The sequence below is a fragment of the Gossypium hirsutum genome, chromosome A11, assembly GCF_007990345.1.
Source record: "Gossypium hirsutum isolate 1008001.06 chromosome A11, Gossypium_hirsutum_v2.1, whole genome shotgun sequence".
Lineage (NCBI taxonomy): Eukaryota > Viridiplantae > Streptophyta > Magnoliopsida > Malvales > Malvaceae > Gossypium > Gossypium hirsutum.
The window spans coordinates 8,963,983-9,108,161 of record NC_053434.1 but is presented as its reverse complement, the minus strand read 5'-3'; the positions used below and the strand labels follow the sequence as shown (position 1 = coordinate 9,108,161).

The following is a 144,179-nucleotide window of genomic DNA, read 5'->3' as shown; positions in this document are numbered from 1 at the left end:
CCTAATTGATCTTCAACTACTTATCAGCTGTAAACAGAAACAGTTACAACAACTAACAGGTTTAACTAATTTTTAACTACAATAACTAACTACATTGCAGAAGCATTAACAACTAGTAGACTTGCCTAGGTACATTCCTCAATATTCTCCCTGCCTGTCATACTTGCTAGTGACTCTGAGTTTAACTCTGAACTTTGTGAAAAAACCCAACAGATAGAGGCTTGGTGAGAACATCAGCCACCTGATCCTAAGTTGTAACATGACCAACAAGTAGTGTCCCCTGTTGCTACCTTTTCTCTGGTAAAAAATAGATCTAACTCCACATGTTTGAATTTGGAACGTAAGATTGGATTTGTTGCAACAACAACAACTCCTGAACTGTCATACCACATCATTTCTCTATTGTTGATTTTTACATGTAATTCAGTCAACAAGGACTGCAACCATATCTCCTTTACAGTAGCATGGGCCGGACTTCTATATTTTGTTTCAGCATTGGACTGAGAAACAAATTGTTGTTTTCTAGAGCTCCACAAAACAATATTACCTCCTAGATACACATAGAGCCATGTGGTTGATCTTCGATCATCTATATCAATTCCCCAGTTAGCATCTGAATAACCTTCTAGGGACAGTTGAGAGGCTGCAGTAAACATGAGATCATGCTCTAAGGTATTTTGCAAGCATCTTAGATTTCGTTTCACAGCTTTAAAGTGTTGATCAAAGGGCTTATGCATGAACCAACAGACTTTATTGACTACAAAAGCCTACAGGGTCACACCATTTGGTTAAAGCGAACATAATCCAAATACAATTAATATTGTGTTTAGTTGTTACATGAATTAAATTAATTATTGAATTAATTTAATTTGACAGTTAAATATTGAACACATTATATGTACAAATTTTGTGTACACAAAAAGAGAATATAGTTAAAATTAATATATGAATTTGATGCATATAAAATATTAATTGAATATTGTTTACCGAAATTATTAAAATAAATAGTTATAATAATTTCGGTCAAAGATAAAATATTTATGGAAGTTAATATTCTTTTGAAAAGAATATGACATTTTAATACCTTCCATAATTTTCTCTAAAAGTAAAAAGAGAATTATTCCATTTTTATTATGGGTGATTAATAAAAGGAATAGAATCCCTAATAGGGTGAAAGTTACCATAAAAATAAAACAAGGTCTAGCAGCCGTTTTGAAATTTTCTATGAAAAAGTTCAAGAGAGTTCTATTGTTCGTTCTTGACTGGGTGGATTACATAGAGGTCAAGACATTATTGTTGTGGTTTGAGTTCGACATAACGTAGAGGGATCAGAAAAATGAAAAGGTCTATTTTTGACCCTTGGTTCAACCTGATTCGTTCCTCATTCATAGATCCATGGTTGATTATCGTTAGAATAATTTTTTTTGTTGCGCTATAGGGCTTACCGGCGATCCAATAGTTATATCCCTGAATTCAAGTCCTGTTATAGCCATTCAAAGCAGACTGCTTAGACTGAGAGTCACCATTGCCTTTTTTCTGACTCACTGAATTGGCTTGCATTAGGACATTAGATACAAAATCCAATTGTCTTGCTTCAAAATCAAGAAGCGTTTCAGTGAGCAAATCAAAGGGTTCTCAAGTTATTGATGCCAGAACTTGTACTGGCTCATATTTAATTTAAAGACTTGCCAAGATAATGTTCACCTGTTTTTGGTCAGATATCATATTGCCAGCTACAATTAAGATATCACACATATTCCTAATCTTGAAGATATATTCTTTGACAGTGAACTGACCCTTCTTTTGAGAATACAAAACATGTCTTAGACTAGAAATCTTGACACTAGACTTAACAATAAATCTTCTTTCAATGGTTGCCCAAACATCAAAGCTAGTATGTGCATTAGTTAGATACACCAGCACTTCATCCCATACTATAACAGTCTAATTTTTTAGTGGTGTCGGAAACAATGGTTCAGGACCACCAAATTTGGCGAGTAAGTTCGTAAATATTATTATTTAATATTTACGAGTCAAATATGGTTTTAAAAAGGTTTTTGAATTACTAATTTGTATTTTATAATGATTTATTAGGTCAAATGGTTTTAGAAAATAAAGTATCGGAACCTCATTTCTATAAACCGAGCCATAAATATTTTTATAAATATTTATAGAGTGACATTAAGGTAGTATTAATGTTTCATTGAAAAATTTTAATGTTTCGGTAGTTAAATAATTAAAAAGAACTAAATTGAAAAAGGTGTAAAACTTGCTAATAATAGAGTTTAAGTGATTAAATGGCTTGATAAATAAATGAGGGAGGACTTAAGAAGCAATTAAGCCTAAATTAAAAAGGATGAGGCGGCATAAGAAAAAAAAAGCCTTTAATGGCAAAATTGTAATTTTTATGAACTTAAATAAAACAAATTGAAATTGAAAAGCTTTCTATGCATTTCTTCTACAATATTCTGCCAAAAATCAACATAGGAGAAGGGCTTAAGCTGGTTCTTTTATATTTTTTCTTCAAGTGAGTTCAGTTATTTCATGTTTCTTGTAATTTTTATGTTTTTTAGATTGTTACAATTAGGTCTAACTAAATCTTACCTTAGTTTTTTATTTTATTAAAAATTTTGGAAGTTACCATTGATGAATATTAGATGTTTTTTATGAATAACATGGATTTAGAGCGCTGATTGTGTTGTATGATGATTATATAAAGTATGTAACACCCCTTACCCGTATTTCAATGCCAAACCAGGGTACAAGGCATTACCGGACTTGCATCACAAGCAAACATACATATCGAGTCATAAATTTTGTATCCAAATTAAAACCATTTGTATTCAATCATAATGTCCCTAATATGAGCCTATGAGGCACAAAATATACTTTAGAAGTGGTTCGGGACTAAACCGAGAACTCAAGAAATTTTTATAAAACTTAGAAAATTTTTGCTAGAAACAGGGATCACATGCCCGTGTGGTTAAATAAGCTTGTTCTTTCCCCGGTCTAAACTCGAACTTCATTTTTCTTGATCTATAATATCAAATTTAACTTATTTAATCATCACATTATTCAATTCAACCCAAAAACACACTATGGAAAAATTTATATTTTTGCCCTTAAACTTTTGACATTTTATATTTTAGTCACTAGGTTCGTAAAATGATTTTCATCCAATTTCTTCATTACCCAAGCCTATCAGAACCTTGTTCATGCTCATGAAAGCTCACATTTTCCATTTATTCACATTTTACCACACATTTTTAACCTTTTACAATTAGGTCCCTTTTTGACATTTTCATCAAAAATCACTTTGTCAATGGTTTTTAACTAACAACAAACATGAATTTTCTACAATTAAACATCAAAATATAAGCTTATTCAACATGGGTAAAATTTTTGACTTTGATTTTCTTTCAAATTAGTCCTTAGAATAGCTAGATCAAGTTACAACATTAAAAAAAACGTAAAAATCATTAAAAATGGGACAAAGACAGACTTACAATAGCTAGATCAAGCTACAACATTAAGAAAAACGTAAAATCATTAAAAATGGGACAAATACGGACTTACAATTGTGCTTGGAAGCTTGGCCAAAACCTAGCTATGGTTTCCTCTTCAAATTCGTCTAAGGGGGGACTAAATTGAGAAGATGGTCACTTTTATTTCGTTATTTTTGTCTTGTTTACTAGATTACCAAAATGCCCTTCACTTAAACTTTGAAAATTTTCCCTAATCATGTCCATTTTTGTCCATGTTAAATTATAATGGTCTAATTACCATTTAAGAACCTCTAATTTAGAATTTCATAACAATTTACTGCCTTTAGCTTATAGAACTCAAATTTTGCACCTATTGCAATTTAGTCCTTCTAGTCAAATTGAGTACTCAATCGATAAAATTTCTTAACGAAATTTTCACAAAATTATTCTATCATGCTGTAGACCTTAAAGAAATAGTAAAATAAATATTTACACTTTAGATTTGTGGTCTCAAAACCACTGTTTTGATTTGACCCAAAAACGGGCTGTTACAAAGTAATTTTGTTAAATATTAATTTTAGGATTAAATTGTGAAAATTTTAAAATATTAGGGTTTTATAGTGAATTTTTTATTTATTAGGGGCTGTATAATGGCTTAGAATATTTGAATAAATTATTGATTGAGGAAAATGAGTTAATTTGATAGAGTAACTAATTAAAGGATTAAATTGCAAAAATTATAAAAGTTTGGGGTAATTGTGTAAATTTAAAAAATAAAAAGGTATTAATTGTGAAATGAATTGGAAGTGAAATATATGCTAATGAATGAATAATTTTATATTTTAGATCAAGATCTCGTAGAAACTCGTGAAAAAGAAAAAATAGTAGAATAGTCCCTAAACTTCTGTAATTGTTACAATTCAGCCCAGGTAAGTTCATACGGTTAAAAATTTAATATTTTGTATAAAGTGATGAATGGTATTATTTATTTATTCTATTGTTGGAATTATAATATTAAATTAGATTTCGGTTTGAATGGAAAGCGAGATTTGAGTACATTTGTATTTTGGTGTATGATAGTATTGTGAGGAGACAACAATATTTTTTCCAAGTAAACCGGGGTTCAACATTTGTTACGAACTCTTGTGTTTTACTTTATGTTCAACTCTTATGAGTTTCTATTAAGCTCTTTCGAGCTTCTGTTGGCACACTCGGGAAGACCAGCTCTTATAAGCTTCTGTTGACGATGTACTTTTATCCGTAAGTCATTCTTCGAATGAAAAAATTTCGGTAATGAGATTTATTAAATGAATTTGAAATACATTTTATTTACTTTTATATTGATTTGAATAGAAATGTAATTATTAGTAGATGTTGTAAATGACAAGAAGTTGATGATGAATGACAGGGAATTAACATGAATGATTTTATTTATTTGATTTATTATAGTAGATTCGGTAAGATTTTGCTTAACCCGTCGAACTTACTAAGCTTCATTAAGCTTACATGTATTGTTTAATGTCTTTGTAGATTTTTGGAAGGTTGGACGATTGGATCAGCACTCAAGTCACACTATCCAACTTATTTCTGTAATGACCCGAATTTCACAGTTATTGGAAAAGTGTATTTTCGAGTCTCCGTTTCTGAAAAGTGGATTCGTAAATATTTATTAAGAATATTTACGAAGTTAATTGAATGGTTAATTAAAGATTAATCAAGTGAATTAGCTTAAATTAAGGATTAATTAGGTATAAGGATTAAATTGAATATAGTGTAAAAACTTAATTGTAGAATAAAGAAAAGCCAAAGGACTAAATTAGCAAATAAGCCTTATGTGACAAGTGTGTGGTAAGTATAAATACATGTGTATTATTTTAATTAGTACAAATGTATGTATGTATTGGCTTATTATTTAAGAAATAATAATTATAATTAAAATATAATATAATAATATAAAGTATAATAAATAAAAGAAATAATAAAATAAAGACAAGTGTAATAATATATATACATACAAGTGTTAAATAAGTATTTTTTATTAAATAGATTTTTATTATAGATATTTTTATTGTTATTAAATTTTATATATATATATATAAAGTAATTAAAAGAAAATGAGATAATGAAAAGAAACAGAAAGCCAAACGAAAATGGAAGAAAGAAAGGAGAAAAGAAAGAAGAAAGGGAAAATTGAAAGTTTGAAGTTTGAGGTTTAAATACGTAAGTCAATTTAGCCATTTTTACTTAATTTTGATGTTTTGGAAGCCATGAAACTAGATTTTGATGAAATTAAATTGATATATTGAAAGTTATTAGATTTTTAAATATTGTTTATGTTGAATAAAATGATGAATTAGGGATTAAATTGATAGAAATTCAAGTTAGAAGTGAGATAAGGATTGAATTGTAAAGTAATTCATAAGCTTTGAATAGTAGGGACTAAATTGAAAGAATTTCAAAATTATAGTTTTATGCTGAAATTAGAGAGCTGAAATTAGTTTAAAGTGAAAATTGAATGAAAATATTGAGTTAAATGTGAAGAATAAAAGTTAGTCTCGGTTTGGGACTAAATTGGAATTTAGACAAAAGTTGAATAAAAATTGAAACATTCAATGTGAAAATTTTACTGTATTAATGATTATAAATTTTATTAATTTCGTAGCTAACGGGGTGCCGAAAAATCCTCGGTTAAGAAAGGAAAAGACGAGGTCAACGAGGGTTAGCTCGGAAACCACAATTTGTGTTTCTATAATCCGAATTTAATATTTAATTGTTGAATTTATTATTTAATGTGTAGGGTGATGCATTTAAAAGTGAAATTTAATTGTTAATTATTATATTTTGATTGAATGTTATGATAAGTAATTAAGGTAAGCATTATTGTGTTTTATGATTATTGAAATGAATCAAAATGTATATTGTATTGCAATTAAATTGCATGTGGATTGATATGGAAAAATGTATTAAATTGAATTGAAATTAAATTACAAATGAAATTGAAAATTTGAAAGCTCACTGAATACCCTATTAACTGTATCAGGCTAGTCGGATATAGTTGGCATGCCATAGGATTGAAAGTATTCAGGGATATTCCGACTGTGTGTCGATGAGACACTATATGTGTTGACTACTGTGACTATTCCGGATTCGTTCTGAAGAGGTACTTTGTACCTGACTGTTACTGTTATTGCTACTGTTATTGTTACTGTTACGCTGTATTCCGGCTTCGGCCGATGAAACACTGTATACTATCCCCGGTGTGTGGGTTGGATTCGTGTATCTGTCCAGATCCGAGTCATGTTAATAGGGGTAAATAAAGGTACTGAAAAATTAATTGCTACCGAATATTTGACTGTTACGGAATAAATGATTGACTGATACTGAATAATAATGATTAAATGATTGTTTATTGAAAAATACTGACTGTCATCGAATAATTGATTGCTACGAGTAAAAGATTGCTACTGAACGAATAATCGTTACTGGATGACTAATTGTTATCGAATGACTAAATGTTATTGGAAGAAACTGATAAATTATTCGATACTGAAATAAGTTTACTGATATTGAATAGTGAATAGAAACATAAGTAAGACATATGAATGGAGAATATTATTTTTGAGAATTAAACGGAAAATCTAATCAAGTTATTAGATGATGAAGGTTGAATGAGTTGTAAAGAAATTATCTATGAAATGAATAAATGAATATTTATGATTATTATAGGACAATAAGTGTATGTTATGTTTAAATGTTCGGATTATAGAAATACCACTAAGTTCATACTCAGCGTACTGTTTGTTTCCGTACGCAGATTAAGTTAAAGCTAGAATGTTGAATAAGCATCCCAGGCTGATCCCGAACTCAATAAGGTAACACATGTTAATTGTTGATAATGGCATGTATCTAGGATGTCTTAAGTGTGTTATTTTGCATTGTGATTGTAATAGTGTAATAAGTAAATTGGTATTTGATAATGATACATGATAAGTGTTTTAAGTCAAGTATTGGATTGTTTTAGTATTGGTATTTTGTATTGATTGTGGTTTGAAATTTGCAAGGTTGGCTAGTAAAGTGTGAAAGGTTCATTATTGAGTCCACACGGCCTGGCGCACGGGTGTGTGACCAGACCGTGTGAGACACACGGCTTGCACGTGGGCATGTTGTTAGGCCGTGTGTCCCCTGTACTTAAATTGTTACAACCAAGTTAGTACACGGGCGTGTGCCTCGGTTGCCACAGTCGTGTCTTAAAGTCAGTTTAGTACACGGGCAGGCCACACGGACGTGTGTCATGGCCGTATTTAAAAGTCAGTGTTGCACACGGGTTGGTGACACGGGCGTGTCCCAAGCAGCATAGGCATGTTAAACTAGCCACACGGGCGTGTGGTACTGTTCAAAAGAAGAAAATTTAAAATTTCACGAAAAATTTCCTAAACTTCCGATCGAATCCCGATTTTTTTTAATTATACTTGTAAAGTACTGTGGACCCATTAAAGTTATATTTAGATGAATAATATTGCATTTATACTTGTTTATGTGCAAATGTACTGTAATGACTGGTAATAGTCTGTAATCCTGTTCCGATAACGGGACGGGGTTAAGGGTGTTACAATTTCGGTAGTTTTTGAAACATTCAGTACGATTTATATGACATGTATAGGCTTTTGTACGGACTTCGTTAAAATTAGCTTGTGTAAATATTATGAAACATACATATTGGCAAGAAATTAAGGTATGAATATAATTTAGTTAAAGTGAACTGCGGTAACCTGGTTAGATAGGTCAATTAGGTAACGTTGGTTACTTGATGGACATATTTTCAAGTTGTCATTAAAGGTGCCTATGGGTATATTGGTTGTATGTGGTAATAATACATGTTTGGGATTCGATTTTAATTTGTGTAGAATGTATTGTTTTGGCTTATTGACGTATAAATTGTTGAAGCTAGGTTGGTATCAATTTGGGTGAGAAATGTGGCTTAGAACATAGCCTATTTTCGTCCACACGGGTAAAGACACAGGTGTGTGTCTTAGCCGTGTCTGACATGCGGCTAGAAGACACGTTTGTGTGTCCCTTTTATCTTTTAAAAATGCAAGTCAGTATATTCACACGGCCTAGCATACAGACGTGTGGCTTGGCCGTGTGACCTAAGTCAGAGAGTTACACTAGTATGGACACGGGCTGGACATGGCCGTGTATCCTTATTTCGAATGCCTACACGGCCTGGCCAAACAGCCGTGTGACCCCTGCAGTGTTGAAAATTTTGAATAATTCTAAAAAAAATTCTCTGAGTCTCCGATTTAGTCCCGATTTGTTTCTAATATGTATTCCGGGTCTTGAGGGTTCGTTTAAGGGACAATAAATATGATTTTGATTGGTTTTATTATGCGTATTGGTATGTAATGTAATGTAATGTTTGGAATTTCTATCTGATTAATCTGTAAACCTTAGTAATGCTCTGTACCCCTATTCTGGGGACGGATATGGTTAGGGGTGTTACACTTCCAGTGGATAACAGCCAAGAAGCTAGAAGCTTGTCCTGCTGTCTATGCATTAAAAAGTCCAAATTTTCAACCAAATGACCATCTTTATCTACCAAGATTTGAGGAGAGCCCAAAACATACCCTTGCTGATCATATCCTTCAAGAATTAAGAGAATTTGGCATTTTCAAAAAAAGAAAATTATTCTCTCCAAGTTTGACAGTATTATATTTTGGAAAATGCTGAATTTTTCTAATGATGGTAAAAGAAACTGATCCTTATTCAGTTTGATATGGATTCACCTACTCACTAGCACTTGAGGAATGCTGTTGACTCTCCTCATTTCTTAGAACTACCTCTAGAGCCATGACAAAACTAGTAAACCTTCAGCAGCTCTAAAAAAATCACATATTGTAACGAGAAACCATAGCTCTGATACCATGTTAGAATAGAGAAACAACAACCAAAGATTAAAAGGTCTATTCATTTCATTGGTAAAGACTCTAATAATCCAAATAAGGACCAAGTTTGCTCTTTATACAACATTAAACTAACAACATGTTGAGATCAATGCTAACAACTCTCCTAACTGATTTTCAACTGCTTATCTGCTGGAAACAAAAACCGTTACAACAGATAACAGACTCAATAACTAATTGTCATTAACTAACTTTTAACTACAATAAGCATTAACAACTAGTAAACTTGCCTAGGTACATTCCTTAATTATTAATCCCAAAAATTGTTTATTTTTAAGCACCTAAAATTAAAAATATACTAATTTTTTCTTTTAAATTCAAGGATAATACAAAAATAATGTGATTTAAGTTAAAAGACTCAATTAGTTTGAAGCCATGTGGATGGCGTTTCTGGGAAATTTCATGAGTTGAACATTTGAAGCACGCATTTCTGAAAATTTGCTCTTTTTATCTATTTGCTTTTGTACCCGTGGAGTATTAAGCATCAACCCAAAATAATAAATTTCTAATAGAGGGTAATTAAGCAGAAATATTAAACTCCACTTTTTTTTAAATACAAAAGCAATCATAATTAAGAATATGGAAAATATTAACATCAAACGTTGGGATTTCAAATTTTAAACCTGTTTGATATTATCCTCTAAGTGTGACTTTGAATCTATTATCACATGAGGAGGCAGAAAGTGAAGAAAAGTGATGGTTTCAAATAATTTAAATGAATTTTTAAAATAAAATAAAAGTTCATATAAATATTTATGTAATAAAAAGAAAAAAGTTTTGAGAGAAAAACTTGGTTTGCACGTGCATGATATCACATCTTGAGACGTAAGCTATTTCGAACTTTGGACCTTGAACCAACTCCTCGCCGTAGTTGGCTTAATTTTGTTGTGTCCAAATCAAAGGCTTTGAATAATAGACTTTATTTTTTCTTTCTTATATTCCAAAGAATAATGATAATAGACTTTTCGATTCTTGGTTTGTACATTCCTCGGCATTAGTCGTATTCCTCTCTCCTATATATAATACTAGAAACCTATCAAATGTTACCACAAAACTTCCTACATCACAATAACAATAATATTCCTTTACATCACACTGTTAGGTTGCCCCCACTAATACCCAAATGGAGTTTACGAGAAAGAATCGACAGCTTCTATCTAGGATAGCCACTAACGACAGACATGGAGAGAATTCACCTTATTTTGATGGGTGGAAAGCCTACGACAGCAGCCCTTTTCACCCTATTCACAATCCTGATGGTGTCATCCAAATGGGGCTTGCCGAGAATCCGGTTGGTTTGCTTTTGCTTTTTCCTTACCCTTTTCCATCCTTTCATCACTTTCCTTTATTTGCCTTCCACACCCTGATTCTCACCCCAGTTATCTTCCTCTTTTTTATGTTTCGTTTTTTCAGCTTTCCTTTGATTTGATTGAAAAGTGGATCCGGGAAAACCCTGATGCTTCCATCTGCACCGCTGAAGGACTCGATAAGTTCAAACATATTGCCATTTATCAGGATTATCACGGCCTCAGGGAGTTCAGAGAGGTATATATATATGAACAAAATATTCTCGCAACGTTTATTACTTTCTAAGGCAACGATGAAAAACAAAGTGATTAATGGCGGCATCTCTGATAAATTATTACTTCTTCTTCTTCTTCTTCTTCTTCAGGCTGTAGCCAAGTTTATGGGAAGAGTAGGCGGAAACAGGGTCACATTTGATCCGAACCGTATAGTTATGAGCGGCGGAGCCACCGGAGCAAACGAGACCGTCATTTTTTGCTTGGCCGACCCTGGCGACGCTTTTCTTGTGCCTTCACCTTATTATGCAGGGTAGGTGGAATATTCATAATTTACCCTTCAAAATTCAATATGGGTTCACCCAGCGTTTTTGATATCAAATTGAGTTGCAAAACATTTGAACTGTTTACTTTGATTATTAAAAGCTTAACTGCTTTATTGACTCTTACCGTAAATAAAATGCTGTGAGATAGGAGGCAATTTCTTAGAATTTGGTTTCTAGTCAACACCAACATTTCAAAATGGTTTGATAATAATTTTATTAAATATAAGTTAGGTCAAGCTCACGTGAATAAGAAAATACCATCTTAATTAACTCATTTGCTACATATAAACTATGATTATTGGATTAAACTTAAAACATCTGGACTTTTGTCTTTGACCTTTGGCTTCCAGAAAATTCTAATAAGTAGACCATTATGTTGACTCCAATTCCTCAAATTCAACTAAAACTTTATGATATAGCTTACAGGTAGCCAACTGTTTGGACAATTTCCATTATTCTTTACACATTTTCTGCTTTATTTAAGAGTGTTTAAAACGTACTTCTCCTCTTATTACTTGGTTTCACCTTCACATATTCCTTCATACTTCTTCTGTTTATGACATTTTCTCATATCCTAAACATTAAATTCAGTCGTTAATTTTTTTTTTAAATATTTAAACCATGCAGATTTGCCCGGGATCTAAGGTGGCGTACTGGGGTGGAAATAGTTCCTGTTCACTGCAAAAGCTCAAACAATTTTCGCATAACAAGAGCTGCCCTGGAAGAAGCCTATGAAAAAGCTCAGAGATCGAATATCAATATCAAAGGCGTCATCATAACCAACCCTTCGAATCCTTTAGGCACGGTCCTCGACAAAGAGACCCTGAGAAGCATAGTGAGCTTCGTCACCGACAAGAATATCCACCTTGTTTCCGATGAAATCTATGCAGCCACAGTCTTCAGCTCTCCCAGATTCATTAGCGTCGCCGAGGTCATGCAGGACATGGACTGCAACCGTGATTTGATTCACATTGTTTACAGCTTATCCAAGGACATGGGTTCCCTGGTTTCCGAGTCGGCATTGTTTACTCCTTCAACGATGATGTTACGAATTGTGCCCGAAAGATGTCGAGTTTCGGATTGGTTTCCTCTCAGACACAATTTTTACTGGCTTCGATGCTGTCTGATGATGAATTTGTGGGGAACTTCTTAAGGGAGAGTTCAAAGAGGTTAGCCAAAAGACACCATGTTTTCACAAAGGGACTGGAAGAAGTCGGGATTTCCACTATAAAAAGCAATGCCGGTTTGTTTTTCTGGATGGACATGCGACAACTCCTTAAAGAACAAACTACCAAGGCCGAAATAGAACTGTGGCGTGTGATTATCAATAAAGTGAAACTCAATGTCTCCCCAGGCTCTTCTTTCCAATGCTCGGAACCTGGCTGGTTCAGGGTCTGCTTTGCAAACATGGACGACAAAACTGTTGAAGTAGCACTCGACAGAATCCGAGAATTCGTTCTTCAAGGCAAGGAGGAAACCAAGCTTGAAGCAGACAAGTCTCAAGCTCAGGCTCAGCGTTGGCGAAAGCAAAATCTTCGCCTCAGCTTCTCTTCGTCTAGGTTATACGATGAGAGTCTCATGTCTCCGCACATGATTTCCCCTCACTCCCCAATTCCTCACTCGCCCCTCGTTCGAGCGAGGACTTAAAAAAAAAAAAAACCCAATATTCATGACCTACGTAGCATGGCATGGCATGGCATGCATGCCTAGTAATGGTTTTTTTTTTTTCTTACTTCACCTTTTAACTTGTGATCTTAATTCAATTTTAGGAGATTGGTAGGGCTCAGATTGGTTTACTTTCTATCTTTTAGTCTGAAGCGTATTCATTTGAAACATAGTGAATACTATTGTTTCTTTCTCTTCATTTTTTTCCACATTAAAGCCTATGCTATTAAGCATTGTTTTTGTGGGAGATCACTATGTACTGTAGTATCAGGTAATGCTAGTCTTAATTTGTACCTGTTTGATTATTTCAATAATAATGATAAAATAAGTGCCTTGTACTTCTAATTTATTTTATAAATTCAGTTTTATTGTGTGCATCAGTTGGATTATCTTTTATTATTTATTTTTATATTATAAACTAGATGGAATCTCAATTTTGTAGATGACGTTCTCCATGTCTTAAATTTGCTTTGGTGGTGAAAATATATAAATAAAACACTTCTGACAAGAACTCATGGTACGGAACACGTTGTGATCATGATATGTGCACTTCGAATGAGAATAAATGCATATATATATATTATATGCTGGATTTGTCCCAAGCAATCTATTAAATTGACCAGGTTTCTAGGGATATCTAGAAAGCCAAATATTCCATGGTTAACTGAAACACGTATACTGTTAACCTACGAAATAATACATTTCCGAAAATATCTTCATTAATGCGGTTTGAGTGAAATATTGGAGAATTAAGCTTTCTTGTCTTGTTTTAGGTTTGCTGATGTAGACTAATTAGAAATATATAAGATTAGCAGAAATCGGTGAAATCAATGATTAACTTGTGTATTTTGTATGTGATAATTATCTATGAGATTTATGATAAATGTTAATTTAATTATACGTATTTTTATTTTGGTCATTTAATTTTAAAATTTTTAATTTTGGTAATAATATTTTATTGTGCAAATAGGGTAAAAATGAATATTATTATACTAAAAAATCATACTAGATTTAATTCTCAGGAAAGATGTGCGAATAGGGTAAAAATGAATATTATTGTACTAAAAAATCATATTAGATTTAATTCTCAGGAAAGATTGGAGCGATCACAAACAATCTCACTTAAAGCCCAACCTCCTAGACATAATCTCCGTACAATGTAATTTAATAACACAATATATCACTACAATTACACCTCACAAAATATTGAAAGATAAAATAAAAACAATAAAGAACACTAGAAATTTAACGAGGTTCGGCAAATTATGCCTACATCCTCAGACACTACCAAATATATTTCATTGCAAAAAATATAAGTGAAAAATTACAAATAAGAAGAGGGAAAATTTGCCCTATGTAGAAAATGACAAATTTTGGGATGATTCAAAGTTGGAAAAACAACCAATTTATAGTAGTACAAACTCTCCATAACATTGTATTTTTTAGATGTAGGATGGTGCTTTGCCAACAAATCTACACCTTAGCAAATTTCCACATCTTCAATCTCCTTACAGAACAACATTTGATAGTGTCTTCAAATTTCAATCTTCAAGTTATAACATTGATCAAGTCCAAACATAGTTGGAACTTGACCGTAGTCACAACCCTAGTCATCATACTCGACAGAATTATCGGTGGTTGAAAGTTTTTGGATCTTTACTCCACCTTCTTCCAAAATCTCTCGTACAAAATTATATTGTACATCAATGTGCTTCATCCTTGCATAATAAACTTGATTTTTTGCTAACTAAATAAGCACTATGACTATCACAATGTACTTTGACATACTTTTGCTTAATTTTTAGTTCACCAAGCAATCCTTGAAGCCAAATTGGCTTTTTTATAGCCTTTGTGGTTACCATATACTCAGCTTTTGTAGTAGATAAGGAATCGTTGACTGTAAAGTAGACTTCCAACTAATTAGTGCCTTTGCAAGAGTAAAAACATAACCAGTAGTTTATTGTCGTTTGTCCAAATCATCAGCATAGCCTGAATCACAATATCCAACCACATCCTGATTATCTTCTTGCTCAAAAATCAATCCAATATATCCATTGTATTATGGATATATTGCAAAATCCATTTTACAACTTATTAATGCTCATTTCCTAGATCGTGCATATACCTACTCACGACCCCAATTATTTGTGAAGTGTTAGGTTTAATACATACCATAGCATACATTAAGCTACCAATAACATTTTCATATGGTATCTTTGATATATATTCTTGTTCTGCATCATTCTTTTGAGACATAGAGGCATTAAGCTTGAAATGAGGAGCAATGGGAGTGCTAACACATTTTGACTTTTTATTCATGCCAAAATATTTTAGTAATTTTCTCAAATATTATTTTTGAGTCAAACAAAGTCTGTTCAAGCTTTTATCTCGAGTTATCTCCATGCTAAGGATCTTCTTTGCTTCTCCTAAAACCTTAATCTCAAATTCCTTTTTCATCTATGTCTTTAGCTTCTAAATCTCTATTTTACTTTTGGAAGATATCAACATATCATCAACATAAAGCAAAACATATATGACAAAACCGTCTTAAAGCTTGCGAAAACACACACAATGATCATATTTACTTCTTGTGTACTTTTGTTCTGTCATAAATTTGTCAAATTGCTTGTACCACTACACCAGGGATTGCTTTAAACTGTACAATGATTTTTCAAGTTTTCAAACTAAATTTTCTTTTCCAGCTATCTTGAATCCTTCTGACTGAGTCATATAGGTTTCCTCTTTCAAGTCTCCATGTAAAAAAAAAATGAGTTTTTGCATCCAACTGAACTAGTTCTAGCCTCAATTATGCCATCAAAATCAATAAAATTCAAATAGAGGAATACTTCACAATTGGAGAAAATACCTCATTGGAATCAATTTTCTCCTTTTGAGCATAGCCTTCCACCACCAATCTTACTTTGTAAGTCTAATTCTAATGAAGGGTTTGTATTTCTTTGTAAACACTCACTTACATCCAATTGTCTTCTTTCCCTTCGACAGACTAACTAGTTTTCAAATCTGATTCTTATGAAGGGAATGCATTTATTAATTAATGGCAATCCTCCACTTTTCTTCTTTTGAACTCTGAATTTGTAACACCCCCTACCCGTATCCGCCATCGGAACAGGGTACGAGGGATTACCAGAGCTTATTGAATCATTATTAATTAGAGGAAAAAGTAAAACAAAGTAAGCATGTAATATTTAATAAATTCGTATAACATGGTAATTAACTTACCGCTTCTCTATATTCAACATAATTGTGCAAAACATAATTATTTGAATTGATCATGAGCCCTAATACCTATTCTTATCACATTGTTTGTCATATAATTTATATAAATATCAAGAAACATGTATGGGCTCAACTTTCATTAAATTTCTCATATGCATATACTTTTACACATCATTTATTCACATAACTTATAACAATCATATCTATGTATTTTAAATATGCTTTCATAACAATTTGTCTTGATTTCAGACTATCTTACATTGGAGCTTTACTCATCAAATCATTTGAAATACTATCTTTATACAAATAGTGCACTTGAGTTGCACAATTCTATAATTATGAACGAACACATTTATAAAATATATTCTATGTTCATATATCATAGTCTCATGTCTCTATATATCAAATATATATACCATCATTTTTTTTGTGTTTCAGATAAATACATATAACCATACATAAGCATGCCATTCACTATTTCTTCATATCTATCACAATTTCAAATGACAGATTCATGTGAATGAACTCAATAATAACCATGAAAATACTTACCACATTCATTCACACATATTCCACTTACAACATATTTTTTTTATATTTGGCTTGACATTTACTAAGCAATATTGGATATTCATTTATTAGGCAATATCAAATATTCAAATTATTCTTTAACATATATAACATTTAATTCAAACATGAATTTATAACATTTTTCATTTTAACAAAGTTTAACATTTACCAAATATAATCGAGCATGTGATCAATTTATGCATAAGTCACTCACATATTTTCCTCCTCCTCCTCTCCATTCCACTTCCTTAATGTATATAACACACTTGTAAGTAACATTATCTATAATTTTTACTATTTACTTATATGAATATTCAAGTTGTCCATTTGTGTCATAGTAACTAAATTATTTTTATCTTGAGCTAGAGAACTCTGAATGAAGATCCACAAATTTTCCCTAAAACTAGACTCACGTATCTTCTTACCATAAAATTTTTAGAATTTTTGGTTTAGCCAATAAGTACAGTTTATTCTTTAAAATCACCTCTGTTCTGCTGTCTGACAGTTCTGACCCTTCTTCACTAAAAATTAATTATCTCCTCGTACGAGATTCGAATAATGTTCCCGTTTATTTCTCTTGAAAATAGACTCACTTAGGATTCTAAACATATAAATTTAAGCCCCTAATTATTTTTCTTAGTTTTTTTTATGATTTTCCAAATTCAGAACAGGCGAACCCGAAATCATTCTGACTTTGTCTCATAAAATTTATTATATCTCATGATTTACAATTCTTACATCGTTTCTTCTATAAGAAACTAGACTCAATAAGCTTTAATTTCATATTTTATTCATCCTCTAATTCGATTTCTACAATTTTTGGAGATTTTTCAAAGTTAGACTACTGCTGCTATCCAAAACAGTTTTAATGCAAAATGTTGATTTCTATTTTACCCCAAATGTCATAGTTCATACAATTCAGTCCTTGCTCAATTAACCCTTCAATTGAGCTAATTTTTTTCAATTAATACTTTAGTCTATCATTTTAAACTACTTCATAGCCCCTGAAAATTAGAACTTTAGCACTAGACCTTAATTCCAAACTCTTTCATAATTAGGTCCTAAAATCAATTTCCATCAATTTTACTTGATAAAATCATCATACACCAAAATTAAAGCTTCAACTCTATATTTATTCATCATATGCTTTCAGCACTCATCCATAGCAACTTAAAAATTAGCCATGGAATCAAAAACTAATGACATAGCAAGTTGGACCCAATTGTAAAAGTCCAAAATCTTAGAAATTTCAAGGAGAAAGTAAGAATTAAACTTACATGAAGCTAGAGTATGAAAAACAGCTTGAACCCTCTTCCATGGTTATTTTTCAACTGATGAAAATGAAAAGAAATGAAGAGAATTCTAGATATTCCATTCTAGTCCCCTTTTATTTAGTAAATTTTGTTATTTTCCCATTTTGCCCTTATTTCCTCAATTTTCCTAATTTTTCTCTGCTTGTGCCGCCTAAAGTATCTCCTTTAGGCTTATTTGCGCTTTAGGTCCTTCCTAATTTGACAATTGAGCTATTTAATCCTTCTAGCAACTTTTACACCTTTTTTAATTTAGTTCTTTTTATTTAATTAATCACCCAAACGTCGAAATTTTCTAACAAAATTTTAATACTACCTTATTGACACTCCGTAAATATTTATAAAAATATTTATGGCTTGGTTTATAACACCGTGATCTCGATACTTTTTTTCTTAATTTCTTGACCAAATAAATCTTTGTAAAACACAATTTACTATTTCAAAAATCTTTTAAAAGCTACATTTGGCTCACAAATATTAAATAATATAATCTACGAGTTCATTTTAAGGATTTGGTAGTCTCGAACCACTATTTTCGACAACATTGAAATTTCGTTTATTACAGAATTGCTTCTTTAAAAGTGGTAGGGATGTCATTAGCTACTACTGGGAATGTATAAACCATCATATCAGTAAAGCAAATAGGTTTTCTAATTATTCTCCTTGGCTTATCAGTTGCAATTGATTTAAGTTGTTGTAGAAGTTTTTGTAGAAGTTTTTGGGTTTGAACCTCATCTTCACTGGAGCATCTTTCTTCCACTAGATCTTTCCTACTAGAGTCTTATTCTACCATAGAAGAATCATTAACTTTTTTATTTGTTGGAATCACCACTCTTTCAAACTCCACATGCTTATGAGTATCACTTATCTACTCATTTTACACCTTTGACAACATGGTAGATTCATCAAAGGTGACATCCCTACTGAAGATAATTTTCTTTGTTTCTGGACACCATAGGTGAATCCTTTATGCCAAAAATGATCCCTAAGAACACTACTTTTTTTTGCTCTTGGATCCAACTTTAATTCATTAACATGCTAGTATGTAGCAGGCTTCGCACTCCATTTCTCTAATGGTGGTTTTCCCTCAATTGTAGTAGATGACAAACGATTGATGAGATGACACGCAAATGTTATAGCCTTAACCCAAAACTCTCTACCCAATCCAGCATTAGAATTACTTAATGATGTATTCGATTCATGTGCTTTACCACCTCATTTTGTTGTGGTGTAGATTTGATAGTGAAGTGCTTGATGATACCCTCATATTCACAAAACTTTGCAAATGGATCACTTCTATACTCTCCACCATTGTCTGTGTGAAAGTGTTTGATCCTTGATTCTGAAATAGGTAAGATAAAAGATGAACTAAATTCCAATGAACCTTTATTGAGACAGAAGAGCTACGAGGGTATTGAGGTAAACAATGAATTAAAATTAAAACCCTTTGTTGAAGAACCGCCTAAATTGGAATTAAAGCAATTAGCAGATCAAGTAGAATACGCGTTTCTTGGAGATAATTCCACATTACCAGTAATTATTGCTTCAGGTTTACAGCCAACCAAAAAAGATAAGTTACTCAAAGTTTTAAAGGAGCATAAAAGAGCCATAGCCTGGAAGATTTCTGGCGTAAGAGGGATTAACCCTTCTTTTTGCACATATAAAATTTTAATGGAAAATGAATTCAAACCCTATGTGCAAGCGCAAAGATGGTTGAATCCTAACATGAAAGACGTTGTAAAAGCTGAGGTAATTAAACTTCTAGATGCTAGAATTAATTATCCTATCTCTGACAGTTCCTGGGTGAGTCCTGTGCAGATTGTTCCTAAGAAAGGAGGCATGACTGTCGTGGCCAATGAGAAGAACGAATTAATTCCAACACGAACAGTCACAGGATGGAGAGTTTGCATTGACTATAGGAAATTGAACGATGCCATAAGAAAAGATCACTTTCCCCTACCATTCATTGATCAGATGTTGGAAAGATTATCTAAACATATGTATTATTGCTTCCTAGATGGACTCTCCGGTTATTTCCAAATCCTAATAGCTCATGAGGACCAAGAGAAAACGATATTTACATGTCTATACGGTACGTTTGCTTATCGACGAATGCCTTTTGGATTATGTAATGCTCCTGCTACTTTTTAGCGATGTATGCTGGTTATTTTTTATGAATTCGTGGAAGACATTATGGAGGTTTTCATGGATGACTTCTCGATATTCGGTAACTCTTTCCATCTCTGCGTTAAAAATTTTAAAACTAGTTTTGATTAGATGTGAGGAAACAAATCTTGTACTGAATTGGGAAAAATGTCACTTCATGGTTTGTGAAGAGATTGTGTTAGGCCACAAAATTTCTAGCAAGGGAATCGAGGTTGATAAAACAAAGGTTGAAACTATTGAGAAACTACCTCCCCCTAATTCAGTTTTAGGTCATGCTTGATTTTATAGACGATTTATTAAAGACTTTTCTAAAATAGCCAAGCCTTTAACGAATTTGCTAGAGAAAGATGTACCTTTCAATTTCAGTCAGGATTGTTTAGAAGCATTCAATACTCTTAAGGATAAATTAATTAACGCTCCAATTGTATTTGCACTTGATTGGAATTTACCTTTTGAACTAATGTGTGATGCGAGTGATTTTGCAGTAGGAAAGGTTCTTGGACAGCAAAAAGACAAGCACTTTCAACCGATTTATTATGCTAGCAAAACATTGACAGCTATACAAGAAAATTATACGACGACCGAGAAAGAATTATTGGCTATGGTTTTTGCATTTGATAAATTTAGATCATATTTAATATTATCTAAAGTTGTCATTTGAACTGACCACTTAGCTCTTCGATGCCTCCTTACTAAAACAGATGTAAAACCTCGACTAATAAGATGAATTTTATTGTTGCAGGAATTCGATTTAGAAATTCAAGATAAGAAAAAAGCAAAAAATCTTGCAGCAGATCATCTATCCAGATTAGAAAACCCACATCTCAATGAACTGAACGAACATGAGATAAATGACTCATTCCCTGAAGAACAACTTTTTGCTATCTCTGACTCTGAGGAACTTTGGTTTGCAGACATTGCGAATTATTTAGCCGCTAACATTATACCAAAATAGTTTTTCACATCAGTAAAGAAGAAAAACTTGATGGTCGCTAAACTAACTAAAAATTCGACTTAAGACAAGCGCACCTATCAAACAGTAGTATAGTTATGGTGAGACCGGAAATATCGTATCCACGAGGACTAAAAGTACTAGTAATTACTATCTTTTTATTATCTAGCTTAAAAATTAAGAGAATGTTTACCTAAAACTAATTATCTAATTAGCTCAGATTACGACAGAGATTAATGTTGGAAAATACTTTTGAAAAATCGATTGAGAAGACAATACCCAAGAAAGAATCCACCTAGACTCATACAATTTAATGCTTCATTTCCATTTCATTCAATTCGCAATTTCTCATGCTCATAATTTAAATCATATCACTAGCAATTTCCATTTAATTCACTTACAATTCAATGACATCAAATTCAAAACTAATACGTATTTACCATTTAACTCAATGTTTATTGATTATACCATTCAATAACACATTTATGAAATTCTCAATTTAGCAATGAAAATATCACTTTAGTTTGAATAACAACATCGTCCTGATATAAATACACTACCACTTATCCATTTACTTTAATTCTTTTGGGCCCATTTGTCACTTACCATCCTTAATCAAATTAGGGAACGGTCACGGAAAATTGAGTACTTCACTTTCACTTTGCCATAGTATAACTATGGTCTTACGTATGATCAATTATCACTTGTCCCTGATCAGATAAGTGTAGCCACCTATCACTTTGTTTCTTGATCAGATAAGTGTAGCCACTTATCACTTTGTTTCTTGATCAGATAAGTGTAGCCACTTATCACTTTGTCTCTTGATCAGATAAGTGTAGCTAAAGCTATCACTTATCACTTTGTCTCTTGATCAGATAAGTATAGCCGAAGCTATCACTTATCACTTTTCACTTGTCACTTGATCAGATAAGTGTAGCCGAAGCTATCACTTATCACTTTGTTTCTTGATCAGATAAGTGTAGCCACTTATCACTTTGTCTCTTGATCAGATAAGTGTAGCTAAAGTTATCACTTATCACTTTGTCTCTTGATCAGATAAGTATAGCCGAAGCTATCACTTATCACTTTTCACTTGTCACTTGATCAGAAGTACTCAAATCCGGCGTTCTGCTCAATTTGATCATTTATTCATATATCAGGCTTAGCAACATGTGTTAATTCATAAACCATTCATGGTATTATTTCATGCCAAATCATATACTGAATATACCATACACACATACTATGAAACTTTATTTTCACACATGAGCTTAAACCATGATCAATAATGCACAAAAATAAGCATCATTCATATTTCATCGTTTATGAGTTATAATCAAACATATGACCATTTATACACGAATCATTCATATATTTCCCAATTTTCCTCCTCCTCCTCTCCATTCCACATCCTTAATGTGTATAACACACTTAAACAACATTAACCATAATTTCAATATTCACTAACATGTATATTCAAAGCTGTTTATCCGAGTCAGAGTCACTAAATTATTTTTATCCGGAGCTACAGAGCTCCAAATTAAGATCCGTTAATTTTCCCTGAAACTAGACTCACATATCTTCATACCATAAAATTTTCATAATTTTTGGTTCAGCCAAATAGTACAGTTTATTCTTTAAAGTTTCCCCTGTTTCGCTGTCTGACAGTTCCGACCACTCTTCACTAAAAATTAATTATCTCATTGTACAGAATTCGGATGATGTTTTAGCTTGTTTATTCTAAAAATAGACTCATTAAGGATTCTAACCATATAAACTATAACTCATAATCATTTTTTTACAATTTTTAATGATTTTCCAAAATCAGAACAGGGGAACCCGAATTCATTCTGACCTTGTCTCACAAAATCTATTATATCTCATGATTTACAATTCCATTGCTCACATCATTTCTTTTATAAGAAACTAGACTCAATAAGCTTTAGTTTCATATTTTATTCATCCTCTAATTCAATCTATACAATTTTTGGTGATTTTTCAAAGTTACACTACTGCTGCTGTCCAAAACTGCTTTAGTGCAAAATGTTGATTTCCATTTTGCCCCAAATTTCACAGTTTATACAATTCGGTCCTTTCTCAATTAACCCCTCAATTAATCTAATTTTCTCAATTAGTACTTTACTAGACATTATAAGTTGTTACACAACTATTGAAATTCAGAATTTCCACATATAACTCTATCTTCAAACTCTTTTACTATTAGGTCCCAAACATTCACTTTCTATTCAATTCTTTCAATAAAATCAGCATATGAACAATTTAAAGCTCTAATTTCATGCTAAATCATCATATACTTCCAGCACATATTCATATCAACTTTTAACTTCTTTCATAAAATCAAAAACTAATGGATTTAACAAGTGGGCCTAGTTGTAAAAGTCATAAAAATACAAAAATTTCAAGAGATAGTCAAGAATTGAACTTACTTGTAATAAAAATATGAAGAACCAGCTTGAAGAAGCCCTTCCATGGTGTTTTAGCTGATGAGAATTCAGAAAAATGAAGAGAAATCTAGATAATTCCACTTGGGTCCTAACTTTATTAAGCAAATTTTGCAATTTTGCAATTTTGCCCTTAATTCTCCTTACTTTCTTGCTGATTTCATGCCTCTGCCGTCCAGCCCAAATAGACCTTGGGTCTATTTGCCTTTTAAGCCCTCTTCCTTTTATCATTTAAGCTATTTAATCATTTCCCAAAATTTTGCATTTGTTACAATTTAGTCCTTTTAGTTCAATTAATTATCGGAACTTTAAAATTTCTTAACGAAACTTTAATACTAACTTTTTAACACTCCATAAATATTTATAAAAATATTTATGGCTCAGTTTAAAATCCCCGAGGTCTTGATACCTCATTTCGATTCTAATTATTTTAATATTTATTTCTAGTGCACTATTCACTATTTCAAAAATTTTCCTAACTTCATATTTAACTTATACTTACTAAATTAATAATATTTTCTACCCATTTGTCGAATTTAGTGATCTCGAATCACCGTTCCGACACCTCTGAAAATTCAAGCCATTACATTTTTTTTTCGTCGGATTTGTGGTCCCGAAACCACTGTTCCGACTAAGCCTAAATCGGGCTATTACAACTCTCCCCCCTTTAGGGATTTTCGTCCCCGAAAATCTTACCAGATGGTAGGTTAATGATTTACTTCCACAGTATATTTCAAATTCACACATGATTTTGGATTTTCATATCTTTTACAGATAATCACATAGATTCATAAGAAAATCAGGATAGCGATATTTCAGCATCTGAAGCTACACAAAGTATCGAAAAATTACAATCCATATAGAATGATATCCATTTTGATAACCTGAGTAGTTTTCAGAACTATCAAATATTTCTCTCTTTTATATTGTCCTCGTTTCTAATTCATTCACTTTTCCGACCACATTATTATTCTCCCGTACACAAACTTCTGTAACACTACACTCGTAAGCTTATTCAACCAAAATCTCACAAATTTCATTGTAACATTTTACTAATATGGGGGTGAGTGTAGTAAAGCCTCAAATTTATCTTACACATAAATGCGCATAACACATACCATCACAAATAGCCAATTCATTACTAAGTTCACATTCTCAAAGCATTTAATAAACATTTGCTTTTAATCACTTTTGTTCTCAACACAAAATTCTAACTCAAATCACTAATTCACAATCAAAATTTCTATATAGCATCATAATCCAAATATCATAACTCATATGCTTGTATAATTATAACATTCATCAATAAAAAAATGTTTTATTCTTTGATCCATACCTTTATGAGTTTCAACTCATAATCAATACATTTTCACTCAAACATTTTAGTATTTATTTCTATACTATTAGAATTAACTCAGTTGAAAAATATATCTGTCTCATCAAGATAATTTTCGTCATAGAACAATACTGATAAGGGGGTGATGGTGAAGTCATAAATCTTTCAACTTGCTCTCATAGATACATATATATATATGATTTTGTATTCATCATCAATGTAATACCATCATAACCACGTAATTCATTCCAAGCAAATTAACACATCTATTTATTACAAATGTTTTCTGTCACTCACAATTTCACACAACGAATTTACTTACTCAAGCTCAACGTTAATATCTATTTAAATTCCAATACTTGGCTTCTATTTTACTTACCGACATTTGCCAAATTAGAGAACGTCTTACGGAATTGTGTACTTCGTTTTCTCGATGCCATAGTCCAACTATGGTCTTACACGTAATCACAAATCACATACCGATGCCATAGCCCAACTATGGTCTTACACGAAATCACATATCACTTACCGATGCCATAGCCCAGCTATGGTCTTACACGGAATCACATATCACACATATCACTTACCGATGCCATAGCCCAGCTATGGTCTTACACGGAATCACATAATCACATGTTCACATGTTGCCATGGTCAAACCATGGTCTTTTCCGTCAATTCATCACATATCACTGAACGAAAGTACTCATTCCTGCGTTCTACTCAATTTGACTTCCAATTCAATTTTTCATACTATTATAATATTCATGGTTTAGACATAAAACAAAATATCTTATTATCTTTAATTTAACAATTAAACATAAGATTCTATCATATGAACATACTAATTTCACTTATTCAAGCAGATGTACATACACACGTTCCATCTATTTAAGTAAATTTGCTTATCATATTCACTTAATCAAATATGTTAAGCACATAGCATTATATAATCACCAACATACTTGGATGAGCTTGTCACAACATAAACTTTTTTTTAACTTATAGTCATCTCTTTTCATACATGAACACATCCATATCACAAATTTTTATACTTACCTTTCCAAATTCCAACATAACGTGAGCATATTTCATTTATCTCAATATCATTTTTAGCATTATCAAAAATAGCTCGATTGAAAATCATCTCTGTCTTAACAAAGCAATTTCGTTAGAGCCCGGAGATATCACATCATCAAGAGTAATAACGTGGCATGTATAGCTAGGCTCACATATGCTACGTTTGGTCCGAGAACCGACTAAACCGTAGCTCTGATACCACTAAATGTAACACCCCTTACCCGTATCCAACACCGGAATAGGGTACGAGGCATTACCAAAACACATACACTTGTAAACGTATTTAACCGAGTTATAAAATTTCATCAAAATTAAAACTTTCAAAATAATTAACATGTTTCTATAACTTTTCACAATATATCATCAAAATATTATAATCATAATAATTAGGGCCTGCGAGACCCGATACATACTCATACAATTTAATGCTTCATTTCCATTTCATTCAATTCGCAATTTCTCATGCTCATAATTTAAATCATATCACTAGCAATTTCCATTTAATTCACTTACAATTCAATGACATCAAATTCAAAACTAATACGTATTTACCATTTAACTCAATGTTTATTGATTATACCATTCAATAACACATTTATGAAATTCTCAATTTAGCAATGAAAATATCACTTTAGTTTGAATAACAACATCGTCCTGATATAAATACACTACCACTTATCCATTTACTTTAATTCTTTTGGGCCCATTTGTCACTTACCATCCTTAATCAAATTAGGGAACGGTCACGGAAAATTGAGTACTTCACTTTCACTTTGCCATAGTATAACTATGGTCTTACGTATGATCAATTATCACTTGTCCCTGATCAGATAAGTGTAGCCACCTATCACTTTGTTTCTTGATCAGATAAGTGTAGCCACTTATCACTTTGTTTCTTGATCAGATAAGTGTAGCCACTTATCACTTTGTCTCTTGATCAGATAAGTGTAGCTAAAGCTATCACTTATCACTTTGTCTCTTGATCAGATAAGTATAGCCGAAGCTATCACTTATCACTTTTCACTTGTCACTTGATCAGATAAGTGTAGCCGAAGCTATCACTTATCACTTTGTTTCTTGATCAGATAAGTGTAGCCACTTATCACTTTGTCTCTTGATCAGATAAGTGTAGCTAAAGTTATCACTTATCACTTTGTCTCTTGATCAGATAAGTATAGCCGAAGCTATCACTTATCACTTTTCACTTGTCACTTGATCAGAAGTACTCAAATCCGGCGTTCTGCTCAATTTGATCATTTATTCATATATCAGGCTTAGCAACATGTGTTAATTCATAAACCATTCATGGTATTATTTCATGCCAAATCATATACTGAATATACCATACACACATACTATGAAACTTTATTTTCACACATGAGCTTAAACCATGATCAATAATGCACAAAAATAAGCATCATTCATATTTCATCGTTTATGAGTTATAATCAAACATATGACCATTTATACACGAATCATTCATATATTTCCCAATTTTCCTCCTCCTCCTCTCCATTCCACATCCTTAATGTGTATAACACACTTAAACAACATTAACCATAATTTCAATATTCACTAACATGTATATTCAAAGCTGTTTATCCGAGTCAGAGTCACTAAATTATTTTTATCCGGAGCTACAGAGCTCCAAATTAAGATCCGTTAATTTTCCCTAAAACTAGACTCACATATCTTCATACCATAAAATTTTCATAATTTTTGGTTCAGCCAAATAGTACAGTTTATTCTTTAAAGTTTCCCCTGTTTCGCTGTCTGACAGTTCCGACCACTCTTCACTAAAAATTAATTATCTCATTGTACAGAATTCGGATGATGTTTTAGCTTGTTTCTTCTAAAAATAGACTCATTAAGGATTCTAACCATATAAACTATAACTCATAATCATTTTTGTACAATTTTTAATGATTTTCCAAAATCAGAACAGGGGAACCCGAATTCATTCTGACCTTGTCTCACAAAATCTATTATATCTCATGATTTACAATTCCATTGCTCACATCATTTCTTTTATAAGAAACTAGACTCAATAAGCTTTAGTTTCATATTTTATTCATCCTCTAATTCAATCTATACAATTTTTGGTGATTTTTCAAAGTTACACTACTGCTGCTGTCCAAAACTGCTTTAGTGCAAAATGTTGATTTCCATTTTGCCCCAAATTTCACAGTTTATACAATTCGGTCCTTTCTCAATTAACCCCTCAATTAATCTAATTTTCTCAATTAGTACTTTACTAGACATTATAAGTTGTTACACAACTATTGAAATTCAGAATTTCCACATATAACTCTATCTTCAAACTCTTTTACTATTAGGTCCCAAACATTCACTTTCTATTCAATTCTTTCAATAAAATCAGCATATGAACAATTTAAAGCTCTAATTTCATGCTAAATCATCATATACTTCCAGCACATATTCATATCAACTTTTAACTTCTTTCATAAAATCAAAAACTAATGGATTTAACAAGTGGGCCTAGTTGTAAAAGTCATAAAAATACAAAAATTTCAAGAGATAGTCAAGAATTGAACTTACTTGTAATAAAAATATGAAGAACCAGCTTGAAGAAGCCCTTCCATGGTGTTTTAGCTGATGAGAATTCAGAAAAATGAAGAGAAATCTAGATAATTCCACTTGGGTCCTAACTTTATTAAGCAAATTTTGCAATTTTCCAATTTTGCCCTTAATTCTCCTTACTTTCTTGCTGATTTCATGCCTCTGCCGTCCAGCCCAAATAGACCTTGGGTCTATTTGCCTTTTAAGCCCTCTTCCTTTTATCATTTAAGCTATTTAATCATTTCCCAAAATTTTGCATTTGTTACAATTTAGTCCTTTTAGTTCAATTAATTATCGGAACTTTAAAATTTCTTAACGAAACTTTAATACTAACTTTTTAACACTCCATAAATATTTATAAAAATATTTATGGCTCAGTTTAAAATCCTCGAGGTCTTGATACCTCATTTCGATTCTAATTATTTTAATATTTATTTCTAGTGCACTATTCACTATTTCAAAAATTTTCCTAACTTCATATTTAACTTATACTTACTAAATTAATAATATTTTCTACCCATTTGTCGAATTTAGTGATCTCGAATCACCGTTCCGACACCTCTGAAAATTCAAGCCATTACATTTTTTTTTCGTCGGATTTGTGGTCCCGAAACCACTGTTCCGACTAAGCCTAAATCGGGCTATTACACATATGGCCGTGTCTCAGCTTGTGTCCGTACCCGTTAACTCATTGACTTGGGTCACACGACCAAACCACACACACGTGTGCCAGGCCGTATAGCCTTCGAAATAACCTCACACGCTCGTGTGCCAGGCCGTGTGAAAATTGGAGGGTATACTGAATTGTACCACACGGCCAAGCTACACGCCCGTGTGTTAGGCTGTGTAAAGTTACAGACTTGTTTCCTTTAGAAATTACAGGGGACACATAGCTGAGACACACGCCCGTGTCTCTGCCCGAAAATAAGCTATTTTACAAGCCATTTTTCTCACCCTTTTCAACATGTACCTATAATCCCTTTTTGTACATATACTTAAGCCCTCAAAAGGCATCAAAATCATACATAATCAAGCCGAACACATATGGCATAATAACATCCAACCAATATGCCCAAAGGCACCTTAAATGACAGCATTCAAACATGTATAACATGTACTCAATTTGGCCAAAATAAGTGATTAACTTCTAACTAAGTTTGCAACATTACATAACATGTAAATGACTTACCAAAACATACCATTTTGTACCAACTATACCACATAATCATTAGTATCAAAAAACATATATGCTTATTATGGCAAAACACCAATTCACAACAAGTTATATGTTATATCTAATATGTACATTCAACTACTTTTCTATCTACCATCATTCAACCATAACAAGTCATATATCAACCATTACAAGGCTACTTATATACACCTTATAATATAAATAATTTTACCAACACAAGGCCAAATTGCAAACTAACCGAATAGTCATTTCCATAACCAAAACACATAAGCTAACATTAGTCAAAATACCTATAACTGCTATTATAACCTTAACCACGATTTCAAAATATACCGATATAATCGTTGGTGTAACACCCCAAACTCAGCCCAGACGTTATGGTCGGATCCGACATGCCACATCGAAGCATTCAAAACATTTTATATTGTTGATCCGGAAAAAGTTACTTAGTGTTTTAAAAGATGATTATAGGTTAAAGTGGATGGAAGCTGTGCACTAGGTAGGAAACCGGAAAAGAGGAGGTGAGTCCATCAGACTGCTTAAGTACCAAGCTCCCTTCAGATCCAATCCTAGACATGCACACCGCCATTACCACACCTTAACGTCATGTATATTTCTAGGAAACCAATTTGATTAAATCTTTTTTAGTAAAAGTGATTAATTTTGGAAAATACTTTCATTGCGGAAGCTTTTCTTGTCATCGTGGTATTTTGAAATCAATTGTTGTGAAAACGCGCCCTAAAGCTTTCCAACTTCAACAGTTAAAATAAGTAATACTTATCTTAGTAACACATATTAACACCATCAAAAATAATTAAGCGGCCTTATTACATTTAAAAACCCAAAACTTCAAACGTAAAAAAAAAGATGTCCAGTTCACCAGAAGAAAATCAAACTTTCAGAACGGGTGGCCACTCCGAATTCCCTCACAGCTCCAAGCCCACTATGGTTGGGGATTTCCTGCGTGGATGAAAATAAAAGGGGTGAGTTTGGGGAAACTCAGTGTGTAAGGAAAACCCATTCAAAGCCCAAGTCAACTCAAGCCTATTGGGCCTAAGTCCATTCAGGTAACAGTGGTACTGGACCAGAGCCCTCTTCAGATTACAATAAACAGGGCCTTAGCCCCTTATTCAGATAACAGTATGGCCCATAGCCCATTTCAAAATACATGCAACATCAATAAACATATGCAAGCCCATTTGGGGAGACTACTCAACCCACCAACCACTACACTCCACCCGTACCAACCATACACTCCATGTGGGGAATAGCTCAACCCACCCAGCCCAACACTCCACAGTTGCAGCTTTGCTGCTCAGTTAACAGTAAATTGAGGCAAAGCCTCCAGTACGTAGACAAGCCACTTTCAGTACTTCCTCCGTCAATATTCCAATCCCATGCATCAGATAATAACAACATGACATGCAGTAAATAACAACAGTCAAACATGCATTTAGGTCAATTTAACCCTAGGGGTATTTCGGTAATTTTGCACCTAGGGGTATTATAGTAATTTAGCTGTTTTTAGGGTTTTTCATGCATATTCCTACTTTTCACGTACTAACAGAATCACGTACCGAGGGTTCTTACCGAATTGGGCCTGTTGGCCCATCATTCCAATTTTGGCCCATTAAGCCCAAAAATATCGAGGGCACAGAAATCATGCACTTTACAGTCCAAATTTTGCAGCTTACCAAAAACATTAATCGATTTACCTCACGAGCATTCGCACACTCGCAAATCTACAAAATACCGGTTTTCGGCATTTCGACTTTTCAACTTTTGCCGATCCAGACTAAGAAAGAGGGTGTTAGTTACACACCTGTTTGCGACGATATGCTGACGAGATCCACACACGAACCGCCTACAATTGGATTACTAACACGTTAATCTAACTATTCAAATACAAACTACGTATTAACCCCTTACAATATTCAGCCAACCACACCTACAGATTATAGTAAGCTTATAAGAAATCAATAAGCAACTCATTAACAAATTTTTGTCAATGTTTACCACATAATCATAATTTCACTGCAAGCTGTCTTCCTGAGCAACAGTCACTAAATCATTTATAACTGGAGCTACGAAACTCCAAATCAAGTGCCGTTAATTTTCCCTGAAAATAGACTCATATATCTTATATCCATAAAATTTTAAGAATTTTTGGTTTGGCCAATCAATACCAGATTTTTCTCAAAGTTTCGCATGTTTCACTGTTTGACTAATCTGACCACTCTTCATTACATATCAAATTTCTCATTGTACAGAATTCAAAATATGTTCTCGTTTATTCCATTTGAAACTAGACTCATTAAGCTTTAATTACATAATTTATGCAGCTTCTAACTCATCTCCCACAATTTATGGTGATTTTCCAAAGTCACGTTACTACTGCTCTCCCAAGCAGATTTATTACCAAATCACTCTTTCACACATAACTTGCATGCATGGTTTTTTTTAAACATGTATATCACCAATCAATCATCACATATCTATGATTTTACTTAAGTATAATCTCCATTTCATCATTTTAAAGCACAACATATTAGCCGATTTTTCCCCTTAGCATCTAAGCACATGCATGCTCATTTGTTTGGCTCAACTTCACATATCTTCCATTTTTCATCAAAAGAACATGAAACAACAACCATTTCCTTCATTTTAATTCATGACCAAATGCTCACAACACAACCAAAAACCAAAATATGCTTCAAGAGTTAAGGTAGAATCAAGAAGAACTCATGAACATCAAGATAGAAGCAAACTACCATGAACTTACCTTCAATTTTCTTCCCCAAGTGACCGAACATTCAAGAGCTTTCTCCTCTCCTTTCTCTTCTCTAACTTTAGGCTATGATGAACAAAGATGGACAAAACTTTGTTCTTTTCACCCCTTTTTCTTTTAATAAAATTTCATATTTCATCCATTTAATTCTTTAATACAAAAGACATGAAATTCCAATCATGGAACATTTACCTAACCCATTATCATGAAACATTTACCTAACCCATTATCATGGAACATTTATCTAACCCATTATCATGGAACATTTACCTAACCCATTATCAATTTGTATCAATTTGTACCATAAATTATGGATATCAAGTGCACATTTTGTCTACAACAACATGATGGCTGGCCACTTCATGTAAAATGGGAGGTTTGTCATGCAAATCCTCCTATTTTGCACTCCTATTTATTTGGCCACTTCAATTTAGCCTATAGCATTTTCAAACATTTTCACATAGGTCCTATTTCATAATTTCACTCACAAATGACAAAATTAAAGCATGAAATTTTGCCAACATTCACAGAATTCCCGAAAATTGAGGCGTTACAGTTGGATAGTATGATAAACCTCTGACGAGCTTCCAACCCAATCGACCTTCCAATAGTCTGAAAAGTAAAGAAAAATAACTACGTTAGCAATGAATGTTTAGTAAGCTCTATAAACTTTAATCAGATCAACCCATTTCCAATATGAGATTTATACATAACAAGAATAATCATATACCGATACCACACAATTCATGAAACTAAATTCAACAACTCACAAATTGAATAATTCCACAGCATCACTTATACCTATCATCTCTAACAAAGTAGGATTTTATAAAGACTTTAAATCTCTTTCAATTTTCTTTCTTTCGTTTGCATGTCATTATTTCCCATTACATTTACTTTTTTTAGCTTAAATAACATCATTAATATAACTCATCATTCTATTTTTCATCACTCATTTCATATGCATAATACACAAGACACAAGCATATCATCAACCATAGCCAAAGGCTAGTGCAATTAAACGTAGCCCTTTTTGAATTAATCACATGATAAGACATTTTATAAGAAATTACATAATTTAAATCTTACCACTTTTTCATGAGTACAAGCATATATTCATTTGAGCATTTATCATTTCAATACAACTTATAAGTAAACATAATACCATTCAACCAACAGCTTGGCACTTGCCTAAGCATCAAACAGCAGCACATGTTAGCATACTTGAACATTTTTCCTATAGATTCAACTTTGATAGCCTTATTTTTTCAACATGTCACACTTGAGTTTATTACTCGCCTCAACTTACATAATTGCCATGTATCAACATATCAAATATATTCATATGTGTACATATCATGATACATATCATTATTTTACCGTTTCATCATATGCATATATCATTCCTTTCAATATATTGATATATAAACCATTTCTATGTAATTCACGTAAATAGTTGTTCTAATTCGTATCAAACCCATATATCCTCGTAACAGAATTGTGCCCGTTAAACCACTTAGAATATCGTTAGATACGCGGATAGTACACACGAGGTGTACTGAACTGTAATCCGTCAATTCCTATACATGTATGCTCATACGAGCTATAAACGGTAAGCTCCTTTGAGCTGAATAACGGTAAGCTCATACGAGTTGAGTATCGGTAAGCTCATAAGAGCTGGAACCGGTAACCCTAATGACATTCATTTGTATCCTACGAATTTCTAAGGTTCAAACAGGACTCGACTGTCGTCGTGCGTCGTTGAATTTTCCTCGTTTCATTAAAAGCTAAATTATATAATAACATATTTATATATCGATTAATTTTCGATAAAATTTCATATAATAACATTCAATTTAATAAAAAATATACATAGTATAGTTCATACGAACTTACTAGCTAAATTGCAGAAATACCAAAGTTTAGGGGCATTTTGGTAATTTTTTATTTTCCTCGATTTTCCACTCGATCTTGATCTAAATTAATAATTTTATTCAATATATTAATTTAGACAATAAAATAATTCATTTCATACAATTTGGTCATTTTTAAATTTTTTACAAAATTGCTCCTAAAGTTTTACTTTTATTCAATTTAGTCCCTGAGCCCAAAACACGAAAATTAACCATTTTTACCCAGAATTGAGCTTAGCTGAATTTTCATGGTATCCAAAGTAGCCCATTTATGCAAAAATTTCACATTAAATCCTTGTACTTTTATTAATTTAACAATTTAGTCCCTAATAGAAAAAAATCATCAAAATCACTTAACAAAATACTTTTAAATACAAATAAACATTCCAAATTCATCATCTAACATAAAAAATCACAAGATTCATCAATAGAAACATTCAAAATTTTTAACAGTTTCAAAATCGAAGGTAGGGGCTAGTTGAACCTCATTGCAACGATCTCAAAAACATAAAAATTACTAAAAATGGGACGAAAAATACTCACATGCAAGAACAAATAGGGATGGTCGAATTAAGCTTCATCCATGGCTTCTTTTTTTCTTTGCTATTCGGTTGAAGAAACAAAAATAAAGATGTATGTGTTATTTTGTTTCTTTAATTATTAGCCTTTATTAATTATTTACTTATTTAACCTTGAAAACTAACCAAAATTTCAATAATTTCAAGCCATTACCATCCATTACCAACTCTAATGGTCTAATTTTCATATAAGTACTTCCACTTTAAAGTTCTATAGCTATTTAATACCTTTAGCTATTAGAACTCAAATTTTGCACTTTACGCGATTTAGTCCTTTTTATCAAATTAAGCATGTAAACGTTAAATTTTCCTAATGAAACTTTAATACCACCTTAATGACATGCCGTAAATATTTATAAAAATATTTACAGCTCGGTTTATAAAAATGAGGTCCCAATACCTTATTTTCTAAAACCACTTGAACTTAATAAATTATTTATACAAGAGAAATCAATATATCAAAAACCTTTTTAAAAACACAACTAACTCGTAAATATTAATTATAATATTTACAAACTTTTCAAATTTGGTGGCCCCGAAACCACTTTTCTGACATTATTGAAAAACGGGCTGGTACAATAATGTTTCCTCTGAAAGAGCTTGTTTTAGAGGGACCCTAGACATCTGAGTGAACATAATAGAAAATGACTTTAGTATCATAGATTATAGTCTCAAACTTTACCATTGTCTATACTTCTCTTTGATGTAACGATCATTGAAATCTAGTTTAAAGGTTCTTACTTCTTTTAATAACCCTTGATTTATGAGTAACTTTAAGGATTTTTCACCTATATGCCTCAAGCACATATGTCATAGCTTAAGTGCTTTTAACTTCCAGTTTTCAGTTGATGTCGTAGCAACTATCCCATTAACTATACTACCCAGATAATGATACATGTTATTATTTTGGTTGAACCCCTTTATTACCACATGCACACATAATCTTCATCACATCATCTTTATCTCTCACTTCAAAACCTTTTGATTACAAGGTTTCCACTTAAATGAGATTCTTTTTTGACAAATAACGAACATAATGTAAAATTATGATTGATTCATCATGATTTCTCAATTGAACGAAATCAATCACATATATGGTAAGAAGAGTATTATTTGTTGTATAGACATCTTTACCCTTTAGTTCTTTAAAATCAAGGAACCATTCCAAATGAGGACATATATGATAGCTACAAACTGAATCCAACATCTATACATTGGAATGGCTAGTTACTTATGTAACAAGTGAAAGATTTGAATCTTTATCATCACCCTCAGCTATTTGATTTTGTTGCAGCTTTCCCTTTTATCAGGTTTACCCTTATTTTTCGACTCTGGGAAATCTTTCTTCCAGTGTCATTTCTCTCGATAGAAAGCACACTCATATTTACTTAGTTCCCCCATTGACTTGGATCTCCCTTTCTATACTTCAAATATGTGAATGACCTTGGACTATCAAAGTTTTTTCATCTCCAGTTGAGTTTTCATGCTTTTCCTTCTTTCTCAGTTCATTGTTGTATAAAGTTGCATACACTTCACTAAGAGATACATCAGTTTTCCCATGAAGTAGAATAGTTTCGAGGAATCAAACTCTTCAAGAAGTGACCCCAACAACATCAAATTCAAATATTCATATTTGAAAGTCTTATCCATATTCACCAAATTAGTGACTAATTGATTAAAGCGAGTGATGTGATCATTCATAGTAGTACCCAAAACATAAGTGAAGCGAAATAACCTTTTCTTCATGTAAAGTTTATTATGATTGTTTACATAGATTAATTTTTATTAATCTATTTTGAAAATATTTTTTTACATAGTTTAAATTTAAATTTTAAATTTTAAATTTTAAATTCAAGTATGCTACCTAAAAAATTAAATTATTTTTAATTTACTAATAGTTGGATGGCTACCAATGTAGTTTAAAAAAACACTCAGAAACCCACATCTATAGATTACAAAATGATTAAATATATTTTAATTGATACACACATCTAGCCAGTGCATTGCACAAGTATATTTTGTTGCACAAGATATAAACAGGTGTTTTTGTTTTCTTGGAATGTCCATTGTATTGCTTACAAATCATATACTTGTTGGGTTAAGTGATAAAAAATTTAATATCTAAAATTTTAAGTTTGAGTATTGTTAATTAGAAAAAGAAAAATTTTTCTTGGGTTACTTTGATATACCGATTCAGAGCGCTTACCATTTGTTATATTGGAGAATTTTTTTTTGGGAGGAGAGGGGTTGACAAATTTATAGATGTGAAACTCTGTTTTAAAAACTGATTGATAGGATCTAATTGATAGGATATGTAAGTATTGATGACTAAATGAGTTATTATACCAATTAGAAAAGGGCTTTTTGTTATCAATTTAACGGTGAGTGACCAAAATCAGAACGAATTCAAACGTTAGGTGACAAAAAAAAATACAGACATAATGAGTAATCATTTATATAGTTTAGCCAAGATTTATATATTTACATAAAGTTTCATACGTTAATTATTCATAATATATAGATTTTAATTATTGATATATATATTATTTATTTAAAATTCACAACATGCAATATGAATTATTTTTCCTTTTTCAATAAAAGATAGTTGTTCAAAAATTCAACCTAATACAATTAACTATGTAATATTATTTGTTTCATCTTTGTTATTTACTTACCTACCACTATCCAAAAAAAATCTAAAATTAGGTCCAGATGTTACATAAAGGAGAGGATCATGAGTTAGAGGGAAAAAACCTAATTATTGTTAGCGAAATATTAAAAAAAAAGTAATGTAAGACAAAAGTAAAATAAGTCACCTTTTGGATTATTATTGAAATAAATAAATTTTAATTACAAAATTTAAAATTCAGATAATACACGAAATACCAACTTTAGATATTACTATCAACTTCAATTGAATGCTTAGTTCAACGATAAGAACTCTAGTATGGTAGATGTATCTTTGTATGCAAAAAAAAGGACACGTATAGATACGAGAATATATAACATGAAAGCCTGATGATTACGATTTATATATATAGCAGTAGTGCAAAATCTGAGAAAAAAAGACAGGTCAGTAAATTGCAAGTTTGGGACAGTGTGGTGGCAGATGGTAATTGGATCCACGTTAGTGAACCAACATGGAAACGTAAAATTGAAGTCATTTCTCAAAGGGGATGAAACATCCTGCCCCCACCACCAACAATATGTTTGTACTCTATTCTGCAGCTGATTGCCCCATCAGCAGAGTCCAGAACCGACCACCCAGCTTTAAATGCTTTTATATCTGTACAAATTAATCAACGGGCGACATTTTGGCTATGTTAGCTCAATCCATTACTGATTTGTTCACCGTCCAAGGCTTCTCTACACCTATTTCTTTCTTCCTCACCTTAAATATGATCTTCTAGAATCGTGAGGATATGTATATGTTAATTATTTTTATCAAGGATAGAGAAATGATAGTTTAGAAATCGAATTTAAGATATTATAAAACGGTAAGCGAAGCTCACTTAGTTATAACTTTTTTTTAATAATTTTATTGTAAGTTGTGAATATATTTGTTCTTTTTTACACAATATTTAAAATTATATATAGCTTATTTTCAACTCATAAATAGAAAAATAATACATTTCAGTACACTCAAACTCAAGTCCTCTTGTATTAATAATAATGTTCATACCAATCAAACTAACACTTAATCGATCGGTATTATTACATATTTTAGTTTTGTAAACTAAAATTAAGTATTCAACAAGGGCAACTTGCACTTGGCAGAATATCTCTTGCCAAGTATCTATATATGTTATCCTAGTCAATGTAATAATAAATTGTTTCTTCCCCGCACCAGCCAACTCATAAGTTTGCTTATGATAAATTTATTTTTTTGGTATGATGGTTAATAGTCTGTAATGTTAATAATTTTATGTTGTAATGAGATACATAATATAATGAATTTAAATAACTTTTTTTATGCTTTGTGTAATTGAATTGGGTGCTTAGTTCATTAAGTATGTGAGTTTAGTTATTAAGTTTACGGTTAAATTTAATATTTCTAATTATTTTTTTTAATTTTTTGAAATAATTATAATAATTATTTTTATTAAAAACATAATTTATGCGATAAAGTATATATCAAGTGACATATATATTAATGTACAAATATTTAGTATGTATAGAATGACTCAACTCAAATCATTTTCATGATTCTTTTTTGTACTACAAGTTATCTAACAAAGATCACACTCAAGATAATATCAATGAAATTTGATAATATATAATTTGTGTTAACACGTATTTTAAATGTGAATGCTTTATCTAACTTTTTTTTTTCTCTTAGTCCAATTTCATATGGCATGTTGTGTTGAAATGTTCAAATAATCGAACACTATCCTAAAGTCAACTAAAGTTTTTCATCAATTGAAATGAGGATGCAGGAGAATTTTATACGTATAGACAAGTATAGAGGTCAAAAGAAGCAGGCATGCGATTGGAGTTGATTATGTGCGTTAGATGAGCTGAACTCAACTCGTCATTTCGACGAAGAAAAAGAGCACGTCGTGGACTGCTTTAAATTTTTTTATTTTTCCATTCACTCTTCGGCAAGTGCACGTCTCTAAGTCTCCAACAATGCTGGGCTATTTCCTTTGCCATTAAACGAGATGCGGCCTCGTGCCTTTTCTTGAATATTCTTAATTTCAATTATGGACAAAATTACTATTATTATTAATTCGTTTACACAATGTGTATAGCAATATTGATATAAATTAGTCGAATATTTTGTTGATATAGTTTTTTTACATACAAAAATTTATTATCAAAATAGCATATTTATTAGGATTATTTATCAAAATAATAAGAAATCAACTGTAATCGTCTTAGTCTATAATGATTTACGTTATTATTTTCATTTCATATGCACTAAAGTGTTTTAGAAAAATTGTTTATGAGAAGTGTTGTGTTACATAACGGATGATGATATTAAATAAGATTATGACCATAGTTGTGGACTTGGGATTTCTGTCAGCTTCATTATTGATCATATTCAACTATTGGTGAAGGTGAACTGGGAAGAAGCATAGTAAGACAGTGAAGGTCTTATTTTCTGTTTCGATAGCTTTTGTATTTTTGGTGTACATTCAAGATGTCTCCAATGAATCCAAGTTTATTTAAAATTATATTTGAGTGAGATTTCCATCATTTCAACTAATGCTTATAATGGATAAAGATTAATAAATTATTTTAGCCTGTAAATCATTCTCATCCACATGTTAAAAAATAGAATTTGAAGGAACCAAAATTCCATCACACGTTTGTCGCATACAGCTTAAATAAATGTACTAAACATAACATTATTAGACATCAACAGGTTAAAGGTATGTGATTTCTATTTTTGGCCAATACATACTTTGTTACAAGCTTGACAAATTGGATAAAGTTGAAGAGTTGAGTGAGAAGTTAGGGTAAAGCATTTTTTTTTCTTTCAATCTCACACATTTGATGCACTTTGTATTCATCTATTTTTTAAATGAATTATGATTCACGTGTTGTTTAAGATGAAAAAGTGCACGCTGAATACTTATCAGATACAAATAATGCAACGGGTCACGTTGGTTATCAACTTTAATAAACTTGAATACAAGAATTCCATCCAGGGCCTGATCTTCATCTGGAATGTTGCATTACAGCAGCTATATCCGTTTCTTTTTGCTTTTGCAAAATTAATTTATTCAAAGAGTTGATTAGTTGAATTTGAATATATATATGCATGACTTAAATGAAGCTACACCTGCTAGTAGTAGTTCATTAAACTCTAAATAATGAGAAAGAATGACAGAAACCTGGAAAGCTTGACTAGTAAAGTCGGACCCTTAAATTCATGAAAGGCAGGCAGACGAAGCGATCTTCAAATGAGAATTTGTTGATGAGCTAACTTCATTGTTTAATTTTCAGCTGGGATTCCCTCTGACATTGATATTCAAATTCAAAGGTGGAACTTTATTTTGCTTGTCGTAGGGAGAAAGAAGAAGATTCAAAAAGAGAACAGTTTGCAGTACAGTAAAGGATAAGATTCAAGGACTCGCGGCAGCAAAGGGTCACCAAGTTTTCTATTAATTTGAAAAAATTCCACAAGTAATCTTTTTTTTAGCATTCTCAAACTTATCTTAGAACTACCCATAGTCCATCATAAATCCATAAATTGGAGGATAATGCGCTTTAACGCACTTGAACCTACATTTTCCTTTATTTATAATAATATCTATGTCACTTAATTGGCACAAATAAAATATAATAAGACGAATGACAAATCTACAACTCTACTTATAAAATTAAAAAAATATATTATTAATATACCAAATCCTTAATTACGTAAAACATTTTCTGAATACACAACATAATACAATTGTTGAAATGAATTACATAAAAAAATTATCCAATTACACAAATTATTAAAACTTTTTAAGGACACACTTTCTAGAAATTTTATTGGCAGAGGAATCAGTTGCTATTAGATTTGCAAACCCAAAGATACTTTAAGAAGAAAGACAAAGTAATTCCGTTTTCAAGCTCAGCTGAAAAGGAAATAAATACACAAATAATAAATTGGGCTAACATTTTAAAACTACTGTTAAAGATCCAACTGGAATTGAGTTGGATCTACTGTATTCTGTATATAGTCAACAGGTCTTGACCCAACAATCTTTATCCACGTTAACTCACCCAATTTAACTAAGCTGGTCCAAAGTAAAATTATTATAACAAGACATAATGACATAATGATAAATTTAGTATTTAAATTTTAATTTAATTGGTATAGATATTGTTGTTAATGCAGAAAAATATGGGTTCGAGTGCGCTGAAGCACATTATTCTCTTATTTATGAGTTAAGGGAGAGAGTATAGGTAATTCTAGGTATTGTATAAAAAAAGAACAGATATAATCAGAACTTAGAATGAGATAGTTCAAAAAAAAATAGTACTTAATGCTTATTTATTTTGTCACTTTAACTCTATTTCTTTTTTAGATCATTTTGACTTACAATCTTTAAATTTTATTTAAATTACTTTATTCGAAGAGACTTACAAATTGATTGAAATTTTGAAATTTTAATGGCACTAAAGTAGTAGTCTATAGGCAATTTACATGTAATTTATTGTCAACATGGATAATTTTTTAAAATTTTTATGAGTTTTTTTTTATTTTTTTTAATTTTAATGTTTTTTAAATTTTTATAAAACATATGTAGATTGTCATATGAATTATCACATCACTATTGTTAAAATTTTAACAGGTCAATCAACTTTTCTATCTAAAAATATCAATTTAACTAAAATTTAAAAGTTATAGATAAAAAAATCCCCAAAAAAATTAAGATTAAAGTGATAAAATAAATAAATTTTAGAAACTAAATACATTATTATCCCTTACAATAAAAGATGACTAATGGTTTTTAAGAGTTTTAAGTTTTAATATGCAACTACCTCTTAAAATAACCACCCGTTTAAAAAAAAAAGTCTTTATTCTTTTTCCAAAATATAATTATCTTTTAAATTGCAAATAAAAAACATTTGTAAAATAATTAAAAAATAAATTAAGCCTTTAATAAAAAATTGTACTAAATTAAGTTCTTAATTGAAAGAGTTAACTACATAGATAGTCATTTAACTATCAAAAATTTTCATTTTAGGCACTTAAAAAAAATACAATTTAAGCACTCATGTTACATAATTCGATCATTTTAGTCACTTCCGTTAAAATAACAAACGACAAATTGACATGGCAGTTAAAAAATATGTATAATAACAACATTAAGATCATTATAGGTTCTAATCATATTTCATCTTTTTGATACAATGCCTAGAACTATTCATAAATAAGAGGATAATATGCTTTAATACATTCGAACTCACATCCTCATGCATTGACAACAATACTTATGTCAATTGAATTTATTACGGATCAGATATCTCCCTGTACAGAGTTTTAATGATTATGCCGTTTGTTTCTTATAAAACTAGACTCAATAAGGATTTCATACATGTAAGGTAAAACTCCTAATTATTTTTGTACAATTTTTGATGAATTTTTAAATTCAGAACAGGGGATTCAGAGACCACTATGACCCTGTTCCACCAAAACTTAAATATCTCATAAAATATAACTCATTTACCTGTTTTGTTCCATCCATATGAAAATAGACTCATCAGGCTTCAATTTCATAACTTATTCATCATTTAATTTGTAACACCCTCTAATTCTAAACCGTCGCCGGAATAGGATTACAAGGCGTTACCGAACATATTGGTTAATTTACAAACAATTCATGAATAAACAATAAATATATTAAAATTAAATCATTAAGTCTCTTTTATGAACCCTCGAGGCCTAAATCACGTATTATAAATGAATAGGGACTTATTCAAGTACTCCGAAAATTTTTCGTAATATAATAATTATTTTTTTAAAAAAAAATTCAATATAATCTCTTTAGAAACATCTAACCTTTCCTGCAATTTCAAATTTGCAACTAACTCAACACATCAACAACTCAACAAATACAATCTTCATCCAAATCACATTCGTTTCATAACAATATCACTAATCCTTATTTTATCTAACATTATATCCATTCATACTTTCAAGTAGTATTTAAACATCTTAATTAATTTCCATTCATATCATATATCAACTTATATTAACTTAACTAATATATTCATGAGTCGATACAAAACATAGTCACATGAGCTCCTATACATGCCATATAAACCATATAAAGTATTTATAACAAAATCTACTGGAAAGTCGAGATAGTGTGACTTGAGCGTGATGATCCAATCCTCTGACCCTCACGTTAATCTACAAAGAGCAATAAACATTACAAGTAAGTTAACTATAGCTTAGTAAGTTTGTCGGCTTAAACCATAAACCTTACTAATATTAGTTTCCAAAATTCAAATCATATGGACATTTCAAGTAAATTACTTTCATCCTGTAAGTTATAATCTCATTTTAAAAATAATTTACTTAATTGAGCTAAAAAATAATGATAACATTATCTACATTTCTTTTTCCACACGTTACAATTACGACTTACCAACTTGTCAATTTAAGGAATAACTTACGGATTTGAGTACATCGTGATCTGAAGCCTGAAATCTAACTGAAGCACATAAGTGTTAAACAGAAGCCCGAAGGCTAGCTGAAGCTCACCAGAGCTGAACTGAAACCCCAAAAGGGTTAACTGAAACTCATATAAGTTAACGGAAGCTCGTAAGAGCTAAACAGAAAGCAAACATGAGAGTTCGCAACAAATACTGAATCTCGGTTTACTTGGGTAATTTACCGTCAATTCATCTTTTTCACCGAACGATTGTACTCATTTCTTGCGTTCCGTTCCTCCGAAATACTCAGTTCAATTTCGTAACTTTTGTACATGATTTAATTATTTTCAACAATTAACATACATAAATATTAATCACCATTCATAAAATAACATTGAAATTTAATAATTTAACCGTACGAACTTACCCGGAATAATTTGCAGCAGTTGTAGAGATTTCTGGAACTATTCCGAAATTTTCTCTTTTCCTCGTTTATCCTTAATTTCTTGATCTGTAATATAAAATTTGTCACTTATCAATATTGACTTCACATTCATTCTATTTCACATCCTTAATGTTTATAACCCGCTTATAAGTAACATTATCTTCAATTTCACTATTTATCTATGTATATTCAATGTTGTCCATCCGTATCAAAGTCACTAAATTATTTTTATCTTGAGCTACAGAACTCCAAATTAGAATCCGCTAATTTTTCCTAAAACTAGATTCAGATTCTTCTTATCATAAAATTTTCAGAATTTTTGGTTTAGCCAATAAGTACAGTTTATTCTTTAAAGTCACCCCTGTTCTGCTGTCTGACAATTCCGACCCTTCTTCACTAAAAATTAATTATCTCCTCGTACGGAATTCGGATGATGTTCTCATTTATTTCTCTTGAAAATAGACTCATTCTAGATTCTAAACATATAAATTTAAGCCCCTAATTATTTTTATTCAATTTTTTATGATTTTTCAAAGTCAGAACAGGGGAACCCGAATTCATTCTGACCTTATCTAACAAAATTCATTATATCTCATGATTTACAAATCCTTTGCTTATACCGTTTCTTCTGTAGAAACTATACTCAATAAGCTTTAATTTCATATTTTTTTTTCATCTTCTAATTCAATTTCTACAATTTATGGTGATTTTTCAAAGTTAGTCTACTGCTGCTGTCCAAAATTGTTTTAGTGCAAGCTGTTTATTACCATTTTTCCTCTAAGCTTTTAATAAATAACAATTTCGTCCCTACTCAATTAGCCTCTCAATTGAGCTGATTTTTCTCAATTAACACTTTCCCTAGACATTATAAGCTATTTCACAACTATTAAAATTCAGAATTTCCACATAAAACCTTAACTTCAACTCTTTCACCATTAGGTCCCAAACATTCACTTTCCATTCAATTCTTTCAATAAAATCAGTATATAAACAATTTAAAACTCTAGTTCCATGCTAAATCATCATATACTTCCAGCACATATTCATAGAAACTTCCAATTTCTTTCATAGAATTAAAAACTAATGAATTCAACAAGTGGACCTAGTTGTAAAAGTCATAAAAACACAAAAATTTAAAGAAATAATCAAGAATTGAACTTACTTGCAGTAAAAATATGAAAAAAAAGCTTAAGAAAACCCTTCTATGGTGTTTTTGCTGATGAGAATGCAAAAAAATAAAGAAAAATCTAGATAATTCCACTTTAGTCCTAGCTTTATTAAGTAAATTTTTGCAATATTCCAAATTTTCTCTTAATTCATCAATTTTCCTGCTGATTTCAAGCCCCTTGCCGTCCAGCCCAAATAGACCTTGGGTCTATTTGCCTTTTAAACCCTCTTTCTGTAATAACCTAAATTTTCAGTGGTGTCGGAACAGTTATTCGAGATCACTAAATCGGACAAATGAGTAGAAAATATTAATAATTTAGTGAATATAAGTTAAGTGTGAAGTTAGGAAAATTTTTAAAATAGCGAATAGTGTACTAGAAATAAAAATTTTAAAAATTAGAATCGGAAATGAGATATCGAGAGTTTAAAATTTTTAAAACGAGCCATAAATATTTTTATAAATATTTATGGAGTGTTAATCAGTTAGTATCAAAGTTTCGTTAAGAAATTTTAAAGTTTCGATAGTTAATTGAATAAAAAGGATTAAATTGTAACAAATGTAAAATTTTGGGAAATGATTAAATAGCTTAAATGATAAAAGAAAGAGGGTTTAAAAGGCAAATAGACCCAAGGTCTATTTGGGCTGGACGGCAAGGTGCACGAAATCAGCAGGAAAATTGATGAATTAAGGGCAAAATTGGAATATTGCAAAATTTACTTAATAAACTAGGACTAAAGTGGAATTATCTAGAATTCTCATTATTTTTCTGCATTCTCATCAGCAAAAACACCACAGAAGGGTTTTCTTAAGCTGGTTTTTCATATTTTTACTGCAAGTAAGTTCAATTCTTGATTATTTCTTGAAATTTTTGTGTTTTTATGACTTTTACAACTATGTCCACTTGTTGAATTCATTAGTTTTTGATTCTATGAAAGAAGTTGAAAGTTTTTATGAATATGTGTTGGAAGTATATGATGATTTAGCATGGAATTAGAGTTTTAAATTGTTTATATGCTGATTTTATTGAAAGAATTGAATAGAAAGTGAATGTTTGGGACCTAATGGTGAAAGAGTTTGAAGTTAGGGTTTTATGTGGAAATTATGAATTTAAATAATTGTGAAATAACTTATAATGTCTAGGTAAAGCATTAATTGGGAAAAATTATCTTCATTGAGGGATTAATTGAGTAAGGACTGATTGTATGAACTGTGAAATTTGGGACAAAAATCGAAATCAACATTTGCACTAAAACAGTTTTGGACAGCAGCAGTAGTCTAACTTTAAAAAATCACCATAAATTTTAGAAATATAATTAGAAGATTAAAAAAATATGAAATTAAAGCTTATTGAGTCTAGTTTCTCATAGAAGAAACGGTGTACGCAACGGAATTGTATATCATGAGATATAATAGATTTTGTGAGACAATGTCAGAATGATTTCGGGTTCCCCTGTTGTGACTTTGGAAAATCATAAAAAAATTGAGAAAAATAATTAGGGGCTTAAATTTATATTTTTAAAATCCTTAATGAGTCTATTTTCAATAGAAACAAACATGGACATCATCCGAATTCTGTACTTATTGGCTAAACCAAAAATTATAAAAATTTTATGATAAAAAGATATATGAGTCTAGTTTCAGGGAAAATTAGCGGATCCTAATTTGGAGTTCTGTAGCTAAAGATAAAAATAATTTAGTGACTATAATACCGATGGACAGCATTGGAATATACATAAGTAAATAATGAAATTATAGATAATATTACTTATAAGCGGGTTGAAGATGAAGTCAATACTGATAAGTGAATGATTTTACAATGATAGATCGAGAACCCGAAGCAAGTCGAGGAAAATAAAAAGTAGCTGATTAGTCCCTGAACTTTCACAAATTTTGCAAATCGACCCAGGTAAGTTCATATGGTTGAAGTTTAATGATTATATGTTAATTTTATGAATTATATAATGTAATATGTATGATGAAATATATTTATTGATAAATAGAGAATAAAATAACAATCCGAAAATCAAATAAATGATTAAATTGAGCGGAATGTCGGATTTGAGTACTTCTGATCAGTGACAAGTGATAAGTGGTAGCCTCAACTACACTTATCTGATCAGTGACAAGTGATAAGTGATAAGTGGTAAGTGGTAGCTTTAGCTACACTTATTTGATCAGTGACAAGTGATAAATGTGATCAGTGTAAGACCGTGGCAGGACTATGACTTCAAAAGGTGATAAGTGATCAAACACAAGACCATAGTTATACCATGGCAAAGTGAAAGTGAAGTACTCAATTTTCCGTAACTATTCCCTAATTTGGTTAAAGAATGATATGTGACAAATGGGCCCCAAAAGAATTAAAGGAAATGGATAAGTGGTAGTAAGTTTATACAAGGGAACTCATCAATGGCTGTGGTTGACATGTGAACTTAATAATTGTGTATATTGTATAAGTGTATAAATATTTGGTAAGATTTATGTTTTATGCCTATGAACTTACTAAGCTTCTATAAGCTTACATGAGTGTAATCAATGTCTCTTGTAGATTGACGTGGAAGTATACGGAGGATCAGATCAACACAGAGGATCACACTATCCAGATTATCTCCGGTAGCTTTTGTAAATTTCTTTTTAATTTATATGGCATGTATAAGGTTTGATGATTATATAAATGCTAAGACTTGTTTAATGAATATACATTAAAGTAAAGAATGATGAATATGTTAAATAGTATGATTATAATAGAAATATAATTTGGTATCAAATTGATTGAAATGAATTGGTTGGTTGGATTGGTCTCGGTTTTAAAATTTGCAGGGGAAGGTTAGATATTTATAAAGGGGTTATATTGAACAAAAAAAATACTTTGGGATTTGCAAAAAATTCCCTATGGTTTCGATTTAATTCTGGTTTGGTCTCGAAGTATGTTTTGGGCTTTGGAGACCCATCTAAAGGATGCCATGACATGTTTTAGTAAATGAATAGTATTTAACTCGTATTAATGGAAAATTAATTCGGTAAACTCCGGTAATGCCTCCTACCCTATTCCGGCGACGAATACGGGTAAGGGGTGTTACACTTTCTTTTATCATTTAATCTATTTAATCATTCCTCATAATTTTACCTTTGTTACAATTTAGTCCTTTGTATTCAATTAACTATCAGAACTTTAAAATTTCTTGACGAAACTTTAATACTAACTTATTAACACTCCATAAATATTTATAAAAATATTTATCTCGTTTTAAAATTTTCAAACTCTCGATACCTCATTTTCGATTCTAATTTTTTTTAAATATTTATTTCTAGTACACTATTCGTTATTTCAAAAATTTTCCTAACTTCACATTTAATTTATATTCACTAAATTATTAATATTTTTCTACTCATTTGTCGGATTTAGTGATCTCGAATCACTGTTCCGACACCACTGAAAATTTAGGCTATTACATAATTTCATTTCTACTATTTTTAATGATTTTTCAAATTCACATCACTGCTGCTGTATGACTCTGTTTTATGGCCAATTTTACCATTCCAAAGATTTTCATGATTTAGTTAAGACATAAAGCATACATGTTATCATATATAAACTTGATTAGCTATTCCAATAGCTAATCATTTACAAACCCTTTTCTTACCAAACCATAACCATATCATATGATCATTTATACAAAGTGAGTATATTGCTATACATGCCACACTCAAAATATACAAGCCATTTTACCAATTTAGGTCTTCGGATAGTGTGAACGAGCCTTTGACCTATCCCGATACTCAAGCCGGCTTGTCAAAACTACAATGAATGAAAAGGAGGGAGTAAGCATAAATGCTTAGTAAGTTCACATGTAAATAACAAGTAACATGATTATGCAATCCAACATAAACATCATTAAAACACTCATAACATAAAAATACTTACTATCTTACCACAATTTTGTCTCACCAAGTTCTCAACCAAAAATTAAACTCATACCTGTCCATTTTCACTTCTTCAACACATCCATCATCGAATCACTTTCGTTTTAAGCATCCTCAATATTCTCTTAGGATTCTCCCGTTGAAAACGTAGGAATATAATTTCGGATACGCGGATAGTGTGCACGTAAGTGCTATACTCATAACTGAACAAGCTCAATAGCTTTTGAATCTATGTAGCCAAGCTACCATGTAACCCGCCCATAAACGAACTCAGACTCAACTCAACGAGCTCGGGCGTTCGCATCCATAAGTGAACTCGGACTTAACTCAACAAGCTCGGATGCCTAGTTACATCTCACGAACTCAGACTCAACTCAACGAGTTCGGAACTCAACCATCCTAGTGACATATCACTTGTACCCTAATCTATTCCCAAGGTTCAAACTGGATTCTTTTCAATTACACATTTCGATCGCCTTCTTCAGAATATAGAAATCGATACTTGCTAACATCTCATACTTATCAAGTTGTTCACATAATTTGCATATCACCAAATAATAATTTACAAAACATCATATTTCATGATAATAAGTATCATATCATATAAATAACATTAAATCACTTAAAATAAAAATTATGTTACCTTATTTACACATGAACTTACCTCGATACAAAATATTAGCAATCGAGCCTATTCCTCGTAAACTTTGTTTTTCCCTCGATCGCGACTTGAATCTTGTTTCTCTTGATCTATAATGCTAAATTAATTTTATTTAATACATACATTCATCAAAACAGCCCTTAGTACGAACTTTGGCAAAATTACCATTTTGCCCCTAAACTTTCACATATTTGCACTTTTTCCTAAAAGCTCGTAAATTAAACCTCATCCTATTTTCTTATATTTTATGACATGTTGATCATTTTTCCCTTCTATGGCAACATCAAATTCACACTCTAACATGTACTTATGACTATTAGGTATTTTTACCGATTAAGTCATTTTTCTCGTTTTCACTTAAAACCGAGTAGCACAAGTTATCTAACATAATTTAAAACCTCATATTCTATCATAAAGCACCAAAATACACAAATTTCACCTATGGGTATTTTTCCAAATATGAATCCTAGGTTGACTTATTGTTAGCATAAGCTAAATCGAGCTACCGGGATTCAAAAAACGTAAAGAACATTAAAAACGGGGCTTGGAATCACTTACTATGGAGCTTGGAAGCTTGAAACAAACCCTAGCTATGGAGAACCCTTTAAATTTCGGCCTAATGAAGAAGATGGACAAAAATTGGCTTTTAATTTTGTTTTTAATTCATTTTAATAACTAAATGACCAAAATGCCCTTAATTAAAAACTATGGTGTTTTATCTTCCTTTAGGTATATTTGTCCAAAATAGTATAATGGTCTAATTACTATCCAAGTACCTCCACTTTAAAAACCCATTACTCACAAGTACTTGATACCTTTGTGAACTAGATTACACATTTTACAACTTTTGCAATTTAGTCCTAAATATCAAATTGGACCTTCTATCGATAAAATTTCTAAACGAAATTTTTACACAATCATGAAATCATGCCATAGACCTTAAAATGATAATAAAATAAATTTATCTACCTAAAATTTGTGGTCACGAAACCACTATTCCGATTAGGCCCTAATTCGGGATATTACAACTCTCCCCCCTTTAAGGATTTTCGTCCTCAAAAATCTTACCAGTAAACAGGTTGTGGGTATTGATTTCTCATAGTTTCCTCAAGTTTCCATGTAGTCTCTTCTACCCCGTGCTTTTGCCACAATACTTTCACGAAAACGACATTTTTATTTCTTAGTTGTTTGACCGCTCGAGCTAAAATCTTAATCGGTTCTTCTTCGTAAGTCATATCCGGTCGTAGCTCAATTTCTGTCGGTGAAATTATATGTGAAGGATATGAACGATACCGACGTAGCATAGATACGTGGAACACAGTATGCATCTTCTGTAATTCAGATGGCAATGCTAACCGGTAAGCTACTGGTCCAACTTTTTCAATTATTTCATACGGCCCAATAAAACGCGGACTTAACTTGCCCTTCCGTCCAAATCTAATAACTTTCTTCCATGGAGACACTTTTAAAAATACCTTATCACCAACTTGAAATTCGATTTCCTTTCGTTTCAAATTCGCATAAGATTTCTGTCTATCCGATGCAGCTTTCAAACAATCTCGAATCACTTTCACTTTTTCTTCGGTTTCTTTTATTAGATCAACTCCATAAATCTGATTTTCCTTGAGTTCAGTCCAATACAATGGCGTCCGACATTTACGACCATACAATGCTTCATAAGGTGACAATCAAGAACAAGTATCCGTTACCGAGAATTGATGATTTGTTTGATCAGCTAAAATGAGCGACATGGTTTTCAAAGATTGACTTGAGATCTGGGTACTACCAGCTGCGAGTAAAAGAGTCGGATGTGCCTAAAACTGCTTTTAGAACAAGGTATGGTCATTATGAATTTTTAGTTATGCCATTCGGGTTAACAAATGCTCCTGCTGTGTTTATGGATTTGATGAATCACATATTTCGGCCATACTTGGACAAATTTGTTGTGGTATTTATAGATGACATCTTAATTTATTCGAAAGATGAGACAGTGCATGCCGAGCACTTGAAAATAGTTTTGCAAACTTTGAGAAATAATCAGTTATATGCCAAGTTTAGAAAAAGTGAATTTTGGCGTTGGATTTTTGGGTCATATTGTTTCAAGTGATGGTATACGGGTTGATCCTAGTAAAATTTTGGCCATTGTTGATTGGAAACCACCGAAAAATGTAACCGAGGTTAGAAGTTTCTTGGGGCTAGCTGGGTATTATCGGTGGTTTGTAAATGAATTTTCTATATTTGCGTAGTCGAATCCTGAAATAGGGGAGATTTTAACTAATAAAGTGTACTAATTGGCTCGACCAAAAATTCTAGAAAAAAATTTAGTAGATAGATATATAAGTCTAGTTTCAAGGAAAATTTACGGATCTTAATTTTGAGTTTCGGAACTCGAGATATGAATTTTTAAGTGACTATGACACAGTTAGCCAGCTTGTCTGAAAATTTTAAAAATAAATTATTTGAGCTGCTTAATTAATGAATTAAGTTCGTTAACACCTCATACTCAACTCTAGTGACGTTCTTGGATAGAGGGGCGTTATAGAATTAATACTCAATCAGCAATTATAACATATTTTTATTTAAGTGCAAAACTAAAATTAAATATTCGCCATACAACACTTAGCACTTGGCTAAATATCTCTTGCCAAGTATCTATGTTATAATAAATTGTTTCTTTCCCCACCAGCCAACTCATAAGCCGCTTATGATAAACTTATTTTTTGGTATGATTGTTAGTAGTCTGTAATATTAGTAATTTATTGTTGTAACCACATGCATAATATAATGAATTTAAATAACAATTTTTTTATAATTTGGGTAATTGAATTAGGTACTTAGTTTTATGTGAGTTTAGTTATTAAGTTTATGCCCAAACTTAATCATTTTAATTATTATTTTTAAAAATTTTGAAATAATTATAATAATTATTTTTATAAAAAACACAAGTTGTGCGATAAAATATGTACCAAATGACATACATATCAATATACAACTATTCAATACCTATATAAAGAGTCAACTCACATCATTTTTATTATTTCTTTTGGTACTATAAATTATCTAACAAAGATCACACTCATCACAACATCAATGAAATTTGTTAAATATAGCTTAACATGGTAGATAAATACACCCCAACCCTTGAATCATAGAATTGTTGAGATTTTAATTAAGTTTCATTGTTGAATGATTAGAGTTTAGTGAGATAATTATGAGAACTCCTGAAAATAATTGTAGTTTTTTAGTAGTTTGAAGTCCTGTAATGTATTTATAAAATCAGATAGAATCAAATGGGAGAACAGATAGTTACAGGGAAACTAAATATTAAAGCCCTAGTGGGTTAAATTGAGAAAATGCATATTCATGTTTGAGTTTTGATTGTTTCTATGTTTGATTGTGTAATCGATATTGTTTCCGTAATTGTATTGTCGTATGTAGTTAAAGACGGCGCCAAGATGTCAAAAAACAAAAAAAAGCAAAAGTCGTAGATGAGTAGCATTTTCGGTTTGTATTTTCATAATTTGTTTTCAATACATGGCCTATTACGTAGTTGAACTTATAAAGTTAGTGTTGAGAAGAAATGATATGAGAGGTATGTCTATATTTGTTCTATTTGAGATGAATTTGTATAAGCTTAATGTTTATATATGTGTATGTTTGAGATAATTATATTATGATACTAGTTATGTTGGTAAACGCGTTTGATAATTATTGGTAATGAAAACTTCCCTATTAGTGGTATTAGATAGAGTTACAGGTATAATTGGCATACCGTAAGGTTTGTTATGTCAGAGGGGGTTTTGGCATTGAGCACGGATTATTATTTGATAACTCTCTAATACCCTGAGGGCTAAGAACATATCACTAGTTCAAAAACCTTGGGGTACGAGTATATACTAGTTTAGTTGTAAGTATTGGTGCATTTATGCCCGACCAACACTTATGTGTGTACTCTAATATGTTAGTGGATTGATACATGTATCCATTCTTAAGTCCAAATCAGTTAATAGGGGCCGAAATGTGTATAAATTGTGTATTAGATTTGATAATGAAATGTGAATAATGTGATAGTATTGAATACTGATTACAATATAATAAAACGATATGCAAATACTTTAAGGTGCATCGATATTCTATTACGTAGTAAGGGAAATGATACATTGATATTGAAAATGATCCTGTTAGTAAAAATTGATAACTGAAACATGAATATCCTAAAGGTTTATTGATAAAATGACATGAGATAATGTGATTATTGATGTTGAATTTAAACTTGGATATAATGTTTTATAATGCCATCTTATTATGTTTTATTATTTAATACTATTACGTGTTTATTTCAAATATGTTAGCACTATTGAATTTTCATACTCAACGTGTGAATTTGTTATTTTTGTACGTAGGTATCGAAAAGTTGTGATTTGATCATGAGAATTGAGAGCATTCAAAAATTCATACTCCAGCTCGGCAAATGTTGGATATTCTCGTTTTGAACCTAGTTATAAATGGCACCTACCTAAGTTACTAGGTTGAATTATGTGTCAAATATGTTATTTTGGCCATTTGGCTATATTTTAGGCATAGTTTGGTTCATTTTTTGAATTTGATCACTAGATATTTATCTATGCATATATGTTTTAGTGTTTCTTGTTGGTCATTTAATTAGGTTATGATATGATGCATTGGGTGCCATGGTTTCAAATGTTTTGGTTGTGTGTTCACATGTTAAATTGGTTTATTATGATTTGGTGATAAGTTAGTTTATGTTAGATATGAAATGGTAGTCATTTGTATGCTTTAAAGGGCTAATTTTAGGCTATTTTGCATTAGTGTCTCAAGATATCAAGAGTATGTCTCGAGATTTCAAAACAAAAATGATCATTTGGTGCATTTTTGGGTTTAGGTCTTGAGACTTGCAAACATCGAAGTTAAGGGTCTGAAACAAGAGAGTTGTGTCTCGAGACATAAGAGGCCAAATCTTGAGACATGAACCCCAATGTCTCAAGAAACAAAAATAAAAAATCAAGGGAAACAAATCTTAAGACTTGTTTATATTGTCACAAACATCAGTTCAGAATTTGTTGATTGAGTTAGGATTCGTACCTTAATTTTATATTTGATGTGACATAACTCGAGCCTCTTTGTATAGGTCCATTTGATTATGGAGTAATACATTTTTCATTTGCATAATACGAATTTTATTAGTAATCCTCGTATGCATGTATAGTTATAAATGAAATGGGTTGAGATAGTTTGAATTGCTCTCACAATGTAATGTGACATTACGCATTCGGATATACGATCGGGTCGAGTGTGGAATTTTACATCTTTCACATCTAATTTTTGTTATTAATGATTTGTCATGACAAATTATAGTTTCTTAAGTTTTTTTATCAAAATGTTTAAGGTTTTAATAAAATATACGTGTAACATTTACCCTCCAACCCCTAGAAATCGGAAAACCTTTTAAATATACTTAAATTCTTGTCTTATTTGTTGTTACAACAATAATGGTGTCATCCAAATTAAAGTTGGATCGAAAACCAAAACTAAAACTAAAATCTCAATCATATATCATATATATTATATTATATTATATATTACAAGGTATAAGATCTAAAGATATAGACAACTTACTTAATTCAGACGTGCGTCATTATTATTTAAAATCTTAAGTGAAATTTTGACAACACTGAGTAAATTTTTATGTAAAAAGAATATAAAATTAACACAAAGATAAATAGTATTAATTATGAAAATATTATTTAATTATCATTAAGATAAATAAATATTTAAATTTTTTATCATTAGATTTTTTAAAAATTATCATTATCATTATCATTAAATTTAAAATTTTATTTTATTTATTTCATTAAATTTTAAAAAAATCATAAATATGTATTATTTAATTTAATATAACTATATATATAAATTTTAAAATTTTTTAGAAAAAAATTATATAACTATTGTATAAAATTATTTTAAAAATAATATTTTAATATCTTCATTTTAAACATATTTTATACTCGTACTTTCAATTTTTAAAGCATTGTTAATTCTTTTTAAAAAATTTAATATAATTAATACAAATAATTAAATTTTACATGGCACGGGAAAGAAACTAATTATGGATATATATTAAAACATTTTTTACATAAATTTATTTTTCAGTCGCATCATAACTTATGCTACATTAAAATAATCGAAGTGAGCATGGTGAGAGTGAGTGGACGAGGGGCAGAGCAGAGGTGTGTCAGGGCCTATGATATGATTCTACACTCACACCAAGATCCTGGGCCCAAGCCAGCAAAATATGAAAGCGACGCGTGTCTTTAACCATTAATATCTCACCTCGCCATCTAAGCTCCCTGAGGCAGAGCCGCATAGGTTCTTGTCTTTGACTCGGCCCTTGTTTTGCTCTTGGCCACTGCCATTGCCGAATTATTAACTTCAAATTCACAACAAACTTTCCAAAAACAAACAAACAATCAACAACAAAAACCATCCTTGAGGGTGTTCATTCCCAGCCCCTCAATCTTCCTAAACCCTAAAATCCCCCCCCATAAAAAAAACTAAATCCCATTTCTTTTTTCCTTCCCATTTCGGTCATTCATGGTTATCCCCAAAATTTCCTACTTTTGATATCCCAATCATTCCCTCCCTCTCTAATTTGTATGTCATGGACCATCAAATGCATGATCGTTCGTCAATTCTAGCCCAGAAAACCTCGAATTCCTACGATCTCATAAACCATTCCTCGGTATGGCTCGAAATCCGTCTCTTTTATGTTCGAATTGCGCCCTGCGTGGTCGACAACGTTCCCGACCACCTAACGCTCTGCCACCTCCGCCGCGAAATCGGTGTCTCTCTCGAAATCAACGGCTCTCGTGTCCCGGCTTCTGATTCGGCCGTCCTTACCCTTCGCTGCGACCGTCTCAATCGGGAATCATCCGAGGTTACTTATTTAAGCACCGATAGCGTCCGTGTCACGGGAGGGTTTGAATTCGAGGCTTACGAGGATGAAAAGAAGGTATTGTTGTGTGGCTCGTTGGAAAGGATGGAAGGAGAGTGGAGCATGGATTGTTATCTGGCGGCAGCGGCTAAGGAACCTGGAAATTCAGCTTTTTTTAAGCCCAAGATGGGTGTTTCAGCGCCGAGTATTGAAGTTTATATTGCCGGGTGTTGTGCTGGCAGGCCCGTGATATTGACCAAGACAATACTTGGGAGCCCTAGGAGGAAAGGAGCATCGAGGCTTAAATGGATGTTGGATGCAATTCCTGAGGACGAGGAATTCGGGAAAGGGAATGATAAGGGTGGCAATGGGTTTATCAGACACCGGAAATTGCAGGTAAAATGTAACTGGTTTTATTGTCAGTTTTTTCAATATCTGATCAATATTCATTATGTTGATGTAGATGCAATCATTCAAGCATGGTAGAAGCAGATTGGCATTGAGTGAAAAATGTTGATTGTTTAAAACTCTTATGACTGGGTTTCAAAGGTTATTTATGTTATTGGTGCACAAAGATTGTTCTTGCTTTTATAATTCTGCGAGTCGAAATGCCATCTGGGCTTTGGGTTGACTATATATGATGGGAAAGTTATTTTTTTGTCAGATGGTAGGCACCAAGGATTTATGTATGACGATACTTCTAGGGATATAATTGCGTTCTACCTGTTTCTTGATAAAGGGTTGCCGTTTTCTTTGTTGTAATTATGATGATTAGGTCGTTCATTTGCACCTCCAAGCAGTTTTTTTTTTTGGGGGGGGGCATCTAATCCGAATTATTTAGGGTATTGTCAGCTGCTCTGAGTAATCGGTTTTTATATTTTCCCACCCAAATTTGTCTCCTGGATTCACTTTTAGGGTGCAAATATAATATGTCTGAGTTCTGGAGGAATAAGAGCAACAGCTGCCTGTTATGATGGCATAGCTACATCATAAACCAACATAGGATGACTGCTGCTTTGAGTTTCTTATTTTCTTTTTATACAGATGTATATATAAGTTTGTTTCTTTACCCCTTGTGTGTAACAACGAGCTTCAAAATAACAATGGGAATATCCAAAATGTGCTTGTTTTGTGCATTGCAGTAGATTCTCAGCTTCTATTTTTTCTTTCTTGCAATTCAATTTGTCCATTAATGGTTTTCTTGTCATCACATTTTACTACAATGGAATGATTGTTGTGGTGGTGTACAGGTTACAGATGCCGAAGTCGAAGATTACGACTCGGATGGTAAAATTGGACTTAGTCACTATGCTGAAGAAATGTATGCTGGCGAAGATGGCCAACTTTCATGGTTTAATGCCGGTGTTAGAGTTGGTGTTGGAATTGGCCTCGGAGTGTGCCTTGGGGTTGGAGTCGGAGTTGGACTGCTTATGCGATCATATCAAGCAACTACCCGGAATATCAGGAGGAGGTTTTTCTAAGATAGATCTCTTCACCTATCAGCTTCGTTTTTTGTTCTAATCATAAAGGAGAAGGATATCTTTCTGGATTTTGATGGCAATCTGGAAGATATCAGGGTTTCAGGCCAGAAATAAATGAAAAGCACAGGACAGCAACTCAAACTTATAAATGCAAGGTCCTTTTGGGTTCTGGTAGGTGGGTGGAACTTGTTTGCTTAGCATGGTTAAGATATGAAATTGCTCTCGAGAATCTGCTAACTGCTATAGTAAGTGACTCTACGATCCCCTCAATAGCTTAGTAGACTATAGATTGTAAATATATCGTTTTTTTAAATTACACCTTGAGCCTGTTGATATTACGGACTTGTTCAGCAGTTGGTTTGGTGTGAGGCTTGAGAGTAGTCTTCCACAAAAACATATCTAGTTTTCTATATCCTGTAGAAATTTTGATTTGTATGGTCTGTGAGAAGATCATATGTTTGTTGTTTTGGTAGGAAATGTAAAAGTTTTATGTTCTGTATCGAACTTTGGGCAATTCTTCCATTCAAATTGAGTTGCAAGCTTGTGAGCTGTCTGCTGCTTTGTGAAAACTAAATAAAAAGTCCCCGCTTTTAATTTTTAGCTTATTATACAGGTATCCTGTTTAAAAACATTGTTCATGATACAAGGTTCTGAGTTAGGTAATTGGAGGTTGGCACCTTTAGTGAGTTCTTGGAGACTCAGTGCTTCAATCAGTAGGGGCTATTTGCTACTAATTCCTACTTCTCATTCCTTAATTCTCCTGCTAATAAATGCACAAAAGAATATTTGAAAGTACTAAGGCGCTATATTCTACTCTATGATTATTGCTTTGTGTGGATCAAATTAGACGGAACTGGTTATAATATTAGGCAGTACATTACATGTACTATAATTAGAAGAGTTCACTTAGATAATAGATTGTGATATTATTATTTGATTATTGTTTGAAAAATTAATGGTAAAAACTTATCGATAACTCTTTTTTACCAATTACCGATCATTAACAAAAAGCTTTTAATAATTAGAAGTGTAATTCAAAATTAAATTTTGTACTGTAAAATTGAATTTTCTGTACACGCTTTGTTTTAATGCCCATTTGCCTAAGCTGTTTGGAAGGCATCCTTGCTGCATGGATTTGTTGGTGCATTCGAAAAGCGTGTAATGAATTTGTGTTCGTGGGGATCAAAACATGCTTGGGAATTGTTTTGGTCCAATCATAATGAAATCATGAATCCATATTTCTTACTCCACTCAGTGTAGAAAAGAGATCAGTCTTATGAATAGCATCCTCCATCATTTGATGGTGTCAAAACTTAACATCGATGCAACCTTTGGTCTGCTGACAAGAGTGGTAGGCATTTCATTGCCAGGGAACCATTATTACGTGTGACATTTATTGTCCATCAGCATTTATGCTTAAAACCAAAAGCTTTGAGGTTTGACTCTGATATGATATCATTAAGAACCAAGAATTGTGGAATGTAACAACTTTGGACTGATCAATGGTGCTAAATAATGTGATCATCCATGACTGACTACATGCGCCAACGTCAAGTTACAACAAAGTTGCAGATTGGATGACACATGTTCCCTTATGATTCCTAATGAACTAATAATTGTCGCGTTCTTTAACGAAAGAAAGAAGGGGATGTTTCGTATACTATATATTTGGACGGAGTTTTTGTAACATATATGCATGTAATGTCACAATTCATAGCCTAGCCTACTATATAAAATGTGGCAGACAGAGCTTCAAAAAACAAAAATCTTATGCCAATAGTCTGAACGCAGCGCAGGGCGTTTATTTGCCAAAAACTGGGACATAATTGGAATTTTGAAATTAATGGTCAGTTGCCCAAAAACAAGGGTACACATTTCATTCCTTTAAAATTTCTCCCGAAGCCGAGGTGCTACATCAAGCAACAAGGATAAGACAAGACGCGTAACCACAGTTTTACTTATGCAAGCAACTACCCCTGGCGAAACTTTAGCCCCGCAAAATGCCCAAAGTTACACTCATCAACCATATCCAGTACCAGTAACCTCTAATTCCCAGCCGAAGTCTCTTTTAACCTCGTCACAATAGTGAGTGCACGATCCGAGGATGAACCTCGCCTCCAACTCCACGGCGTCGCCTATGCTCAGATCCTCTTCCGGAATGCGTCACCGTGACAACCCTACGCCTCTCCCTTTGGTTATTTCCCTCAACTGCATTGAAGATTGCGCCCTCGAGCAAGAATCCTTAGCCGGCGTCGCAGTGGTCCACCACGTCCCTCTCAGCAGCTTAGGCGACGGGAAGATCGAGGGGGCCGCCGCCGTTCTTCTCCACTCCCTTTCCTACCTCCCTCGAGCTGCCCAGCGTCGCCTCCGTCCTTACCAGCTCATCCTCTGCCTCGGCTCTTCTGACCGCGCCGTCGACTCCGCCTTAGCTGCTGACCTCGGACTACGTCTTGTCCATGTCGACGCCTCGCGAGCTGAGGAGATCGCAGACACTGTCATGGCGCTGTTTCTGGGCTTGCTCCGTCGCACGCACTTGCTCTCTCGCCACGCGCTTTCGGCTTCCGGTTGGCTTGGATCAGTTCAGCCGCTTTGTCGGGGAATGAGGCGGTGCCGAGGACTAGTGTTGGGAATTGTTGGTAGATCTGCGTCGGCTCGATCTCTGGCCTCTAGAAGCTTAGCTTTCAAAATGAGTGTGCTGTATTATGATATTGTGGAGGTAAAAGATCGGCTAGTCTCGAGAATTAATGGTCAATTAGGTTGACTTCCTACTGCACTAGACACTCTTAACTTTCTTTAACTCCGTTAGACTGCTACTTAAAATTGACCTCTTATTTCCTTCCCCAATTTAACTTCGAACTTAGCATTCCTGTACTTGCTTGTTTATGAAATTTAGCAAGTCCTAATAAGGTATTCTCTTATTTACTTTGGGCGGATGCTTTGTGAAAAGTGTCACAGATTTTGTCAAAATCAACACTATCTGAAATTGCTATAGGCATTTTGACCTGGTGTAAAGATCTTAAAGATATACTCTCTTCTAACATGTTATTCAGTTATACCTTCTTAGGTAAACTGAAAAGGAATTACAGATCTACTGCAAAGTGCATTTAAATTAAAAATGAGCTTGGTTTTTAGTGGTATATATATGCATGTTTTATATTGTTTACATGGTCCGTTAATTCAGAGTCTCACTGTTTGGATTTTAGTAATTAACAATTATTTCTCATGCTGTTGGATCAATTTTCCATTGGAATAAAATTTCCTCTGAATCATGTTTTTACAGGACAATGGAAAAGTAAGTAGGTCGTCTATAACATTCCCATCAGCTGCCCGTAGAATGGATACACTTAATGATTTACTAGCTGCAAGTGACCTTATATCACTTCATTGCGCTTTAACAGATGAAACCATTCAGATTATAAATGCTGAATGTTTGCGGCATATAAAACCTGGTACTTTTGCTTTCATTTGTTGTTCCAAGAAATTTATGATTTCTTCTCCTTCTTTTGTATGAGTCTGTTTATTTTTCGGGGTATTTCCCTTTAGGGGCTTTTCTTGTAAATACGGGTAGCAGCCAGCTCTTGGATGATTGTGCATTGAAGCAGCTTCTCATTGATGGCACTTTAGCTGGTTGTGCGCTGGATGGAGCTGAAGGACCACAGTGGATGGAAGCGTGGGTATGATGAATTTTCTTATGCTATGAGTTCAGATTTTACTGTGTTATGCTGTTTATATAGGAAGATAGTGATTATCTTTAAAATTGTGTGTCTAGACAGAATTGGTTCTTTTTGTGTTTTGAAACAGCAAAAAGGTCTCTGGGTCTGTGGTCAGGTTACAAGATCAGCCATCTAAATGAGTTCATCTTTGCAATATGTTACATTCTTGTTTCTGTTCCATGACATACCGGATTCCTTCCATTTTCCATAATCTGTGATTTTAGTTGAATTCTGTTCCAGTACATGCAAATTCCAAGCATGCTGAGGTCAAAATTTTATAATTCTGCATATCTTTATCTCCTTCATCATCTTCATCTAAGATAAAATAGTACTTTTCAGCTTGTGATAGAAAGAGTCAGTTTCACCTGTGTTGAGGTAGTATATTGCCGTTTTGTTTTCCATAACTAAGATTACTGAAGATTTAACTGATCAAATTATCCTCACATACTTTGTTTCAGGTGAAGGAGATGCCCAATGTATTGATACTTCCTCGAAGTGCTGATTATAGTGAAGAAGTGTGGATGGAGATTAGGGAGAAGGCTATCTCTATGTTGCAAACATTCTTTTGTGATGGGGTTATTCCAAAGGATGCTACTTCTGATGAGGATGAGGAAGAAAGTGAAATAGTTGATGAAAAAGGACAGTCTAGCATACAAGAGAAAGAAAGTGCTTTGCGGGGATCCAGCGGTGAACAATTTACTGATGATATTCAACATAGTCCTGAAAGTTCCCTTAAAAAGGATACCAACCAAGCTAAGGATTATCCTAATCAGAACCAGCATTCTGGTATGTCTTCTGGTACTCCAACTAAATCAGATGCTAAACGCAGCAGATCAGATAAAAAAGCCAAAAAGAGGCATGCCCGCCGAAATAACCTACAAAAATCAGATGAGCCCTTAATATTGGAGAAAGAAATTACTTCACAAAGAGAAGATGACACTGCTATGAGTGGCACAGATCAAGCATTAAGTTCTGGTTCTCGTTCTCCTGTAGACTCAAGAAGTAGGAAAACACCTAAAGAATTAACACAAGGGTCAACTTCTGACCAACTTCTTAAGATGAGCAGGAACCTAAGTGGACAGTCTGGGGATTTGCTGAAGGAGGGATATGTTATAGCTATGCATGCAAGAGATCGACCTGCACTCCATCTGTCCAGACAAAGAGTTAAAGGTGGTGGTTGGTTCCTAGATAGCATGTCAAATGTAACTAAAAGAGATCCTGCAGCCCAGTTCCTTGTTGTCTGCAGAAGCAAGGTTTGTTGACAGGAATTTGTGACTTTTGCAGTTGGTCCTTACTTTCTGCACTGCCTTTACTTGAAATTATTTTTGGTCGGCTTTGTTTGAACTATAGTTCTGGGGCTTTTGGCAATTGTAGTTGAAAATTTTATGCATTTTTCCAGGACACAATTGGTCTGCGTTCTTTTGCTGCTGGTGGGAAGTTGCTGCAGGTAACTTTACATTTTACAAATTATTAGGGAATCTCTTGCTAAGCATGACTTCACTTAAAAACTTGTTCCATCTTTTGATTGATTCTTAGCTCAAAATTTCACTGTGAATCAGTACCAGAACTTTGTCGTGAAATAGTCTTTTAAAATTTTAAAGAGCCTGTGCAATTAAAAGTTTTTGGGTGAAATTCTAATTTATGCTATTGTTATTGGCTAATGTTTTCTTTGAATTAGAGCAAAGTAATCTTCTCTCTGGGTAATACCTCTAATTTTGTCACCTATATACGAGAGTAGTTATGTTGTACCTTCTCATTAGAATATTGCAATTTTTATGACATTATCAGCCTAGACTCAATGATGGCTTTTTGGTCCCAAAAGAGCACACTTGTTTTGCTGTTGCACTTCTCTTTAAATATGTTGAAATCCAGCTTACACTGGGTAAATAGACATTTCAAAGGGAGAGAGATTTTCAGTGGCAATGTATCTCAAACAATGTTGCATATTTAAGATACTAAATAAGAATGCTAGTATAGACAATTGGGGTATTGAGAAATCTTTTGTTGTCTTATGTTTTAATCCATTCTTAGTTTCTGCTTTGTGATGACTGATGAAGTCAGATTTTAATGGTCTATATTCTCGTGGCAGATTAATAGAAGAATGGAATTTGTATTTGCGAGTCACAGTTTTGATATTTGGGAAAGTTGGACATTGCAAGGTCCGTTGGAGGAATGTAGGCTGGTCAATTGCAGAAATCCTTCAGTAAGTTCCCATCATTTATGTAATCCTCTTTGTACTGACTATATAGTGTATGAACGCCTTAATTCTAGGTTATATTACCCGGATATGAAAGCGAGTATGGACATAGACTCGACAAAATGTATCAACTATTTAAGAATAAAAAAGAAGCAATTCCAAATATTTGAAAGATTTTACCTCCATATTTTATATTGGATTATGTTTTACGGTACAAGTATCCCGACATGGATATTTTAAAGAAAATAAATAGTGCATAGCTCAGATAAGTGTCTCTCCGTAGATTGTTCTCCCTTTTCTCCTTTGCGGTGTTACCTTCTCTCATTGTCCTTTGCTTCAATTACTTGAAATGGCAGGCAATTTTGGATGTACGCATAGAGATTCTGGCAGCTGTAGGGGAGGATGATGGGGTAACTCGGTGGCTTGATTAGGTTGTCAACGGATTTAGCGGCTAACTTTTCGATAGCCTACTTTTATTTTTTATTTTAAAATTCTTCCGAGTTTGTATTTCCAAACGAAATCGCCAGAACGGTTTGTAAATCTTTCTTTACTAATTTTTGTTCATTATTTTGGTTTATTTTTGGGTGGGGGAAGCATTATGAGCATTGAAAATCCAGTACAGATGAGCTAAAAGGTCGGGGGAGGATCCAAAAGTAATGTGCAATTGTGACTCGTTGCATATTGTTAGCGGTACATGGTTCACGTGACATGTTGAATCGGACCCCACCCTCCGTCCTCTAGCCAAGCAACTGACGCAAGCATGCTTAACTAATAATTTCGTTTTTGATTACGACATATATTACCGGTTAAACTATTAAAATAATTATTTTTATTTGTATCATGTTATATTTTAATTATTTACATTTAAAATATTATGTTTTAATTATCTATGTTATTGTTTTTTTACGAAATAGTTACTCTGTCGTTAAGATTTGTTTCTTTTCAAACGGTAGTTTGTTGTGACAGTTAAAATAAGTTTTTAAATGTCAATGTGGATGCCAACGTGGATGTCAAGTTAGATGAGAAAAGTCAAAAAAAATTTTATGACAATAAAATACAAAATTTTGTATTAAAATTTAATTTTTTTTATTTAAAAAGAAGTAATAGTTAAGTTTTTTTTTGTTATCATCATATAAGAACAAAACAATAGCAATAAGGGGAAGAAATGGACGCACTGACTTGTATACCTGCTTGCTACTGGTTGTCCAAATAAACAAAGGTGAAGCATGCCTTTTTTTTTTTCATATGTAAAAAAATCATAATATTTGAACTTAAAACTCAGGTAAAGAATAAAAAAACCGTTACTTATTGTAGTTCATGTCAAGATCTTCCATTGAATCAACCTTTTATTCTTCCATTTTGAATAAAAAATCCAACTGATTGATGGAATACTCAATTTGATTTTTATTGTTTTGATAACTATGAAAATGGATGGTTTTTTAAGTCAAAATAGAAACGAAAACTAAAAGAAAAAGGAGACCAATGGTTCTTTTTTCTAGTTTAAAGATTAACCCGATGCATTAGTTTTGATTATTTCAGAAAACCAAATTAATATTTTCTTTTAATTTATTTAATTAAAAAGATTAATTAATTTACTTCACTGGACATCTACATTAACATCTAAAACTCATTTTAACTGCTACGTCAAATTATTGTTTGGGAGGTAACAATCTTAATGATAAAATGATTATTTCGTAACAAAACGATACTATTAAGACTAAAACATAATATTTTAAACATAAGTAATTTGAAGTAAATAAAAATGACTATACTAATAATTTACAGGTAGTAGACCGTTGTTTAGCCAACTATCCACCCACAAACTGCTTTTTTCCGGCAATGGTATGAAGTACAAGCACTCGTTTCCAACATCTACCTTAGCTGCTTATTTTGACGGTATAACCTTGTAAATAAAATAATTCTGAGCGAAATATTACACGAACCACTTGTTATTGTCTAAATTGCTGATGTTTTTATGATTAAGTTAACTGGTTTTTTATAAAATCCTGGAAAGCTTTGATAAACACATTTGCTTCCTATGAGTCTAGAATTTTAGTTTTTAAGCCTCCCAAGATTTGGACGGTGCTAACATGATCATACTTGATGTTACACCCGTGGCATCCACTTTACCTTTTAAATAGAATAAAGGTTAATATATATATTCTTTTTATTTGAAATTTAAATTGTTTATAAAAAAAGATTATTTTTTTTTTCAGTAAGTAGTAGTAGGTGGGGAAAAAAATCTTCATGAGTTAGAGAGAGAAAAAAATAGTTTATTTTTTATCGGAATATTAGATTGTGATGTATTTAAGATGCGGGTAAAAAAGAAATATAAAAAAAAGTAAAATTTGGAAATCTTCCATGAATTAGCTTTGTTTTTTTTTTTTTGAATATGATATATTTAATATGCGAGTGAAGGAAATTTATTAAAAAATTATATAAAAATTAAAATTCACTTTAAAAACAATTATCATAGCACATTTAACCAATATCTTAGTTGAAGAGTGGAAACAATGAAAGAGGGCACACCGCAACTGATTGATTCGAATGTTACTTATAAATAAATTAATTTCAGTTGAATCTTTTATAAATATTACTTAAAATAATTAATTTTGATTTTAAAAATTTTAAAAATGGCAGACATAATTCCAAATTACTGGTATAAAAGAATAATGATTGGATGAGATTGTAAGTCACTGTCGTTCTTTCCAAAAAAAAAAAAAACATAGCTACTGTCGTCCACATCAATCTAATGATCTAAAGTTATCCACGTGTACGGTAAAAGCTCGCATTATGTAAAATCCGGAGTTTTTGGTTGTGCCGTCTCCCGCACCATGGAAACCAACCATACCCCTTTCTATATAAAATCTCATTGTCAGTTCCCTTACCACACTTCATTGCTCCTCGCCTTTTGTCTGCATTTTCTGGAAGTTAAATTATACATAACAAGAGAAAGGAAAGCAAAACCAAAGCCTTAAGCTTATGGTGTCCGTGAGCCCCAACCCGGCTCCTGGGTTTTACTTTTTCGATCCCATGAATATGGGTCTTCCTGGTCTTAGTTCTCTGCGGCCTGCCAACGCGGTGGCGCCTCCTCCCCCTACTACCGGTTCGCCGTATTTGGAGGATCCGAGTAAGAAGATCCGGAAGCCTTACACTATTACCAAGTCGAGAGAAAGCTGGACTGAGCAGGAGCACGATAAGTTTCTCGAAGCTCTTCAATTGTCAGTAAATTCATTAAGATATTTTTTTTTCTGATTTTAGCTACTGTTTTGTTTGTTGGAAAATTGAATTGAGTGAAGTAAGAGGCAAAGTCAATTCCTTGTTCTTTTCCTAGTTTGGTTTTTACTCCACATAAATGGCGTTGTTTGTTTGGTGAGTTACTGGATTAACATACTGATATTAACTCCAAGTGTATAACTTAAGTTCATTCAATGCATAGAATTTGCATTAGCCTCCAAGATAGCAATTCTGTTGTTTACGCTTTAGATGCACATTTTCTGGCTCATGGTGCTGATGTAGTTCCTTCATCAATTTATCATTGTAGATTTGATCGTGATTGGAAGAAGATTGAAGCATTTGTTGGGTCCAAGACAGTAATCCAAGTAATTAAAAAATATATATATGTTATGATTTCTTCACTAACTACTAGGCTATATGTTATTTTCGATATGTTTTACTGAACGCCTCAATGGATGCTCTTGGCAGATCCGTAGCCATGCACAAAAGTATTTCCTTAAGGCTCAAAAAAATGGGGCAACTGAACATGTACCTCCCCCTCGGCCAAAAAGGAAATCAGCTCATCCGTACCCACAAAAAGCTCCCAAAAATGGTCAGTGAGGCCGCGACATTCGTATTCTTTTTAGGCAATTCTTGATCTTAAATTGACCCTCATCTACTTGTTGCAGCTGCTGTTGTACCCCAAGTGGTTGGACCGTTTCAATCTTCATCTGCCTTGCTTGAATCTGGTTATACCTACAGACTAGATTCATCATCAGTGCTTGAAAAGCCAATTGCTAAGGGAGCTTGGTCTTCCAGGGGTTACGACTCTGTCCCACCTGTCACTGTTTCTCAACGGACTAAAGGTTTTTAATTATTCCTGCACCTTTTTATGACCTTTTTCTCTTCCTCTTGAGTCTCAATACTATAGTAACATACTGATATTGTATGTTGTAGATGATGCAACATTTGCTGGACCAAATATTGCGCCCAATTGCTGTTACAGTAGTAGTAAGGAAAGCACTCCCAGTATTTGGTCATTTGGTGAAACAATTGCCCAAGGGGATCATAGGAAGCAATCTAGAGGTTAGTATTTTTATTTCTACTTTGAGCTTGATACTGGCATCAATGGACGATGTTAATGTATTTTTGTGGACTTCAAATTTTTGCTTAGTTCACTCCAGAGAAAAAGCTTCATTCAAAATTTGGGTAACTATTTACTTGGTTTTGTTGCTGTCATTCAAACACTTGACTTTTAGGAAAACCATATAAAGAAAAATCTTTTTGATGCTTTCCTGTCATGAATTTTCCTTTGCCCTTTTGACGATAACTCAGAAACTCTGCTTTTATTTGATGCAGTTGTGCCAGATTTTTCTCAGGTGTACACTTTCCTTGGCAGTGTCTTTGACCCCGGTGCAAGTGGGCACTTGCAGATATTGAAGCAGATGGACCGAATAAATGTGGAAACAGTATGTCACCCTGAATGATGTTCATATTCTGAATGTTTCAGTTGGCTGTGTGTGTCGAGGTAGAGATTTCATTGTATCTTAGAATCTTATGGTCTTTGCAGGTGGTGTTGTTGATGAGAAATCTTGCTACCAATTTGAAAAGCCCCGAGTTTGAGGATCAAGTAAGTTCTTGCTCCTCTTATTGGCATGCATTTAGATTCACTGTTGGCACTCGCACTGTATATGTCTAATTTTATGATTCAGTTTTTAGGCCCGAAACATTATCTGCTCTTATAAAACTGAAACCACATTCAAGTTGAATATGAATTGATCACTCTTTACCTCCTTACCATCATTTGTCTTGTATAAATGTCATCCTGTGATTCTGTTTTATAATTTCTTCTTTGCAAAAGAAAATGAAAACTGGTTAATGCCAAAAGATTAAACACAATTGTTTCATTTTTCATCTATTAGGAATAGAGATTTCATTTTTTACTGACTAATAATAAAATGAATGCAGAGAAGGTTGCTTTCAACGTATGATGCAGAGTCCAGAGGAGGTTAAATTTGGTAGATTCTACAATGTTATTCACCATCATAAACCAGCTACTGCTGTTACAACAGCATAATAAGTTACTTGAAAGTTTTTGAACCATCCTTTCTTTGTCAGCTCATTGCTCTTTTGATGGCTTGAGCAACAGGCTGCAAGAAAAACGGATGCAGCCGGTTAACTTGCAAACAAGACGTAGAGGTCAGATGTGCATGTATATATGTACACATGTATGTAATGTATGTATGTATGTACGTATGTACATATGTGAGGTGTAGATATGATCTTTCGTGGACCTGGTAGCTTGTCATATAGACTGGTGTCCTTTTTTATGCACTGTGTATATCATACAAAAGTCGTTGGTTAAGAGGCTAATATCATGTATAAAAAGAGCCGTTGAGTTTTCCACTGTAAATATTCTCAGGACTAATAAAATTAGGGTTTGCATTACCGTCATTGACTCATTTCCCAATGCTGTGCCGTGCTTATTAGAATCAATTTTTATCTGGTACAATTTCTATACCCAGTGTAATTCTTTTACTCCTTAAAATTACCTAATTGGATTACATTTACATAGCTGAAATCCACCATTTGTAAAAACATATATCAATTGTCAGCTGTGCTAATGTTACTAAATCATGACCTTATAATGTTCTTTGCAGACAATTAACTTTAGCATGGATGGTGTTGGTGAATTTGAAGCCATGGAACGTGGTCTAATACTCTTATTATGATTTCATGTTAGCATCAACTAGAAAATGCACGCATGCAAAGCTTCCTTTAAAAAACATGAAACCAAACCCAGTATAACTGAATGTTTCAGTTGGAAAAAATTTCCCGTGCATATATACCAATTTTTTTAAAGAAAATAAAAATAAGCTCATCATAGTTCAGACTATCGGCACATACTTTTTCAGGTTGGGTCACAAAGGCCATGTATAGAAACTTCCGACATTTTTCAACTGTTTGAAAGAATTTCCACGTAAACTCGGGAAAATCATCCCCAACAATGGTGTTAGCATCAACATTTTTCATTTTTAAGTGAAAATTCTTTCAGGCATGTTTGAAAAAAATGATGTTACAAAACAAACAATCGAATGCAGTAGGTTGAGTGAAGGTGGTTCATTTTATTTGAAAGCAAAATCAATGTTGGGTAAAACTCCTGAGCTGTTATTATTAACACCCAAAACTATTGGCGACACTAATACCTCTGGAGCTCCAAGATTGTAGACAAAATTATCTAAGCTGGGAGATGGACAAGGTACGCATGAATGATGCACCTGGAGTACATTGGACTCAATATGATGCTGAGATGCGAGTTAGGTTTTGTAAGAATGAATCACACATCCTATGTTTGAGTTTGTTAGCTTGAAGCACACTAATATTGTGGATGATTACTACAAAGAATTTGAAGCTCTATTAAACTTGTTCCAATTGTGTGATGATTATGCTTTAAATATCTTTACTAGCAACCTTAGATCTAAAATTTCTCATATCTGCAACGGCAGCCAATGAATGCTCCGGAGGGACTCAATTGACAGGCCAAATTGCCGGTCAGGTTTCTCAAACGGGAAACCATCAGACAACTGGTGCAAAACAAATTTCCTTTTTATTTTTTATCAGTTGAGTTCACAGAATCCATCAGTTTTCTCTCCAGCTGTTGATGCCAATGCAAGGAGTCCTCCACAAAAGCCTTCTGTTGGCCACAAGAAACCACTTGAACCTCTTGCTTCATCACAAATCCTGAGAATGATTGTCAGTGGTCTACTATAACCGAAACTAAAGGATATTCGGTCCATCTTTAAGATTAACCATTTTGTACACATTTTAACGGGATTCCCCGCAGTAGAAGGAGAATGGTATTCGAGGCCTTCTCTGACCACGGCATTTATCAACTCAATGATATTTGACGGTCACCTCTGTTGCATGCAGATTTCATTTATTTATTTCAAATAAGGGTCAGATTTCCAAATAGGGAACTTCACTAAAATTTGACATTCTATGTTAACGTTGAGCACTTTATTGATGATATCTAGTTTCTCTATGTGTACATTTATTTCTGCCTTTTTTATATAAGCAATGTTGATCCTTTTATTGGTATCTACTTTCTCTATGTTGTTGGTAGTGGCCAAATGGGGGAGATGATATATCAAAACGGCAGCAGATTAAGGGGAGACAAAGGCAAGGTAAAATCAGTAAAGATAATCATGCCATGGAATTTGCTAAGCACCATCCCTTTACCAAGTATTTACATTAAGTTACTAATTCTTGGATACAGTCCGGATGAAAGAGGACGTCTTTGCTGTACGTGCTGCTGTTAGGGGAGATGATATATCAAAACGGCAGCTAACGACCGAACAAGCCTGGCATAGATGTGCGAGTGGGGAAATGGGAAAGGATGAAAAAGCCAGTTCTCAAGCAGGTAAAGATTTGAACCATAAGTCTTCCTCAACATATGGAATTAAGCACAAAGGACAATCAAGAGCCTGAATGGAACCTCGCTTATATTTTTCCAAAAGGAATCCACTCATTGTAATTGCCCAAACTTATTTTATGTTGTAATATAACGACATTTTTCCTGGTCTGATGTCTGTTCCCTTCCCTTTAATTATATCAAGTCCTACCCTATGCAACATGTTGCTCTCTATATATTGCTTTTTTAGTTTCTACTCTACTATTGTTTCAACAGGACCAAAAACCAAGGGGCAATTGCTTTTTTAGTTTTTACTCCCCAACTAGAAAATTCGGTCAGGACCAAGGGGTCGTCCCTCAAACCAGAGTAGCTCGAACTATTTGCTGTTCTGGAAAAGGAGCCCCTACTGCATAGATCAACACTGATTTATCGCCTGTACGAGAGAATTCAATCCCTAGCTGCAGTTTAAGTTTAGGGATTTAGGCTATACTAGTGTTTAATCAGGGTTCTTGATCACAGGAGAATTTCTGTTGTCTTAGCTTAATTCACCTGCAGAATTTGATATTACAGCTGGATAATTACGTTAGAAGGTTCTATATGCAAAAAAAACAATGATATTGTGAGGTTATGTTCAATCATTTTCACTTTAGTAAAAACTTAAAGCTCAGAATAACACCAAAAACGACCAAAAGAACAAAGAGGCAATTGCAACCAAATGCCAATTTCAAATATGATAATGACCATTTTAATTACAGTAAGCCAGAGAAATCCCTCCTGAATTAAGAACATCAAACCTATCCTCAATTCTAGGAGAAACAATCCATTGGGGATAGGGCAAAACTCAACCAATGCCATTATCTATACTGAAAACCCATGTCTGGCTCATGACCATACATACCTTGGCCTTGACTATGGCCAGGTGCACCAAAAGGGCCCATCTGCTTCGACTTTGACCTGAGTTCCATCTCAATAAGCCTCTGCAATGCCTCAGGATGATGGCTCCCACTGCCGACATCATTACCTGAAATATCAAACAAATAATAATGTGGATAATATTCGCAAATAGAACGCGAAATGTAATCATTATGGTAACAGTAGTTCAAATACAAGACAACCCACAACAGACTGCAGGAAAATGTCTTTTCATTTTTTCCAGCAGAATTGGGGGATCCCAGATGAAGTAATCATTTTGCAATTATGTGCAAAAAGTTTTGGCATGGTCATTATCATCCTTCTTAAATCACCTTAAGATAAAAACAGTCCATAACATTAATTGTAGGCATTTCCAAGAATGAAATGGGCGGGTAGGTTTTCCAAATTTGATATTGGCAAAGATGAGAAAGAGACAAGACATGTATTATATACTTTACCTGGAGGCATTCCAAGACCAGCAAAGTTGGGTTGGGGCTGCCGGTGACCATGCCCCAATGGAAAACCATGCATTGGATTCAATTCAGGTAGCAAACCAGCCATCTGATTAGTTGAATGAGGTGCCAGCGGTGGAACACAGGGAATTCCACGTTGCATGATTGGAGGAAAGTTTCCGGGTATATGCATTTGTTGTAACATAGGATGATGAATCGGAGGATCAAATCCAGTTAGTCCACTGCTAGGATGATGGAGAGGATGAAGCATATTTGCAGGTAAATGATGATTTGGTGGGGCATCATGATGGATCATGCCTTCTGGAGCCACGAACTTCACCTGAGAACCGATGTTAGAGCGATGAGAATCTAATGGATGAAGCATAGGACCTCCATGATTCAATTGAGGACGAAGCAGTGGAGAAGATCGTTGGACATTTAGTGATGGAATATCTGGATCCCTCATGTCATAGGGACCAGGAAGAAAAACGGGACCTTCTTTCCCTCCTACCACAGGTCTTTCATCCTGGAAGATGGCCTTTAAAGCTACTAGCTTCTCAGCAACATCAATCGGTGTCTCTTGGGAGGGCAGTAACTCTGATTTTGCACTACCAGCCATGAAATTCTGGAGTTTCACAGGACTACTGACACCAAGCAAACTATCCTCTTCAGGAAGTCCAATTTCAGCAGATCCATCAAAACCACCAAGTTTAGATCCTAATCCAGCTCGGATACGTGATGAATCTGCTGCAGATGGAGCATCATTATAGCCTAACAAATGCTCTTCAATGCCATCAGATTTCATTCGCTCTCTCTGGGTAAATGGTAAAATATTTTTTTCAAAATTAGTCCTGTTTGACACAATGTGACCTGCAGAAGGAAGAAGACTGTCATCTGTAACATGTGGGGGAAGCCAGTTAGATTCGGATATATCAACTCTTGCAGAATCCGTTGAGGCCCTCTGAATAGAAGCTGGTGCTCCAACTGATTGTAGTTCTTTCATGAAAGCACTTCCAAAAAGTGTTTCAAGAGTTAGACTCTTCCCTGAACTGGAAGCATTTTCTGCATTTGTGTCTATTGAATCACAAGGTGCCATATCAACACTTGCTGTTTCAACAGTGTGTACCCTTTCTGGAGACCCAACGTCAAGATTGGAAGGTGATACTATGTTTTTCACACTTGTTTTATTTTGTAACAATGAAAGAAGGTGCTGGGATGCATGATTGTCAATAATAACTTCTTGCTTCTCACATTTGACATCAGCTATTTTCCGTCCTTCAATAGCAGGAGGCAACCTCGGATCATTTTCAGTGCCTTCGGACAGAATTGACTTTTCAAGATCCTCGCATGTCAGGACAGTTGGAACTGCTGCTAATTTATTGACATCCTTAATATTCCATGATTGCTCAGAGTTTTCAATTCTAGGAGACATCAAATTTGATATAACATGCCCGTCCGCAGGTTCAGAGTTTTCAAATGGAAAGTTTGCCTCTACATGCCTAGTAGCTATCCTATCATGGGAACCACCTTTTTCACCACCCTGAATAAAAGAGAGCAAGTCTTTTGGCCTGCCAAGGGAGAAATCATCTGTAGGCTTCTTTTCTGCGATGACAAGATGAAAAGAATATTAGATCATACTTTTTACTTGAAAACTAAGCAGATTCACTTAAAGCCAGATTACTTGATGAACAAGAGCCAACAAACCTTCATCAAGAAACAAATGAGCAAACTTAGAAGAATGCGAATTGTCAGAGGCCCATGTCTCATCTGTGTTGCTGTCATTAGGCTGAAGAACAAGAGATATTAAAGGCTGTTAATCATTTCTTCAAGGAAAACAGGGAGTAAAAGGATAAAAATAAAATACTTAAATAAACTATACATGGATAAGATGTATGGTTTATTGATCAACCAGGTTTTAATTACTTTAAGCAGGGAATTAAAAATGAACATCTAAGTCATACGGAGCAGATGTATTTGACATATGTTTTTGAATTTGAAAGCAATGTCTCGAAACTAAAATAATACCGCAGTGATATTAGTGGAGCCACCTCCATTTGCTGTTACAGCAGTTCCAAAAAGCTTGTCTAGAATTGAAATTGAACCATCCTGGTTGGTTTCAGTCACAATTTTATCAGCAACGAGCTTCTTGGAATCAAGTTCAGTTACTTCACCATTCCCAGGGGCTATAAAGGCTTCTGAAAGACTAGAACTCTTGTATATTTGGGAATCCTTGCTTATTGTGTCATTAAATTTATCTAAAGCTGATGGGGTATTTGGAGCCTTCACACTCTTAATATTGTCTAAAAGGTGAATGTTTTTACTTTCAAGCCTCTGCTCACTCAAAGTTTCCTCTTCACACTGCTTAGAATGTTTGCCCAAAAGATCATCAGAAATCCCATTTATAAGAAGGCTGCCTTTGGACTCTGAAAGGTTGCCATCAATTTCAGAACTCCCAACCTATAGAAGCATACCAGAAGATCAATTCCTAATAAAGTGTAATGGCAAATAATGTATGTGAAATATGAGAAGCAACATCTGTCAATATAATTGAAACATGCTTTCTCTGAATGGCATCAGCTCTAAGTTACAATATAAGAAAAGTACAACCACTGAATGAAAACAACATGCAAGCACAACCACCAGGTAACAATACCCCATATTTCAGCTCTCCAAACAGAAAAATAACAGATTGGCAAAAACAAGGAACAGGAAAAAATACACGTCACAGCACAATGTAACCTGTGTCAAATCTATACTTCCATTAAATAACTTAAAATATATATATCATCTTCAATAGAGTCTCAGTTATGCATGTGTACCATTGGTGCCCTTTTTCCAGTCAAATCCAAAAGGAGGAGAAGGGAAGTCTTCACCCAAAACATCCCACAGAATTTCAGCTATATACAGATGGCCATTTTCACACACTAATTTTAAATGATAAACTTGCTCCTCCCTATTCCAAAAAAGATAATGGGAAATTCAAAATTACCTTTATAAATTGGGAAGCAACACAATTTAAATGGAAACGTTGCTAGAGAACAAAAAACTTAGAAGTAACAGGTACATGAAGAGCAAATAGTTGGTTGCAATTAAAGATCACAATGGCAAAAAGGATGAGAAGTTACAAACTTACGATGGCAAAATTAGATACCAGAAGGTACAACAGAGAACATGATGAGTGTTTTAAATCCTGAAAACTATTTTAGTACCTACCTGTGAAGAATGGGAGTGCATTGAACTTTTGGTTCCAACATTCCTTTCCAAAACTGTGCTCGTAAAACCAGGTGGTACAAGTGGTCTAGATGCAGGAGTTTGTGAGTGAAGAGAAGTTTTGTCAGAAACAATATTTGATGCTGGAATAGATTCATCCGATTCCTTGTTTCTATTTGCAACTCCTTTATCACCTTTGGAGTCCTTTAGCAATTCAGAAATATCGAAGTCATCTTTACGCCGTTCAGGATTAATCTTCTTCTCCTGGAAAGCTTTCTGTTGTTCCTTCCTCCATGACTCAAAGGAAGCTAAGAGGGAAAGTGATCATGCTTCAGTTTTTATTATTCGAAAAGAAAGCCAGAGTAGAAAAGAAGATAGAACAAATACAAAATAAACTACAATCAGCAGAGTTATCTACAAAAGAGAACCTACCTCTTCTCTTTCTTTCCTCTTCTGCTCTATCTTCACTAGTGAACTCAGCGGAACCAAATGTTTCATCATTATATGAGTCCTTAGTTTCCCTCCTTGAATGAGGTACAGCCTGAAAAGAATAACATCTATTAGAGCAGCATTTCAATTGCTACTGGATCATCTTACAATTCCAGACAGATATAATTTAAGCAGAATACTTAATACTTTTATGCTAAAATGGATAAAACAGCTATCATGATGCTAGTCCCAATATTGTCTGCAAATGACAACTAAAAGCAAATAAGTACCTTATAGGGGCGAGGTGGATGGTATGGCTCATTACTTCTATTAAGATGGTATTGGTCATTAGCTCGAACCTTTGGACCAGAAGCTCCTGCCATATATCCAGACGGTCTAGGAAAAGAACCACTCCCCAAAAGCCCATCATGATCAGGACCTTGCCAAGACCGCCGGGATTGATTACCATGGCGTCTTCCATGATCTATGTAGCATTAGAATCATTCAATTTCCAACATAATACAATTTTTAGATGCTGTATGCAGCACATAAATGAAGTGGATAAAAGCCCCAACTACAAGAATGGCTTTAGCAAACATCATGGAGGTTGAGGCAATGAAGTGAATTACCACACGTGTTAACAAAAAGCACAATACATACTAGTCCGTATAAACAGTAAACATAAATCATACCATGAATAGAACAATAGAACTATAAACATTACCAGAGTCCCAATCAGATTGAGTATCACTGTCTCTATCACTCTTTCCACTAGAACGGCTGTCCCATCGTCCATGAATGCCCCGGGAATAGTCTCCTCTTGTAGGTGGTGAAGAACTATATTCATTACGTCTATAACCTGACAAGGTGCCAGGAATTCTTTGACGATCTTGTGATGTATCCTCAAAGTCACTGCAACCAACCACATACCAATGAATACCAAAAAGATCTAAGTTTGCCTTCTTCACAATTTTATTAAGTACACACTCCAAGAACATGAAAAAGAATCTCACCTCAAAATTGAATGATCAAAACCCAGGGGTAAATTTTTGCAAACATCCAGTTCACTCAATGACAATAAAAAGTCTCTGGTGTATGAAATTCTTGGTTTCCTGAGTCATTAAAAACAAATTGGCATCAGCGTTACTCAACAAAAAACATATGCAAAACATTGAAAAATTAATTATTCATCCGAACGAAGTGATTACTTTTGAGGTTCCTTACTGGTATCCGCAGGCTGATCTAAGGAATGCTGTCCTTCATTTTCTAAGCTCATTTCTACAAAAATTCAAAGATGAGAATATACTAAATATTCTTTAACAGTTTTAGCTCTATTTAGCTCCCCGCAAAATTCACTACTCAAGAACTCAAATTTTTGAATCTGCTAAGCCAATTCCCATATATCTTATCCCAATCCAAGTTCCCAAATTCTCCCAGATTAAGGCGTCGCCATCATCAATTAACCCCAAATCCAAAGACCCCTAAATGAAGATACAGCTGATATGAGGCTACTCCATTCTTTTATCAAGATAAAATCTACAATAAAACCCAAATGACTAACAAAATATTACACTACTACGGCCACCAGAACTTCTCTCCGGGAATCCCCTAAACCAAACACGATCATTTTTCCCGATCTGAACCAAAAGGATATTTACGAAAAAAATCAGCATCTCCTAAACATATATATCATCCCGAGTATTTAATCAAATAAAAGCACTAATTAAATCGAAATGAGAATTTCTAGGGTTTTGTGCTAAACTTCGGAAATTCAGAGAGAAAACTAGGGTTTTGTTTTAACATAGAGAAATCAAATTGTAAACGAGCTACCTCGATCGAAGGAAATGTGTGAGAGAGATCGAAAGTTAAGGTTTCGATCTGTAAGCTTCTTTTTTTTTCAAAGAAATTGAATCGATGGGATAGAGAGAGAAAACAAGTAGCGTGTTTTTGGGGTTGGAGAGAGAAAGTTTTGACCTTTGAGAGAGACAGCGACTGGCAATGCCTCTCTCTCTCCCTGCGCCAATTTACTCTTTCAGAACGACGTTCTCTACCTTTCCCTACGCTAAACAAACAAAGAAACAATAATTAACGTGGAAGTTGCGTCTCGTTTTCTACACGCTCCAATTTCATTGGCTCCTATAGTCCTCTTGCGCGCGCGTGGGAGCATAAACCTAAAACATGAAATTTACAAGCGTAGAAAAATTAACAAATGCCTCCTCTAATTTCAGATTAAAATATGCAATAAATCCCATAAGGCCATAATCTTCAAAAATTTAGAATTTTATTTTTATTTTAAAATTTTTTTAAAATTTAGATTTAATTATTAATATTGTTATTTTTTAATTTATTAAAATGATATTTTAAAATTTTAAAAAAAAATCAATTTTATAACCATATAATATAACTAAGAAAATAATATTGTAATAAATTTAAATTTAACAAAGTAATCTTAATTTTATTAACAGTTGGACCTAAATTTTAAATCTTAAAAAGTAAAAGGACTAAATTTTTAAAAATAAAAAGTATAGGATCTAAATTCTAAATTTACAAAGAGTCAGGGAGTGTTTACATATTTTAACCTTTACAATATTATCATTTTTTAGTGGCTTAAATGATACTATATGTTATTATCACTACTTCTGGCAAGGTTAAACAATTCCTCTCGTTGTTTTATGAGATCCTGACTCCTGATAATGATCATCAATGTCTATTAAAACAGGGTTTAGAGGCTATTTGATCCAACTTTGGGATTAACCATTTTGCACATAATTTTTCAAACGTTTTAATGGGGGTCCCCTCCCCTACAGTAAAAGGAAAAGGGTATCAGGTGCCTTCTCTAACATCACCGCCGTTGGTTGAGCCGAGTTCCAAATAAAAACATCTAGAAAGGTTATGCATGAAGGAGAAAGAGGGATTCAATTGAAAATTCCTTTGCAGAAAAAGTTGGCTGAGATTAGATAATACTTTGATACCCTGCTTGTTGATTCATACAACGAAGATCCTCCAATTACATGTGAGTACATTAATTTCTGCTTTTTTTCTGTGTTTTGGTAGTAGCCAAATGTGTTTTGAAGAATATAAGCAATCATGTCGAGCTGAAGCTACTTGGTCTTTTTATTTGTAATGAATTTATACTTCCTCTTATGCGAATTTAATTGTTAGTGTTGTGGAACGAATCTGTATATGCGATTTAATCAGACTTTCAGAACAGGTAAGCCTCGATACAACTCGGTTAACTCTAATGTTCTTTCGTAAGATCTTTCTCATTTCAAATTTACCCCATAGCGGGCTGATGCTGAGAAAACTATGCACCCAAAGCTTATCACCTCAGATACCGGGCAACAAATCAGTGAACTGAACTGCAAGGCCGAGGAAGAAAAGGACAAAAAGCGGGCTGAAGTCAGGAAGCACCAAAAGTTTTAAGGTGGGTCAGGTGCTGTTTGTATTTGATGATAAGAGATCCATGGTGCAGAGAAGAATCCAGAATGCATGCACAAATAGACATATATGAGAAAACCTGATTCCATGGCCGTGTTTCATCTGTTTCATCAGAGATCTGATTACAGGAGAATTTTGGATGTCTTAGCTTAATTCATGTGCAAGAGATCAGCTGGATAATTACATTAGAAGGTTCTATATGCGAATAATAAAGATTTAAATTGTAAGGTTTGAATAAATCTTTTTCAGTTCGTTAAGAATTTTTCAACTTTTCGCTAAGTTAAATCACTATTTTAGACCTAAACTCGATACTTTTTCTCACATTGATATCAGAACTTTTAAATTTGTTTTTAACCAAGTTGAAGTTTAATTTGTACTTAATAATTGTTCTCATTTTGAAGTTTAAACTTGACAATTGTTCCCAAATTGAGGCTTAAACTTTAAAGCTTTCAAAGACAAACTTGGATAATAAAATATTGAAATCCTAATGTTAGAACATTTGCCAAGTTCAAGGTCTAACTTGAATTAAAAGAAAAAAATTCAGACTCAAATGTAAGAACAATTACCAAATTTTGGAACTAACTTGAACAAAAAAGATATTCAGGCCCCAATATGAAAATAGTTGCCAAGTTCAAACCCAAAATGTGATTTAACCCTTAAAGGAAAGAAAAACACACTACACAAAGCACAAAAGGGCAGATTGCAACCAACAGCCAATAGCAAGTATGATAATGATCATTTTAGTTACAGTGAGCCACAAAAATCCCTCTTGAATTAAGAACATCAAACCTAGCCTCAATTCTCGGAGAGAAACAATCTAGTAGGGACAGGGCAAAACTACAACCAAATGTCATTATCTATACTGAAAACCCATGTCTAGCTCGTGGCCATACATCCCTTGGCCTTGACCATGGCTGGGTGCGCCAAAAGGGCTCATCTGCTTTGACTTTGACCTGAGCTCCATCTCAATAAGCCTCTGCAATGCCTCTGGATGATGGCTCCCACTGCCATCGTCATGACCTGAAATATAAAACAAATAATAATGTACATGGTATTCGCAAATAGAACGTGAAATGTAATCATTATGGTAACAGCAGTTCACATACAAGACAACCCACAACGGATTGCCGGAAATTTTCTTTTCATTTTTCCAGCGGAATTGGGGGGTCCTCGATGAAGTAAACAGTTTGCAGTTACATGCAATAAGGTTTTGGCATGGTAATTATCATTCTTCTTGAATCACTTTAAGCCTTAAAACAGTGTAACAGTAACTGTAGGCATTTCCAAGAATGAAATGGGCGGGCAGGTTTTCCAAAGTTGAAATTGGCAAGGATGAGAAAGAAACAAGACATGTATTAAATACTTTACCTGGAGGCATTCCAAGACCAACAAAGTTGGGTTGAGGCTGCCGTTGACCATGCCCCAATTGAAAACCATGCATTGGATTCATTTCCTGTAGCCCAGTCATCTGATTATTTGATTGAGGTGCTGACGGTGCAACACCAGGAATCCCTCGTTGCAAGTGGGGTGGAGGAAAGTTTCCAGGCATATGCATTTGTTGTAACATAGGATGATGAATTGAAGGATCAAATCCAGTTAGTCCACTGCTAGGATGATGGAGGGGACGAAGCATATTTGCAGATAATTGATGATTTGGTGGGGCATCATGATAGACCAAGCCTTCTGGACCCATGAACTTCACCTGAGAACCGATACTAGAATGATGAGAATCTAACGAATGAAACAAAGGACCTCCATGATTCAATTGAGGATGAAGCTGAGGAGAAGATGCTTGGACGTTTTGGTTATGTAATGAAATATCTGGCTCCCTCAATTCATAGGGACCGGGAAAAAAAACTGGAACTTCTTTCCCTCCTACAACAGGTCTTTCATCCTGGAAAACGGCCTTCAAAGCTGCTAGCTTCTCAGCAACATCAATTGGTGTCTCTTGGGAGGGCGATAGCTCTGCTTTTACACCACCAGCCATGAAATTCTGGAGTTTCAAAGGATTACTGCCACCAAGCAAACTATCCTCTTCAGGAAGCCCAATTTTAGCAGATCCATCAAAACCACCAAGTTTAGATCCTAACCCAGCTAGGATATGTGATGAATCCGCTGCGGATGAAGCATCATTATAGCCTAACAAATGCTCTTCAATGCCATCGGATTTCATTTGCTCTCTCTGGGTAAATGGTGAAATATTTTTTTCAAAATTAGTCCGGTTTGACCCAACGTGACCTGAGGAAAGAAGAAGACTATCATCTGTAACATGAAGGGGAAGCCTGCTAGATTTGAATACATCAACTCTTGCAGACTCTATTGAGCCCCTCTGAACAGAAGCTGGTGCTCCAACCGATTGTAGTTCCTTCATGAAAGCACTTCCAAAAAGTGCTTCAAGAGTTAGACTCTTCCCTGAACTGGAAGAATTTTCTGCATTTGTGTCTATTGAATCACAACTAGCCGCATCAGCACTTGTTGTTTCAATAGTGTGTACCCTTTCTGAAGACCTGATGTCAAGATTGGCCGATGATACTATATTTTTCATACTTGTTTTATTTTGTAACAATGAAAGAAGGTGCTGGGATGCATGATTGTCGACAATAACTTCTTTCTTCTCACAGTTGGCATCAGGAATTTTACATCCTTCAATAGCAGGAGGCAACCTTGGATCATTTTCAGTGCTTTCTGATAGAATTGACTTTTCAAGATCCTCACATGTGAGGACAGTTGGAACTGCAGCTGATTTATTAACATCCTTAATATTCCATGATTGCTCAGAGTTTTCAATTCTAGAAGACAGCAAATTTGATCTAACATGCTTGTCCGCAAGTTCAGAGTTTTGAAATGGAAAGTTCAACTCCCCATGCTTAGTAGCTAGTCTATCATGGGAACCACCTTTCTCGCCACCCTGAATAAATGAGAGCAAGCCTTTTGGCCTGCCAAGGGAGAAATCATCTATAGTTTTCTTCTCTGCGATGACAAGATGAAAAGAAGATTATTAGATCATACTTCTTACTTAAAAACTAAGCAGATTCACTTAAAACCAGATTACTTGTAACAAGCACCAACAAACCTTCATCAAGAAACAAATGAGCAAACTTAGAAGAATGGAAAGTGTCAGAGGCCCATGTCTCATCTGCATTGCTGTCATTAGGCTGAAGAACAAGAGATATTAAACGTTGTTAATCATTTCAAGGAAAACAGGGAGTAAAAGGATTAAATAAAATACCTAAATAAACTACATGTAGATAAGATGTATAGTTCAATGATCAACCAGGTTTTAATTACATTAAGCAGGGCAACTAAAAAGGAGCATTTAACTAAGTCAATCAGTGCAGATGTATTCAATATATGAGCTTGAATTTGAAAGCAATGTCTCATAACCATAATAATACCTCAGTGTAATTAGTGGAGCCACCTTCATTTGCTGTTAAAGCATTTTCAAAAAGCTTGTCTAGAATTGAAATTGAACCATCCTGGTTGGTTTCAGTCACAATTTTATCAGCAACCAGCTTTTTGGAATCAAGTTCAGTAACTTCATTGTTCCCTGGGGCTATAAAGGCTTCCGGAAGACTGGAGCTCTTGTATATTTGAGAATCCTTGATTATTGTGTCATTAAGTTTATCTAAAGCTGATGAGAATGTTGGAGCCTTCACACTCTTATTATTGTCTAAAGGGTGAATGTTTTTAATTTCAAGCCTCCGCTCACTGAAAGTTTCCTCTTCATTCGGTTTAGAAGGCTTGCCCGCAAGATCATCAGAAATCCCATTAGAAAGAAGGCTGCCTTTGGACTCTGAGAGGTTGCTGTCAATTTCAGAATTACCAACCTATAGAAGCATAACAGAAGATAAATTACTAATTGGGTGTAACAGCAAACAATTTACGAGAAAAATAGGAGACACAACATCATTCTATATAATTGGAACACGCTTTTTCCTAATGGGATCATCTCCTAAGTTACAACATAAGAAGAATAGCATATCGGCCAAAACAAGGAATAGAGCAATAACATGCTAGAGCAGAGCGCCATGTAACCTTTGTCAAAACTGTACTTCCATTAAGTCACTTGCAAAAATATATCATCTTCGTTGAGTCTCAGTTCTGCACGTGTACTATTGGCATCATATACAGACATCTACCATAAAACAACAGGGATTTTTTTACAGTCAAATCCAAATTAAGAAGGAAAAAGGAAGTCCTCGGTTAAAAACTTCCCACTGAATTTCAGTTATATATGGATAACCAATTCCACGCACTGGTTTTAAGTGATAAACTTGCTCCTCTCCCCATTCCGACCAAAATAATGGAAAATTCAAAATTGCCTCATCTTTGACTAATTCATACTTCATTCCTGTTATATTATATATTAAGAAGCAGCATAATTTTAACAGCAAAGTTGGTAGAGAACAAAATTTGAAAGCAACCAGTACATGAACAGTTCGTTGCGATAAAAGATCATGTGATAGCAAAAAGGAAGAATACTAGAACTGGTCACTGACACTTACAATTAAAATTAGATGCCAAAAGGTACAACAGAGATCATAATGGGTGTTCTAAATTCTGAAGACCTATGTGATACTTACCAGTGAAGAATGGGAGTGCATTGAAGTTTTGGATCCAACATTCCTTTCCAAAACTGTGCTCGCAAAACCAGGTGGTACAAGTGGTCTAGACGCAGGAGTTTGTGAGGGAAGAGAAGTTCTGTCAGAAACAATATTTGATGCTGGAATAGGTTCATCTGATTCCTTGTTTCTATTTGCAAGTCCTTTGTCAACTTTAGAGTCCTCTAGCAATTCAGAAATATCGAAGTCATCTTTACGCCTTTCAGGATTAATCTTCTTCTCCTGGAATGCTTTCTGTTGTTCCTTCCTCCATGACTCAAAGGAAGCTAATAGAAAGACATCATGCTTGAGTTTTTATTATTGGAAAACTATGACACAGTAGAGAAAGAAGATAAAACATGTACAAAATAAACTACAATCAGCAGAGAGTTATCCACAAAAGAGAACCAACCTCTTCTCTTTCTTTCCTCTTCCGCTCTATCTTCACTAGTGCACTCAGTGGAACCGAACGTTTCATCATTGTATGAGTCATTAGTTTCCCTCCTTGAATGAGGTACAGCCTGGAAAAAAATAACATCTATTAAAAGAGTACTAGATTTGCTAGTGGAAAATCTTACAATTCCAGGCAGATACAATTTAAGTAGAGTACTTATATTTTTTAAGCTAAATTAAACAGACAGGTATCGTGATACTGGTCCCAAAATTATCTGCAAATGACAACTAAAAGCAAACAAGTACCTTATAAGGACGGGGTGGATGGTATGGCTCATTGCTTCTATTTAGATGGTACTGGTCATTAGCTCGAAGCTTTGAAGCAGAAGCTCCTGCTGTATATCCAGATGGTCGAGGAAAAGAACCACTCCCCAAAAGACCATCATGCTCAGGACCTTGCCAAGACCGCCGAGATTGATTACCATGGCGTCTTCCATGATCTATGTATCATTAGAATCATTCAATTTAACACTAATTAGTCCATAAAAATTTTAAACATAGATCATATTATTTGATAGAACCAAAGAACTATAAACATTACCTGAGTCCCAATCAGATTGGGAATCACTGTCTCTATCACTCTTTCCACTAGAACGACTGTCCCACCGTCCATGAATGCCCCGCGAATAGTCCCCTCTAGTAGGTGGTGATGAACTATATTCATTGCGCCTATAACCTGACAAGGTGCCAGGAATTCTTTGACGATCTTGTGATGTATCCTCAAATTCACTGCTCCAACCACATACCAATGATTAACAAAAAGATCTAAGTTTGCCTTCTTCATAATTTTACTAAGTAAATACTCCATGACCATAAAAAATAATCTCACCCCAAAATTGATTGACCGAAACCCTTGGGTAACTTTTTGCAAATATCCTGTTCACTCAATGACAGCAAAAATTCTCTGGTGTATGAAATTCTCGATTTCCTGAATCATTTAAAAACAATCGGTTATTAGCGTTGCTCAGCCAAAACATATACAAAACCATTAAAAAAATTAATTATTCAGCCGAAAGAAATGCTTACTTTTGAGATTCCTTACTGATATCTGCAGGCTGATCTAAGGAATGCTGTTCTTCATTTTCTAAGCTCATTTCTACACAAATTTAAATTTGAGAATATTCGAAATACTCTTCAACAGTATTAACTCTAGTTGGCTCCCCGCGAAATTCAATACTCAAGGACTCAAAATTTTGAATCTGCTAAGCCAATTCACTTGTGTCTTATCCCAATCCAAGTTCCCAAATGCTCCCTAATCAAGGCGTCGCCATCATCGATTAACCCCAAACTAAAGCTAATTCACAAATCCTTAAATGAAGATAGAGCCGATATTAGGCTACTCCATTCTTTAATCGAGATAAAATCTACAATAAAACCCAAAAGACTAACCAAATATTACGGCCACCAGAACTTCTCTCCGGGAATCTCATAAACCAAACACGAACATTTTTTTTTTCGATCTGGACCAAAAGGATATTTACACAAAAATCAGCATATGTAAATATATATCATGCCGAATATTGAACCAAATAAAAGATCCTAATTAAAATCGAAATGAGAATTTCTAGGGTTTTGTGCTAAGCTGGGGAAGTTCAGGGAGAAAACTAGGGTTTTGTTCTGGACATGGAGAAATCAAATTAAAAACGAGCTACCTCGATCGAAGGAAGTGTATGTGTGAGAGAGAAGGTTTCGATCTGGAACTATTATTTTAGCTTCTTTTCTTTCTTTTTTCTTTTTTTCAATGGATCGATGGGATAGAAAGAGAATTAGAGAACGCAATTTGCGTGTTTTTTGTTTTTTTTTACCATAATATCAAAATAATAATAATTACGAAACTAATTTAACACTCAATTTATTTGGCGAAACAGTAATAACACAAAATCTCGTCTCCTTAACAATTTCTGGGGAAAGTTGGGATAAAAATGTTTGGTTTTTTTTTCTCCAAAAAGGATAAAAATGTTGAACGGGATAAACTTGAAAAAAAACAGTGAATTTATAATAAAATTCAATATAAATATTAAATAATATGTTTAGAGTTTTAATAAAAATATTAAATATTTTAAAAAATAACAATGAGTTGCTATTAAGTAAGCATGGTAATAATGATGAGAATGAAAAGGATATTGAAATCACCATATTTGTCAAGAAATTCAATAGCCTCATCAAATTTTAAAGGGTTAAGTTAAAAAAATTGCATGTCGCATTGGGAAAAAACCAAATCATATCAAATATGAAGTAGACAAGTCAAGAAAGAAATTACTATAATCGCCTGGTTTGGAGTAATACTTCCGATTGATGGAGCCTTTCACATCATTTGCTTCCTAGCTTTTGAAGACTTTAAGGTATCATCTACCTTTAGTGAAAAATATGCATTTGATGTGTTGGTTTTAAAATTTTGAGATGATGAATTCTAAATGTAGTAAAATGAGATAATTTTTTTCTTTTCTAAAATAAAAGTTGATTTGAAATTTGTTAGGGGACGAAATTAAATTATAATTTTTATAATAATAAAAATATAATTTTATAATTTTAATAATATATATTTTTATAATTTTTAAAATATTAAATTAAATTTTTATTATTTTTAGAGAATCAAAGCATAATTTTATTTTTAATATACCCTGCATATTATTATTATCATCGTCACACATCATATACTTGTCCGAATAAAAGAACTTGGTATAAAATTAAAAATGTATGGGTTTCTAAAGAAACAAGAGACGCTGCAACTAGTCTTCAAATACTCAAATTAGGTACAAAAATTCAAGTATCAAGTAATTGTCGTGTATTAAAATACTGAGAAGTAAAATGCATTGCTTTGGATGCTTTAGACAAATAAAAAATGATGGGTAACTTTTAAACCATGTTATCTTATTGAATATTAGTTGTCGATGTCCATTAGTGCTTTGTTTTATTTTGAGTTGTTTTATTTTGAGCTTTAATGGTCTTGTATTCATGTTTTAAAATGTTTTATCGATATATGAGGAAGACATACAATTGAATATATGTTAATGCATTTAATATTAAGTTAATTAGTGAGAAAATTGAGATTAATGATATGGGATAATCTCAAGTTTGTTTTTAGAATCCTGATTAAAGATGCTTATGGATACATCTTAAAATAAGGAAAGTTATAAGAATCTTAAAATAGATGCCTTGTCCTTATTTTCTTACATGTTTTTACGAATATCTAGGCCATACAATGTAGTTTCAAGAGATATATTGCTTATTACATGATTAATATGTATGCACGTTGAGTTGCACATGTTTTTTAATAACCTATAGTTTTTCTGTGTTATGTTTTGTGATCCTTTCATCTCAAATGTGTTTTGATTGGTTTTTGATAAAACTTTTAAGGGGAGAAGAAGAGAGAAAAATTATACATGCTTTGATGTGTATATATTTTTTAAGGGTAAATTATATTAACTATTAATTTTTTTTGTCATTTAACTATAAAAAAATTATAAAATGGTAGTTAAAAATAATTATGGTTTTTTAGGTCTGAAAGAGAAGTTACTGAAGTGTGTTGCCTGCTTAGCTGTATAGTTCTTAGAGCAGTCAAACCTTATAATAGTTTTCATGCAGCAAGATAATCCATATCCTCCATCTTTAACGAGCCACACAAGTCAAGTGCCTATGCGGTAAAAAAATAGCAATTTATTATGCTTAATATTTAGAACATGATCTGTTTGTCTTCATACTATGCTAGATTTGTCCAAGTTGGATGTGGATTTGGCAATGGAAGTTGAATTATATTCCAAGACAGTGAAATACAGTGGCTAACTTGGTGGCAAAACATAGTCTTGTCCTAGATTTATGGTTGGTTAAGCAGTTTACTAGTTGCCTTCAATCGTCTTACTTCAAGGGATAAATAGTTGTGTGTGGGACACTGGTTTTCAGTTGCATAATGTCATTTCCATGGTGACATATTCTTTCTGTTACTTTTGGTGCATGTTTCATATCCCGTCAATATGTACGAGTTTTTGCAAGCTTTTTCATGCTGAGGGCATTATATCAATATGGATCCACAAGTCTGCTTAACCTTTTAAATAATTTGATGTTGCAGCTGCAAGATTTACAGAGTATTTATTTAAATGAAAACAACAAGAACCATTGATAAATGGAGAACATGGAAAAAGCTTATTTTGGACTTGATATGAAAATCTGCTATTGTACAGTAATAATATTCAAGGTATTTGAACATGGAAAAAGCTTTGTTTTGGTTTTGTTAGTGTTCTGGGCCCCGGGCGAAATGGGCCGTCTACACATATTATGCAGTATTGACATTGTTGATTGTTAATTTTTTTTTGGGTAAAAGTCCAAACATTAGGGTTCGTTAATGATCGGTTTAAGTTGTTGCAATATTGTGCGAGCTTTGAATCTACTCTACATGCAAGGATTAAGAAGGTTGGGTGGCAGCTAGAACTGTTATGCTTAAAAGGCATATCTGCCGGAGTAGATTCGGTCCATTTTAATCCAAGATGGGAAAAACTGGATTATGACCCATAACCAGTAGACAAGGAATGGATTTATTCTTTTATGTTACAATTTTATTTAAAACGATTTATATAAATTTTAATACATTAATAATTTATTTTATATAATTTCTGTGAGGGAAAATATTTGGCAATTCTTTCCAAATATATTCATGCTCGATTATGAAAAATTATAATTTGATCATTTAATTATTATATATTTATCATTTAAATCAATTTTTTTATTAATTTGGTAATGAATGCCAATGTGGGTCATTAAATTTCTATTCACCTCGAATATACCATTAGTTATCCAATACTAATAAGTTTTCGTTTTAATCATACAACCATAAAAAATTATTCAATGGTCACTGATGTTATTGATTTGTAATGTTTTAGTCGCCCATTACTTCAATAATAGACTCAAGATGTGGCACATTAACTTGTGTAATAACTAATTTGGTCCCTAACTTAATATGCTTTTAGATCTTTTCAATGTTAAAACCAAAACAAATAAAAAAAACTTAAAATCTAAAAATTCATAATTTATTTTCTGGGATTATAAAAAATTATAATCATATAAATTTTCTAAAGAAAATTAAAATATTTGTAAAATTATAAAAAATTTCCTAAATTTAAAAAAAAGTCTAAAAATTTAAAATTTTTTATTAACTGCTACAATTTACTCCGCAATTTATCCATATTTGAGAATTGTTTGTAAATATCAATTCACAGTCTAAATTATTGACATCATCTTTTCCCTTTTTGATGCACTTTGTATTATTAAGTTAACAACTCACGTTAATGTCTGTTATCAAGTTAAAAGAGGGATGATTTAAATGAACAAATTGAAGAGTTTGAGTGATGAAATTGTAATTTTATATAATTAGATGACTTTAAGGTAACTTATTGATAGTTGAAGGAGCATGGTTCGGATTTGGAGTATACTTATTTTTTGAGATCATAAAACGGATAATCGTAGTCGGGTCGAACGCGGGTTTTAAAAACCGTACCCGTCTAAGACCATTTAAATATCGAAGAGACTAGGGCCGTAGTGAAACCCCTTCTATCTTTTTCTCTCTCGATTTCGCTGTTTGGATTCTGAATCCTTCATCGATACGACATGGAGTTTCCGTACATGGAAGCTGTTGTTGGTACGCTCTTCTCTTCTTTCATTTCTTCGTATTGTTTTAGCTTGAATCTCTTCACTTTCCGGATTTATTCTTGTCTTTCCTTGCTCACACATGTTGATTTTTCCACCCTATTTCTGACGATATTATTTATTTGTTTATTTTTAAATCTGGTTCGGATTGAAATTATTAAAATCTTTTTACGTTTTCATCGGGACTTTTTTTGTTCCTTTTATTTTATTGTCCGTTCTTATTTATTAGTTTCCACTGTGGTTCCTGAAATGAAATACGAAGCGCTTCTCTCTCTCTCTCTTTCTCTCTATTTTTCTTTCCTTTTTAAATTTTCATAGATTAGTTGGAATATATTTTTTTCCCTAGTTTCAATTTGTATTCATGCATATGAATATGTTTTCTTTGATTGCTAGTGATTGGAAATTCTAGGTTTTGGAGTTAGCTTTCAAGCATATTTCGAGTCTTTTTTTTTCCTTCTTATATCAATGAAATATAAAGAAATACGCGGAAATGAGCTAAATTATGTTGGTAGTTTCTTCAAGTGTCCTGTTTAGTGATTGTCGGAAGGGGACGGGGGTTGATCTACTAATTAAGTAGCTTACAAGTTGAAGGAAATTGGGCAATCATGATAATGAAACTTTTCACTCGAAAGAACCAAAACATGTACTTGCATTTATGCCACGTTGAGGCGTTTTATGTTTTGTGGTTTTGCGCATGTGGGCACTTTCAGAGATGATCGCATGAGTATGTTTCATCATGCTTAAATGGTTTGTATCTAGTTCTTTGAGGTTTATCTTCTTGTTGGTTGCTAAAAAACACTGGGAACAGAAGTAAAAGGACAATTCCAAATATTTAGACAGTCCTTGTTGCTGTAAACTGTTGATTTAACTGAATATACCTTATTGGTTTTGGGGGTCCAATGATTTGTAAGATCATTTTAGCCTGTTTATAGGTTTTATCTTTTGCATTTCAACCTCTTTGGCTTTTCGCTTTTTTCTATTTGTTAAGGAATGTGTTGTGCAAAGTACATGACACAGATTGTGGGACTTGTTAATCACTTGGTTACTTATGTTCTTAAAGAAGTTTGTTTTTCATTCTTGTACTAATTTGATGGTTATTAATGAGTTTGTAAGTGCTCTGTTCTTTTTCTCTCCCAACTTACCCTCTATTATTTACAGGTTTTATGATATTAATGTACTTATTTGAAACTTATCTGGACTTACGGCAACATGCTGCTCTCAAATTGCCAACTCTTCCAAAAACATTGGAAGGAGTAATCAGCCAAGAGAAATTTGAAAAGTCTCGAGCCTATAGTCTCGATAAGAGGTTGGTTTGTTGTTTCTGTTGATCATTTACTAGATTACATTGTTACATTAGTGAATAATCAAGCTTCCTTTTAACTTGATTTGACATAGTCCTTGATGCATCTCTCCTATTCGCAGCCACTTCCATTTTGTTCATGAGTTTGTGACAATCCTGATAGATTCTGCAATTTTGTTCTTTGGCATATTGCCTTGGTTTTGGAAGGTGAGTTGTTTGCTGTTTAATAAATGGATCCTCCCTTTTGATGATTGTCACTATCTTGTAAATTAATTGTTATTTATTGCAGAAGTCAGGAACTTTCTTGCCTTTAATAGGTCTAAATGAAGAGAATGAAATATTGCACACCCTTTCATTTTTGGCTGGTGTTATGATATGGTCACAAGTGAGTTCATGATCTTTTCTTTGTCTTCTGCATCCCTATACAATTATCATTTTGTGTAAGTTAACACAGACCATTTATTTGTGGTTTTATCTTGCAGATCACTGACCTACCCTTTTCTCTTTATTCAACTTTTGTAATCGAGGCCCGCCATGGTTTCAATAAAGTTCGTATTCTTAATTGCTAAATCTCTTTCTTGTTTCTTTGTTTACTGCTATTTTTGGAACTTTTTTTTTTAATGTTTAAGATCACACTTATCTTGCTGTTCCTAATTATTTTCTCATATGTTTGGCAGCAAACAATATGGTTATTCTTTAGGGACCTTATCAAAGGAATATGTCTTGCTATTGTACTTGGTCCACCGATTGTTTCTGCTATTATTGTCATAGTACAGGTAAAATTGTGTACATTTCTAGCATTTGGTCTCTCTGGTCAAATATTACTGGTCCTTTCTATTATAATCAGACAATTGTTAGCTTAAGAACAAGATTTTATGGTCTTAATTGCTTTGTAGTCTTTTTGCTATTATTGTTATCCTTCTCTGACCATGGTGAATCTTAATTTTGTGATTGCAGAATGGAGGTCCATATCTGGCTATCTATCTTTGGGCATTTATGTTTGTACTTTCTCTTGTAATGATGACAATTTACCCTGTTCTGATAGCTCCACTTTTTAATAAGTTCACCCCTGTGAGTATTTCTTAACCATTGTGTCATAGTTTCATTCAAGCTTCCTCGTTTCCCCTAAGTCTAATTACTTTTGTTTTGCCTTGGATGGCACTGTGGGAAATAGCTTCCTGAAGGAGAGCTCAGACTTAAGATTGAGAAACTTGCTTCCTCCCTCAAATTTCCTTTGAAAAAACTATTTGTTGTTGATGGATCCACAAGATCAAGTCATAGCAATGTAAGTATTATCATTTGTACTTTTTTAATATTCTATCATTTAAGACAACACTATGTCTTTCTTTTGTAAAACCATTTATGTAAAAGTTTGAACTGATAGTCTAATAGTGATTACTTCAATCATCTTACTTTATAGACTTGTGGCTGCTAAATATATTATTTACACACTCTAGGGGCATTATTGTCATGAATTGTGTGATGCAGTGGATGGCATTGAGGAAAAGCAAACTAAGTCTATTTCTTTTTCTTTTGGCCAGAAAACTAATTCTATTTCAGTTTGATAAATATTTGTCCCTTGTTCACAAAGAGATTGATTGCAGAAGTGCTTTTTCATCCCACTTATGGTTCAATGTTTTCGACATCATGCAGGCCTATATGTATGGTTTCTTTAAGAACAAGCGTATTGTCCTTTATGACACATTGATTCAGCAGGTATGGATCTAATACTAAGCAAAAGTTTCTTTGCCTCTTATGTCTGCCCTTTCCTATCTTAAGATTTTTGTATTGAGCAAAGGATGGGTGCAATATTATCGCTTGTGTGCTAGGATCATCTTCCTTCATTGTTAGGCATACAGGACCTTCCAGTAAAATGTCTTAGGTCTTCATTTTAAACCTAGTGATGATGATTTTTTGTTGAAGCTATTCTGAGTAATTATAAAGTGAATGGAAATTCCAGTCTTCTAATATTTAATTCAGCCTCAATATATTTTTTTCCTTCAACCTTATTTCCTACTGTTGAGCATATTGGCTGTTATGTACATTTACTTGTAAACTGGGAACATTGTCTGCCAATCTCAGGAGACTTGAGTTTGTGGCAAATATAGTCGAATGTTATGCCAGTAGATTTCTCTCCTTGCAAACAATCTTATTTCTTATATGGGAACTTATATGCAAGTCCACTCTGTTTATTTTGATTCTGAGGATGCACTTGACTTAAAGTGAAAATTGCCGAATACATGGTTTTTTCTTTTTCCACTTTATGGAAGAAGTTGGAAAGAATGATTAAATGATCTCGTCATTGTCTGTGTAGTGAAGGCTTCCTTAACAGTCGGGAAAGATCTTATTTATTTGGATTCTTTTTGCAGTGCAAAAATGATGAGGAAATTGTTGCTGTTATTGCTCATGAACTGGGGCATTGGAAGCTAAACCATACTATGTACTCATTTATTGCTGTGCAGGTATGCTGTGGTTGTTCTCTTGCAATCTTCTTTTTTTCTCAGAAGAAAAAAAAACTCACTCCTGTTTTATTTATCCTTGGATATATGAGCACCATGTTATGACTATATTATGGTTCATGACTCTTCATTTATGTTGTGGTGGAATAGCAGTGAAGCTGTTAAAAATGATCAGAAAATAATTGTTCATGGAGGTGATTTGCCTGCTTAGCAATATAGTTCTTAGGGCAGTCACACCTTATGATAGTGTTCATGCAGCAAGATAATCCCATATCCTCCATCTGGCACTACAAAATATTATTGAGTTAGATAAACCAAAAGCATGTTAATGAGCCACACAAGTCAAGTGCCTATGCTGTAAAAAAATAGCAATTTATTCTGCTTAATATTTAGAACATGAACTGTTTATGTCTTTATACTATGCTTGCTAGATTTGTCAAGGTGTATGTGGATATATTTATAATTTCTTGCTCCAGTAACTAGTTCCATTCCTTTGTTTTGATGTTTGTTTGTTTTTCCCTTCCTTCCAAATGCAGATTCTTACTTTTTTGCAATTTGGAGGTTATACACTGGTCAGGAACTCAAGTGATCTTTTCCGGAGCTTTGGGTTTGACACACAGCCGGTACTAATTGGTCTTATTATATTTCAGGTACAAAAAATACCTAAACAATGTACTCATAGTTGAGATACCTAGCCTAATAATGAGATGTACTCTATAAGCATAACTAAGCTCTTAACAGGGCGGCAAATACATTGTTATTTGTTTGCGTATAGATAGGATTGAAGGTTATGAATCATTGCTCGTTATGATGGAATGGAAAAAGAATCAGTTGCCATACTAACCATTCTCTGACCTTATTATATGCAGCATACTGTAATACCACTCCAACACCTTGTAAGCTTTGGTCTCAATCTTGTAAGCAGATCATTTGAATTTCAGGTAACTTCTATTTTGCAGCAAATGCTGATTTTGAGTTTTGGTGCTTTTCTCATAGGCTTTGACTGGCATGAAGGATAGAAATGAGTGAGGATGGAAAATTTGTTAATTAAACGAGTTTAGGTTCATAACCACTTTCCTACTATGTAGCTTAACCATTAAATTAACAGAATTTACATCCTTGCTTATTTCCATTGTAACACACCTAACCCTTATTCATCGTCGAAACAGGGTTACAAAGCATTACCGGACTTTTCAGATCAAATACGAATATTTCATATACATATATATCAGAAACCAATCATAAATCACTTATATTGTCCCTTATATGAGCCCTTGAGGTCCAAATTATGCATTAGAAATAAATCGGGACTAAATTGGGAACTCGAGAATTTTTCGTAAAATTTCAAAATTCTTCCTAAATGCAGGGGACACACGCCCGTGTGGCTAGGCCGTGTGACTCAGACGGCCAAGAGACACGGCGTGTCCCCTTTACCTAGGAAGAATTTTGAAATTTTACGAAAAAATTCTCTGAATTTCCGGTTGAGTCCCGATTTATTTTTAATGCATAATTTGGGCCTCGAGGGCTCATACAAGGGACAATATGAGTGATTTATGATTGGTTTCTGATATGTATGTTTAAAGAAATGAAATGTTCATATTTGATTTGAAAAGTTTGGTAATGTTTCATAACCTTGTTTCGGCGATGGATAAGGGTTAGGGGTGTTACATCCATATCCTTCTCATCAATCTTTGGATTTAATAATGTATGGTATTTATTGTTTTATGTAGGCTGATGCCTTTGCTAAGAAGCTTGGGTATGGATCTGCTTTACGTGCTGGTCTAGTGAAGCTACAGGTGAATTTCTAGTCATTTTGCTTTCCTTTGTTGTTTAAATCGGAATCTACTATATCGTTTCAAATATGAAATCTGCTTCATTGTTGTTACCTTCATGCAAAGTCCATCCAATGATAATATCTGCATGTAGCTTATATTAAGAGAAAAAAAAGAAAGGTTAATGAAGTTAAAATAAAATACTAGTTACATGTTAATGAGGAGTTGTTGGTGCAATTCTTTCAGGAAGAAAATCTGTCTGCTATGAATACAGATCCGTGGTACTCAGCTTATCACTATTCTCATCCTCCTCTTGTTGAAAGATTGGCTGCAATTGATGCAGCTGACAAAAAGGAAGAGTGATAGGGATGACATAATATTAAGAACTGGGTTTGAATTATTTCATTTCATTGTAATATTTTTGTTTGATGATCTGTATTTGAGTTGCATGGCGTCCTCACTTTTGTCACTAGTTCAGGCACACTTATTAGTCAGAAAGCTAGTTAAAATGGAAGGAACTAAGCAGAAAAGAGGGAAAAAATAGACTAGACAAATGATCGGAGAAACATCGAATGCAATGAAACTTTGATTAAATATGTGCTGTCCTTTTACTGCACTCCTTTTATTTTGCCACATCTGCAGGTCTATTTTCAAGGCAAGGAAAAAAACCCCAAAAATAAGTTTCGAGTATTTTTTGTTTTTCTTAAAATGTTTTTATTAGTTGGTGTGTTGTTCTTGTCAAATGCAAAAGAAGGGGGGGGGATAATAACGTAATATTATTGTAAATAGAACGTGGCTGGGATTTGTGAAGCAACTAACATAATGTTGCTATGTTTTGTCAAATTAGCTGGGGTTTCAATTTTAATGGCTTTTTTTTTGAAGCTGAATGGAAAATTTAAAAAACTACGAAATTTTCTAAATGTCGAAGTGATTAGGGTCACAGCGGGGTTTACTCACTAATCAAAAATTGGAAAGAGAGACATTGCCTGTTGGTTGCATAATTAGATTTTCTATGATTTACTTACCAACATTAAAATAGATAAATAAAGTAAATGTTAGTAGGAAGTTGTTGAGATATTAAGTGTTGGATATTCTTTTTCTCTACCTTTCGATAAAATAATTTACCACCATTTGCGTCGCATGTTTGAAAGAATGTATGAAGAGTCACTCGCCAACTCTCTCACCTCACCTCACCTCACCATCTCATCACATCTCCAGTGGACTGCGGACGTCGCTACGCAATCTCATTCAGTCCTCCTAATCACTTGTTCTTTTTCAGCTCTCTCTCAAACCATAACCCACGTACTCCTCCTTGTCCCCATAATCAGCAGGCAGGCCTTGCTATTAGATGGAACAGAAAAAAAAAATTTCAATCTTAGATTTGATCATTCTCGAAGATTTATAATTTAAGCACTTTTAGAGTGAGTTTGGATGGGTGGTGCGTTTACCTGTGGTTAGTGTAAAAATAGCGGTGATGGTGAGATTAGATATTGTAACGATACTGTAATATAAGACAAAAAGTAAGTTAAACGCACCGCACTGCCACCTCAAATCTACTCTTAATTAAATAAAAAATTATGCATCTGACCGTTCTCAAATATTCATAATTTAATCTAAAATTGGAAATAGAATGAATTAAAAGGACCATGTAGTCTTTTTAGTTTCAATCACTGAAGATAAAAAGAACCAGACGCGCACTATCATTTTTAGTTTCCCTTGTTCGTAAGGAAAAAACGATACAATGCACAGACAACCAGTAAGAGTATAGGCTGAGTTGCATTTCAGTCCCTTTATTAAAAAAAAAATAATCTTTATACATCTCAAAACATGCTAAATTAGTCTCTCATTTTCTATTTATTTTTTTTGTTAAATAAAGACGTGAAATATCCTGAAAGTTATTTTTTATGGGTAAACTATAAAAATGGTCACCTAATTATACATTTCGTTTTATTTTAGTCATTTAATTACTAATTTTTTTGATTTAGCCACTAAGCTTTTTGAAAGTCAATGTGGGTTTTCTTATTGGTCCAGTAATAAAATTAGTCTTTTAATATTTACACATTCTATAAAATTGATTTAAAATATAAAAAATTCAACCAATCTAATTTACAGAATTTATAATTTTAGTTCTAATTCTAAAAAATAAATTTAGTTCTCAACATTTACAAAATTTATCAATTTAGTCCTAACTCTAAATATTTTAAAAATATATATTAAAAAAATCATTTTTAGCCATCATAACCTATCGGCTAACCCACCTAAAATATTGAAATAAGAAAAAGAGCACCCTCTTTTTTTCAAGTCACTTGCAACATTTTTTTTACTATAGTGTAGGCTTCACACCGATCAAACAAATTGATTTGAAACCTATCTGGAATAATTGGTTACATTATTACTCAAACATATAATATTTTTAATGCCTTTAATTTTTTTTGGATCTTATATTTTTTGTGTTTTATCCCAACTCTTTAGAATTTTTTTTGCAAGTTCTTAAAAGAGAGCCTTTTTTTCTTATATATGGGTTAGCCATAGGGATGGCAAAAAACTCGAAATTGACCTGATAGGGTTGGTTTTTTATTAAAGTTGGGGGACAAGGTGGGACGGGTTAATTTTTAAAAATAGTCTGGTCAGATTGAGGTCGGGTTTAGAATGAAACCACTCACCCCTCCCCAAGATATTTACAAAATTATCATCTATACATATTTAATATTAATTAAATTAAAAATCTATAAAACTTATCACTACTAGTCTCGTTCTATGGTCTATACTAATCCCCTTTCACCCTTATAAGGTTATTTCTCCTATTAAAGACATTTTTTTGTGTGTTGTAATCACACTATTTGTGTAAATATACATTAGCACACAACTCGAGAGATAAATCATTTAGCAAATCTAATAAGAAATTGTGCCAAAACCTTTCATATTTTTTAATTAATCATAATTTCAAAAAAATTAAAAATAAAAAAAATTAAACTCAGGTAAGATTGGATTGAAGTCGGGTATACTATTAATTTTCTGATTCAGGTTTGGGGCGGGTTAGATTTTTTATGTCGAGGTCAAAGCATGGCAATAGAGCATCGGGGAGGACCCAAGTGGGCAAAAAACTGCCCCGCCCCGCCCTGCCCCGTTGCCATCACTAGTTAGCTGATAGATTATAAGGGCTAAAAATTATAATTTTAAAATAAATTAAAAATTTTAGAATTAGGACTAAATTGACAGATTTTATAAATATTGAGCGTCAAATTTATTGAATGTTTTAGAATTGGAACTAAAATGACAAATTTTGTAAACAATGAGGACTAAACTTATTGAAATTTTTTATATTTAGGATCAAACTGAAAGGATGTATAAACATTAGAGAGCTAACTTTGTTATTAGACCAATTTAAAAAAAAAACTACACCAACCTGTAATAATTAAAATATTTAATTTCAAAAAACTTAATGATTAAACCAAAAATTGATTAAAATAGAAAAAAAAACATAATTGAGAAGCTATTTTTATATTTAGCATAAAAACAAAATTCAGCCGGTTGATGTCATTATTTAACATAAAATTTTAGTGAAGAGAGTAATTTATATAATTTAAAAAGTACGAGGATTAAAAAATTATTTAAAAAGTAGCTAAGAAGATAAACAAATCATTCGCTTCTTCTGTGTCTCTCCTTTTCTTTCTTTAAACTTTCGTATTTGTTTCCTACTTTTTCTTCTATTCAATTTAAAACCTTATTCCCCAGTTGTGGAGCTAATGCTGGCCGGATTATTTAACAAAGTATAAAGATAATGCCTGTGTACGACGTCGCTTTCCTTAACGCCGAGCTATCAAAGCCGACGCCGATTTTCGGGGTAAGACTATGGGTATTCGTCGGCCTTCTTTTCGCTTCATTCATTCTCTTCATTTTGTTTCTTCTCTCACTTTGCCTCACTGCCCGCCGCAAATCCGGTAGACACCGCCACCTGCACCCTTCCCCTTCAATCTCCAAAGAGGTTCAACAAATACTCCATCACCCATCCACTGGCGATCACCACCCAATCTCGCCGTCCGCGGAGTTGGGAAAAATGGAGCACGGAATGGTGTTCTCGAGTGAGGAAAGTAGAGGGCCGACGAGTGCAGGTGCCACTGACACGGCATCATTGGGGAGTGGAAGTACAGGGCCGGAAGTGTCTCATCTTGGCTGGGGAAAATGTTATACTTTGAGGGAACTAGAACTAGCTACGAATGGATTGTGTGAAGAGAATGTGATCGGTGAAGGTGGCTATGGAATTGTTTACATTGGCGTTTTAACTGATGGAGCTAAAGTAGCTGTTAAGAACTTGCTTAATAACAGGTATCTCTGGTTAATAAACTTAATTTGATTGCTAAGAGAAAATGATGTTTGTCTTTCCTATTATTCAGTCCATGCAATAGTTAGCTTCTGATCAAAATGATGTTTTTCTTCTTCTTTGCTTACTTGTTTTTATAGATGTATACAAATTAGCTAATCAAAATATTCTATCAACCCTTCAGGGGCCAAGCTGAGAAGGAATTTAAGGTGGAGGTGGAAGCAATCGGGCGAGCACGACACAAGAATCTCGTGAGACTGCATGGATACTGTGTTGAAGGTGCATATAGGTAGTGCCATTCTCTGAAATTAAAGGCTTTTCTTCCCCTTTTTTGGTGTTGATACAAGTGACTTATTGCCTGGTTTTGCTCTACAGGATGCTTGTATATGAGTATGTTGACAATGGCAATTTGGAACAATGGCTTCATGGGGATGTTGGGGATGTCAGTCCTCTTACATGGGATATCCGGATGAATATCATATTGGGAACGGCAAAAGGGTACATCAGCTAGAATTGTATTCTTCGGTTCATGTATACTATTTGTCGTGGTTCTTTGTTATGAGTGTTTAATGCATTGTTTTTGCAGTTTGGCCTACCTTCATGAGGGTCTTGAACCCAAGGTTGTCCATCGGGATGTAAAATCTAGCAACATCCTACTTGATCTCCAGTGGAATCCCAAGGTTTCTGATTTTGGGCTTGCTAAACTCTTGCGTTCTGAAAGGACTTACGTGACAACTCGAGTGATGGGAACATTTGGGTTGGTTGATTTCCTTTTGCAGTTCTTCTAAAAATTAAGATTATATGTTATGAATGCATACATGCATCATAAGAAAAATGTTTGTGTGGTTCATTAATCTAAAACATGAAATTCTTTTCTTCCTTCAGCTATGTTGCTCCGGAGTATGCTTGTACTGGAATGCTGAATGAGAAGAGTGATGTCTACAGCTTTGGAGTGCTTATTATGGATATTATCTCTGGGAGAAGTCCCGTTGACTATAGCCGACCGCAAGGGGAGGTTAGACTTACTAAATTTCATCCTTGGCTAGTCTAGTGTCACAGCTCCTAATGTTGCTAAGTTGGAAATGATTTGATAATTGCAGGTGAATTTGGTGGAATGGTTAAAAATCATGGTTGGGGATCGAAAATCCAAGGAAGTAGTCGATCCTAAACTACCTCAGATGCCTGCTTCAAAAGCACTTAAACGTGTTCTATTGGTTGCTCTTCGATGTGTTGATCCTGATGCAACAAAGAGACCGAAAATGGGACATGTTATCCACATGCTTGAGTCTGATGACCTGCTATTCCATGATGTAGGCACCATTTTTTTGCAAACTACAAAGATATTAGCATTTATGGCACCTGAAGAGGGAGGCTTCATGTTATTTTCTTTGTGGATTGTCTTGTTTTGCAGGAACGGCGGAATGCAAGAGAGCATTCAAATGACCAGCAAACGAATAGCAATGCCACAAAGTTAGGTGGCAGCCGATTTGACAGGGCCTCTGCTTCTCATACATATGAAGGCAATAGCGAAAGGAACCATCACCAGCCAACTAGGTGGAGATAATGCTATCAATGACTAGGTAACTAGCAGATTTAAGCCTCTCATGAAGCATTTTCTTTCTTTCTTTATTTATCTGTGTATTAGTTCCCCAGTGTTTTGATTGTATATGCTCCATTTAAGCAAACAATAATCAGCATTTATCTATGCCTTCTATACAATATGCATTTGTAAATAAAAAAAAAATTGGATGAACTCATAATTGTTATACCATTTGTAATTGATTGTCTTCATTTATTTATAAGAAAAAAAAAAGGTTTCTGGTTTGGTATTTGCTTTTGTGTGAAGATGAGTTAGATAGTTTGAATGGATGTGCAAATTACTTGCAATGCCTGAAATGAGATGAGGAATTGGTGGCGGACCATTTATTCTGACAGAAATAATATAATATATAGATTAACCATCAACATCAGTGAGAAATGGACCCAACAACCAGCTAATTTGATGGAAAAACGACCATAGGGGTTTTGTTGCATTATTGGAACTGCCCAAGAAACAGTAAGGGATGACTATGTCCTTTGTTTTCACCGGGAACGTCTAACCGCAAACGTCAGTTCTGCATTGCTTTTTAAAAATATTTTTAAAAAGGAATTTTCAGCTTTTCCTCTTCTAAAAATATTTTTAGTGTTTAATTATTTTTTTACTCCTCTAATGATATAATACTTTTCCTTTTTTTTCTTGATACTTAATTTCAAATGTGTTAAAATAATTAATTTAAAATAAATTTAAAATATTAATTACAAATATTTAATAGTTATATTTAAATATTTAAAATATAGTTTATATCTTCTAATTAAATTTAATAAATAATTAATATTTATTGCTTAAAAATATTTAAATTTTATATTTTAATATTAAAACATTAACGAGAAGTTATAATAATTTTTTTATATTTTTGTTAAAATATAATAATATTAACTAATTTAAATATTATTTAAATGCATATTTGTTATTTGATAATAATATATCTAAAATAGACATTTTATTTCTCAAAAGTATTTTTTGACAGTAATGCTAAACACTTAAATTTTAAACTAAATTTTTTAAAAACACTTCTTAAAAGTACTTGTCCACAGCACTTTTCAAAAACATTTTTAAAAGTGTGTGATAGAATTTTAACTTGTACTTAGAGCAAAAATGTTGTGTTTTGGACGTAGTCTTAGCCAGCCATCCGCCAATGACCTTTTAATATTATCTACCAATCACGCCATGTTCTAATACTTGGGCGGAATTAGACCGGCGAATTAATTATTACAGCGGGAGGCGATGATTTCATATGTTAAAACGACATAGTAACGAAGAAAACGATGCATAATAATATGAGACAATCTGACGGTGGAATAGTTTTTATGGATTAATGAGATTAGAAAAAGGAAAAATGCTAATGAAGTTATGTGAAATACTGTAATAATTCACAAATTTTAAAAGAGATAATTATAAAAAATACGATTTTCATTAAAAAAATCATAAATAACATGGTATTATTTTTAAATATATTAAATAAAATTAAAAAAAAAACATAACGATATTTTTAGCCCTCCAACTTTACAAAAAAATTATTTTAGCTCTTTATTTATTTTTTTATCCTCTTTTAACTCTTAAACTTGAATTGCTTGTCAAATCACCTAAAAATGAATGGAAAAATTAAGATCTGTTAATTTTGCTAACATGACATATACGTGGATTATCACATAGATGATATGCCAGCATTTAATTTAATTTTTAAAATTTAAAAAGTATTATTTATATTTCTATATTTTTTTAGTTATTTTTAGTTTTAAAAATAATTTAATAATTTTTTTGAATTTTTAAAATTTTAAAAAATTAATTAAATGCTAACGTGTATGTCACATCAGCAAAGTAAAAAAAAGTTTTAACTTTTTCGTCCATTTTGAGGTTATTTAACAAAAATACATGTTTAAGAGATAGAAAAAATTGAAAAAAAATATAGGGTTGAAATGATTTTTTTTTGTAAAGTTAGAGGGTCAAAAAAATCATTATAACTAAAAAAAGAGAATGAATTGGTATAGGTTGCATTTTATATTAAATTTCGAATTTGAATTTTAGACTCATTAAATTGATCAATTAAAATGAAGTGATTTCTTGTGTATATTATACAAAAATAATAAACGGACATAATATTATTATTATATATATATATGATATCACATAAGATTTTAGAAATAATATAATTTAATAAATTATAGTTTCAAAAATTACATGAATTATACTTTGTTATTGAGTTAGTTAAATTTGAGAATTTGAAATTTGAGATTAGTATTAGTTGAAGTTTAAGGTTTAACATCTTGAGACTATGTTATGGATACTTATTTTTGATGGGTGTGGCTTGACTTAGTTCAAACATTTTGTTTTATTTAGTTTATTTTGGACATCATACTAATTGTTTGTATTAATATATTTTTAACTACTTACTCTATACGTGCAATGGTTGGTTGCCCAAGAAATGATATTTTTTCTTCACTTGAATTTAAAGACGATTAATTTAAGGAAAGTAAACGTGATAACTGAGTGTGAGATATAACTTTCAATGTGCGCGGTAACATAAAGCATGCATACTAATCAGCGGAACCGTAGGGATTTAGCGAACCAGCGTGCGGCACTGCTGACCATTTCCTCCTCCCTTTTGCTGGAAAAAAGATTACATTGCCGTGTTTTAATGGTTATGTTATGTTTTGGAATAAAGAAGCGTATTCCACCCGTCAAGCTTCGCTTTTCATTTTGACTCTAGTTTCTGGAAAGCAATCTTTTGCCGTGCTTTAATGGTTATGCCCCCTTTTTTCCTTTTTTCTTTTTATAGCACGATTTCATTACCTAACTGTACAAATAAAACAATTTATATAACTTCTTATTTTTACAGAAATTGATATCAAATGTAAAAATTATTTCAGATATAATAAAAACATATATTCAAAAGACTATAAAAATATAAAAAAGAGATAAATTTAAAAAAATTTTAAGTTATTTTTTGTCTTACAACGATCATGGACGAAATTAGGAGGCTGGCACAGATCCGACCCTCTTAAAATGAATAGAGGTAAAATTACATTTTGATTTCTTTAAAAATATAAAAATAAATTATTAAAATGATAGAAATTATATTTTTTATCATTATAAAATTTAAAATTTAATTTTAAATCCATAAAAAGTTTTCTCATTTCGCACCTTTCAACAATGGAAAATGAATCAATTTATTAAAATAAAAAAAAGTACTTAATTAATACATCTCATTTTCGTAATGAGGCAAATCATAGACTAAATACAGTAATCGCTAGGAAACATGCAAGTGGCATGGCCGCCCATTTTTACCCGTTGATTTTTGGTACTGATTCCAAACGGCTTTGTGGGTAGCTAGGGCTGACGTGTGGGTGTGGGCTAATTGAGAATTCAATTCCAGCCGACAGTCTTTTTATAATCAAATACGACAATGTCCAGTGCTGCTATTCGTAATATAATATCTCTATTTCCCCTCAAATCGTTGTTCTCCACGTACGTGTTCTGTCACGGAATCCTCGTGACAGGCAGTGGTTTAATCAACACTCTAATCTACAACTACCACACAAAATAAAATAAGAGATAAAACCCACTTATTCCAAGGATGAAATTTCAACGAAGATCAAATACACCACGCGTTTGAAGCTTTCATAGAATTTTCCCGATTACCGACTTCTAAATCAGGTATACATCTCTCTTTTCTTTTGTGTTTCGTTTTCTTAATTTCTTGCGATCATTTTAATTCGCTCTTCTTCGTGCGATTTTCAAGAAACCAAAATTCCTTCCCCCTCTCCCCCCTTTTTTTTGTTGCTTTTTTCTTTAGATCTTTTCGATTTGCCAATCTTTTTAGGATTTTGAAGATACAGAAACTTTTTCTTTTGAATTTTTTTGTAGTTGAAGATTATTAGGTATGGGTTATGATTCTTTAAGCTTCAGTTCTTAACAAAGCACTATCTATCTGTGTAGAATTTTTGCATCTACCCGATATAGCGGTATTTTGATTTAAGGATCTAATACTGTGTAAGTTTTTTTTTTTTTTGTTTTCTGTTTTGGATTTTTAAAATCTACGTTTTTTTGACTTTATGTTTCTGGGTGTCTTTGTGATATATATATGCTTGATTCACTAGATCTGGATCTAGTTTACGTGTTTACGACTTTGAATGTTAAAGCTGTGTTTAAAGATGTGATTTTAGTGTTATATTGAAATTTCAGGTTCAGAATCATTTGATTTTATTTTTATGTATAGATAACGTAGATTTGGATAACCATAAAGCAAATGAAGGCAACCAAGCTGATCTTTGTTCGCTGCACCATATCTTTTGCACGTATTAGTCATGCTTTTGGTGTTGAATAATTGGTCTTCTCTGTGGTCAATTGTTTGTCTTTAATCTATAAAATTTATCTAATCTAATTGGTTTTGAAGTTTGATATTTATGAGATATTGTGGTGATTAGATCTAGTGGGTATGGTTTCGGAGAAGGGTTTCAGGAGGAACACCCTTACCTTATTGTTGTTTCCTGGTACTAACGGTTTGTTATTTTTATGGAGATTATTATGGCTTTAAAACTTTGCCTGCGGTTGTAAATATAAAGATGGTTACTTGTGGAAACTTCCAGGTTTTTTTTCATGATCTGTGGAATTATTAATGCTAATTGAGTTTTGAGATCTTGTTTCTATGATGATGGATTTGATTTGTTTTTCTATATTTTGCAGCAAATATCAAGATGAGTCGTCCTCAGGAACCACATCGCCCTTTCTTCCATTTTGCAAATCCTTTCCGTAAGAATTCACATAAGGGTTCTCAGTTTAATCCAAAACTTCGTTCTTTATTGAATGATTTTGAAACCGCCTTATCAAAGAAGCTGCAAAAACTTGTGCCAAATGACAAGGGTGACATCCTTAGCTTGTCATGGATGAAACTAGCAATGGAGTCACTTTCTGATATTCATTGTGACATAAAAAACCTGATAACTGAACTTGACCTCCCTGTGACTGAGTGGGATGAAAAATGGATGGATGTGTACCTGGATATCAGTGTGAAGTTGCTTGATATTAGTATTGCTTTTACCTCTGAGCTTACACGGCTTAACCAAGGCCATCTCTTACTTCAATATGGTCTGCACAAGTTGGAGTCGGATTCCCCAGAACTGTTCAGTCGGGCCTCTTCCTCACTTAATAGCTGGAAACAGCACATTGGCTCCAAAAATCCCAGAGTTGAAACTTGTCGACCTATCTTGGACAACCTTGTTGAGTCACTAAACTTGCCTAAGGTAAAAAACTCTTCCAAAGGAAAAGTATTGATGCGTGCTATGTATGGAGCTAAGGTGGCAACTACTTATATATGTAGTGTCTTTGCTGCAGCTCTCTCTGGTTCTTCCAAGAATTTATTGGACTTAACTGTTCCTAACACGCTACCATGGGCACAAGTTTTTTCTGATGTCCAAAATACTGTGAATGTAGAGATTAGAAATATATTTTCTTGCGGAAAATTTACAGTTGTAAGAGAACTGGATGCTGTTGATGCATGCGTCAAGGAATTGTCAACTTTGCTCCAAGATGGGGTGGGAACAAGTGAAAGGGAGTCATTCAAGAATTCTGTTTCAGATTTGAGAAAGACGGAAGAGAAATTATCCCAAGGGCTAGATAATCTTTTGAAGGTGATAGATAGCTTTTTCAAAGTAGTTTTGATGGGGCGTGATGCTTTGCTTTGTAATCTAAGGAAGGCTGGTGGTGCCGTACCAGATTCAGTGATAGGGAAAAATGTATAAGATAAGTGTGAGGTGAATCACGAATGTAATGCTAAACGTTTCTGTATACAGATGGTTTAGGTATGAGGCCTTGTGTTTTCTGACCAGTAGGCGTATACAACCATGGGGTCATATGCTAGTATGAGTGGTGTCTTAGGGTAGTAATTACTTTGGTTGTACAAGTAATCTTATATATCGAAAATTATATACAAGTATCATATTTGGTTGCAATTGTTCAGTACTTGTTGCTTTGAATTTCCATTCCCCTCTGATATCATTGCGTAATGTGTTTTTTACCAATTTTGCCTTTTCAGTTCAGGCAGGGCAATTCTTGACGGATTTGGCTTCCCCTGTTTATTATTATCCACTGTCCATGTCAACCGTTATGCCATCATTTATCCGCACTTAACATGTGAAGGGTTTTGACAGAAAAATGAATTCAATGGTCTCAATTAAGTAGAAATCATGATTCAAAGGACTCAATAAGATACACTTTTTCTAAGGGCTTTTTTGATATTTTAGCCAAATAAAATGTATGAGTTGAATTTATATTAATGAAGCTTTATATAAAAGAATTGATTATATATATTAGTCAGAAGTGTAGACATTTTCATTTACTTTAGTGTTCTAAAATAATATATATATTTATTATGTACTTGGTATCTTTTTTTAAAAAAAAAATTATATCATTATGTTCATATCATGTCGTATTTATATAATTTTGTTCATGTTTTCATTTTATAATTTATTTGTACGGTGTTCACAATGTAAGGAGGATTATAAATTATAATTTTCACAATATAAGTAATACATGTTTGAACGATGATTATTGTGTTGAAAAACGGGATGTGAAGGAATCCCATTTTTAACATGCATGCTTTGTAAACATAGATTACTTGTAGATTCTTTTTTGTGTAGTTCTTTTCTAAATTTGTAATGGCTTATGATCTTGCCAGAATCGACATTGAATGTTGAAAACATACTCTCTTAGGGATATGACGCGGGAATGGAATGGGATGGGGGCAGTTTTAAATTTTTATGTTTGTGAGAAGTCGTCAGAATGGCAATACAAACAAAAACTATGGTAATGAAGTCCTTGGTATTTCCAAATTCACATATGGTGTTCAATCTGAGATTAGATATTACCGTGGCAGGTGAAGCCACAAGCTATTTCCCTGCTACTGGTACTGCTAGTGTTCTTTTTTTCTTAATCACACAGGCGTGGCCGTGGACTGGACTTTTATATACTACAGTTCCTCTGATCTTTACTTGTTATGAAGGCTTTTGTATGCTGGAACTGCTGATCCTAAGACTTGTTCGATCTTTACTTGTTATGGAACTACCTAAAATATTTGTAGATGTTGCTGAAATCAAAAAGATACTTCCGACATGTATTTTAGAAGCAGTTTTTTTCATGGATGAGACTTGAGAGTGCATTGGCTTTATATATTTATATATAATGTAACACTTGATAAGATAATTAAGAAACAGAAACCCATAAGATCCCAACTATGAGAGCTCTTGCTACATCTAGCTACCAAACTTAGTTTTACTTTGCTACTATCAGTCACATGTATTTCATCCTATATGTACAACTTTTGAGCACCACTCTATCAATGGACAAAGGCTCTGCAGGAAAGTCACAAGCCGTGATTTTCTCCGGCCCTTGATCTGGTAGTTGGTCACATGGCCGAGGACTTACTCCACTCGTGATCCCCTCGACGTCTGTGCAAGTCCATGGTACCTTCTTAGCCTTAGCTGCCATTCCAATCGTGACATTGGATATGCAGATTTGAGTAAAAGGATCACCTTCAATCCCTTCCAACCTGGCAGCCATCGACACATTATCCGCCATGATGTCTCTGTAATTAATCCCCTGAATCACCGGCAATGCATTGGGATCATAGTGATTATCAGCATGTGCTTTATAGTTCCCTGTCATCCAAAACACCCATTTCATGGTATGCAAAGTCATTCCTTTGACGTATATGTCTTTCACGAATCCCCCTCTTCCTCTAGCAGTCTTGATCCTGACCCCGGATTCCGTATGGATGGCCGTGATGTCTTCGGCCCTCACGTCCTCGATTCCGCCCGACATCTCGCTCCCCAGCGCAATGGCTGCGCTATAAGGAGAAATGCATGTCAGCCTCCTAATGACTAATTGTTTGGTGGGCATCCCAAATGAGATCCCATATTCATCCCAACCGCTCTTCACTGCGATACAGTCATCTCCCGAAACTATGTAACTGTCCTCAATTCTAACATTCGTGCAAGAATCTGATCATCAAATTAAACACAAACAGTGATCAGAGCTGAACAACTTATCAGTTTTCGAAAATTACTATTGGCTTGAAATAAACACTATACCTGGATTGATACCATCTGTGTTTGGAGATGTGATAGGAGCAATAATGGTGATGCCTTGTACGAGAATGTTACTGCATCATATAAATGAAAAAACCCCAGAATTCAATTAATCAATGTCATTTCCCACGTGGACGGATGTGATTGAAGAAAGCATATATGATGCTGTTTACCTACTATAAACTGGATGAACATTCCATGATGGAGAGTTGAGAAAGGTTAGGTTGGAAATTTGGATATTGTCCGAGTACATGAATTCGATTAGGTAAGGTCGGGTGTATTTCAATTTGCCCTTGTGGAAATTTTGCCACCAGAATGCACCTTGACCGTCGATTGTACCATTGGCCCCTGATAATTAACACATAAACAGGCTCATTATTGTCTTGAAAATGAATGTTGATATATAAACAGCGTTCATGAACCTACCTGTAACAACGACATCAGTGAGATTAGTTCCAAATATAAGGCTGGCAAACCTTCCACCAGCTGCATCCCTTCCTCGACCATACGACGGTAAAGCCTTCAAAACAGGCCATTCGCTCATATCCTGAATCACTTAACCAAGCAATGAGAGTCAATAGCTGGGTCAGGGATACCTAAGACTATACTAACAATATATTTGTTCAAAAATCACCTACTATACTATGCTATACTAACAATTGTTAGTTGATGCAACAAATCAAACCTGAGAAGCAAGGAGAACAGCATCTTTGTGAAGATAGAGAGTGAAATGGCTGGAGAGGCTAAAGCTCCCAGTCAGCCATTGTCCAGCGGGAACATATAACTGAGCCCCGCCATCATTTGCATACTGGCTCAGATGATTTACTCCATCTTGAAATGCTTTAGTATTTGATGTTTTCCCATCACCAATTCCTCCAAAATCAGTTATTGATGCAGAGTGCGCTCTGCAACTCATAGCTATGTACTCAAACGACTCCAATATCCTTCCTTTCCTGGCCTCAGCTCCTTTTTGACCCAAAATTAATGCCACCAACACAAGGAGTGTGGCTATCCTAGTCACCTGCAAGGTCAACAAGGCTAAGTAAGTACACATTTTAGGTGTTTTATTATTAAGGTGAAGTTAGAAGCTGGGTTATAAACAGAAGGACAAATAAGAGTGCAGAAGGAAGCAAGTATTTCAAGGAACAATGGGCGTTTTAGATTGACATAAAAATAGTTTGGTGCAAAGACCCAAAACAGCTTTCTTTTGATTCAAACTAAGTGCGTATATGCATTATTTGTTTTGTTTGTAAGTGAAGGAAAGAAAGCTGGGGAACGAAAGGTGTAAAGGAAATTTACTTGAATTCTCATGGGAATCATCCTTGCCAACTCCATTGTTGGAAGACTTGCTTTGTGATACGGTAGAGAGACAAATGGTGTCTTATATATAAGGTGAGAGCTCCACTGTTCAAATTGGACAGTAATACAAATTCAAGTAGGATTCTAAGTGTTATGCTAAGTTTACAACTCTTAGGAGTTTTACATTTAAGTAGAGATATATTGTATTTCTTTTTTAAAGTATAGCTGGATAGGGTTTAGTTATAGTTTTATATTATTTAGAAATATATTAAATATTTATTTAATTATATATATATATTTACACACAGTTGAAAAATCCGATATTTTTAATAGGGTTCTTTTTCCTGCTTCATAGACCATATTGAAGTATTGTTTATACTTTACCATTCAATTTTTTTTTTGCACTTAAAATAATTTATCTATTTTTAATTATTTTCAATTTATTTTTATTTTTTAGAAATTTATTGATTATGATTTTTTTTGTTTCCATAAACATCACTTTTTTTAGTGTAATAAAATATACATATTTCATAAAAAATTATTTCTATACGATGTGGTAGAAATCAACGTACGACTTGAAGGACATGATTAATTGTAGATGTCAAAATTTACCACTTTTCATTATGTAGAAATGAATGTGCTTTTTTGTTGACATCCTTTGTTCTTTTATAATTCATCTTTTTGTTGGGTTGTAATATAAATATTACATGATAGAGCTTGAAGAGAAACATTCATTTTTCAGGGGCAAGGATCTAGGGTTAGTTAATAGAAATCAATAAGCTGGAACAACTTCGTAAATCTATTTGTGATATAGAAATTAAAAGTATCTGATCCAAACTATTTTCAAATCAAAAAGAAAAATTGTTGGAATTGGTGTAACTTTTTCGATCAAAAGTGTACATGCAGGAATTAACCGTTCATATGATTCTTTGATAGAAAGGAAAAAAAGAGAAAAAAAAACAATATTTTACTATTTTTGAAATGATTAAATATCACTAATGTTTAAACTCAATAATTCTCAAAAAAAAAAAAAACTCTTAACAGAAATAGTTGTAGTTTCTCTTTCTTATGTGTATTTATCTCTCTTGTGATTTTGCATTTTTTTTCTTTTTAAATTTGAGAAATAAATTTGTGGCTAGTATTACATTCTCAACTGAATCGATAAGGAAGAGCACCATTTCCATTGTCTGATTTTGTAGTTAATGGGAGAAACGTGGAGTTAGCACTTAGCACTCTGAGTAGCCTGGGAGTGTGGTATGGAACTTTATCATCATATATTATTTCCATTTACCAACCAAAAACACCAGCTAGTGGCAATAACGATGATGGATCCCTGGAGGAAAGCAAGGCTGCAATTAGGGGTGGCTGATTTATTATTTTTAAAAAATGTGCTAGATAGGCATGTGACTTTAGTTGTGACCTTTTTATGTTGCGGACAAAAATAGGATTTGGGTTTTATTTATTTATTTTATTTTAATCTGTTGCCGCTCGGCCGGTTCTGCTAGAAAATATAAATGGGTCCCCATTATAGACTCATTGGGGTCACTTTCTTGGAGTTAGCTTAAAAAGTTTTCATCTCGTGACGCCCTTGCACTCTTGCCTCCAATCCACCTCCACCACCATTGCCGACCCATTTCACGGGTGAATATATTGGTAGGTCCCTTTCCCTCCATTCTCTTCATCATTACTGACCTCCTCACCTAGAATATACCACCTTTCTAGCTTCTACTACTATTAGAGAACCAGACTTTATATTTAAATTACAATTTTGAAGAAGAGATGTATTGACAGGGTTTAATCTTTCTTCCAAATTTACAAATTTCAACCCATTTGTTCTCAAAAAGTTTTTGATAATTGCATTGGCATTAAAGAAAAATGAGTTTGTCTTCGAGATTATAATGAATGTTGTTAAATATGTTAATGTGAATGCCAGTCCCCTTAAACGAGAAATCCAGAGAGTGGTGGCTTTTATGGTTGAAAACAATAGCTTTTTGGCCTCTTCTTAAATCAGGTAGCAAGTCAAAAAAGTTTCACATGAGCCCCATTCCTGTGTGTGAAACACAGTTTGTCTCACTAAATCCATTCTGGTCCAATGGGACTCTTCAAAATTGTGAACTATATTATCCCTTACCCATGCCTTCTTTTACATCAATATTTTTTTTAATAATATCCATTTCGACAGAATTGCGCATAAAATATCAGTTAGACACTTGGTTGTAAAAATAAAAATATGTGATTCTTGTGACTACCGCCGGCGGGAAAATATGTTTGATCTTATATGATATCACATGTATTTGAACTTGACGCATAACATCAGTGTTTAATATTTATATACCAGTTTCTAAACTTTAAATATGATAAGAATAGAGTAAATAGTAGCAATACTCAAATTCAGTTCACGTGAGTGGCAATAGTCAGTCTCCCCATCAGGTTCGGAATTTGGAGTTTTCTTAATACCAATTGAGAAACCAGAGATTAGGAAGCATTTGCATGTGTGGCAACCCCACAACTAAACAGGACACACTATCCTTATTAACTATGATAGCCGCTTGTTAATTATTTTTGAGTGTTTGTATTTGAAAGAAGTTAAATTTTTTATTTATATATTACGGTCTTCTAGATAAGATGTCTTAGGTAGATTCCTTTGCATGACAACATGTATTTTATCTTAAGATTAACACGTGTTCTCCAGACGTGGGTTCACATGCATGATAATGTGAACATCCCACGTGCGAACCCATACGGAAATGCAAACTATACATACTGTTATTGTTAGAGCAAAGAGGATCAGGTCGATCTTAGTCGAGTAGACGAGTAATAAGTTGATAATAGCACCGTAACAAAACTATAATAGATTTGAATTTTATAATGTTATGTACGTTCCGGTATTTTAAAGTTTTGTCTGTCGAAAATGCATTTTCTAAGTATAAACTAAAACCTGTTGGTAGTCTTTTTCACACACATGATTGTGAGAATGATTTCTGGTGGTCTTAATTCAAGTGAATCTTTTAATAACAAAAGCTAACAAGGATTAATCAAATTTCCAAAGAGGCTTATACGCTTACAACGAAGCAAAAATATAATTATATTACCTTAGCAGACCACGACTGGCACAATTCTTTAAAAAAAAAATTAGACTTTAGAATAGTTGAGATCTGAAGTAAGACAATAAATTTTGAGCGTCATTGGTAAGGAAAAAAAAAGATGAGATGATGGTTTTCTATTCTAATGCATAAAAATTAATCATTCTACATTAGAATGATGAGAGGAGAGAAAATGAGTGAAATGTGTAATGTTAGTTTAAAATTATGCCTTTTTCAAATGTTTTATTTTTTCCTTCTATTTTTCCATCTTTCCTATTTAGTACACTTACAGAATGAAAAAAAAAATATTTTCTATCCCTTCATTTTTTCTTTCTACTCTACCAAGTAAGCAAGTAAACATACTTTCGACCAATAAAACTGACCCACTTGTAATCACAACCCAACCTAATTAAAGTGAAAAGAGGCTAACCAAACTTTGGTGACATAGGCCCAAATAGCATATTTAGATGGGTCAAGTCTAGGCATATTTAACTTAAAATTGGGATTAGACTCAAAAGGCCCATTTAGGGGTTTACTGCCTACATTCAACAGATCTATCTCAACCTTTAATCATTCTTCCCCCACACTTCACATTATATATAGTTGTGTAAAATTATAAATTAAAATTTTGAATATTAAAATATATTCTAAATACTTATACACTTCGTACATTTGAAATTTAATCTTATTTTAGTTTCTTTATATTTTCTATTTATAATTTTATTTTAATTTTTTATATTTTTATTTATAAGTCTAGTTATTATCACCATTAAAATTCTGCTATTAAATTTAATGTTTTGAAATTTAAAACAAATATTCACTTAGTAGTTATATAACAATAAAAATAACATTGAAAATAATCATATGAATTAAAAAAAAAACTCATTCGAACTTGTTTCTATAAAATATTTCTTTTGTGGAAATAGTATTCTTTAAAGAAAATTGACAACATCGATTTAATTTCTGTTAATTATTTATACTAACAAATGACATTACAAAGTAGCAGAACCAAATAATGTCGAATGTCTTTTTTAACTATTTAATTATTATTTTATTATACCCTAAAAACAAATAACATAAACCCAACAACTTGCTGGACTAGCAATATATAGAATAATTATATTAAAATTCCGAAAACATTTCAAGATTTGCTCATTCCCACTAAGTTAAAGATATGGTTAAGTAATTAAGTTGATTCTAATCTGATTGATTAATTCCTTTTATAACCCCAAATTCCTTTCTTAGTCTAATATCAAATATTGATATATTCTAATCCCGTACAATTCTATTTCCTATTTTCAATGTTGTTAAAGAAACTAACAGTGAGGGGTTTATGGACAAAAGCGCCACTGTCATACTACTTATTATATTTTTAAAATTTAATTCTAGTTATTATCATAAAAATATAATTTTAAATTTATGCATCTCATAATATTCATAATTATCATTTACTAATAACAACCATTAAATCTGTCAAACAGTTCGCTTCAGCCTATTTATGTATTTTTCAATTTCCATTAATTGATTATACTTTAAAAAAAATTATGTCTTAGAAAATTAAAGAAAGTAAAAAGATTTTGTTTTAAAGTGGAAACAAAACAAAATAATCATTTTTTTAAATTTAGTTTTTTATTTAAATTTAACTTTTTAACTTTAAAAAAATTAAAATTTAACCATTAATCTTTCAAAAATAATCAAATAGTTGGTTTTCTAATAAAAATATTGATTAAAACATTTAAATTTTAAATATTGCTGACTATATGACTATCCACATGTAGAGTTGTTTATGGGTCAGGTCGGGCCTAAATATGATATTAGCTTACTTTATGTTTGCTCAAGTTTTGCTCGACCTAAAATATGAGTTTAAAATTTTATCTAAATCTATCCAGATTTGTAAATAGTTAATCGAAACTCATTTTAGAGCTGTCTATATTAATTTTTAAGAAAATTGAAATTAAAAATATATTTATATTTTTTATTTATTAATTTTATACATAAATTTTTTTAGTGTTTACATTAAAGTAATATATAAAAATAACATAATAGAAACATTACATACTTACAAAAATATGCTGATTGGCTCGAGCTCTAACAATCAATATTTTAATCGGACTTAATTTCTTGTTCAAACTCATTTTTTGAGTCTAATATTATTGTCCAAATCCTCCCAAATTTCAGACGAAGCCTAAAATTGTATTTACATGTACTTTATTATTATTTATAATTTTTATAATATTGTTATATCAGCATAAACTAATTATATATGAATTGTTATGTGAGTTGTTATGCCAATATTGTTAAAAAATTAATATTTTAGTGAATATTTTTATTAAAAATTATTTAATTCTTTTTAAATGTTGTAATTGAATTTAATTAAAAAAATAAAAGCTAAATTTGCAAAATTAAGGCCTGAATTTCGTTATGCCAAACAAAATACTAAGGAAATTGTATTGAACCGAGAGACGTCTATTTTTGAGAAAACGCTACCACTTTGGCTTTGGTCAGCTCTACTTCTTTTCACCTCTCTTCAATTCCTTTGCACAGTTTTCAGATGTGCAAAAAAAAAAAAATCCCTCTTCACATCTAACATCAGCTCTAAGTTAGAACTAGGAATCTAGGATTAGAATTGCTGAGCCAGCCTTCGACACCAAATCTCTAATTAAGCTCTTAATCAGTGAAGTCCTTTTCGTTTCTGGGGTTTCATGAGTCCTGATTCCAGACCATGAAAAGCAATCGAAAAGTTGAAGAAAACTTTCTATGGGATCAAATCATGAAAAAACATTTTTCTATTGCTTGGACCTTCCCCAAGTTGCTAGTTTCTTCCGTTCTTTTGATTTCTATTATCTGCATCTTCTACAATCTAAGCTTCTCCAATGCCTCAAACCCGTCTAATCACAGATCCAATATCATCAACACCCTTCATGTTGTTGACCAAGCGATGCCGCCACCTGTTTCTTCCCCACCAAAACTCGGTCCTCCAGAAAAAACTACCCTTCACCACTTAGTTTTCGGCATTGCCGCCTCGGCTCGGCTATGGGAGCATCGGAAAAATTACATAAAACTCTGGTGGAAGTCCCAAGAAATGCGTGGCACCGTCTGGTTAGACAAGGCCGTCGCAAATAGGTCCGACGATCATCTTTTGCCGCCGGTAAAGATCTCATGCGACACTTCCAAGTTCAAGTACAAGAACCTGAAAGGCCACCGTTCTGCCATTAGGATATCCCGCATAGTGTCCGAGACTCTACGGCTTGGCTTTGAAGATGTGAGATGGTTCGTGATGGGAGACGATGATACATATTTTGTGCCGGAGAATTTGGTTAGAGTTTTGTCAAAATACGATCATAATCAGTTGTATTACATTGGGAGCTTGTCGGAGAGTCATTTGCAGAACATACATTTTTCTTATGGGATGGCTTATGGCGGTGGAGGCTTCGCCATCAGTTACCCTTTGGCTAAAGCTCTTGCCAAAATGCAAGATAGGTGTATACAGAGATACCCCGGATTGTACGGTTCCGATGACCGGATACACGCTTGCATGGCGGAGCTTGGAATTCCCCTCACCAAGGAACCCGGATTTCACCAGGTTTGTCTGTTTATTTATTTATTTACTTTTTACTTTTTCTTTATCAGTCATTTTGCTGATTTTAACGAAGACCAAGAAATTGAACAATTCAAATATTGGAAGATTTTGGTTCCTTTTTGGGTCCAAACTCCAAAAATCTTGATGGTTTTTGTTTGATTCTTCCAGTTTAGGGTCAAAACCCTTGAATATATTTAAAAAAATAAGAAGAAAATTAAATTAAGTATAATCAAGCTTTTTAGAAATTTCCTTAAAAGTTGAAAATTTGTTTTTAGACAAATCTAGTACTTGGGGTTTGTTCCCTATTCCTACTCGAATTAATTAAAATAAAAATCCAAATCAAATAATAATATAATCAGACATTTTCTGTGGGTTTATCATTATTTTTGAAATTTATTTTAAAATAAGTAGATGAAATTATTTCCTTTAAAAAAAAATTACATATAGCTAATGCACCATTTGCGGGTTATTCCCTGTTATCTAGGAATAATATGAAAAACCTAATCCACCCATAAAGTTGAATTTAGAGTTGCCGGATTTGGATTGTTAAAATTACCTAATATAATCCTACTTCTTTTTCTGTTTTATTATCATCATGTCCTTTAGGTTTTAATAACGACGGTTTATACAAATTCAAATTATTGGGTATTTTTCATTATGTCGCATATCACGGCATGGATAGAGGCATAGTTCAAACAAGCCGGTGTTCTTTTGGTTCTCATGTTTCAGCCCTTTGCAATGAATCCATTGACTGTGGAACCTAAGCCAATGCTCCGCTCCACGGTTGTTTGTGCAAACTCACATTGGACCCCATCGTTGCAATTTGGTCGCTTCTCCTTTTAACGTTTTCGATCTTCTTCTGTCTGTCGTAATAAGTCTTTTCTCCTTTCTTTAATACCCTAATTATGTTCTAACACACGTGGACGACAAGATCTCGATATCAGTTTTAACTAAGGACTTCGATGTCGACACGCGTTTCACTTGAAAAAAAGTGCTTTGACTTGGTTGATGACCCATTTCAACACTGATTATGGGAACTTTTGCTTTTCGTCGGTTTTTATACGTCACTGTTTTTTTTTTTTGAAAAAATCTGGTTTCAAATTTCAAATACGGCTTATCTTTGATTTTATTCAATCATTTTCGGTTTTTAGTCTAAATTTATTCTTTCTCATTTATTAATAATTATTCGAATTACAATCTTAAAAAACTAATCCATGGTTATGATTGGTTTTATATCAGTACGATGTTTATGGGAGCTTATTGGGCCTACTATCGGCTCACCCTGTAGCTCCTCTAATCTCTATCCACCACCTAGACGTGGTTGAGCCCATATTCCCAAACGTTAACAGGGTCCAAGCCCTTCAACGTCCAAGGGTTCCAATAAAACTGGACTCCGCGGCAATCATGCAGCAATCGGTTTGCTACGACAAAACCCGAAGCTGGACAATCTCGGTCTCTTGGGGCTACACCGTTCAAATATACCGAGGCATATTTTCAGTTAGAGAGATGGAAATGCCTGACAGAACTTTCTTGAACTGGTATAAGAGAGCTGATTACACTGGCTTCTCTTTTAACACCCGCCCCGTTGCAAGACATGCTTGCCAGAAACCGTTTGTGTTTTACTTGTCTAATGCTTTGTACAACAAGAACACGAACCAGACAGCTAGCGAGTATGTTCAGGACCGGCTTCCAAGCTCTGAGTGTAAATGGAACATGGCGAATCCTTCACGGATTGAGAGAGTCCAGGTTTATAAAAACCTGATCCCCATTTATGGGACAAGGTAAGTTTGTTGTTTCATGGTTTTGCTTGGTCGAATGTGACCGTAGAGTTATAAGTTGGCCTGATAACTCTGTTTTGTGTTTGTTTTTTAACAGGCTCCGCGAAGGAATTGTTGCAGGGTCTTGCCAAGGAAAAAGAAAGGCACCATGGCTATTGATGTCCGAGTTTGCGGAGAAGATGATGTCATTGAATTGCAATGAGCAGTTTCAGTCATTATTTGATTACTTTGCCTCTTTTGTGAAGTTTAGACGATATAATAGCCTTAGCAATGGATGTTGAATAGTTTGTTATAGAAAATCGTTACAGCAAAAAAGCATTTTACATGATTTACGTTTTACATATTTATAACAACTTAAAGTCTTCATTGAGGGCTCGCTCAGAGACTTCAATTAAAGTAATGAGGAATTTGGGGTATCTTCCCCACCGCAAGCAGAGCTGTGGGCTACGTTTGATGGCCTCTCGTTAGCTTCGAATGAAGGCCATCGGAATGTGATTCTAGAGATGGACGACTTGCAAGTGGTTAATATGCTGAACCATGTTGATGTTGTGGACAGTAGCTGCACTGTTATTACGAGCATCAGAGGACTATTGGACTGTCTGGAATGTTAAGATTGAACGTGTATACAGGGAAGGAAATGTGGCTGCAGACTGCTTGGCGCATATGGATTCTATCGCTAGTTATGGTTTATGCATTTTAAGGGATGTCCCTTCTAGGCTAGCTTCTATTTCGTCTGAAGATTAATCTGGTTCTGCTCGAGGGCAACTGTGCTGGTTCTGCTCGAGGGCAACTGTGCACTTCAGTTTCATCATTTGTTAGATAAGGCTGTTTAGCCTCTTTTATTTGTATAAAAAGCATAAATTGCAATTTTGCATATGAATTGTTTTGTTTTGGCTATGGCGGGTTTTGATCATTTAGATGTATTTCTGCTAGTTTCAGTCAATACTAACTTAGTACTAGTTTGTACCAATTCATAGCACAAAATTTTGATATTTTAAATTAAATTTTAATTTTTTTTATTTTACCCATTTTAATTTTTCTAATATTACATTTAAAATTGATAGCTATTAAATTAAATTATTGAATATAATAAATAATTTTAAAACTTATATTTTTATGGATGTAATTGAGATATATTTGCAAATATATAATATATAATTTATTTTTGACTAAAAAATATATAATTTATTAAGATACTAAAGGTTAAACTACAAATATAGAAATAAATAATATTTAAATGTATATATAATTCATAAATAAACTAAAAAATAGACTATAAATATATATAATAATTAAAAATATCAATAAACTCGAAATGATATATTGAAACATGTTGGTATTGGTACATACCAATACTAAGACAAAAACAATACTCCCATACGGTACTAATTACCTTGATTTATACCATTGGATGGGATTTGATAAGGAGAATGCCGAGATATCTTAAATCAAGACCTATTTTATATTTGCTTTTAGCAGCCAATCTAATTCTTTTTTGTGAGGTAGATTTAGGATAGGTACGGATAATTAAGAATATCTTATATCAATTTATTATTTTTAGGCAATCGAATAAATAGTTGGAAAATTAAGAAAAAGTATTTTAAAAATGTGGGTGATGAAATTTCTTGCTCCATAAGTGGAATGTTGGAATTTTAAAGAGTTTTAGGAGTTTATCTGGAAGTATTTTTATTTCATAACCTATAAATTTATTATCGATAAGGTTAAAAAAGATTAACTAGGTGGAATGTAAATTTGTCGTCTTTAGCGGAACATGTTACATGCGAGATCTATCCTTATGGCTATTCCAAATTCAGTGAGCCTTAGGGAATATGGAGAAAATGGTTAGATGCTTTGTTTGGAGGCCGATTGGCACAAGTCGAAAACCAACTTTGATAGCAAATTCTATTGTTTGGAAGTCTCTTACTACTAGGATTTGGGGAGAAATAAAAGAAATCGAATGGTGGACAATAGGTGAGGGGAAAAGTGTTAAATTTTGGTTGGGTGCCTGGGTACCTAATGTTGGTCCATTACGGGATCATTGTTCTGATAAGTCCATAGACGTTGATGCGTTAGGATGTTGGAAGTGGAGCTAATTGCAACTGTATTTCCTCCAAGTGAAGTTGCTGGATCCAATAATTGCTTGTGGAATTGGTCTAAAATTGGTCAATTCTGTGTCTAAAAGTTATACGAGTTTAGCGAAGGGAAGATGGGCGCCAATGGGCAAGAGATGGATTATAATATGGACACTCAAATGCTCGCAAAGGGTCCAGTTTTAATTATGGCTAATGGTAAATGATAGATTGTTAACGAACTCCGAAAGGTGTAAACGCGGGATGGCTACAGATGCCTCATGCTTAATTTGCGAATGTTTCCGAGAGACGACCTTGCATGTGATCAGAGATTGTGCAGCTTCGCATTCGACATGGATTCACTTTGTGTCGCAGCAAATTAGAGGTAACTTCTTCAATTTGCCACTTGCTTAATATTCAGCATGATACAATATTTCATTTAGAAGAGGTGGATTGGAGTACCTTGTTTGGAGTGGTCTGTTGAAAATTGTGGAAACAGATGAACTTTGGGTATTTGCAAATCATAATTTTTGTGATGTTGCAACACAAAACCAAAGAATTAGCTGGGCAAGAAGTATCAAACAAGTTGAATAAAATGATCTTATGATCAGCAACAGCTACTGAGCACTGGTTGGATCAAAGTGAACACGAATGGCGCTGTTAATATAACAACCGAGATGGCAATAGTTGGGGATTTGATTCGAGATGAGAAGGGAGAACGGCTGTTGGGCTTTAATAGACATAATCCAAGCAGAATTATGGTCCATTTATGTTGCTTGGACAAAGGGGTTGAAGAAGGTAGTCATTGAAAATGACAATGCAATGGTGGTGGATATGATTAACAAGGCTGATTTTGGATGAAGTTATATCAAATACTTGTGTTGCAGACAATGGATTGTTAAATTCGTTCATCATGTGTTCCCAGAAGTAAATTCTACAGCGAATTTTGTTGCGGCCTTTTAAGGGCTTAGCCCTTCTCTTTTACCCCCCCCCAAAAAAAAAGCCCTTCAAATTTTAAATTTCTAAAAATTCTTGGATGTGTCAAATTTCTAAAAAAGCCCTTTTCTTTACGTTATACGTGATGTGTATTTAGAGGTTTTCATGAATCAGAGTTGAGTTGAATTCGGACAAATTCACGTAAAATATTTAGATTAATTTTTTAAATTCGAGTTTGACTCAATCTAAAAAATAGACTTGTTTGTTTCCCCAGGCTAACCAATTTAAGAAAAATAAATTTAAGCTAGATTGGATCCACTCATATTTACTCTAATCAAATAAAAACATAAACAACACGTTGAAATGAAAGTAAAACGTCCAAGTGGCGTAAATTATAAACATAAAATTAAAACTGGTATGTGAAGGTTATTATTATTAATATGTTTTCAAATGAAGATTGATTGGGTGGTGCGGTGTCAAGTTTCATACGCACGTTGCTTACCCCAGCGGCAACGCGCATTTCTCACCTAAATCCCAAAAGATATAATTAGAATCTCCCGTGTCCTGACAACTATCTTGACTCATCAATTTTCGCGTTAACTCAGGTCGTCTCCTTTTTGACTCAGTCTCACAAAACCACGCTCAATCATATCTACTTCCCCATTTTTCCTTCACTTCCTGCATATTCTTTGATCCGTTTTCTCCCATGGAAACTTTGTTTACGAGATTGGGCTTCTCTTTCTTCCTTCTTTATTTCTTGGTCTCTTGCGATCTCTCTTTATCTTTCTCTCCGGTGGACAATTATCTCGTCAATTGTGGCGCCTTGCTGGATGCCACCGTAGATAATCGTCGCTTCGTCTCCGACTCGTCCGATTCTTCTCACTCGCATCTCTCTTCACCTCAATTGTTCTCACTCTGTGCTGGAACTTTGCTGCCGGGTCTGCCTCCGATCTATCATACCGCCAGGGTTTTCAAGGCACCGTCTAAATATGTTTTCGATGTCAAGGATCCAGGGACACACATGTTACGTCTCCATTTTCACCGATTCAGTTCACCACAATTGAATCTTGCTGACTCTAAATTTCACGTTTTGGTTAATGGGTTGGTAGCTTTGACCAATTTTAGTGGTGGGGGTTCGGTGGGTCCTAAGGTTATCGAATATTTGCTTTGGTTTAACTCTGAAAAGGTTGAAATTACTTTTCTTCCTGCTGAAAAATCGAAATTTGCTTTTGTTAGTGCGATTGAAGTGATATCTGCACCTAAAGATTTGATACTTGAAACTGCTCAGTCTGTGAATGGTGATAAAGTTGAGAATTTAAATAAACAAGCATTTGAAGTTATGTATAGGGTAACTATAGGAGGTCCTAAAGTCACTCCATTTAATGATTCTCTGTGGAGGACTTGGTTGCCTGATGACGACTACTTTAAATCGAAGGAAGGATCAAATAGGGTGTATTTTAGTGGTAGGATTAAGTACCAAGAAGGTGGTGCAAGTCGTGAAGTTGGTCCTGATAATGTATATAATTCGGCTCGGTTAATCGAGAGCAAGAATGCTTCGATTCCTAATGTGAACCTTTCATGGGAGTTTCCGGTGATTGAGGGTTATCAGTATCTTGTTAGACTCCATTTCTGCGATATTGCTAGCATATCCCTTGGATTGTTGTTTTTCAATGTTTATGTTAATGGACATTTGGCATATAAAGATTTGGATCCTTCGGCCGTTACCAATTATTTGTTGGCTTCTCCGTTTTTTGTGGACTTGGTAGTTGATGCTGATCATTCCGGGATAGTGAATGTAACTGTTGGACCTTCGAACAAGAGCATGGCATACGCGGTGGATGCTATCCTAAATGGAGTGGAGATCATGAAGATAAGTAACTGGATGGGTAGTTTCGACGGTACGTTGCCTGCAGAGTCAGTTTTGAAGTGTTTGCCAAGGAAAAGAAGAGTTGGTTTTCTGCTTCCTTTGATTGCTCTTGTGTGTTTATTGCTGAGCTTATCAGCAATCATACGTAGGAGGAATGAAAAGGTGGAGTCAGTGCTATGGTCAAAATTGCCAATGGAGGTCCATGAAATTTCTCCAAAGCAAGGTAAACAACAATTATCAAGTAAAGTATAAATACATGGTTATGGATCCACTGGGTTTTGTGATATAATACCGCATACTAATGGTGGCTATCAGTTCCCATCATATTAAATAGTTTGTTTGAGTTTGAAATTTGTGAAGGAGCTTTGTGTCTGTAAACAGAATAGAATGTTGTTTTCCAGTTTATCTCATCATGTTTGTGATTGGATTGATGCTATTGGGATGGTTTATTTAATGTAATAAATATTTCACCATGAAATCCTAGTTATTTTTACTTAAAACCAACCCGAAATCTCATCCTTTCTCTGAGGTCAGTGGACAGTTAAATGCTAAACTTCTTTATGTTAACCCAATTTACACATTAAAACATTGGTTTTGGTGGCTGTTTGAATTTACCTAAAAAATGAGTTGTGCTACTCCTTGGATCATGGTTCATATCACACCCACCATTACGGCCAGATTAAAATTAAAAATTATTAAAGATATTTACTTAGAGTTAAAAATGGAAATAGAAACAAGGAAAAAGAAAATTGAAGATTAGTATTGTTAAATGAAGGGTCCAGTGCATCCACTAGAATCTCTTTATCTTGCGCTGAAAATTGTATAGGGGCATTTAAGTGAAACAAAAATGGAGCCTACATCTCCAAAGTTAATGGACCTATATATTGTAACGGACATAAACATTTACTATTTAAGAAAGAATATTCGGAGAAAGCCCAAATGTCATGGTTTGCTTATGCAGCTTACTCCCTCACCGTATACCTAACGTCGGCTTTTTTTCATAAGTTATTTGTGCAAAATTTTGTACGAAAATTATCTGTTGTTTATTGTATATGTTCGTGCTGGTGATCTCACCGCTCACACTACCTTCCATCATCTCCTAATAATTATTCAGTTTATAAAAAAATAATTTTCTTGAATCCATACAGTGTTCGCCAATATCAATATGTATTTTTTTAAATGTACTTAAAGATATATAAATATATATTTTTTAATAATTGTTTACATTCACGTTACGGAAATCGGTTCAAATTTTAAAAAAATTAATTTTTTTTTTACTTTTTGGATACTGACGTTTTCTTTATCAACACCGATATAATTTTTATTTTTTATTTTTTATCGGTGTACTTTGATTGCCGGAACCAATAAAAAAATAGAAAAAGAGATAAAGCTAAAGAATTAAAGATAAAGTCTTTTAATTAACTTGTGGTGCATCAAAATACCGTAACTTTCTTGCATTAATTGTAGTCCATATACAGCTTTTTACCATTTAAATGGTTTTCTATATTGAAAATCATATACAACTTTTTATTTGCATGAAAACTTTTTAATTAATAAAAAATCTTTTAAACATTCAAAAAAAAATTAAACATTTTAATTAATGTTTTTTAATTGACGCAATTAAATCATTTAAATGTTTAAAAAAATTGTATATGATAAAATAATTGTATATGATTTTTATTATAAAGAAACTATTTGAATGGCATGCAAACAAGATAACAAGAAGCCAAGGAGAGAGTATTAATAAACATTTGACTAAGGTGAGAAATATCAACCTCCCCTGCTTAATTTTTATCCTATACTAATGCACTACAATTTTTTATTAATTAAAAAATTTTATTAATTAATTTTTTTCTGTAATTATCTATGCAATTTAATTGATGTACCACAATTTAATTAAAGGGTAAATTATAAAAATAACCACTTTTGTTTGTCTCAAATTTCATTTTAGTCACGATTAATTTACCTTAATAATATAAAAAAATTAATTTATGAAATAGGTTCTTAGTGGGATTAATTACAAAAATGGTATGTTTTTTAGGTGGAGCCTTTCTCATAGGTGTCACCACCTTTTTTTTATAATATATATATATTTGTTTTTTTAAATATTATTTTATTATTGGTGTCTTTCTCATAGGCGCCACCACTTGTATTATTTTTTTCCGGTTCAGTACATGACCCGTGTATATGTACAAGTGTGGTATGGGATAGGCGGTGCTTATTTGGTAGGCGCCACTGGTGACTCCTATTTAATAGGCACCACTGGTGACTCCTACCTGATAGGCGGGGCACCAATGTTTAATTTTTATCCTATTTAAACTCACCTGAAAATCAAATGAGTAGGAGATATCCAAAAAATTCAGCATAATAGAAGTAAGAAGATAGGGAGAAGAAAGATGATAAAGGGTGAGAAAGATGAACGCGAAAGCGGATCGTAAAGTTTGTCAAAGTCGCGGATTTGACTTAGGGCTCTAGACGTTCGAAAAGAAATTTAGATTTTTTTTTACACAAACATGAAACGAAATTAAATCCAAGTTAGATAAAATAATTAAAACAAATAATAAATCAAAAGATTAAGGAAGTGAATAAAGAAGATAAATGGAAAGATAGAACGTGGCGTATAGAAGTCCTAAGAAGCCTTGGAAACACAAAGAATCCATAACCCCCTGCAAGCGGCTCTAATTTCCCCTCCAAGATAATAACCTTGGCAAGAAAAAGTTTGAAGATGATCCCCACAATCTAAAAAGATTGTTAAAATTATTCTAAAAGAAACTCAAGAGAAATTCTTAAAAAGAAAAACTCAGAGAGAATTTATTAACTCAAAAGGAAATAGAATAATAATGAATTGTCTCCATTGTGTACAATGCAAAAGCCTATATATAGGCTAGATAAATAAATCTAAATAAAACTCCTAAGTATACTAGAACTCTAATTTAATCTAAATAAGAAGTAGTTTTAAACTAAACTTTCTTGTTAACATAAAATTCCTAAATAACTTAAAATACTTAAGCTTGTTAGCATTTTCCACATGGGCTTGTAGTCATAGATTGAGAGTTTAGGCCCACGAACATAATTAGTCTCTTCTAATTCATCATTACTCCAGAATTTATTGTCTTGAAACTTCAACTCTTCTTCTCAAATTTTTTTCGTGATAAAGTCTTGAACTACTAAGTTGAGTTTTGACTTTATCTGTTTGGATTTGGATCTCGAGGGAAACTAAACTCATCTCTATTATGGCCTTTGAATTGGGCTGAGTCACTCGTATCAAAAGAAAGAAAGGAAAATAAAAAGAAGGATAAAGTATTTTAGTTTATTTCCTTTTAAATAAAATGGAGAGTTTTGTTAGTAATTTTGTTATTTGAAAGTTATTTTGTTAGGTTATTAATTTTGTTAGCTTCTGAATAAAAAATTTTGTATTAAAAATTTTGTAACATCCCGAAATAGGGCCTAAACGGAATAGTGGTTGTGAAACCACAAATTCGAGGTAGAAAAATTTATTTTATTATTATTTTGAGGTTCATGGTATGATTGCATGATTGCGTGAAAATTTTGTGATGAAATTCTATGCATAAAGTGCTTAAGTTGAGGTTAGGGACTAAATCGAATAATTTGCAAAACTTGCATTCTAGAAGTTTTTAGTATGAAATTGCTTTGGAATATTAATTAGGAGGGTTTAAATAACAATTTGACCAATTTTAAGTTCATGGAAAAAAATTAGGACATGAAAGGAATTTTTGAAAGTTTAGTAAGGAGGGGCAATTTGGTCATTTGGATATTAAATGAATTAAAAAGGGAAAAATAACACAAAAATGGTCATCTTTTCAATTAGTTTCTGCCGATTTTTGCTCTCCTTCATAGCTGGGGTTTCTTCAACTTTCAAGCTTCATAGTAAGTGATTCCAAGCCCTGTTTTTAATGATCTTTACGTTTTTGGAGTCCCGGTAACTTGATTAAGCTTATTCTAGCAATAATTCATCCTAGGGTTCATATTTGGAAAAATACCCATAGCTGAAATTTGTGTATTTTGGTGTTTTATGATAGAATATGAGGTTTTAAATTATGTTAAACAACTTATGCTACTCGGTTTTAAGTGAAAACGAGTAAAAGGGCTTAAATCGAAAAAAATACCAATAGTCATAAGTATATGTTAGAGTGTGATTTTGATATTGCCATAATAGGGAAAAATGATCAGCATGTCATAAAACATAAGAAAATAGGATGAAGTTTAATTTACGAGTCTTGGGGCAAAAGTGCAAATATGTGAAAGTTTAGGGGTAAAAATATAATTTTTCCAAAGTTTGGGTCAAGGACTGTTTTAATAAATGTGAATATTAAATAAGTTAAATTTGCTATTATAGATCAAGAAGAACGAAATTCGGGAGTAGATCGGGGAAAAGAAAAAGTAAAGGACTAAATTGTAAAGTTTAGTCACATTTTGTATCAAGGTAAATTACAGTAAATAAATGCAATATTCTTTCATTTTACATTATTATTGTCAATTTCCAGCATTTATATATTTATGTTATGAAAATATTTAAAGTCGAATTTAAGGTGAAGTGACAGAGGAAAAGTGTTAGAAAGCCCCGGTTGAACCCTAAGAATGTTAGGATATTAGGGTTGACAGGACAGAACATAAATGAGCCATGTAAGTCCATATTAGAAATATGGCTTTGGAGACAGAATTGAGCCATGTAAGTCCATATTATATATGGCATTGGAGACAGGATTGAGCCATGTAAGTCCATATTATATATGGCATTGGAGATAGGAATAATTCATGTAAGTCCATTTCAAAGACATGGCATTGGCAGGATATTGAAAGACAGGAACGACCCTAGTATCCTTAGTATTCTGAGTGGTTCAACGGGTCAGGGTACGAGTTAAATTACAGTGAATTAACAGCAAAAGAAAAGTAGATTATATTTATGAAAAAAGAAAGGTCAGGTAAGAAAGAAGGTAAGGGAATAAAGAAGAAGATATAAATAGAGAAGTAAAGAAATTTATGATGTTAGATGATATTATGCATAATTATCCATTATGTTGAATGTTGTGATTTATTTGCTTGTAAGCTTACTAAGCCTAGTGCTTAATCTCTTTATTTTCTTCTTCTTATAGTACTTATCTAGCCACTCGGGGATCGAAGGAAACGTTGGAGGCCGATCACACTATCAAAGAAATAACTCGGTATAATTAGACGTTTTTTTTGGGTATGGCATGTATAGAAACTTAGCTACTTTTGGTATAATATGAACAATGAATGATGTGTAAATACTTGCTAGTGATTAGCTAATAAAATGGCCGATGATATACATGTTTATTAATATGTATGATTGAATGGTGATTATCACATGAAAATTATGAAAAATGTGAAAGTAACCTAAAAACAGATTCAAGTAAAAAAATTGTAGAAACATAGTTTGAAGATGAATAATATATGAAATTAAAGCTTATTATGTCTATTTTCTTATGGAATAAGAAAAACAGGTAAAGGTTTTGTATTTTATAAGATATCTAAGTTTTAGTGAAATAGGGCCAGAGCGATTTCTGGATCCCCTGTTCCAACTTTAGAAATTCACCATAAATTTTAAAAAAATAATTAGGTGGTGTACTTTATATGGATAGAATCCTTATTGAATCTAGTTTTAATAGAAATAAACGGTAAAGTCATATGAATTTTTTACAGAGAGAAAAGTGGTTCGTAGTAAGTAGAGGCCAGTGCAGTCAAATTCTGAAATAGGAGTAACTTTAACTAATAAACTGTACTAATTGGCTAAGTCAAAAATTCTAGAAAAAAATTAGTAGATAGATATATGAGTCTAGTTTCAGTAAAAATTTATGGATCTTAATTTCGAGTTTTGAAACTCGAGAAATGAATTTTTAAACAACAATGACGCAGAAAAATAGTTTATTCCGAAAATTAAAATAAGTGGTTTAGAGTTGTTTAAAAGGTAAGATAAGTTTAGTAACACTTCAAGCTTGACTCCGGTGATGGTTTCGGGCGTGGGGTGTTACAAATTTTATGTAAGTTTTTTGTTATTTAAAATTGTTTTGAGAATTTTGATTTTTTTAACAGATCTAGTATTGAAGATAGAGAATCAGTTTTTCGTATTTGTTTATTTAGATGGAGAAATTTTAACAACAACTGTGGGATGTATATTTGAATGTTGCAAACAAGTAGCAATGAGATTTAATAGAAATATCTCGTTTGATGATATGAAGGAAAGGATTAGTGCAAAAATTGATAGACGTTCTAGGAGAAGGATCTCAAAACTTTTCTATAAGTTTCCAGTTTCGACGGATCCCATAAAATTCACCGAAATGGAACTTGTAGACGATGAAGACGTGGAAACAATATTCGTTATTTATTGTGAAACTCAGAGCAATCAAAATGCACCGATTTAGTTATTTGCTAAATTAGCTCGTGCGGAGCCAACTGAAGATCCGACATCATTAAGTGAAGAACATGGATTTCAAGAACCGTGTATGGTGGTTCCGATATCATACATTGTTAGGCAATCAACTATACGCACATTAATTTTAATACTGCACCCGAGACTAATGTGGTTGGTAATGATGTATACCATAGTAGTGATCCCGACGTGGACGAGGTCCCGGATGAAATTGGCGACGAAGGCGTAAATTACGATGGAAACGTTAATGTGTCTTCAGTCGGGAACCAGATTCGTCGTATTGTGATATACAATAATCCTGGGGCACATATATAGCGGATAAACCCCAATGCGGCATACACGGTCGAGTTTTTAGAGTACCCTGAAATACTACCTGCTCACAGACTGATCGTAAATTTTGATCTTGAGGAGTTGTTCGTGGGCCAGAGATTCGAAAGTAAGGAAAAAGTGAGTATTTGTCACTAAACGGTATAGCATGAATATATCATTGGATTACAAAGTCATTGTGTCTAAACCGACATTATATATTGAGGAGTGTTAGAGGTCGAAAGAAGGCTGCAATTAGCGGATACGAGCTGCATTTATCCAGAAGTCGCAGATGTGAGAGATACGGAAATTTGTTAGGCCTCACACATGCACTTCAACACGTATGATAGAAGATCATTAAAAAATTAATTCCAAAGTTATCTGTACGTGTTTCATGCCAATGGTGAAAGACATGCCAACTATTAAAGTTTTGGTACTAATTGTCGAAATGCATGCACAATTTTAGTATTGAGTATCACACTGGAAGGTATGATAGCTAAACAGATGGTAATGGAACAATTGTATGGAGATTTCGATGTGTCATATAATGAGTTACAGAGATGGATAGTTGCTATGCGGGAGTATGTGCCGGGGACTGTTGTGGAATTGCAGATACAACTTTATTACGGCCCGAATAACTAATTACAACTAAGAAAAAGAATTTTTCAATGAATGTTCTATACGTTTGATCCATGAGTGCGTGCATTTTCCCACTGCAAGTGATTTGTGCAAGTAGATGGGACATGGCTATACAGTAAATATACACATATTCTACTTTTTGCGGTTGCTCAATATAGGAATGGATAAAGAATAACCTTATCCTTTCAATATATAACCTAATGTTTTAAGGCAAGACTGTAACTTATATTTTCTTAATACATACATAGTGCACGAGCTAGAGCCACACATTTTCCGGTAAAGGATAACTCGACTTGAGAATGACATGGAGGGTCACACGAACACATCCTTCTAACAGTGGTTGGGTACCATGGAGTCGTGGAAATAGGCTCAAAGTTTCGATGAGGGCTTTCGCTATAGTCATATGACCACTAATTTGGCGAAAGGGGTTAACTTTGTGTTCTTGAAAACACGATATCTTTCGATTTTATCTATCTTTTTGGTTACATTCTACAGGTTGACTACCTTGATATCAAGAATAGGGCAACACCAAGTCAACCAGATGGAGATGAGACACGTGTTTGTCGAATATGTCAGGAATAAATTGGTTGCAAACCGGCGGATAGCAAGGTCGATGAATGTAAAAGTATATTCACGATGTAATGAAATGTTTCGAGTTACAAAGACCATCAGTCATCAACCCGGTATACCACCTAAGTCCTACGGAGTTGATATGTGAAATAGACGGAATGATTGCAGTAGGTTCTAGACACTTCATTACCCATGTGCACATGTCGTAGCAGCTTGTGCTAAAGTCTTGCTCAATGTTGAACAATTTATAGATGAAGTGTACACCCTCGAGCACACGTTGTGTGTATGGGAGAACTAGTTCCCCGTGCTTCCTGACCTATATACATGAGAGGTGCATCCAACGAATTTCGAGCTTGTCCCAAACAAAGGGTTGTGTATGAACCCGAAAAGTCGTTCGCAATTATCCAAAATCCATAACGAAATGAACATTAGGGAGAAATCTAACGGGAAGCTGTGTGACGTATGTAGATTAGCCGGTAATAATCAGAGTAAATGTGATAAATCGTAATTTATACATATTTTTTATCCCATGCTTAGTGCATTTACGGATGATTTCTCCTTAGATTTAGTGAATTCGATGCTCCTAATCCTTTAATTTCATGTTTTATACTTAGGTGAGCATAGTAGAGTAAAAAGAACGAGAAACGGGCTGAAAACAAATAAAATGGACCTACATGAGAAAACAACACGGCCTGGACTTCCTCACACGGGTGTGTCACACGGCCGTGTCAATTTGGCAGGATCGAAGCACGACTTACACGGGTAGACCACATGCCGTGCCTATTTAACAGCCTTGACCACGGGCTGGAGTAATCGTACATGGGCGTGTCCCTGCCGAGCCCAAGTTTAGTCCTATTCGGAAAAGGCCAATTTTGAGGGCTCTTAGGCATTCTAAGGAGGCACTTAGAAGGGGGATGCAAGTAGGAAGCAAGGAATTACTCAAGGAAAGCCTATTGATCCATCTCAAGTGTAACACCTCCTACCCGTATGTAACACCCCTAACCCGTATCCGTCGTCGAAACAGGGTTACAGAGTGTTACAAGTTACCAGTACATACAGAACATTTACAGATTAATCAACAAGCATTCGTATTTAAAGCTAGATCATATCTTTATAAAATACCACATTTCAGATGCGCAGAATAAAATACTTGCCTTAGACATTTCAATCCAACTTCATACCCAACAAGCATCATATTGAAACTAGTCATATATATACATGTCATGATATGTATCGTTCTCATACTGTTTTCTTATAAACATATATCATTTATTTCCCTCCTCCTCCTCTCCATTCCACATCCTTAATGTATATAAGATTCTTGTAAGTACGATTTCACAATTTACTCATTAATGCTCACATCAAGCTATTCACACGAGTCATAGTCACTCAATTATTTATAGTTTGAGATACTGAACTCCAAATTAAGATCCGTAAATTTTTCCTGAAACTAGACTCACATATTATTCCATCATAAAAGTTTCAAAAATTTTGGTTTAGCCAATTAGTATATTTTATTCATTTAAGTTTCCCCTGTTTCACTATCTGACAGTTCTGACCTCTCTTCACTAAAAATTAATTATATCATAGTACAGAACTTGGATAATGTTATCGTTGATTTCTATTGAAAACAGACTCATTAAGGATTCTAAGAATATAAATTTTAGCCTCTAATTAATTTTATTAAATTTTTGGTGATTTTCCAAAGTCAAAACAGGGGAACTCGAATTCATTCTGATGTTGTCTCACAAAATTCATTATATCTCATAATTTACAATTCAATTGCTCACACTGTTTCTTCTATGAGAAACTAGACTCAATAAGCTTTAATTTCATATATTATTCATCCTCTAATTTGATTTTTACAATTTATGGTGATTTTTCAAAGTTAACCTACTGCTGCTGTCCAAAGCTGTTTTAGTTCAAGATGTTTATTACCATTTTTCCTCTAAATTTCACAGGTCATACAATTCAGTCATTGCTCAATTAGCCCATCTATTAAGCTAATTTTTCTCAATTAACATTTTATTCCATCATTCTAAACTATTACACAACCTTTTAAAATCATAACTTTAACACTAAACCTTAATTCACAACTTTTTTACAATTAGGTCCTAAAATCAATTTCTATTGAATTTACTTGATAAAATCATAAACAACAAAATCAAAACTTAAAATTCATTTTATTTCATCATAAACAGGCAACACTTATCAATGATAGCTTTTAATTTCTTCCATAAAGTCAAAAACTAATGAATTAAACACTTGGACCTAATTGTAAAAGTCACAAAAAATAAAAATCTCAAAGAACAGGGCAAGAATTGAACTCACATATGTCAAAGTATGAAAAACCAGCAGCTTTCAGACCTCCCATGGCGTTTTTTCTGAAGAAATATGATGATATCTCTAGATTTTTCAATTTTGTCTTGTTTTATATGTTTAATTTGCAAAATTTCCCATTTTGTCCTTGTTTCTCCTTGTCTTTTTTGCTGATTTTCTTGCCCAACCGTCCAGCCCATACAATTTGGTTCCAATTCCCTTTTAAATCCCTCCTTTTTAATCACTTAAACTATTTAATCACAATTTAATAAATTTCACACTATTTTCAATTTAGTCTTTTTTAATTAATTGACTAACCAAACGTTAAAATTTTCTAACGAAACTTTAATAATAACTTAATAACACTCCATAAATATTTATAAAAATTTTTATGGCTCGGTTTATGAATTTGGGGTCTCGATACCTTGTTTTCAACCCAAATTACCTGATTAATTTTTTTAAAATCGCAAAATTCACTAATTAAAAATAATTCTTTTAAGTTCGCGCTTGGCCTATAATTATTATTTGTTAAAATTTCTAAACTTACTCATCGGATTTAGTGATCTCGAATCACTGTTTCCGACACCACTGAAAAATTTGGTTGTTACACCGTATCCATTGCCGGAATAGGTACGAGGCATTACCGGAGTTTACTGAACATTTTCAGATAATTCTGAGTCATTTATTATTCATATTTTGAAGATAATCATAACGTCTCTCTATTGGGTCCTCGAAGTCCCAAACATACATTAAAAACCAACCGGAATTAAATTGGGATCATAAAAAAATTTCGCAAAATCTTAAATTTTATTTTCATCTAAGTATTTACCATTTCAATGCTTCTTATAATTAAATATGTTACCATTCAATCAATAGCTTGACCCTTGTCTTAGCGTCAAACAACATCATTGTTAGTATACTTGCACATATTTCATATAAATTCAATATTGATATACTTATTTGCTCGACATGTCACACTTGAGTTTAATAATTGTCTTTACTTACATAATTTCCTTGTATCAACATATCAAAGATAATCATATATGTACATGTCATGAAACATATCATTCTCTTACCGTTTCTTCATAAGTATATATCAATCATTTCATTATATCAATATTTCATGCTCCATCATTTCCATATATTTATGTATATTTATTCCGGTAAAGTTTATATCAAACTTAACATAAATTATATTCCATGTACTTATTCTTATTTCGTTTATCTATCTTCATAATTATTTCATACAACTATTTTGTACATATATTTTCATATGACCAGTTCTTGTAAACATTTCACACAACCATTTCATATAACCGTTCGTCATCTGATATATATTACCTGAATATCAATTGTTCAATAGATGTCATCGCGTCTCCCATCCACGGTCTTATTTATCTTTGACATGATGCCATATTGTCTTTCAACTATGGTCTTACTCATTTTCTGTCATGTTGCCATGGTACCTTTCAACCATGGTCTTATTCATTTCATGTCACGTTGCCATGGTATCTTTCAACCATGGTCTTATTCATTTCCCGTCATGTTGCCATGTTATCTTTCAACCATGGTCTTATTCATTTCATATCACGTTGCCATGGTATCTTTCAACCATGGTCTTACACATTTCATATCAGGTTGCCATGGTATCTTTCAACCATGGTCTTATACATTTCATACCAGGTTGCCATGGTATCTTTTAACCATGGTCTTACACATTTCATATCAGAGAGCACACTCCCGCAAACCTCATCCTTACAGTGGGATTATCAGTCTAGGCTAAATCCCCTATAATATAAACTCATAGAGTATTGTTGGGATTACACTACAGGAAAATAGGGCTTTAGCGGCATTTTTAGCGGCGTTTTATCAAAAAACGCCGTAAAAATTGTAAAACACAGAACAATAGCGGCGTTTTACCAAAAACGCCGCTAAAAACAGAGCAATAACGGTGTTTTCCTAAAAAACGCCGCTAAAAACAGAGCATTAGCGGCGCTTTTAGTAAAATGCCGCTAAAGACCAGAGCGTTAGCGGCGCTTCTGGTAAAATGCCGCTAAAGACCAGAGCGTTAGCGGCGCTTCTGGTAAAACGCCGCTAAAGAACAGAGCGTTAGCGGCGCTTTTGGTAAAACGCCGCTAAAGACCAGAGCATTAGCGGCGCTTTTGGTAAAACGCCGCTAAAAATCATATAACCCTTAAACCCTAAAAAATCATAAACACTAATCTATAACCCCTAAAATAATAATTATTAAAATTTATGGTTATACAATATATTAAATATTTTCTTATATAATCGTAAAAGAGATAGTATTGAATTTAAAATATTGAATTAATTATCATTATAGTTTATGGTTTATGGTTTAAGATATATGGTTTAGGGTTTAAGGTTTATGAGTTAACTATAGTTTAAGATATATGGTTTAGGGTTTAAGAGTTAAGAGTTAAGAGTTAACTAGTATTTGAAGGTTTATGATGAATTATAGGTTTAGGGATTATGATTTAAGGTTTAGGGGTTAGGGTTGGAGTTTAAGGTGTAAGGGTTAGGGGTTAGGGGTTAAGGGTTTAGGGTTTAATGTTTATAGGATAGGGGTTATGAGGTTTAGGGTTTAGATTAATTAGTATTTTTTTAATTTATATATTAAACGATTTCTTATATAATTGTAAAAAAGATAATATTAATTTGAATATATTAAATTTATGATTATAGTTTAAATTATTTAAGAGATAATAGACAAGCTTTATATATATATATATTAAATGGTTTAAGATTTAATCTAAAAATATTTTTTATATATTATAAGGTGTTATATTGTTTAATGGATTGAAGGGATATTTTGTGGAAAACGTTTTAAATGATAAGTTTACCTTTAAATTTTATTAATAGCTTTTTGTTTATACTATTTTAATATTTATCTATACTTATTAATTAAAATATATATTTGTTTATGCGAACGAAAATCCTCTGCACTCATTTGTGTCTCCACGTTTTCTATTTGTAACTCATTTTCTTTTTATAAAACAGTGAATTTTCCTTTATTTGTAAATCAATCTTCTTATTAAAAAGTTGCAACTCTTTTTTTTGTTTGTTTCTAAATAAGTGTTGTTTTTGTTCCAACTTGTTTTATAGAGTGTTTTTTTATTCTTTTAAGGTTGATGGTTTATATTTTATATTTAGGGTTTGAAGACTATAATTAAGGGTTTAAGGTTTAGATTAATTAGTATTTTTTAATTTATATATTAAATAATCTATTATATAATTATAAAAGAAATAATTTTAATTTTAATATTTTAAAATTATAACAAATTATTTATTGAAAAATAAAAAAAGTAACAGATTGATATGAATGGGTAATTATCTATTTTGGATAAGACCAAATTATAACAAATTAAATAAGGTCTTATTTTTATGCTTTAATGATTTAGCGGCGCTAGCATATAAACGCCGTAATAGACTAAAAAAATGCCGTAAAAAAATTAATTAAATTTAAACGTTCACGTTTCAAGGAATGAAATTAGCGGCGTTTCGATATAAACGCCACAACTGTCTTTTTTTTTACCAAAACTTCCCCCACTTCTCCTTTAATCCCTAAATTTTCATCCCCAAGTTCACAGCCCATTTGCCATCGAAGACGCCGACCGGACCACCTAGTGCATCGCGCTCGACTAACCCCTCTGTTGCGTAGCCGTCGCCGTCGGTCTCTACTGCCACATCCAATCGGTAAAAGGGCTTGATAGTTTGGTTTCTATTGTTGCTTCTAGGTCTGGAAAAGGGCTCCCAATTATCGTTATTACAGCCTAATTATTTTTGTTCATTTAGTTGAAGAGTCTTTTATTGTTCGTCTATCATCATCTTCCTCCTACCATCATCCCCCTTCTCTCCCTCTCGCGTCTCTGCAAATCAGTTTATTTTTCTTCTCTTTTCATCTCAGTTCTCACCTGCCGAGTGAGCCCAGGTAAGGAAGATTGTGAATTAGAGGACGCGCTATTCGCGGCGAGTGTTATGCACGGGAAAATACTCAACGGCAGAACCCTCAGCGCTTCCATCGCCGTCGATAATGGACGAGCCCCAGAGTTTATCAAGAAAAGGGTTTATAAGGATAAGTCTAGATGTTATGAATGTGGGGTTGGTGGGCATTTATCTTATGAGTGTCCAAAGAATCAGTTGGGGCCAAGGGAGAGACCGGTGCCAAAGAAAGGGCGGAGAGGTGGCGGCGGTAGAGAGAAGAGGGAGGATGATGGGGATTGGGGAGAGGAAGAATCAGAGGGTGGAGAGGGGTTTGAAGAGGAGAATTCGGCGTCAGTGGTGGATGGGGCGGCGGAGGAGAGGTTGAGGAAATCATAGATGTCGGAGGAAAAGAAGAAGAAGATGACAAGAAAAGCCAGTTATTTTAGTGACGATAGTGATGAGGAAGAATGATTCAATGGTGGAAATAGAGAAAGGGGGTTGCTTTTTCACACCCAAATTTAACCTGGAATCATTTGAAATTTGAGGTACATTATACTTTTGTTATGACTTTTAAGCTTCAATAGATTGTAACAGTTCTTGCACTTGTGTATTATTTGTATCTTTATTGTGGGATATTTGCTTAATTTTTTTCGGATGAGTGATTAGGAATGGTGATTTGGGGAGGGAGATGTTGCTTTGTTAGGGTAAAATCTGATGTTAGATTATTTGATTATATTAAGATTCGAGCTCGAATTTGATTGTGATAATGATGGTGGCGAATGAAAGTATAGTTGTGATTAGCTGTATTGTTTAGAAGTATGATTGTGATTAGGGCTTGAATTTGATTGTGATAATGGTGGCAATGTGTTCATTGTTTAAAATTATGATTGTGATTAGTTATATTGTTTAAAAATGTGATTTAGACTCAAATTTGATTGTGACAATGGTATTAAATTGTTTAGTGTTTAAAAGTGTGATTGTGATTAGTTATATTGTTTAAAAGTACGATTTCGGATTGAATTCGATCATGATAATGGTAGCGAATTTTGCATTATTTAAAGGTATGGATGCGAATAGTGATTGGTACGATTTGGAATTGAATTCGATCACGATAATGGTAGCAAATTATGCATTGTTTGAAGGCATGGTTGTGATTAGTTATATAGTTTAAAAGTAAGATTTGGGATTGAATGTAGCTGTCTTAAATTTTGAACAATTATTGGAGCTAATGTTTGACCCTTAATTTCTTCATTGTCTTTCTTTGAATTTGTTTACTTTTTATGCAAATAATCTATTAAAAATGTATAACTTATTAAATTCAAATATTTTATTATGCAAATTTTATTATTGTTGCTTATGTCTGGGTACATTTTCATGTTGACTAAATATTTGAGATATGGCTTAACTTAAGACTTTTTTTTGTATCCATTTAATCTGCAAGTTCACTTAGAGAAACATTAGCTTTAAATTTGCGTCGCAACATTCATGTTTATGGTGTTGAAATAGACAATGTATCACAGCTTATGGTCTGGTTGCCTGCTGATTTGTACAAGTATTTGGATGTTCTTAGGTTTCTGCTTGTTGCTATTACTTGCTATTGCTTTGATCTTTTATTTTCGGATCAGCCTCACATAGTTGTATCTGTGTCATGTTTAAGTTCACGTAAAAGACTAGAAGCCATTAGGCTGCAACTTAGTTCATGATACACTTGTAGTTACATTGTTGTGTTAAGACTTTAAGTCGATGTGTTTTATCTATTTTAATCTGCAAATTTGTTGGGAAAAACATTAGTTTTAAATATCCAGTTGCCTGCAGATCAGCGCAAGGTCCAAGTAGTTCCAGTTAGAAAGCTGTTTTAAATATCTAATGAACAAGTCGTTTTCTGGATTACATTCTGTTTAAGTTTATTTTTGTTGCTTGGTGTGATTCCTGGAGTTCTTTCCTTTTCAAACATATTGGAAGTTTTCACTCAATGATTTTCTTCCTTATTTATTATTTGAAGTTGTTATTTATTTTATGCTAGTCTTGATTATAATTATTTCAGCTTATGTTATAATTACTTGTAATCTGGAGTAGGTTGTCTATTTTTGTTTTCTTTTAGTAGTTTCTATATTTTTTGTATGATCTGCTTATATTTTTTGGAAAGCTTCTTCAAATTAGTCTACTCAGGTATACCTGTCTAAATATTTTTTTCATTTTGTTCATCAATTTTCCCTGCAGACTGTGACTGAAAGTGGCATTGCTGATCAGTTGCGGCTGACAGAACTAATATTGAATGATGTATGCTTCTTTGAAAACCTTGCTTATGCGTGTTAATATCTTCTTTAATATCTTCTGTATGTAGATCTTGTGCAGTTTAGTATTCGGTGGTTAATTGCCAGTCACTTAACCATTGATAATGTTGGTATTCAGCCACATTAAGTTATCAGTTGTGGCTGTGCTATCAAGGTAATAATTTGGTTTCCTCTGGCTTCTCAACTCTCTGAGCTTTTGTGTTCTCAGTGATCTTCCATGTCATATGGGAGAAATATCAAACATGTTGCATATTTCTTCTACATGTAACTATGAGCTTTATTTCTTGGTTATTTTTAATTTTTTCCCTATGCTTTCTATTATTTGGTTTCCTGGTTTTCTTTGTTTCTGTTTCAAACTTATGGTTTAGTATCTGTCTTGACTTTCTATTATGTTAATTCTAAATGTTCAGACGTGCTAAATTGAGTTTGATCTCAATGCAGCAAGATTTCTTCCAGAAGCTGATGGAGCTATTCAGAATTTGTGAAGACTTGGAAAATATGGATGGTCTTCACATGATATTTAAAATAGTCAAGGGGATAAGTTAGTACACTTTTTCGCTTAAATGCTCTTTTTCTTTATTAAAACCTGCTTTATTATACAGGTAAAATGCTGCAGACATGTTACTTACCTAAATGGTTGGGTCCTTGTGATGTTAACTTCAATATGTGATCATGGACTGAAGTCTAGAATGGAAAGGAACTTAGAAAATTACATTTGAGCCACTACATCGTTTCTTTCGATTGCCCTTACACCTACTGCAGAGTAGTAAAGCAAACTACAACAGAAAAGATGGATTCCACTTAATTTGAGATTTGACCATTAAGTTTCAGACGGGTTTTTTAAGTCAGTCTATCTCCCTAAACTCTTGAGCTTAATCCGAGTTGCCCTTTAGATAACCAAATGAGCCACAAGATCTCATACAAGTGACAAAAGTTGTTTAAAGGAGGAGGAGAACTGAATGTTAATTTGCATATTATAAACATTTGAGCTACTTGCCTGTGTCTCTTTATGTAATATTTATGCAATTTAAACTGTTACTTCATCATTCAAAGTCACTACCTTCTGTATATATAAAATTCCGTTCTGATGAAAAGATAACATATGAGATCTACAATGAGACTAGTATACAAAGATAGCAATATGAAAGTTCTCTATTACTCTGAATAAGCTTGTTTTCTTTATTTTTGGTATTATGATTGATTTTTATTTTCACATCAGAGTGGGGATAACTGCACTAAGAGGGCAAAGGTTGATCAAGAATCAGAATGCAAGGTAAATGAGGCATCAAATTTTGTTGAGAGGAGTACCACTGATAGAGAGAAACATATGGCTTCTTCATCTTTGGAAACTGTAGCAAGTACGTCCTTCTATGCATATGACTTGAATTGAGCCTTAACAAGAGCAATGGATTGAAATTGTAGCAAAGTGCTATAAAGTTCAGCTTTATCTGGAATTTTATCTATTGAAATTGTAGGATTTTTCTGTACAAATAATGATATTTGCCTATTCTTCTTGAAGACCTTTCTCATGCATCAGGTAAAGGGAAAACCCTTTTTTTTTTAATTTTTGATGAGTTTTTTAAGCCCTGAAATGGAACATCAATAACTTGTTTTAGAATTGTTGAATGTTGTCCATATATGATTTGAATGCTGGAAATTTACAGCATTTAGTTTCCTGCTTGAAGTTGATTAAACCATGCTGTAAATGCAAACATTTATATGCTGTTCACATGCTAAATTAACCATTAGTGAGCTTAAAATTGATCTATTCGAATGTGTTAAATTCATTGTTCAATGTGATGTTATTTCTGCTAATGTATTGAGTATATTAAGTTGTGCAATTTGATGTTATATGTGGCGTTAATATTGACTTGTTAATTGCATATTTTATTATTAATTTGATGTTATATGTGTCATTCATTAACTTTTTTTTCTTTTTTCTCAAGTTTGAGTTTTTGTTGGATGCATGGTCCAGGATTAGCTGAATTCATGCATAGTGACGACTTGTTTAAGTTAACTGCTTTATCT

At 33.2% G+C, this 144,179-nt stretch overlaps 12 protein-coding genes, 1 long non-coding RNA gene and 2 pseudogenes across 24 annotated transcripts; 12 read left to right on the top strand and 3 right to left on the bottom strand.

The window, feature by feature from the left end:
- Positions 1–10,562: 10,562 nt before the first annotated feature.
- Positions 10,563–13,085, top strand: LOC107923295 (1-aminocyclopropane-1-carboxylate synthase-like). Its single transcript, NM_001327222.1, is given in 5 exon segments — positions 10,563–10,736; positions 10,859–10,990; positions 11,118–11,278; positions 11,919–12,288; positions 12,291–13,085. Coding segments are annotated over 5 exon segments (1,479 nt in total). The 5' UTR covers positions 10,563–10,568; the 3' UTR covers positions 12,939–13,085.
- A 43,566-nt stretch (positions 13,086–56,651) lies between these two features.
- LOC107924341 (uncharacterized protein At1g01500) lies at positions 56,652–59,463 on the top strand. 2 transcript variants are annotated; one of them, XM_016854737.2, is made up of 2 exons: positions 56,652–57,770; positions 58,625–59,463. In XM_016854737.2, exons 1-2 carry the CDS (start codon positions 57,102–57,104, stop codon positions 58,853–58,855), a joined length of 900 nt encoding a protein of 299 aa, XP_016710226.2. In that variant the 5' UTR covers positions 56,652–57,101; the 3' UTR covers positions 58,856–59,463. The 2 variants fall into 2 exon arrangements, with proteins under 2 accessions (XP_016710226.2, XP_016710227.2); XM_016854738.2 differs by lacking the exon at positions 58,625–59,463 and adding an exon at positions 57,838–57,923 and having other exon boundaries at positions 56,781–57,770.
- A 1,225-nt stretch (positions 59,464–60,688) lies between these two features.
- Positions 60,689–65,342, top strand: LOC107924411 (C-terminal binding protein AN). Its single transcript, XM_016854852.2, has 7 exons — positions 60,689–61,571; positions 62,136–62,304; positions 62,399–62,529; positions 63,027–63,821; positions 63,968–64,015; positions 64,658–64,771; positions 65,122–65,342. The coding sequence occupies exons 1-7, from the start codon at positions 60,960–60,962 to the stop codon at positions 65,194–65,196; spliced, it is 1,944 nt and encodes a 647-aa protein (XP_016710341.2). The 5' UTR covers positions 60,689–60,959; the 3' UTR covers positions 65,197–65,342.
- A 2,203-nt stretch (positions 65,343–67,545) lies between these two features.
- On the top strand, positions 67,546–70,429 carry LOC107923855 (protein REVEILLE 5). 2 transcript variants are annotated; one of them, XM_016854012.2, is made up of 8 exons: positions 67,546–67,986; positions 68,310–68,367; positions 68,471–68,594; positions 68,671–68,847; positions 68,939–69,067; positions 69,341–69,450; positions 69,552–69,611; positions 69,950–70,429. In XM_016854012.2, exons 1-8 carry the CDS (start codon positions 67,748–67,750, stop codon positions 69,992–69,994), a joined length of 942 nt encoding a protein of 313 aa, XP_016709501.1. In that variant the 5' UTR covers positions 67,546–67,747; the 3' UTR covers positions 69,995–70,429. The 2 variants fall into 2 exon arrangements, with proteins under 2 accessions (XP_016709501.1, XP_040936899.1); XM_041080965.1 differs by lacking the exon at positions 69,950–70,429 and adding an exon at positions 69,156–69,190 and having other exon boundaries at positions 67,588–67,986.
- Positions 70,430–70,564: 135 nt separating this feature from the next.
- On the top strand, positions 70,565–72,612 carry LOC121209727 (uncharacterized). Its single transcript, XM_041080966.1, has 3 exons — positions 70,565–71,734; positions 72,105–72,165; positions 72,258–72,612. The coding sequence occupies exons 1-3, from the start codon at positions 71,495–71,497 to the stop codon at positions 72,467–72,469; spliced, it is 513 nt and encodes a 170-aa protein (XP_040936900.1). The 5' UTR covers positions 70,565–71,494; the 3' UTR covers positions 72,470–72,612.
- Positions 72,613–73,097: 485 nt separating this feature from the next.
- On the bottom strand, positions 73,098–79,449 carry LOC107923854 (uncharacterized). Of its 3 annotated transcripts, none has more exons than XM_016854009.2 (11): positions 79,226–79,449; positions 78,604–78,673; positions 78,409–78,507; positions 78,120–78,307; positions 77,686–77,879; positions 77,399–77,507; positions 76,970–77,274; positions 75,782–76,213; positions 75,461–75,542; positions 73,763–75,358; positions 73,098–73,413 (listed from the first exon to the last, which is right to left on the bottom strand). In XM_016854009.2, the coding sequence occupies exons 2-11, from the start codon at positions 78,669–78,671 to the stop codon at positions 73,247–73,249; spliced, it is 3,240 nt and encodes a 1,079-aa protein (XP_016709498.2). In that variant the 5' UTR covers positions 78,672–78,673; positions 79,226–79,449; the 3' UTR covers positions 73,098–73,246. The 3 variants fall into 3 exon arrangements, with proteins under 3 accessions (XP_016709498.2, XP_040936898.1, XP_016709499.2); XM_041080964.1 differs by having other exon boundaries at positions 78,604–79,032; positions 79,226–79,446; XM_016854010.2 differs by lacking the exon at positions 78,604–78,673 and having other exon boundaries at positions 79,226–79,446.
- Positions 79,450–80,034: 585 nt separating this feature from the next.
- LOC121209726 (uncharacterized) lies at positions 80,035–81,084 on the top strand. Its single transcript, XR_005904810.1, has 2 exons — positions 80,035–80,408; positions 80,558–81,084. It is a non-coding gene; the product is annotated as an uncharacterized lncRNA (long non-coding RNA).
- Positions 81,085–81,455: 371 nt separating this feature from the next.
- LOC107923860 (uncharacterized) lies at positions 81,456–87,801 on the bottom strand. Of its 2 annotated transcripts, XM_016854018.2 has the most exons (11): positions 87,540–87,801; positions 86,914–87,347; positions 86,717–86,815; positions 86,429–86,616; positions 86,134–86,327; positions 85,847–85,955; positions 85,417–85,721; positions 84,229–84,660; positions 83,907–83,988; positions 82,202–83,803; positions 81,456–81,853 (listed from the first exon to the last, which is right to left on the bottom strand). In XM_016854018.2, the coding sequence occupies exons 2-11, from the start codon at positions 86,979–86,981 to the stop codon at positions 81,687–81,689; spliced, it is 3,246 nt and encodes a 1,081-aa protein (XP_016709507.2). In that variant the 5' UTR covers positions 86,982–87,347; positions 87,540–87,801; the 3' UTR covers positions 81,456–81,686. The 2 variants fall into 2 exon arrangements, with proteins under 2 accessions (XP_016709507.2, XP_016709506.2); XM_016854017.2 differs by having other exon boundaries at positions 86,914–87,801.
- A 3,539-nt stretch (positions 87,802–91,340) lies between these two features.
- On the top strand, positions 91,341–97,651 carry LOC121209725 (CAAX prenyl protease 1 homolog). The gene is made up of 14 exons (XM_041080962.1): positions 91,341–91,516; positions 92,683–92,830; positions 92,947–93,031; positions 93,114–93,209; positions 93,307–93,372; positions 93,502–93,600; positions 93,782–93,895; positions 93,999–94,109; positions 94,478–94,540; positions 95,194–95,286; positions 95,820–95,933; positions 96,153–96,224; positions 97,014–97,079; positions 97,302–97,651. The coding sequence occupies exons 1-14, from the start codon at positions 91,486–91,488 to the stop codon at positions 97,416–97,418; spliced, it is 1,275 nt and encodes a 424-aa protein (XP_040936896.1). The 5' UTR covers positions 91,341–91,485; the 3' UTR covers positions 97,419–97,651.
- Positions 97,652–100,680: 3,029 nt separating this feature from the next.
- LOC107924226 (probable serine/threonine-protein kinase At1g01540) lies at positions 100,681–103,205 on the top strand. Of its 2 annotated transcripts, XM_016854571.2 has the most exons (8): positions 100,695–100,899; positions 101,001–101,381; positions 101,561–101,665; positions 101,752–101,874; positions 101,963–102,133; positions 102,262–102,391; positions 102,477–102,686; positions 102,788–103,205. In XM_016854571.2, exons 2-8 carry the CDS (start codon positions 101,113–101,115, stop codon positions 102,938–102,940), a joined length of 1,161 nt encoding a protein of 386 aa, XP_016710060.2. In that variant the 5' UTR covers positions 100,695–100,899; positions 101,001–101,112; the 3' UTR covers positions 102,941–103,205. The 2 variants fall into 2 exon arrangements, with proteins under 2 accessions (XP_016710059.2, XP_016710060.2); XM_016854570.2 differs by having other exon boundaries at positions 100,681–101,381.
- A 3,188-nt stretch (positions 103,206–106,393) lies between these two features.
- On the top strand, positions 106,394–108,924 carry LOC107923870 (protein BPS1, chloroplastic). 6 transcript variants are annotated; one of them, XM_041080961.1, is made up of 3 exons: positions 106,400–106,630; positions 107,495–107,562; positions 107,660–108,924. In XM_041080961.1, the coding sequence occupies exon 3, from the start codon at positions 107,671–107,673 to the stop codon at positions 108,712–108,714; it is 1,044 nt and encodes a 347-aa protein (XP_040936895.1). In that variant the 5' UTR covers positions 106,400–106,630; positions 107,495–107,562; positions 107,660–107,670; the 3' UTR covers positions 108,715–108,924. The 6 variants fall into 6 exon arrangements, with proteins under 6 accessions (XP_016709522.2, XP_040936895.1, XP_040936893.1 ...); XM_041080959.1 differs by having other exon boundaries at positions 107,193–107,562; XM_016854035.2 differs by lacking the exon at positions 107,495–107,562 and adding an exon at positions 106,913–106,966.
- Positions 108,925–110,118: 1,194 nt separating this feature from the next.
- LOC107923871 (probable polygalacturonase) lies at positions 110,119–112,574 on the bottom strand. Its single transcript, XM_016854037.2, has 6 exons — positions 112,357–112,574; positions 111,743–112,078; positions 111,484–111,604; positions 111,231–111,405; positions 111,061–111,131; positions 110,119–110,970 (listed from the first exon to the last, which is right to left on the bottom strand). Exons 1-6 carry the CDS (start codon positions 112,390–112,392, stop codon positions 110,261–110,263), a joined length of 1,449 nt encoding a protein of 482 aa, XP_016709526.2. The 5' UTR covers positions 112,393–112,574; the 3' UTR covers positions 110,119–110,260.
- Positions 112,575–117,919: 5,345 nt separating this feature from the next.
- LOC121209723 (uncharacterized) lies at positions 117,920–121,163 on the top strand (annotated as a pseudogene).
- A 3,052-nt stretch (positions 121,164–124,215) lies between these two features.
- On the top strand, positions 124,216–126,147 carry LOC121209722 (probable receptor-like protein kinase At5g24010). Its single transcript, XM_041080958.1, has one exon. The coding sequence runs from the start codon at positions 124,509–124,511 to the stop codon at positions 125,919–125,921; it is 1,413 nt and encodes a 470-aa protein (XP_040936892.1). The 5' UTR covers positions 124,216–124,508; the 3' UTR covers positions 125,922–126,147.
- A 6,741-nt stretch (positions 126,148–132,888) lies between these two features.
- LOC107923691 (U11/U12 small nuclear ribonucleoprotein 31 kDa protein-like) lies at positions 132,889–142,693 on the top strand (annotated as a pseudogene).
- Positions 142,694–144,179: the final 1,486 nt, after the last annotated feature.

Excerpts from the sequence above, each read along its gene's own strand:
- LOC121209722 (XM_041080958.1), top strand. The coding sequence starts at position 124,509 with ATGGAAACTTTGTTTACGAGATTGGGCTTCTCTTTCTTCCTTCTTTAT.
- LOC121209725 (XM_041080962.1), top strand. The coding sequence starts at position 91,486 with ATGGAGTTTCCGTACATGGAAGCTGTTGTTG. Across the intron at positions 93,601-93,781 it reads CTATTATTGTCATAGTACAG|AATGGAGGTCCATATCTGGC; the intron begins GTAAAATTGTGT and ends TTGTGATTGCAG. Across the intron at positions 95,287-95,819 it reads ACTCATTTATTGCTGTGCAG|ATTCTTACTTTTTTGCAATT; the intron begins GTATGCTGTGGT and ends TTCCAAATGCAG.
- LOC107923871 (XM_016854037.2), bottom strand. The coding sequence starts at position 112,392 with ATGGAGTTGGCAAGGATGATTCCCATGAGAATTCAA. Across the intron at positions 111,406-111,483 it reads CACTGATGTCGTTGTTACAG|GGGCCAATGGTACAATCGAC; the intron begins GTAGGTTCATGA and ends GTTAATTATCAG. Across the intron at positions 110,971-111,060 it reads CACAGATGGTATCAATCCAG|ATTCTTGCACGAATGTTAGA; the intron begins GTATAGTGTTTA and ends TTTGATGATCAG.
- LOC107924226 (XM_016854570.2), top strand. The coding sequence starts at position 100,837 with ATGCCTGTGTACGACGTCGCTTTCCTTAACGCCGAGCTATCAAAGCCG. Across the intron at positions 101,382-101,560 it reads AAGAACTTGCTTAATAACAG|GGGCCAAGCTGAGAAGGAAT; the intron begins GTATCTCTGGTT and ends TCAACCCTTCAG. Across the intron at positions 102,392-102,476 it reads ATAGCCGACCGCAAGGGGAG|GTGAATTTGGTGGAATGGTT; the intron begins GTTAGACTTACT and ends TGATAATTGCAG.
- LOC107923860 (XM_016854017.2), bottom strand. The coding sequence starts at position 86,981 with ATGAGCTTAGAAAATGAAGAACAGCATTCCTTAGATCAGCCTGCAGAT. Across the intron at positions 85,722-85,846 it reads AGAGGAAAGAAAGAGAAGAG|CTTCCTTTGAGTCATGGAGG; the intron begins GTTGGTTCTCTT and ends TCTTTCTATTAG. Across the intron at positions 84,661-85,416 it reads TGCACTCCCATTCTTCACTG|GTTGGTAATTCTGAAATTGA; the intron begins GTAAGTATCACA and ends ATGCTTCTATAG.
- LOC121209727 (XM_041080966.1), top strand. The coding sequence starts at position 71,495 with ATGCTCCGGAGGGACTCAATTGACAGGCCAAATTGCCGGTCAGGTTTC. Across the intron at positions 71,735-72,104 it reads CACAAATCCTGAGAATGATT|TGGCCAAATGGGGGAGATGA; the intron begins GTCAGTGGTCTA and ends TGTTGTTGGTAG. Across the intron at positions 72,166-72,257 it reads TAAGGGGAGACAAAGGCAAG|TCCGGATGAAAGAGGACGTC; the intron begins GTAAAATCAGTA and ends TCTTGGATACAG.
- LOC107924341 (XM_016854737.2), top strand. The coding sequence starts at position 57,102 with ATGGACCATCAAATGCATGATCGTTCGTCAATTCTAGCCCAGAAAACC. Across the intron at positions 57,771-58,624 it reads TCAGACACCGGAAATTGCAG|GTTACAGATGCCGAAGTCGA; the intron begins GTAAAATGTAAC and ends GGTGGTGTACAG.
- LOC107924411 (XM_016854852.2), top strand. The coding sequence starts at position 60,960 with ATGAACCTCGCCTCCAACTCCACGGCGTCGCCTATGCTCAGATCCTCT. Across the intron at positions 61,572-62,135 it reads TGTATTATGATATTGTGGAG|GACAATGGAAAAGTAAGTAG; the intron begins GTAAAAGATCGG and ends ATGTTTTTACAG. Across the intron at positions 64,016-64,657 it reads CTGGTGGGAAGTTGCTGCAG|ATTAATAGAAGAATGGAATT; the intron begins GTAACTTTACAT and ends TTCTCGTGGCAG.
- LOC107923855 (XM_016854012.2), top strand. The coding sequence starts at position 67,748 with ATGGTGTCCGTGAGCCCCAACCCGGCTCCTGGGTTTTACTTTTTCGAT. Across the intron at positions 68,368-68,470 it reads GGTCCAAGACAGTAATCCAA|ATCCGTAGCCATGCACAAAA; the intron begins GTAATTAAAAAA and ends TGCTCTTGGCAG. Across the intron at positions 69,612-69,949 it reads GCCCCGAGTTTGAGGATCAA|AGAAGGTTGCTTTCAACGTA; the intron begins GTAAGTTCTTGC and ends AAATGAATGCAG.
- LOC107923854 (XM_016854009.2), bottom strand. The coding sequence starts at position 78,671 with ATGAGCTTAGAAAATGAAGGACAGCATTCCTTAGATCAGCCTGCGGAT. Across the intron at positions 78,508-78,603 it reads ACCAGTAAGGAACCTCAAAA|GAAACCAAGAATTTCATACA; the intron begins GTAATCACTTCG and ends TTAATGACTCAG. Across the intron at positions 73,414-73,762 it reads TGGTCTTGGAATGCCTCCAG|GTAATGATGTCGGCAGTGGG; the intron begins GTAAAGTATATA and ends TTGATATTTCAG.
- LOC107923870 (XM_016854033.2), top strand. The coding sequence starts at position 107,671 with ATGAGTCGTCCTCAGGAACCACATCGCCCTTTCTTCCATTTTGCAAAT.